Consider the following 123772-nt stretch of genomic DNA (forward strand, 5'->3'; position numbering starts at 1 on the left):
GAGCTCTTTTCTTCCTTCACAGCTAAATGTAGCAGGGAAGCTACGGCAGCCTCCGACAGACAACCTCATTTGTATCAGTTGAGTCTTCCTCGGCTCTCCCGGAGAGAGAAATGAGCAGCGGAGGAAGAGATGCAGACAGAAAGAGATGGAAAGATTGAAAGAGGAATGATTGATGCTGAAATAAATGACACTCAAAAAACATTTGGTGGAATGAAAAGGCCCTTCACGCCCACTCTCCACCACTACAGCATTGTGCATTAAAAAACGGCCAAAAACCAAGATCAATACTCCTATTCTCTCTGATTTCCCCAAGTGTATGCCAAACCACGTTAGCTGAAAGTGATAGGGAGGGCATTAAGCATAATGCAGCTGCTAGCTATTAGCTCCCAGGGCAGACAGTGAGGAAAGTGGGGCCTGTAACAAATTCAATAAATGACTTCCCCTGCCTGCTGCAAGCTGTCCCCGAAGGACCTTTTCACACCCTGAGATGATCCGCAACACCCTGCAAGCTGATCCCCCACCCCCCATCTTTCCCCCCAGTGCGAGGGTCATCTTCAGTCCTGGAGCTGCAACCTGCCTCCTCCTCTTGTCTTCTCTCACTGTGGACTTGATCTTCAGTTCCCTCTAGGGGAGATCTCTGGTAATTTGATTCCTCTTTTCTTCTCTTTTCACAGGAATAAGAAGCAGCTGGGTGATTTAACTGTGCTCATTAAGAGACTGACATTATTACAGAAGGAAATAAAGGAAATCTTACCTGCTCAGGACATTAAAGGGATAATGTGGAAGCGAAGCAATGTATTGCTGTGGACAGGATCAGCAGCTAAATATATTTTAGCCACCTAAAAAAGCTAAAAAAAAATAAATAAATAAATGTGTATGCTATATTTAGAACATTTTCACCACTTTACCCTGCTGTTAGACAGCCTTTTCCAACTGGGAATCACTGTTATATAAGCCAAATATTGCATTTGCCAAAACAACCAAACCCCATAGGCAAAATCAGTAATTTAACCTTGTAGAACATGAGAGTTGCTGGTCTATTGCTGCCTAAATCTAATTTAGTTTGTTTGTGTTATTGTGTGATTAGAGTGTTTTAAAAGGATAGTTGAGATTCACTGAAGCCACACAAACACAAACTGACCAACAAACTGAGGCAGCAGTACCTCAACAATTCCCTGTGTTCTGTGAGGTAAAATTACTGATTTTGTATATGGAGTTTGGTTTGGAAACAGAGGTTTGGAAAGAGTGATATTTGGCTTGTAACGGAGGTTTCCTGTCAGAAAAGGCAGTCTGATGGTTAAGTAAAGTGGTGAAAATATCCTAAATATAGCTTACATTTAAGTGATACAGTTTTTTTAAGTGGACCTTTTTAAGTGGTCAGCAGTTCATTGCGTACCTTCCATGCTGTTGCCCCTCTTTGCTTCTCCAAACTGCGGACATGTCGCCTGCCATACGCTGTAGGTAATACTGTCAGTAAGTACCTCATAAACTATCCCTTTAACTCAGTGTTTCCCAACCCTTGTCCTCAAGGCACACTGTCCTGCATGTTTTAGATGTTTCCCTGCTCCAACACACTTGATTCAAATGATCAGGTTGTTGTCAGGCTTCTGCAGAGCCTTGATGACGAGCTGATCATGTGAATCAGGTGTGTTGGAGCAGGGAAACCAGGGTTGGGAAACACTGCTTTAACTAAGCTGGGTATCTGTTGCTAAACTGACGTAATTTTTTATCAATTTTCCACTTCGGCTTGCACCATGAAACAATACTCTATATTTATTAGTCTGTGTTTGAAATCACAAATGATCCTTTTCATGTGCAAAATGATTAAAACAATATTCCGTATAATTATGCTGTACTCTTATGGGAGAGCAGAGGAGCAGAGGAGCTGTGCCCTGTGTTTCCGCTGCTGCGTGTCTTTGGGGTTGTATAGCAACAACTACAGGGTGACTGACTCTGCCACTCTTGCGGGATATCGGGCTGCTGCCAAATCCCTCCTGGTTTGGCTGTAATTAACCAGGCTGAGCCTTGTTTGTGCATGTGGACATGAATAGTAGCTTGTTATTTGAACATTAATGGCTGTGTGTGTATGTGTGTGTGCGTGCATGTGTGTGTTGTGCACAGCCCGTAGTTCACCTTGGAACAGCGCCTCAGCAGCTGTGTGTCCTCTGGAGCGCTGTTTATGTTTGTGTCAATACATCCTCCTGTAATCGTGTTTTAGGATGTCCCTGCCGCACAGTTTTACAGGAAGAGACGTGCGATGTCTATATTTGTCAACACGTGTGCCAACCCACCTTTCAGCGTCACAGCTGACTGTAGGATGCTGCCATCTCCCCTTCTCCTTGGGGTGGAACGTTTCAGATCCGAGGACAAGCATGACAGGAGTTTGGACAGTTATTTTGTAGATTTAAAGCTGGGGTAGGCAGTTTATTTTTAGTATTATTGGGCAAAAAAAACCATGATAAGATTTAAAGTTCCAATGAAACAGCTCACAAAGTGGGTTTTCCGAGTGTGTTTCTTGTAAAACAGGCTGATATGGAGGGACCTGTCTTGCCTTGTGACACTGATTGTTTTTACAATAGCCAACAGCATTGTGCGTTATGCCCTCCTGCCATCTCTAACACAATACAAAGTTGCAGGAACACAGGGCAATGCAACATTTGTGATATGTGACATTGTAGCAACCTATAAGTGAAATACCACAGTGTTGTCACCAGCATGTTATACTGTGATGTTTTAGCAATGATGCAATGTCATAACCTGACACGCCAGATGGTTTGTTACACAGAGCCATCTGGGAAGCTGTCGACAGAAGCTGTTTGGAAAAGGGCAGGCACTTTCAAACAACACTCGGCAGGTGACCGGATGTCACATCTAACTTCAACCGATCAGATCGGCTCGCTAAACGGCCTGAAGAAGAGCGAAACACCTTTCCCATCAAAAAAAGCCTTCAGTGTCGTTCTTTGCTCTTCTTTCAGTGACGAAACACCCTCCAGTTCTGATATAACTGATGCTATCGCAGTTTCTACGCTAACCGTCAGAACCCGTCACTGTTTGCTCGAGACGAGACGTTTCCATGGACGCTTCTCACTGTCATCACACATAAAACCACGCCCATAGCAGCCAGTAGTCCCTCCGAGGACGCTGATTGGCTCACATCACCGAGACGGATGCTCACGTGATCTCGCAAATCCAGCTGCCTCGCAAGGTAAGCAACCTCATTACATAACGTAAAGAAAACATCATGTAGACGATGTTGCAAAAATGCCATGGAATACCTGTTACACTGCAACGTTTCAACAACGTAGTGTAAACATAACTAATGGTAATAACTAATGGTAATGTTACAACGTCACAAATTATACGTCACAATGTAATGTTGCAGGGACATACTGCAGCTAAAGCAGTCCATGGTCCTATTAGCTAACTCTTACTAGTCTGGGAGCTCCCAGTAGTTCTGTTGTCCATATAGTGATGTATAGCGCACTACCTATGTCATAAAGAAACTTATTTTGACTTCCTGGGAACTTAAAGCTTAATGTAATTCTAGTGGTCTCAGAGAAAACGAGACTTCTGCTCCTCCTCGCGGCTCTGTTTTCAGGTTTTAGAAAATCTAGCATGTGACGGGAGACTTTGGCCAATCACAGGTCGGTAAGATAGTTGATTGTTGAGCCTCGTTTCCAAAGAACGTCAGTATTTGATGACCTGGGAATGATAGTGCATTCATGTGCACCTTGGATGGTCTCATTTCCCGAGATAGAAAGTTGTTTTTTCCGACTTACTCATTAGTTTTCAAGACGTAAAGTGGAAACAACATGGAGGATGCTAACAGCACAGAAAGGTAAGATTCCTTCTGAAGGCTACTTGACTTGATATCAGGGTTAACGCTAAAAATAACATTTCTAACTAAGCTAGGTCACTCTATGCGGACAGTAACTAACAGTTACAACCTAATACTATATTACAAATTACATGTGAGAAAAAAGTTGCAAAATGCAAAACATGAACTGATTAAAAAGCCATGAACCAAACATTTATTTCCAACCATGACATTTCTGTGTAGTTGATGTAAATAACTTTTTTCAGTCGGGAATTCTATTTTCTGATTCTTTCAACATCACTTGAATGCAGCAGGAAACTCAACAATCAACCATCTTCTCCAACTATCTTCTCCAGAATCTTTCATGTAAAATCGTATTTAAAATTAAAGGTGTGTCTGCAGCTGCCAAAAAAAAAAAAAACAAAAAAAAAAAAGAAGAAGAGAGTTCTGGTCATAGCTGAAGATAGTCTTTAATGATTTGACCTTGGTGTCTCTCCTTGCTAGGACAAAAGTTCACCTGCAAAATGAAGGAACAGCGAACAGCATACAGAGAACATGTTAAACCCATTTGCCATCCATTAAAAGTTGATTTATTCCAGTGCTACTACGTACATTATGCATCATGTGGCAGTGTACACAGAACAATGATTGGGTTACATTTCTTTTCACTTTTGGGGGGATTTTTCACTCTGTTATTGTTCAGTAGAAGTGTGTTCTGATTCCTGCTCTATGAGGAAAGCCTACTTTTCAGGATAATAAAAGACTCTGGGATGCGTTTATCACTTTGACTCATCTACCATCATCGGAATAACATCATGAATGTCCCTCACTTCACTACAAAATACTGTGTTTTTTTTTTTATTTTGTGGTGGAGAAAATTGGCTCACTATTAAGTATTGGAATGGTGTTTTGGCAGGACTTTGTCGGTGACAGGACTGAAGAAAACAAACCTTTACAGGGTAAAAAAAAACAACAACTGAACCTGACCATACCTCCATCAGCAGAATAAAGTAAAATCAATAAAATGCTGTCTTTAATTTGCCAAAATTTCAATCCCTTCATGTCCTCTAGACGTTGTTTTTCTACTGCATTCTCACAACCAGGCTCGGGAGGATTACTTTAAAAATGTATTCAGACAATTACTAATTACCTGTTTAAAAATACAGAAAGTAAATCCATCCAAGTATCATAATATTAAAAGTAATGTAACTTGATTATTTTCCATTACTTTTGGATTACCTAAATACAAGTAATTAAAGTAAACTCACAGAATGTGGATTATTCTGGAGCTGTTTTTACCCACACACCACCCTGGTCACCAGCAGCACCACCTACAGTCAGTAGTGATAGAAGTAGTGTAGCTAACATCAGTCAGTCTGTCCAGGAAAGCTGCAATGTTGCCATGGCAACAATTCACGCAACTGCAACCAATCTTCGTGAATTCTGTGCGACCTTGCAACTTTCTCCAAACTCCACTACTTTTCTGTTCTGTTGTAGCTTTCCACAACTTCCACCAATCACAGCACCACACACGTACGTCTCAATGAGCTGACTCAGTGTTTTTGTTTTACTATTTTTTTGTTTTTATATATACTTTTTTATTTTGCCATGGGTACTGAAAAGACGACATTTGCTATTGTAATTAATGTGACATTTATCAACTCTCTGTGCACTAATATTTTCTCTTGGCCGTGCAATTTTGTTGCAAAAACTCCCTAAAAGCATCACAACGTGTCTCATTTTTTAAGAAAAGCTGCCATGAAATCAGCCATTTTAGGCCTGGAGGGACTGATTAGTGGTTGGCTTGTGTAACTACGTTAGCGTTTGGTTTGTGTAGCGACGTGAGGGCTTGGCCTGTTTAGCTAACATTAGCAGTTGATCTGTGTAGCTAACATACACGGTTGGTCTGACCCATAAATGTTTCTTTAATTTAGATATCCAGTCTTGGATGATGACAAAAATGATTGAGGATTTTCATGATTTTAAGACAAAACAATGTTGAAATTTACACTAGACTGTCTTTCACTAGAGGCCATGATAATAAACTGGCTGTAATATTAGCTGGTTTCACTGAGACCAGAGTGGTGTTGTGAGACTGAAATGTGTGCACACTGTGCATGATTAAATGTATTTTAAAATCGTAATCCTGCTAATAATCCCCTTTTTTTTTTTTTACAAAACGTATCTGGAATCTGACTGTTTTATCTGTAACTTTATTGGACTACAGTTTTTTTGTTTCCTAATTACGTAATCCTGTTACTCCCCAAGCCTGCTTGCAACATGCTGTGCATTGCACCCAGCTACCTTTACCCCTTAGGTTCACCATTTGTCCCGTTTACTTGGCGACATCTACAATGAGGTCATATTTACAGGACACCCTCTCTTACTGTTCACAACCCCCTCTGGGCCAAAACGGACATCTGTCAGTAAATGAGCTATTACTCTCATTTTTCTCCTCTTTTTGTTTTTTTCAGTCTACTCTCATCCTCCCTCCTGCTGCCTGATGAAGGATGAAGTCCTTAACACCAGTACCGTCACATCTCTCGGGGGAAGACACTCCAGCATCTGGGATGCTGCCTGGTGTAACTGAATATTACACTCTGAGTGCAACATGGAACATGACCTGGGGGTTCCCCTGCTTCTTCCTTTCTTTCTGTGTTTTTTTTTTTTCTTCTTCTCAAAGGTCTTTGCTGCAGGCCGTTTGGGAAGCTTCTTTGTGTGTGAGGGGGGACTGATGTTCTTAATGATGACAGATGACAAACGCGCGGCTAAACCTCCGATGTAATGAAGAGGTGGAAACCTTAGATACGAGCAGGCAGGTGAGGTCGCAATCAAGCAGATAATCTTCCATTCGCCGTCCCGACTCATTGGATGACACTGATTGAAACGGAGACTGTAATGGCGTGATAGATCCCTTCATAGCGTAAGGGTGGAGTGGTAGCACTGTACGAGAAGTGGCTAGAGGTGGGGGCAGTAAAGAGTCATGCTTCATCAACTCAAGTTGAAAGGAAAAAAGCTAATATTCATGCTTGATTAAGTTCCACTCGTAGCAAACTGAATATGTTCTTAAATGAAGTGCTCTGTGGCCGGTCCAGAGCCTGTGGGAGGGTGGAGTCGCTCACCGTCTCACAGGGTTTGACTTCGACCAGATTCAGCCCGAAGCAGCTCGGAAATAATTAAGATCCGGGAAAACAATAACAATCCTATTTGTCTTTTAGCTTAAGGGGCCATGAAGATGAGTTTTAGCACTAACATCCTTTTGGGACTCAGATTATCTACCATTCAAACTACTTTAGGACAGCATGCTAGCCCGCTAACCCGCTGACTTCCTGATCTGCCTTTTAAATGGAAAGAAAAAACGTTAAAGGTCCTAAATATTTCTCTTCAAATCAAAAATCTACAAGTCATCACAACTCTAGGATGCGTCATACACCATGCCTTTAAAATCCTCAAATTTCTCCTCTGTCATAGCGTCTCAATGTCATTTAGAAAGACTTGTATAGTAATGTTAAAGGAATAGTTTAACATTTTGGGAAATGTGGGAAATACCACTTCCTGTCTGTAAATATGAAGCTACCAGTAGCAGCTGCTTAGCTTAGCTTAGCATAAAGACAGACAAAAGGGGGAAACAGCTGGCCTGGCTCTATAAGGAGGTAATAAATCCACTTACCAGCAGCTCCAAAGCTCAGACCTTTATACAGTATATCACATTTGTATAATCTGAACAAAAACCAGTAGTATGAGCAACAACTTTGTTTATTGGGGAACTACTTCCTAGAGTCTTGCAAGGAAACTATAGAAGAAGGTATGCTGTTATTTAGTTATATCTTTATATATTTTCAAGGTCATTTTGCTGATTTGTATGTTAATTCACTAATTTATTTGTGTGCACAATACTTAAATGTTATGCTAGAAACAGACTGGGGTTATAAACAGACTAACATCAGTTATCTTAACTGTTTTAAATCCCTAAATGAATTACCTTTTGATATGGTGACCAGGCGTTACACAGATTAACTACAGCAGGGCACCAGCTATCAAGTTTGTTGTTAAAAGTTGTTTTCTCTATGAAATATAAATTATGAAAGTTGGTTAGTTTAAAGCCTGCCGATGCACAATTAATAATCAGGGGAGGTTTGTCAATGTTTAATTTGATTATGTGAACAATATTTGTTTATTTGAAACACCAAACTTCCAAGGTTGCGTAACTTGCAACTTTTCTGCAAATTCTTTTCAAAATTTGCTGTAGTGAGGAGTTCAATTTGGCTTGAAATAATACTATTTGGGGACCAAAAGCAAGTAAACAAAAGCATTCATTTAGAAAAAGCAGTCAGCATCCTCTGTGTTCTTTTGTCCTCTTTCATTCATTGGAGGTATTTTTTCATCAAAGATTGTACAACGTTGATGATGTGGGGTTTTAATTTGCTTCTCCATGAATAAAATAAAGACCTGTCTGTTTTGCGTCAGGGTCCTGCATGACCCTTTCTTCTCTTTTAGTTTCCTTGGAGTCTAATTGTCACTGTGAGGTTGCCAGGCAACCACGGGAGATGCCAGGAAGTTGCTGCGCTACACTGCTGCTACCGTGCTTAAATTTCAGTTTTTGTGAGGATTAAACAAATAAGATATAAGGTGTTAATTCTGGACTAGGCATGGGCAGCTGTTCACTATGTTTCCACTCTTTATGCTAAGCTAGCTAGCAGTAGCTTCATATTTAACGTAAAGACATGAGGGTGGTATCACTCTTCTCCTCCAACTCTCAGCGAGAAAGCGAGTGAGCATATTTCCCAAAATGTCAAACTATTCTGTTAAACTTTCAGAGGGATCAATTCATCAAAGTTTCTTCAGCACTTTTATTCGTATCCTTTCAGGATTCTTTAGTAATTTTAGTAACTTTTTTTTCTTCACCGCATATTTTAAACAGGGAATGCATTACAGAATCACATTACTGCAACTCTCTAGGCTCTGCAAATCTAAAAACCCTAGTTATCCTAGTAAAAAAAAAAGTAACTTTTAGTAAAAAAAAATGACAAAAGAAAGAAAGGCAACAAACAAACAAAAGTAAACATAATAAAATCAAAATCATGTTAAATCATCAAGCCATCCGAGGAAGATTGTGTTCCGTTGTCATGTTTGCACAGAACCATGCAAAGGGGCAGGGTTGGTTTCTCAGTTCGAACCAGTGATGTGTGCCCGTGTGGCCGTATACACCAGCAGACCTCAAGCCATGCCATTATCCGAAGACCACAGGAAGCTCTAATTAGTGTTGGTGAGAAGGTAGACTACTACATATTTCATTGTCGTGTGTATGAGTGTGCAGCATTGAGCTAAAAAGTGAACTCGTTCTCTGACAACCACACTCGCAAATACTCTCTCAGTCTGTCTCGCTTTTCGCTCACTCTCTGGACTTTTTCATTTCTCACCGTGTTAGTAGAAATAGAAAAAAAAAAAGTTTTCAAAACATTTAGAGTTGCTGTGTAATGGAGGCAATGTTATGCATTACATTAAGACATTTTCTTTAAATTTTTGGAGAGGAATGTATCTGAAAAAGGAATGCAATGCTGTATTCAGACTGTTAACATCGTAAAAAAGCTCTGAAATTAGTAATTAAATAACCCTCTACTATTTATACATTCAGGCACTGAAAAATCACATGTCAATATGTAACTAAAAAAGATAGTCGCTCTCATTTTCCCTTGGTAAGAACAAGGAAGCTGAAACCTTGAAGTTGGCAACTGTGTAAATTTTTCCTACCCAGTAGTAATGCCATATGCATCCCCTTTGCTCTTCTTGTGTGTGACAGTTTCCCCTCCCCCATTTCAAACTCTGACGTGACGTCAGCGCTCTCGTAGCCTCCTCTAAAGCTTTCGCCCTAACCTATGGGAAAGAATCCATGACACTAGTCTTTTGAAAGGGAAATCCAATGGTTTGTCTCGCTCTCCTCACCGTACAGACAGATAGACGGACGGATGGGTGGACGGATGTCCTCCATGGCCTCGGAGGGCCAGCAGGTGAGCCGAGGCCCTCAGCTCCACAGACCAACTTCCCCCCTCGTGGTTAAGGACTCTCCGGTGTGATAGCCAGCTCTCACCCCAGCGACCCTGAACTCAGTCATTTTTTAACTATACAAGGGCTTTTACAAAAAAGCTAACTTGAACAGCCATACAATGGCTAAAACATAAACCATATCTCTACTTTATCTCGGTTTTTCAGTCATTTTTAAATTTTTTTTTCTCTTTTTCTTTTTTTGGATGCATTTGTGTTTTTTCTTGATTTAAGTCTGTTTGCTTTTCTTTGTTCTTTTGGAGTAGCTCTGATCCAGTCCTGTGCTGAGAGGCTCAGTCACAGAGGAATTGGTTTTTGGATTCGATGTTGGGTGGGGAGGGAGGGGAGGGGGGGGCATAAGGGCAAAGATCAGGTCAGGGGTCAAGATATGGGTTCATTATTAGTCCAGACGTGGACTCACTCGCCAGCGGTAACGGGGACGGCTTTGGATGGGACAGAGCGAGGTGACGAGTTGGTTTCGGGGGAAGGCGGGGCTCGAAGGTGATTGCAGAAGGTTTGTCAAGGTTATCCGCTGTCAGAGGAGGTGTGTGGTGCTGTGGAGGGAGAGCGCCGCCTACGGGCGGTGGAAGTCCAGGATCGCTCAGAGCGTTCGGAGCGCTCCGAGGCTAGCGAGGCGGGCCGAAAGCGGTGAACAAAGCCGTCCAGGAAGTCCTGCTGCTGCTGGGTTATGGCTTGGGAGATGAGGCAGGGCAGCGCCTGCAGGCTGCCCGTCACCGAGTCCAGCTTGTCCTCCAATGTGCCGATGCGCTTGTCCAGCTCCTCACTGCGCTCCTGCAGCTCTGACACCAGGTCATACATCACATTCTGGGTCTAATGAAGGAGAGAAAGTAAATGTGTTTGGGGAGGTGAAGGAACAGGAGGACAGAGAAGGAAGAGGAGGAGGGCAGGACAAAGGAGATGAAAGCATTAAAAATCTCTTTTACAACTTAACACCACGGCTGAATGATTTAGCTGCTATTTTGACTGACATTGCGATTTGATTGATGATTTGTGATATTAGAGGGAATGATAAATTTTACATCATTATTCTATTTTATTATTAAGAAAACTTATTTAAAGGAGAAATACGTAATATATTTAGTGTACTAAATGTACACAATGCCAATGTGTCATCAGAGATCCAGCGTGTTCTTTCCATCCCAGTGCAGAATGTCTGTTTTTGGTTTGTCTGTTTACGTATTATTTGAGTTCAAATTAATGCTCATCAAATGAGTTCATGTCTGTTTATGAGTCATAACAATCTTTTAGAAGAAGTAGATGTTTTAAACACTTAAATTGAACAATATGCCAGTGGAGTCTGGCAGACAGTCGCCGATCTCCAGTATCTTCAGAGGAGTGAAAGTGTAATGTTTTGCTGGCGTTCAGTGTCCCTGCAGCGTCCCTGGGGGAAACATCTTGCTTCAACCACAGGTAATATATTAAATAAATGGGGATTTAACCTATTTTATATACCTGCAGTGACTCCAAGTCACTATTTGGACTGCAGTACTCATTTCTGAACACTAGGGTCTTACATGTTGCTCCTTTAATATTAGGGCTGAAAGATTTTTAAAAAATATATTTATTATTTTGACTGATACTGCAATTGCGATGATTTGCAATACTTGAGGGAACGATCATTTCAGTCATTATCTACTCACCTTCGTGCCGATTGAGGTTTAGTTTTTTAGTTCACAAAACACTGCTGGAGTTTCACAGGAAAACAGTGTTGCAGAATCTCCCAAACAATGGAAGTGAATGGTGACCAGTTTTCAAACAATTGGGAAAAAAAAAAAAAACATAAAATGCCTCCATACTTCTCGTGTGGCATAATCTAAAGTCTCCTAAAGGCCCAACATGCCGTTTGCACACCGTCACACCACACACACAGGTCTAAAGTGAAGATTCAGGCTAAAAACATGGTGTAAATAACATTTTTTTTAGTCAAGTTGGCATGTTGGGGCTTTAGGAGACTTGGATTACACCAGACGAGCAGTATGGCACATTTTATTATTTTATTTATTTATTTTTTTAACTTTTAAACACTGTTTTCCCGTTAAACTCCAGCAGTGTTTTGTGGACTAAAAAGCTAAACCTGACCTTCAGTCTGCATGAGCGTGAGTAGAAAATTACAGAATTTTCGTGAAACTATCCCTTTAAGTCGAATACAATGCGTAGGCCCAGACATCTCTCAGCACGACAATGCAATTGTAATTCAAAGTGTTATTTTAAGACTTTTCACCTTGAACAAATATTGTTCCTCCTGCATTGTAGAAATTGCAATAGACCACATTGCTGTAATTATTCAGCCTTTTACTTAATATCCACAGGCGGAGATACAACAGATTAAGTTATCTTTTACATTTACAGAGGATACAGCGTGTATACATTGCCAAAGAATATAATAGTACATCATAAATTACACAAGTAGACAGTCTAAATCTAACGTGCTCAGTCTGAAGAGAGAGGAATAATGGCAGGAAGCAGTGTGAAGAGGAGCTGTATAGTTTCAGCAAGTCAGCATTGATTTTATCTTCCCACCGTTTCACAACCAGCTTCTGCAATCCATTTATAGCCAGAGAAGGTCTTTAAGGCTTTATGTATATGGCTGACACAACTCATTCATATAATGAAAAGCGTCTCTATTATTTAGGCACTTATTGTTCCGCAGCGGATGCAGAGCGGCTGGTGGTAATGATTGTGGCGTCTGCATGTAATTCTTATATTCAGTCTGTGACAGTTTTCTTTGTTATGAAACGTATGACATATTCTGTATATTCTGTTACATTCTGACATGATTTCCTGTCTTCTGTGTGAGCCAGAAATCAAAGGGTTACTTCTGCGTGGGGCTCAAAGAGGAGACACTGAACTACTGTAGGGTGTGCACAGATGGACCCGGCCGCCGAGCAGAGTAAGGGCAAGTAAACACACATTAAAGGAGTTGGCCTTGGAACCTTTTAAAATACACACTGGAGTGCAAATGCCACCCACATCAAATGAGGCTGCAGTCATGCACCTCCCTTTGAACCCCCTCTCTGCTCCGCTTTGGTGGGTCAGCTGACGTCCGTACGGCTGGACGGGAGCCACCGAGGCATGACTGCATTCAAACTCTTATACAGACAGACAGTGTTTACAGAGTGTGGTCAGGTATCACTGCTGTAAGATGGTGCCGGAGACGGGAATTCAGTCTGTGGTGATTTGATTTATTTGACTAATATAAATACATGTAAAGGGATAGTTTGGATTTTTTGAAGTGTGGTTGCGTGTGGTACTTATCCATGGTCAGTGTGGGCAGGGTCGGCAGCAAAATGTCTTTTTACCACCTAAAAAAATCAACCAGTTTAAGTGTATGCTATATTCAGAATATTTTCACTGCTTTACCTTGCTGTCAGACAGCCTTTTCCAATATAATGGTTGATTCCCATTTTTAGGTGGCTAAAAGACATTTTGCTGCAGATCCTGTCCACAGCAGAGAGGAACAGCTGGGAAAATATTGATTAAAGCCGCTTTAAGTTCACATCAGAAGAGAGATTTACCTTCGCCAGGTCCACCAAGGTGTTGGCCTGATCATTGAGTTTCCTCTGCTCCATCTTCACACTGCGCAGTCTGGTGGAGGCACGGGGAGGTGGGAACAGGAGGAGGAGGAGGAGGAGGAGGGGGGAAGGTAGGAGGCAGACAAAGGAGAAAGGGGAGGAGGCAAAGAAGAGTGGCAGTGGGAATAAGGGAGTAGAGGGGAGGAGGAGGAGGAGGAGGATTAGGGGGGCGGTTTGCAGGAGTGGAGCATAGAGAGACAGAGAGAGAGAGAGAGGTTGTTTGGGGTTATGAGGGGGCAGAGAAGGCCGATAGGGAAGAAAGAAGGAGGAGGAAGAGGAGGAACAACAACACATTTTTTTATCAGACGTGCTCTCTCACTGATGACATTGAAAACAGAGAGGACAGCCTGCATGCATCATAAATATATGTGCTTTACATATCTATATGTATACATATATGCAGAAATATATATATGTATATATATACACAAGCATTCCTGGTCTTGGTCAATGCAATACCAACCAAAACATGCAAACTGTGGAAGCATACTACGCTCAGTTTGGAAAAAATAAAGACTCTTTATCATGTTTTTTTGTTATAACAAGATCTTTTTCTCATAATAGTGCAACGCCTTCAGTAGCACTTTTTAACTTAAAAAAGTATTTTTCGCTGCAATGAGAAACAGTCTTAATACGAAGAGATGATCTTGTTACAACCCAGAAATAATTTGTTTTTGAAAAAGAGGGAAAAAATCTCAACATACTGCCAGAAATGTATCAATACTGTGACAAAACATGATGTTTTTTTTTTCCAGCGAGAACACAATATGCTTCCATACGATAAAAAACCCCAAACTCTATGTTTGAAATCAAAACATTCCCATCTCTTTCCACCCAAAAGTAAAACATTAAAAAAAGGAAAAAAGATGACATGCCCTTTGTCAGTGCTACACACAGCTCGGTGGTAGGACTTCATATATACACACAGGTCATTCAGTAAAGCGTGCAGTGACTGTGAGCGACTTTGTGCACAATGAGACGCTGGATTATGTGTGTGTGTGTGTGTGTGTGTGTGTGTAGATGGGTTGATGTGTGCACGCGTGCCACAGATAAAAGATGAAGCTTGCCAGAAATAAACTGTCTAATGACACTGCTGAACATACGACAACATAGACATTTCAAATAAGTTGCACAACGATACATCGGACATGTTTTGTGATGCCTTCAACATTGTGCCTCTTTATCTCTAATCAAATACATCACGGCGCTGTAAGAACTGTTAACGCTGATGTGAATAATGTGTCATTGTTAGCGGTGGCATCACACAGCCATCATCTGGATGTGTGAGAGGAAGAATTTCCCTGTTCGGCAAATTATGAGACAGGATGACATTCAAGGGCATTTATTCATGTGCAAATCAGTATATCAGAGCAGAGTGAGACTGCTCGCTTACGGCTCTATCTCTGTGGGAAACCGTTTCAGCTCGCATGTGTCTGTTTGCTCGGCTTTGTCATCCCTTATGGCTGTCGAAGAATGGGGGCTAAAAGCTAAAAGTGCTACTTGTTAGTGTAGCGCCTTACGAGAACAATTTTATCCCACAACCTTTTGTGTTGTGCCGTGTCTTTTTGTGCTATGTCATCAATGTCATGTGCAAGTTCTGGCATTTGATCTAAACTCAGCAAAAATATAAATGTGACACTTTTGTTTTTGCGCCCGCTTTTCATGAGTTGAAGTAAAAGTTTTTTTCAGTGCACACAAAACGTGTATTTCTCTCAAGAATCATGTTACTTTACCTCCTTTTCCAAGAGAATTAATCCACCTGACAGGTGTGGCTTATAGAGATGCTGATTAAACTGCATGATTATTACACAGGTGTGTCTTGGACTGATGTCCCAGGAAGGCAAAGTCACAACTCACCCTATTCTGCCTCTGATTGGCTTACCCTGATAGTCTTACTCTCACAGTAACCAATCACTGTTCATGCCTAAAACTAACCAACCCAACCAACAAACTAGTACTAGCCAATCAGAGGCAGGGTATGGTGGGTCATGATATTCCCCTAGTTCAGTGTGTAGGCCTGTGATGGTATGGATTTTTTTCTCACCATGGTGACAAAGCGACATTTTCCCGCGTCTCATAAGGGCCTAAGTGTGAGGGAGAGCGAGTGGAGCAGAGCAGCAAGTTGTCCCTCTGGCAGTAAATGTACAGTTCAGGTTACAGTGTGTCAGTTAATAAACGCTGCAGCTTCTCAAGACCAAGAAAAGTCTTGTGTGTTGTTGTCCAACTGCTGGAAAAGAGACGGGGTTTGCCCCTGAGTGAGCTGCGCAAAAGTTAAACGTATGCTACCTTTACAGTGTCAGCTCCAGTGAGACTGTATCCTTCTTAGAAGCTTTGCAATCCAGCCTTGAACTGCAGCGTCTTTTTTGGAAACTGCTGTTGTTGTTAGCATGTTGTTAGCGCTGGCAATCCCAAGATACCTTGGGTTGAATCTGTCAGCTGTGTTCCTAACTTCCTAAAACTGTACATTTTAGAGTGACCATTTATTGTGTATTTTATTGTGTGACATGGATTTTTAACAAATTTGTGAACAGAAATTGAGAGAAACAAACCTTTTGTGTGCGCAGAAGAAGTCTTAGATTGTTTTTTACTTAACTCATGAAACATGGGAGCAAAAGCAACAGTGTTGTGTTTATATTTTATTGAGTGTATGTAAGAAAGGAAAAAAAATCAATATTAAAACAACAGCAAACATTTCAACGTCATTAAAACTACAGTACAGTACAGTGTGTGTGTGTATGCGTGTGGGTGTGAGAGTGTGTGTGTTCATGTCATCACAAAACCATCAGGAGTGTAGGATGAGATCTGTTGATGCAGGTTAATATAGCCTCCAGAGCAGCTATATTAATCATGGGCAACATTATACAGTACATCGTAGATGATTATGAACCGCTGGCCAGGCCAACAAAGCTCCAAGCTCATTCTGTGCAAGATGCTTTTTTCCTTTCACACGTTCTCTCCAGACAACCCTCCACTAGTGACACCAGTTAAAATGTTTTTTTTTTGTTTCATTCCATTCAAAGGGGGGATGGGAGGGAGAGGGAAGTAAATGGAACACTGAAGTAAAAGAAAAACCAAAAACGATTCAGCATCCAGCATTTTTTTTCTTTTCTTTTTTTTTTCTTTTTTTGGTAACAAACGTGTTTTTTCTTTTTTTCATGCATGTCAAACGCAGACATGGAGAGGAGGAGGAGGAGGAGGAGGATGTTGAGGAAACAGTAGGAAGAGGATACATAGAAGACTCAACTTACTTCTGAGCTCTGCAGTGATAGAGCAAAACAAAGACAGAACACAGTACAGAGTTTTAACCTCACAACATTCACGAAACGAGTGAAACCATTACACTTCTCACTGTAAGCACAGGGTAAAAGGGGGTCGGAGGAAGAGGGGGACGGGGAGGGGAATAGGAAGGACCATTACACTAGATTGCAGTGTGTGTGTGTGTGTGTGTGTGTGTGTGTGTGTGTGCTTGTGTATGTGTGAATGTGTGTGTGTGTGAGCATAACAATCAGATCATGGTACTCATACTCAAAAATCCTCAGCTACGACTACATTTCATCAGTTTATTAGCAAAACAACAGTTAATAATACAACCTGAATGTTCTGCACCACAAATATCATTAAAGGCATTAATGGATTAAACATATTAACAACTTTTTTCAATGACATTGAGTAGGTTTAGTTTTAGTTTTTTTAGGGGGGGAGCATGCTGAGTGATTCCTCTTGTTGGTTGGCGGTGAACTTTTCTGTTAAACGTTTTTATTAAACGTCAGATAACACAAAACCGACACGGTGCGGGACTTACTGGTGAATGGCTTGGAGAAACTTGCGCTGGTGTTTCCGCACCTTGGCGTGATCTATTTTCTTGACCAACTTAGTGTGTTTGTAGATGAGCCATGTTTCCCTGAGTACATTGGCAGCTGTGTTCTTTACCTGTGGGACAGGGTTGAGAAAAATAATGTACAGTAACTCCTCCAAAGTCCTGCAGCAGGCGGCCACCGATTTGAGGGGGAGTGAAGGGGGGGACGTCACCTCCTTAAGTATGCATTTATAGATGTTGTAAAAAGGGTTAAAAGCTTTTAGAAATGCTACACAGACTCAACTCATGTGACAGGAGACAAAGTTTACAATTTTGATTATGTAAGGTAAGAAGAACTAGGATGTGTGAGCTGAAATGAGGAGGTCCTGTACACCAGTTGCTCTCAAACCGGGGGTCAGGAACCCAAATAAATAAATTAATTAATTAATAAAATATATTTCTGCTTCACGGCTTCATTTCTGTTTTTCTTTTCTTATGTATTTTACCTGAGTTATTGTACTTCTTTAGGTCTCTACATCAGGTGTTTGGACCCCAACATACGTCCTTGCAGGTCAACTTTTAGTCTAGTTCGTTACCCCTCAGAAAACTAATCAAATGACTCGGTATGAAATCTGAATCAAGAACCTGAAAAATGGAAACTCACTCTTTGATCAAACAGTTTACAGCACATATCCACGTAGCCTGTTATGAAGGTCAAAACTTGCAAACCTAAACATTTAGTCACCCTTTTGTAAAAATAAAATCATCCACATTTTATCAGAGTTGCTCTGAATGCAGCAGTTTGCTGTGACTCACTCGTTTGCAGAGTTGTGTGTCCATCATGAAGTTGTGGACATGCTTCTCAGCCTTGGTTAGCTCCAGCTTCCTGGCCACCACTGCAACCACCAGTGCAGTGCAACCAGCTCCCTGTAGCACAAAGACGTGGTCAAACACACGGCAACACAATACAATTAGTTAACTTTACTATGCTAATAATACGAATAAGAAAATACTGAAGGTCAGAGACGGGTAAGCAATTTTGAAAGAAATAAAGCTGATCGATCACAGGAAGGCAATCCAAAAAAATCGAACAATCGGCGATCTTTCTCCAGAATCGCTTATCCCATCTTTAAGTTAGTTATTTAACAGGGAACAGTAAGTTGGATTTGTCATGGATTCGCCTCATTCTTTACCGAAACACCAGCTGAAAGATTTTCCTTTTCGACAGAAACAGCTTCACATCATACAAGCAAAGCAAATAAGCTCAAACAAGCTTTTTAGACAATAACTGTTCATATTTTTTCATGTCTTCTCTTTTTTATATTTTATTTTATATTTTTATTGATGCTTCTTTATAATATTCTTATCCACTTTGCTGCTGTAATGGGACTAATAAAGGAATATCTTATCTTATTCAGAAAAGATGGAGGAGGCAAAAACATACATGTGCTGGTAGGTGACGGGTGAGAGAGGACTGTACTCAGTAACAAGTCATATTTATGTGGGAGACTATAGTCGATGACTCAAACAACATTCAAGAGTCATAAAATTTTAATAATTTAAGGTTGGTCATCTTATGTGGTTCATTCATTTATGCTTTGCCACAAACTTTTATTGATTGTTGATCACAAATTGCTTAAAATCGTCTCATATTTATCGAGTCTGTGTAAGTTACACAAGTAGACTGGTATATAAAGTTAGCTCAAAGTTGTGTTTCTGGCAGTGAGTGTAGTGAGAGCTGATCTTCAGTTTTATAACTGTTCCAGTCAGCGTCCTGCGAGAATGTTATGTATTTATCTGAGTGAAGAAGAAAAAGAACCCACCATGATCCCTGTAAGCAGACACACGCCTTTCCCACAGTACGTGTGTGGTACCATGTCCCCGTAGCCAATGGAGAGGAAGGTAATCGAGATGAGCCACATGGCTCCCAGGAAGTTACTGGTCACTTCCTGTTTGTCATGATACCTGAGGTGACGAAGATAAGCAGAAGTGGGATACACACAGTCAGTGAGACGGCACACAGTTGCTTGGATGTGAGCATGCTGGAGAATGACGTGGTGCTGTGTGAACCAAACAGGGGTGGTAGGTGGAGGAGGTGGAGGTGGTGAAGATCGAGGAGGGAGGAGGAGGAAAAAATCATGGTGCAAGGTGTTACACCTGTTTTGGAAAGCCGGTTTAGCACAGAGGCTTAAAATAAGTCCATTCTGGGTAAAAAAAAAAAAAAAATAATAAAAATGAAGGAATATTCAATGGATTTTGTAAGAGACACTATAATTCACGTCCATTCTTCTTCTTTGAGTTATTTCTCGCTGAGACAGTTTAATGGAGGAACATGTTTAATGGGCAGGAAACTTAAACTGACATGAAGGCAGAAAAAAAGCAAATAGTGTCTTTTTTTAAAAAAAAGAAATTGATGGAATGATTTCAAACTGAGAAAGCAAAACACTAAACATATGGTTCATGTTCAGTGTCTGTCAAAATTATCTGGTAAGACTCTATTTGAAGGGGTGTGCATAAGACTGTCATTACACTGTCATAGCCATGTCATGACACCTGTCCTGTAAACACGAAGGAGTCTTTATGAGTGTCTATTACTGTTGTCATTAAATGACAATTATGTCATTTTTAATGCAAATTGTTATGACGACTTGACATTATCTGAAGTGTGTGGTGAATCTTGACATTGGCATGGTCATAAGACTGTTATAAGTGTGTCATGAATGACCTCAAGTAAAGTGGTAGCCTACATTTTGGACTTGCAATATAGATGTCATTAAGTTCTATTGTACTAAGTCAGCTAATTAGGTGGCTAGCTCCATAGTTAAAGAGCTAACGAGCTAATGTCAGCTGCAGTTAAGGGAAGACAGCCTGGTTCAGCAAAAAGTAAACTAGCTAACTGCTATCTGTCCACCAGCTAACTCTGAGAGCTAAATCACCTTTATACTGAACTCTGTCGTCAAAACCTGGCCCTATAACATTTAATGACACCTTTAATACAGGTCTGAATAGTACCACTTTAGTTGAAGTCCAAGAAAATATTCATGGCAATATTATAAAAATATTTGACAGTGTAACAAAACTCGACATCTTTGAAAAGTTTTTATGACAAGTCCAAAAGGTACCACTTTAAGAAAAAATGTCATAACCCACTTATGGTCTTGCGATGGCCAGTGTCAAAACCAACCACATATGACAGTTATGTTAACGCATAAAGATAAACATCTTCTTTGACAGCAAGTCAAACAGCAAGTTTGATCATGTCAAGTTGTCATGACAAAGACACTTGATGTGTCTCAATTCGCGCATTTCTATGCTTACACCTGTTCTGAGTGCACAAGTGTGTTCACGCTGACATTTACAGGCAAAACGTAGTGCACTGCAAATACCAGAATGTTTTACTCAAAACTCAACAGTCTCCATCTTGTCTATGTAGCAGAAGTGGCAGGGCTACCAAACTTGTATTGAATTCTAAAGACATAAGCCATGTATGTACTTTTAATTGCTAAGCACCACTATACTGTTATTGTATTGAAGCCACCAGAACGTTCGTTAGGTTAAGTTTGTAAAGATTTGCTAAGACAGAACACAGATAGCAAGTTTACTTGTTGCTAAAGTAGGCTAACTGCTGTATCTGTAGCTGGTGTTAGCTTATTAGCTAATTTAGCCAAGGTGCTAGCTACCTAATTAGCTTACTCAGCCCCACGGTGCCGGTCAGTGTTAAAACCAGCCACCTATAACAGTATAATGTCATGTTAAAACATTACGCTAAACAGCTTCTTTAAGTTGGGTAATGTCAAGTTGTCATAACAAAGACACCTCAAACAATGTCAGCTTTGCATTGACACAGACATAATATAGCAAATAACACTTAATGACAACAGTCACAAACATTCATAAAGACTCCTTCATGTTCATGACAGGTGTCATTGCATGGTTATGACAGTGTAATGACAGTCTTATGCACACCCCTTTAAATGAAGTGTTAGCAATTAACCATTTGGTGAGAGGAATGATATGAACGAGCGATCAAAAAAAAAAAATGTGTCTGAGGCCAAATCACTTACTCTTGTCATACATTAGCACAGAAATTACGATTTTAGACGACATGTTTAATATGACAAAGAGAGAGTCCATGTCGCTGCCGTAAGTGACTGGATAAAGAGTCCCGCAGGTCAAACTTGATTTGAATATGACAACCCAACGAATGTGATGTCAGAGCATCCAAAAAAATGCACATACAGCTGCATTAAATCAAACTAACAATTGGCTTATTGGTCACGGTTTGCTGCAAATCTTTCCTCCATAGAGTTTAACGCTGCCCCAAAAAAAAGGTTTGGCAATGCAAATCATCGCTTCAAACATGTTGTTTGCTGAAAATAGCTGACAGCCATGCTTGAATTGTCAGTCCAAAGGCCCACAGTGCATATGCAAAGATAGTTCTATAAAAAAACACCACACTGCACAAAGCTGGATTGATGATGACATTCCCATACCTTTTGCAGCAAGACAAAAGTCCATCACAGAGGCAAATCTGCCTCATCCACCCACCCTCATTCAACTCGCCTCATTATTCCCAATGGGCTGTCTAGGAGGAGATCAGATAAGATTTAATTTTGGAGTTAAAATCAAATATTCATTAAACACTTTGAGACAACATCTCGCTAACATCCTTCTGACAAGACAACGTGGATGGAGTCTAATTTCTTGGGATTTTGTCGAGGCTTTTCTAAAGGGGATTCTGACTGGGCCAATCATGAATTGCAAACGACTTCGAAGTATCCAGCGGTGACCCAGCGTGTGGACTCAAAATGGCCGGAACAATCACCTCTAATTAGTGCACAAGTACAGATTGTAACACTTGGGGCCAGACGATGACAGAAAACAACAACACTGGGTTGGTTTTGCAGAAGTGCCCCGCTCCTTCTTCTCCTCCAAGACAGTTCATTGTCATCAAATATCATAAATCAACTAATCATGCCTTCTGCAGTTCTTAAAACTCCCACTCTCAAGTTTCTATTCATGCTCAAAGTCAGGGGAGAAAATAACTATGAGCACTTTTTTTTCCCCCTCGGAGTGACAAAAAAAGTGTGCGGTCTGTGGGATTCAAGCCTCTTAAATGACATGCAGAGAAGCAGTCTGTACAATACCATGCAGGAATAAAAAAGATGTCTGCATCCTGCATGCTTCAAAGCCAGTATATTGAGAGCAGGGGGGAGCGATGGGAAAACCTGGGGGTCCGTTTAGAGACGCAAATACTGCAGCATTATCAGGTGGAAGTGGAGGAGGGGGGGGGGGGGCGTTGTTCGTCTTCTCGGACAGGCTTTCATTTGTAAACAGTGGGGTAGGATTGGATGAGTAGCAAAGGAAGAAGCTCATTGAATTTGACACCCCTGTCTCTTTTACCTGCATCCCAACACTTCAGCAGCTGCCCTTTGATGGCTGCCAGGGGGCTAAACTTGATCAGCTGGCTAAATATTGTAATTACAAGTGACTAGTATGTTAATTTCATTCATCTTGCCATCGAGCCGCGCAGAGTGAGTCATGTCTTCAAGGCAGGCAGAAATGTGCTGCACCTTTTGGCGCAGTGAACAAAGCATTAGAGTGTATTACTGCGTTGTAAATATACCCGGTCGCACTTTATTTTACAGTACACTAATAACACGTAGCAAGCTGTACTTTGTATAAGAATTAGACAAAAACTACATATAATATGCTCTTTATGAGACCCTTCATTAAACGCTTATTAGACTTTATTAGAGGATAAGTAGGGACAGATTACAACAGAACTGTACTGTAAACTAAAGTGCAATATGTCCCACAGTTTGACCCTTATTAGACCTTCTTAGAGGGTAATCTGGGACACATTACAATAGAACTGCACCATAAACTAAAATGTATTATTTCTCACTCTTGATAAAAGGGTAATTAGGGATACATTACAACAGAACTGCACTGTAAACTAAAGAGTATTATTTTCCACAGTTAGACCCTTTCTAGATTTTCTTAGAGGGTAATAAGAGACACATTACAACAGAACTGTACTGTAAACTAAAGTGAAATCACATGTCACATCACACACAATGAATACACTTTAGTTTACAGTACAGTTCAGCTGTAATGTGTCCCTAATTTCCCCCTAATAAGGCCTAATGAGGGTCTAATACTGGCTAATAAAGAATTAATTTGCAACTTGTTACATCTTATTAGCATACCTTTAGGTGTATGTGTAGGTGTGTTTGTTTAATGTCTAATGGGGAACATATTATCTTTAATGTTTGTTTAATGTGATACAAAGTACAGGTCATTACATCTTATTAGTGTACTGTAAAATAAAGCGCGACCATATACCCCATCACTATGTTTGAAATGAAAATGCAGAAGGTATTTCTTTAGCAATAAAATGTTTCAGCGAATGCTTCCTGTTTTATTATCAGTTTTCCTAATGCTGGATATGGCGATATATTCTCAGCGCACATATTTCAATAATTCGGAAAAAGAGCAGAAGACAGCAATAGGGGAACAGAGACAGAGGCTGGAATGGGGAGCTAATCAATAGCGTTTTAAGGCTCTCAATATACTGTGTCAAGTTTTGGAATAGCATGGAGAAGAGCTGGCACCACTTTCAACCTATTCCAGGACAAGAGGTATATAGTGTCTAGAGCAGACAGTTTTATCCCCCACTGTTAAATCCTCCCTGACAGACACTCTGCAGCGAAAGCATTATCCCGAAATCACTTACTCAAATATTTCAAACATGATGTTATTTATCCAAAGCTGTACATAAAATAATGCTGTGATTTACATCCAAGTGAGCTCTGAAACTTTGCGTCTGTGGTGGGTTAGAGGAGGGAGTACAGCATGATTCACACAACATAAAGACAACATAAAGTAACGTCTCTACGCCTCGAAGCTGCAACTGAACAGGTCAACGATGATGATATATGACAACACTTCCTTATCGATCTCTTTCGGTTATCACCAGTGTATCATCTAGTCTTGTCAGCCCTGTCCAGCATTCAAATGTTGTCTGTTTATTTGCACTGACGAATGATTCCCAGTCATTCAGTATATCAACTGCCATTGTGTGCTTATGTGAGCTTATGATACATATGCCAATTAAAAATACAGCAGCCAAAGCTGACAAAACAGCCTCTGAACAACGATGGATCAAATGTGAAACACACACACACACACACACACATACACACACACACACACACACACAAGCTAGCTAATCTACATATATCATTAGCTAGCAAGTTAGCAAGCTTTTTTTTCACATTAGCTGGCTAGCTAGCTAGTGTGCCATGGCTTAGTGGATTTGGTTTTCACAGGTTCTGAGCAAACGTGCATTTTGTTTTGCATGTTTATAACCCTGTGTATAAACTCCAGTGAAGAGATATGAAAAAAGCTAGCTTGTTAGCCAAGGTTTTGCTAACATTAGCTAACTTAAGATGTGACCCTATATGTTGCTTTTACAGGAAAAGAGGACAGTTGACCGAGGAAGTTTGCTCAACTGTTATTGGAGCACAGAGCAAAAAAGGCGGGACAAAATGACAGCCTTTGTGCATACAATATAATCTAACTATAAAAGGAAGGAATCTGTCCGTGTGTAAGTATGTCCTTTGCTTTTCTCGACAACCGTTCATCCAATTGACTTTAGACTTGGTGAGTGTATTGCTGAGTACCCATGGGAGTGCAGTGCTGAATTGGGTGCAAACTGGCCAGATGATGGAGCCATAATAATGAATTGCATATTGTGGACCGTAACATTTGAACAGTCTCTAAAACAAAATCTTTCCTGCATTTTGTGGGTCTAGACCACTGACGTAAACCAAATGTTAGAGCTAGAAACAGTTACTTTCTTGGATTTTTAATATTCTGCATGATTTTGCCTCCTGTATGTGTGGATAGATGATATCTGAGTGACCATTACAGATTTGGTGTCATTTGACCAACTGGTGGCGCTGAAGCAGAACCATCTAACTATAGAGGGAGGAATCTCTGTCTGTCTGTATGTGTGTCAGAGGTGGGACTAAACCCCACATGTGCAATTCACAAGCAAGTCTCAAGTCTTCACCTTCAAGTCTCGAGCAAGTCCCAAGTCACTGAGGTGAGAATTTAAGAAAGTAAAGTTGAGTCCCTGCTGTAAGTCAAGCAGATCAAGTAAAGTCAGCCTTTTGAGTGATCAGTCTCAAGTATTTCATTAGCGTTAATCAAGAAAGTCTCAAGTTCTCAGATGTGTGACTTAAGTCAAATCATGTAACACAAGTCTCCCACCTCTGATGTGTGTCTGACTGTCCTTCACAGAACTGCTCATCTGATCGACTTCATATTTGGGTGTACAGGTGAGGACGAAAGGGAGCATTAACTTGATTGGACGGACGATTCTAGACACCGCTGCAAACAGCCATACCAGGAGCCAATCAGATCGTTCCAAATGAGCGCTGCACTTTGACTTTAAGGGTTACTATGAATGCAACATAACCAGCTTTAATCTCAATGCTTTTCAGTGAAGAGTGTCCCATTTTTATCAGCAATTACTTTAAACTTTTATATTTTTAACAGATTATTCTCTTGTTTTGGAGGATAATGTCCAGTCTCTTATGTTTGTGTTTCATGTCCCTAAAATACACGTCTGTTAGAGAGTAAGAATCTTTTAATATGGAGTAATATATAGAAAACCTCACTCTATACCAAAATCCATGCGGCAAACTTCCTCTAGGACCGTGGTTCTCAAACATTTTCTGGCGTGCCCCCCTTCAAATCCAGCAATTTTTCTTAATCATTAACAATAATTTGGGAAGCAACTGATACAAATGGATTCACAAGATGAATTTTAGTTAAATTAAGGTCAGCATGATAGCATCAACAAATGCTTCTTTGTTCATTTCCCCTCCCTAAATAAGTCTCATTCAATATTTCACTCTGTATTTTTCGCCTGGTCTTCCGCCCTCCCCCTCCCTGCATTGGCTCTGCGCCCCTCCGGGGGGTCCCGCCCCCCAGTTTGGGAACCACTGCTCTCAGAGAACCACAGTGATGCCTCTGTTTCCTCTGCTGGTCAGCTGCCACAGCAAAGCAAATGACTTTCTCCACATTCAAAAGCGACTAATTAACATTCTGCAGATATTGCCTGCGTGCAATAACGGCGCTTCCCCTCTTCTTCCTGCCTTTTGGTTTCACATCAACAAAAACAAATTAAAACATTTTTTCAACAAGTGCGAGTCTTGTTGATATAAATGAATTTGAGCGCTGGCTGAGATTACTTGGGGACAAATGTGTTGGGATGCTCCTCGGGGGAGTGTGTTAGTTGCAGTAAACATGAGCAGATTAAACGCAAAGTGATGATGACCCAATTAAAAAACTGCAAACCTAACAGTGTTTTTTTTTTTTTTTTTTTTTTTTTACAGCGCAGCCAATATGCAAAGCGAGCAAGCAAGCAGCTGCAGCACACAAACTGTAGCATTTTTATGGTGGGTGCATTATATAATATGTTTCCAAGTTTAAAATAAATAAAGAAATAAAGGAAAAACCTGTCCAGCTTAGTTAAAAGGGAAAACCCACCACTTTTCATGTGGATGTCCAGTCTGTGTTGTTGCTAAATGTAGTTAATCGAAGCAATAAATTTCTGTGTGTGTGCTGCATTATCTGAAAAAGATGAGCACTCCTGCTGCAAAATCTGTTTTTCTTCCTGCATCCAGTGATGCCACAGTGATGTAGTTGCTGTTAAGGAAGGGCTTGGATTTTTAGCCTCCATCTCTGGGAACCAGGGGGCGTACTAGAGGCTGCAGGCTAGGCTGGTGATAACGTGTCAACATGGGCGTGGACAATGCATCCAGCTTTCTTAGTCGATATAAGAGCTCTAAGGAATTTATTGCTTCAGTTGACTACATTTATCATCAGCACTGATTGGACAACTGCAACAAAAAGGTGAATTTTCACATGAAGTTAAGCTGATAGAAACTAAAATACTTTCATAATGTTTTAATTGCAGATAACTTAAGATTTTTATTGGAATTATACCAGAATAAGAATACCGTAAATTCAGATTTTGATTTTAATGTAGTAAAAGTTATTTTTTAACCATGCTGGAAGCTTAAGGGATGTTAATGTCAGTCTGCCCGTTGGTCGATCCACCACTTTGGATGGATTGCCATAAAGTTTTGTACAGATGTTCACGTTACCCAAGGAATTAAGGATTTTAATGACCCACTGACTTTCCTCCTGCACCACCATGACACTGACATTTGTGGCTTGCTTGAAATGTCTCAACAACTATTGGATGGACTGCCATGCAATCTAGAGTACAGATTCATGCACCTCTCAGGATGGATTGCTATAACTGAACCGAATCATCAGGTCAACATTTCTATAGCTTTTCATCGCTTTAGTTTAGCACTAATTACCTTTAAAACTAATGGCATTCCCATCAGTCTCAACTGTTTGGTGCTAATTAGCATGCTAACACACTAAACTAACATGATGAACATGATAAACATTAAAACCTGCTAAACATTAGCTTGTTAGCATTGTCACTGTGAGCTTGTTAGCATGCTGAAGTTGCATTTCCCATTACATTTCATATTGTGTCTGTCAGGAACATGTAAATTAGACAAGGTTGCACAAAACTGCTGCTAGCTTTGGAAAAAAAATACACATTTCTACTTGGACAAAAATGTGTATTCTCACACCCACTTGAATTACTGCGTGTTTAACATGCACGTGTACGGTTTCCCTGGTTACCCTGTCATGTGTACACTGAAAAACGCTTAACTACACTGTAAGAGAGGTGAAGTCTCATTACACTTGTGTTCCACTCACTCCTATTCAAACATGTATGCAGAGGACAGAAAGTACTATCTGCAGCCATCTTCATCTCTTGGCTTCACGCCCAAGTTTAACTCCACTCAGTGAATTCTTAAACACACTTGACCAGTCGGAGGCCTCAATGTCACACTGACCTCTCATCTGATAATCAAACACGGAGGAGTGGCGGTTTCAGATGGTGTGTTGCAATTGTGCTTCAGCCAATTAATATAAAATATAAACCAAAAGAAGCTCGCTATGTTGCAGACCTTTTGATTACTTTTACTTCAACGAGCCTTTGTTAATATACTGCATAACTGTTGCAGGGAATGTAATTATTTTGTTGCACCAACGGCGATATGATTTCACTGTAAAGTATACATGCTGTCAATTTGTGAATCCAAAACTAAAGAGCTGCTTGGGTTTGCTGACTTGCAGATTCTGCAGCGAGGCAGGCTTCAGGCCTCCGTTGCCAGAAAATGATCAAATGTGTGTTTGTGAGTCTCATCCATTTTAAAGATGCTGCATATAAACTTCCAAACAGTGAGATTTCCTGCAAGTCACCCTATTACAAATAATGAAGTAAAAGAAAAACATCAGCTAACGTGAAACCCTTGACACAGTCTCGTGGCACTACCTTTTGCAAACTTTCATATTTAAGCTGAGCACTTCAGTCGATTTTTCCTCGCACAGAGTCGGGCCTCTTCTGTCCTTTTTCATCTCAAAGGCAACCAGACAGGAAGCTCCGTTCACAAAGCCCTTAATCTTAATGTTTCAGTGCTGAAGTGCGGTTCTGTCTCCGGGGTTATCAGATAGTGAGTATCCTATTACAGATGTTTCATTGAATTAGGCTGCAGACACCTCCGCAAAACGGAGTTCTGGTATCTCAGCCCCTGCGTCGTCTGTTACTGAACCTGAGCTCAAGCTGGAAACACGATCGCTACAGTCCGCATGCAATTTCTTTTAAAAAAAAAGTACTTCACTCCCAGAAATAATATGCTCAAGGGAATTCATCATATACCGAGCAGTGTTTAAGTTTACTTTGCTGCAAACTCTGGATATCCAGCCTTCAGGGGACACGACGAGCTTTGAAACACCACCACCTCCACCTCCTCCTCCACTGCCAACGAAATACACCTAAGCATTTTTCTTTCATGTTCCCAGTCTTCCCAGTGCGCTCAGCACTCCACCTAATCTGCTGTACTTCTGCCCACAACACCAAGTTTGGCTTACAGGTAGCTCTTGCTCACTGGAACCTGTGAGATTGCCGACTGTTTTACTAATCTCTACCCACGTTCAGGTGCCCCGCAAAGTGCCTGCCCAAAAAGATTTTTGAGTCTCATTCTTTCATAACAAGTTGTTTGTTTGTTGCTGTGAGACACACGGACATCCTTAAGAGAAATTCAACTCATAGCTGACAAAACACGAAGAGTAAAGATGAGTAAAGAAAGGATGTTATCAACTCTATATTAGCTGTCTGATGCAACACTGATTGGTTAAGAGTTAGGAGTAGATGAAGGTATTATAGCATCAGTTTCAATCCATAATATGTAACGTCTGCTGCTAAGAGTCCTTCTGACATTAAGACAAATACAAAAGACATAGTTTGAAGATATCATGAAGGAGTGTGGGATCAAGAGAGTTGTTTTCTTCACCGTTAAAAAAAACACCACAGTCGATGAAAATCCATCTGACATGACTCAGGCAGAAATCATTCTTGGATTTTTGATATTCTGCACACAAAAAAGGGTTTGGCTCTCAGTTTTTGCTAGCAGGGCTTATGAAGTTGAAGTTGAAGTAAAGTCGAGTCCCTGCTGTAAGTCGACCAGGTCAAGTAAAGTCATTGCGCAGGTCAAGCCAGTCACAGGTCAAGTCTTTCATCAAACTGAAAAAAGTCAAGTCCTTTCGAGTGATCAGTCTCAAGTCCGAGTCAAGTCTCCACTGCTCACAGCTTGAATAAATTCTGGACTTTCTAGGGTTCAAACATTGTTGGAGACATCTGGGATAATATAAGTAGACAACTCAACAAAATATATAACATATATCTAGAGTTCTTTTGATGGAAATGTTACATATTGTTTTAATTTTATTGCTCAAATTTTGTTGAGAAAAAAAGGAAACCTTAAGTATCGCAAAGGGACAGTTCACCCCCAAATCAAAAATACATATTTTTCCTGTAGTGCTGTTTATTCATCTAGATTTTTTCTGGTGGAAGCTGCAGAGTTTGGGAGATATTGGTCACAGAGATATCTGCCCTGACCAAATTGCACTCGGCTTGTGGTGCTCAAAGCACCAAAAAAGTATATTTGAAGAATTTAAAACCTGTGTCTCTTTATGACCTGGTTGCTCAAGATAATCCACAAACCTTGTTATGAGCAGTTTCATGTAGGAACTACTTTCTTTGATAGATTCTGAGGTAGTTCTGGTAGATTCTTCTGCCGTGTGAAGATTTCTAAATACAAGATAATTGTTTGACTGGCAGCAAGAACTAACAAACCTACACCTCTGTTTTTTGTTTTTTCAAGGGCACGCCTTACAGGAAACAACCCTCTCTGAGGTCAATGGTACAAATGTAATATGATTATTTTACTCAGTAATAATAGTTTGTTTTGTTAAATAATTTCAGAAGATAAAAAAGGCAACAGCATCATCTCTGCAAAAACATTTGACACTTTAAGCAAAGGGTTTGGATTAAACTGAGCCTGGGCTCAAAAAGTGCTGATACAGTCCTTACCTACAGTGCTGCAGATCCCCAGTCAGTGCATTTTGGGCCCCATCAAGGCTTTACTGTAGCTCTAGTATCAATAGATAATAGATTTTACTTGAGCTCAGGGGGTGCAAGTCAGCTGTAAAAGCTCGAGGAGCTGCAGTCCTCACAAGTAAGCCAAAACAATACTCCTGCAGTTTAACACAAACTGCTAAAAGCTACTCATGATTGTGCCATTTTTTCTGGGTAATATGCACCCACACAATGAAACATGTTTTCCTCTCTGTTATGGCTCAAATCTCACATGAAAACAAATCCGAGACTCAGCGTTAAGTCAGTTTCTGCAATGAGGCATCGACAAGAGCTGAATCACTCTCCAAAATCAGACCAGCTCACAAGAAACTGATCCATTTCTAAGAAGAAACAGCAGAACAGAAGACAACAGCTCCAGAGTTTTGCTTGTCTGATAGGTTATCGCTGCCAAAAACACTAATTTCCTCTAATTATCTACCTACGATGGACTGCATAAACCTACAGAAAGAAAAATAATTGTGCCTGAAACTGGATGTGGCGCATTTCTACACCCAAGGAAAAATAATAAGCGCAACATCTGAAGGAACCTTCTACTGTAAGCTACTACTACTCATCTTTGAGCGAAAAACAGCACAGGTTCGGCTCATGATCTTCAGTGCAGATCATATCTTGGGCGATTATAACTTCCGCATTCTTTGTTATGTAAATATGCTTTGCAGGCTTTGTATATGACTTTGCCGTAGGCTGCGATCAATACTACGCCTGCAGAGCATGCATAGTTTAAAAACAAATTATCAGATCAAGTCATCAAACCATAGAGAATCCACCTGTCCTTGAGGTCGCAACAATTTGCATAAAATCCATCCGTCTTTGTGGAAGAGATGCTCATTTTAAAGATAATGTGGTGAATGATTCAGATTAGGAGAAAGCTGCATTAGACACTTAAACTGGAAATGCAAAGCAAACTACAATATGCAGACGGTTCATGGTGTGATCCTTGGGGTTCATTGTTAGGGACATTGATCCAACACTGGCAGAGGCAGGAAGTAAAACACAAAACCTTTATTACTGTACTTAAGTAGACTTTTCAGGTATCTACACTTTACTAAAGTATTTATTTTTCTGACAACCTTTTACTATTACTCCCTACATTTTAACATAAACATCTGTTCTTTCTACTCCTTTCATTTTCACAACAGGCTCATTACTTTAGTTTTAATGCATTTGTGGGGAATTATGATGGGATATCAGTGCATATCACACAGACAAGAGGGAGAATAGACCACGGAGAAAAGGTGAGCTTCAGTTAGTTTTGCACAGAAACTTGCTGGAAAAATAAAGTATTTCACTTTAAAAAGTTAGTCTCCAGACTGCGGCTTAAAAAAATTAAATTGACTGAATTTGAAAAGGCAAGTTGAGGTCATTTTGTAATGATTCAAAGCAAATATTTTTTTTTTCCAGTCAAACAAACTTGATATTAATTCAGTTGTGCTTCAGAAAACATGTTTGCAGAGTTTTCATGATTCTGAAAACAAGCGACTATGACTTATCTTTCATAATATGTTTTCTTTAAATTATAAAAAAAATAAGGGTCTCAGGAGAGTTAAAACTCACACAAAGCATGCTGGGAAGTCTGCTGATATGCTTTCTTTAGAAACTCTGTACAGTTCTTTCATTCAACTTCATGTGTACTGAAAGTAAATACTAGAAATAACTAGAATAAATAAAACTTGTATATTTATGTCAACTTTATAAGAATAGATTAGTTGAGTTTCAGACCTTTTACTTTTTCACTTTTACTTGAGTAAAGAAGTTGAATCAGTACTTCTACTTTTACCAGAGTCTTTTATTTTTATTTTTTTACTCAAGTATGAGTACTTCTACTTGAGTAAATCATGTTTGAACTTTTTCCACCTCTGAACGTTGGATCAGTGCTTTCAATGTTGAGGTCTGGCAGATTCATGCCAGAAATGTTTTGAAATAATAGATTCATTTCAAAGTTGTCATCATCCATTTATCCAAGAGAATAAGGAGGTATTTTCTGTTGCCACCCAGTTTATTTTAATAATAACAAACTAAAAGAAAAGCATCCTTGTTAAATTCATGTCAGTGATGGATCAGTGTGTTTGTGCAAACTGTAAAGTTGTAAAAATCTGCCTGAATATTTAATGCAAACCTGTGGTTGGTGTGAGAAAGTTCAGGTTGCACTGGTGTGCGTTTCTCTGGTTAGACATTCGGACAGCCTGTTCTTGGCTGCCGCTGTTTGTATCTTGTGGTTAAGCGATGACACAACCTGCATGTCAGAACCTTGGGTGTGGGTGTAGCCGACTAGTAACCCAAGACTGATAATCCGGCGCTGCGCTCTGAGGAGGGAAAGTCAGCTAAACTTTCTGAGGAGCTTGTCTTCTACGTAGCCTACGGGTCCTCGGCAGAGAAAGCGAGGTGAGAAACAGCAGTCTCACATCGCCTCGAAATAGAGCGTTTTGTTTCAGATAACAGAGTTAGAGAACAGGAGAGGAAGAGAGAATTAGATAACAGTTAAAGGGAAAAAGGAGCGAAGGAACCAGGGAGGCAGGCAAGGCATGCATGCAAGTGTGTAACTGAGAGATTAGGCCTGCTTGTTATGGATAAGGGAAGGCACTGGGACGGGGAATCAGTAGTGGGGAGAGATGAGGAGAAACTGCAAAGCATGCCACGTTAGATGGGTACAGTAGGAGATCTGCAGAGGATCAGTGAGGAGTACGAGAGGGAGGGAGCCTTATGGTAGCGAGGGAGAAGCCAAAAGAGCTTAGTTAAGGAGCTTAGTCGAGGTAGGTTAGCTCTGAAGATGGACTGTATCAAGAAAGACGGGAGAGGAGGGTCAGTGACCAGCATTAAATCCATCTACTGTAACATTAGCATCCGCCCTCCCTCCACTGATATTTTTTTCCAGGATGGCAAAGTCAAGTTGTGAATTTTAAATGAGTGTGAATCGTTGCTTTTCCAATCATAGCAAACAGGCGTTTCTGACGTCAGACCACCAAAGAAGAGTGTCAAATTCATGCTCAACAAGCTTATTATTCATAGTTAAAGCAGTGCTTATTATCATTTATATGTACGACATGATGCGCGACCCAGTAATGGGAAAGACCCCACAGTCACTGGTGATTTTGGGGGTCGGTCTGTCTAAACAATCAATCAACTAATGGAGAAAATAATCAGCAGATTTTTCATAATGTTCATCAGTTTACTGTAAAAAGGAAAAAAAAAGTTGAGAAAACTTTCTTTAAGGCAACTTTTTTCAATAGATTTATTTAGAAAGTAACTGAGAAAACTCAATGAAGTAAAAGTGAATAATGGTTACTATTTTAATATTTTCAACTAAAACCATTTGAGTTTCACTTATCTAAATTTTGACAAATAAGGTTAACAGTTCACTGTGAACAATTTTTGAGCTTCAATACTCAAAGATTTAAGTTTATCCAAAGAAGAAAAGTAAATTATCTCAACTAAAAGTTAAAGGCAGGCAGAACTTTTTAAAGTTCATTTCAAAACTTATAAGAAAAAAAATCCAAACACCTATTACAGGAAGCGTCTTTGAAAGTCTGAGTTGTCTCGACTTGTTTTCAGTGTTGCAGTCCTATAAAAAGTAGCTCAAAATGAGTCAACCAGCTACAACAGTAATATCCTGCTTTGACATTATGAGTCAGAATAATCTAATGAGATCACAGTAAAACAGTCCCAGGGGACATTTTTCTACATTGAGTACTTTTACTTTGAATACTTTCGTAACATTTTCCTGATTATACTAACATACTTTTACTCAAGTAACATTTTCAGTGCAGGACTTTTACTTGTAGTCTGGTGGATTATTTTCACAGTGCAGTATTAGTACTTTTATTTAAAGCTACTACAATGAGTTTTTAACTGGTTGTGAAACAATTTTATACTGATGCCTCTATGTGACCTACATAAGTAAACAAGACATCTGCAAGGTGATTGGCTATTTCTCTGCAGCTGCTTTTAATGGGTGCCACCAGACAGATTTTCCATGAAATCTTCCCCAGACAAAGTTATATTGAGTAGTATGTGAGCCTGTTAAAAAAGAAGCAGGATTATTATAATAATAATTATTATATATTTTGTGGGTTTACAGTGCAAACGCTACCACTTTAGTCCATATGGGCCTCCAAAGTCAACAACATATGAAAGTTCTTGTAGTAGCTTTAAGTAAAGAATCTGAATACCTCCTCTTCCACTGATTTAAATTAATTATGAAAATTAAAACTGTTATCTTTTCCACAGTGCCATCTGACATTTCATGCATGCCAGTCAAGTGAATATGGAATTGCTAATATTTTTCCTTATCACTTTTGAAAAGACAGTCACCAGAGAAGATAACTAAACCATCTTAGGTTCAGTTAGGCTCAGTCTTAACCATATATCTACCAGTTCATCTCTTTGTGATTGATGTGCAAATACCGGTCACTTCCTTGCACGGTTGTCAAGGGGTTTGACATCAAAAACATTTGTTCACAATGATTGGATGGACAACAATTCATGCTCATTAAATATTCATACCTTGACTTCACCATCCTGGGGGAAAAATGCCTCCCTGTCTTCACCCCTCCATCCCTCTCTGTCCCTCCTGGTTGTGTGTCTTTCATTCCCCCCATCTAGGCATTTTCCAGGTAGACTCCGTGCTCGTCCAATCTCACACCGTACTGCCCTTTGATTGGCTCAGGAGCGTGGTCAATGTGACAGTGTAACGGCGCATTTAACAGAAAAGTCACACACAGCACTTTGGGAAACAAGCGCCTCTTTTTGTTCCACTTTTTTTTTTTTTTTTTTTTACTTGAAATGATGGGATTGGTAAGTAAACATGAAAACTGACATGCTGTTTCGATGTTTACCAGAAGAAGGGACGAAGGGGGTGAGGACATTCAGTTCACGGTGTAAACAAAAAAACTGGAGACACTGCGTTCAGCACAGATCATACCCCACCTTCCAGAGTGTCTCGATTTAAGAACAATGGAAAGCAATGCCCTCATTTCTCTGCCTACATTAGCTTTAAACTGTGTAACACCAGTAATAAAACTCTTTTACACTGGACAAAAAACCCCACAATGGATAGCGTACAATCGGCATTCACTCCCAGGTCAAATGACTCTGTAGTTGTCTTTCTTCACAATAAAAGTCCCCTGTTATTTTGTTACCTACGACCTTTTATTATGAAGCAGCAAAACCAGGAAGTGTTGGGTTTTCATCAGCTGACTCCTATCCAGCTGAGAACAAACATGGAACAGTAAAATGAAGCAGACACCTGAAAGTACAAACAACGACGCGCAAAGACAAACTAAACTTAAAACCACAGAGTTTCAGTTAGAAGCTACAAAAGAACTAGGGGCTGAACACATTCTCTGCTCTCCCGCACACACACACACGAGTTGAGTCTCAGCTTTCCAGTGCACATCATAAAAAAATACCAGAAAGACAAACTTGTCTACAGGCAATGGGGAAAGGGTCAGTTGCTTATTTTTAGTGGTAATTTTGTAAAAAGTTTTTACAAAAATTAACAAAAACAGTAACATATAGTTGACCATCAAAATTGTTCTGTGCTAGATATAATCTAAGACACACCCAGGACCAAAATACCTAGTACAGAAAATGATTTGACATTTGTTCTCTCCTTGCATACCCAGATCTTCTTTTGGCTACAAGAGACAAACTGTCTTCACCTCTAGCGCAAAATCTTTGGGGCAGAAGCAACAAAAGTCTGTGGAAAACCATTTACAACACTGTTCAATTAATTTTGTGAAGGGAGACACATAATGGGATGGTAATGTGTGAAGACAAAGAACAGAAAGGCTTTTGCTCCTCGACAAATCTTTGGGAGTTGCTGCTAAAAAGACTTTTTGTGCAATATGGATCTATAACAATTGCATAAGGAGAGGGAGAGAAAAAATGAGAAAAGACAAATTGCCCTCTGGCACATTCGTGAAGGTGACTTGAAGGAGCTGCTCCATTTTAGCACAAATTTCCTCCTCCTCCTCCTCCTCCTCCACCTCCTCCTTCTCCTCCAGCCCCTACTGGCCTAACACACAAGAGTTAGCAAAGAGACGCTTGCTTCAAAGTGCTGCTCACACCGTTGGTCTCTGCTGTGCTCCTACAGCCACTAAAAGCCTGTTTTCTTAGCAGAAGGATGGTGCCACTTTCATGCCAACTAGAGGGCCTCCCTAAATCCTCCTTTGCCATACTGAGTTTGGAAAGGATCATCGATCAATTGTTTTTAGAGGGGCTGCCCCTTCTCCCCACTACCACCCCACCCTCCAACCCCTCTCAGGGCAGCAGTGGCGCCAGCTCGGTGCAGAAATGATAAGTAGTTTTTTTTTCCACGGCTAGAGAACGAGGACTCACATGGTATCCCTATGGAGCAGCATAGTGGGGAAATAGAAAGTACAACAAAACATTATACAAACACACACTCACATGCACGCACACACACACCTACATGTGCATGCCTGCACCCAAACACACGTAGACAAACGTACACAAATCCACCCATCTGAACACACATGTTAATCTGAAACTGAAACCAAAGGACTATCAGCATGCACTGCTCGTGGTGTCACACCATGTGTGTGAAGAAACCAAGACTGTCAGAGATTCTGTGCTTCTCATCTAATCATCTATTTAAATCCAGATTTCCAAATTAACCCCAGCAAACTGTAGGATTAGCGATGTGCAGTGTCAGGTGTGCATTCTCATAGTTTTCTCTACTGTTAATTTATATGGAATTCCTGTCTTAGGAAAGACTAGAGTCCCATTTATAACAGTAATCTCAATGTTTAGCCAAGATCTTCATTGTTAAATTTAAATGAAAAGTGTGACATTTTGGGAAATCCGCTTATTTGTTTTCTTCAGCGACTTAGACGAGATGATCGATACCACTCTCATCTCTGTACCGTTGCTAGAACCAACAGCCAGCTAGCTTAGTTTAGACTGGAAAAGACTGGAAACAGCGAGCCTCTTAAACTCCCTAATTAACACAATGCTGTATCTTGTCATTGTTGTTGTATTTTGCCCCCTTTGTCTCGTAACAGGTGAACATGATTGGTACATCGGTCAACTTTCTCCATTCCTGTAAATGTGACATGTAGTCAGATATTAAGTTAGCTCATGTTAGCAAAATGCTAACTAACTAGGTAGGCAATAACCTAGGTGGCTAATTGGCTAGCTAGCATTAGCTAATGTTACCAAAAGTCTAGCTGTAGATTAACTGTTTAGATAACATTTTTATAATATATATTGGTTTTACAGCACCATCTTTCAGCCATCTTCAAAATTTGGTTTTCTTTCAACATAGACAAGCCATGTGAACTGGGAAGTCGCAATTTCCGCACTGGAAATTTCAACTGGAACACCCCCCTTAAGTGGGATTTCCAGCTTGGACAGCCAGAGGAACCTCACCAACGCCAACCTCGAAATCCAGCATGGTTGATCAGTAGTGAAAGCTGTTTATTAGCATTTTTGTCTTTTGTGTCTCATTAAATCAGTCATACACACACAGTACTGTCCAGGTTCTGTAGGTGGGCATGTTGCTATGGTGTTTGTACACATAAAATACTACAAATGTGTGGTTATCAAGCACGACATTTTTGTTTTTGTTTTTTTTCTGACTTGTTGTACTAGTACGCAGTCAACTCAGGTGTGACATCATTCCCAGCTCCGACTTCCGTCCTCTGAGGTAAACTGAATGCGCCATAAGTAAAGGAAGCAAATGTTTTTGTTTGTTTTTTTTTTGTTCCCAAGAGAGCAATGTCATGACCTACCCAACTGTGACTCGGATTGGCGAGTACTCCTTTGCCTTTTTTGGTTTAGGTCCCTTGAGTTGCGTAGGTTTAGGAATCCTGAATGTTATCAGGTATGATAAGAATATCAGGGTAAGCCAATCAGAGGCAGAGTAGGGTGGCCCGTTGCCATCCTGGGAAAAAAAAGATACTGCATACAGGAAACAAGAAAGGAGAAAGTTAACTGAGGTTGATCAATCATTACCTGGCAGCTGGTTTCCCTTGTTTCATGTCTTTGTGCTAAGCTAAGCTAGCCGGCTGCTGGTTCCATATACATGTTATGTATTACTCTCACTGTAAGAAAACAAATGAGTGTTTTCTTCTTTTCTGTTTATCTTTAAGACAGGGAATAAGAGAAAGAGACAGTGAATGAGTGTGTATCAGTAGCCATGAAATTTCCAGATATAATCTATCGTGTATATGAGCCTTACTAATAGTAAACAAACTGGACAGTGTGTCATTTTGAACATGTGCCAACATTAAGCTGAGGTGTCCTTCCTCTGTGTTCCAGAGGAGCTGCTGATGTCAAAGGTCAGCTGCTCTTTTCATTGCTGGTTCACCCTGCGAGGTTAAAACCCACCAACCACCTGTTGGAGGTGCTGAAGGTCCCCGAAGATCCAGGGTTGGGCGTGCGAGGAAAGGGGGGGGGGGTTAGTGTCAGGTGTTAACACGGGCTGGGGGAGGCAGTTAAGAGGGGAGGTAGAGGAGGGGAGGGGAGGTTCTCTAGTAAAAGCAGGCGAGGTGAGCTGCAGGAGGACACTGAGCGTCTGTAATCAGGGCCTGGCTGAGCCGATTCTTGGCTTTTACAGTGCAGCACGTGTACAGCATCATCCTGGGTCTGACAAGAACTGCTGCTATGGATCTACCACTCTCCCACCCACTCTGCTCAAGTCCCCCTTCCACTCCAACTACGCAAAAATGACTTTGAAACATCAAAGCTGGCATTAACGTCTCATTTCCCTATGCAAATGCAAAACGAGAAAGGAAAAAAAAAAAAAGCTTTTCATTTCTCCCTGCCTCTTCCATTTTCAGTGAGAATCGTTGCTGCCCCCTTGAGACGAAGCCCGATGCGCAGTTTTGGGGAGAAAACGGGTTAGGGGATCCTGGGGGCTGCTCTGCATTACCAAAACAAACCATTCAGCAAACAAACAATTAGACACTCATGAATTATGGACAAGCCGTCTAAAATAGCAATAAAAACAAGGGGTGGGGAGTCGTGGAGCGATTGCTGAGCCAATGAAACGTAGATCGGGGTGTAGTGGAGTAGTATGTTGGCGTATCAGTGTATGCCTTCCTGCACATGTGTGTACAGCATTTATATGTAACCTATCCTGATGATTCCACACATCTCTGTGGACCAGTGCAGATGAGCGACTGAAAACAAGCTCGGGACAAAACAGACACGAAGAGAGTGAAGGAAGAAAGGTGTCTAGTAATCCGCAACGCGTGATTGTGCACCAGCCATTTTGTTTTTCAGCAACATCCATTATTCACAACCCTGTGTTTACCTCTCACAGACGCGCACAGTCCATGCAGCAATGATCCAGGAGGATATACTGAACACCAGCAGAACAGTCCCCGGACAGATGGTCATGAGGGTCTTCATGACAAAGCGTGTGTTGAAGTTAATCTTGTTGAGGGCGCCGATGCTGCGAGACGAAGCGTCCGTGAACAGCTTGCTGTGGAGCAACATGACCCTGCCTATCAGGTAGAGTCTCAGGAACATGGGGATGGAGAGGATGATGTCCACGTCGGCGTCGGCCACCGACGGCGTGTAGGTAAAGGCCAGCCGCGCCGTCCAGGTGAAGACGTACTGGCCCGGGATGGGATGGATGGCACACACCAGCAGCTCCAGCACGATGAAGAAGATCCGCTCATACGTCATGGCTATCCTCCAATCGTCCGCACCATTGTCGACCATAAACAGCTGAAAAGAAAAACAGACAGACTTTTTGTAGCTTTTTCTCCCATATATCACTTCTAGTTTGGTGTTGTGTTCAAGATTTTGGCTGTTTCAGCATTTTCCCCAAATCCTTCATCCTCCTGAGCCCCCCGACACATTCAAAGTGTTATTATTATTCAGATCAAACCCACAGTTTTTATTTGAAATTCTAATCAAGATCTGAAGAAGTCATGACAAATTAGTAAAATGAGTATGAGTAAAAAGTTAATAAAATAAAATGAAGGGGAAGAAATCTACAAATGTTCCATTTGGTGTAATGCTGTAGTCATAAAATGTAGCATCCAGGATTTGGATATTCAATTTAATTTAAATGTAATAAGTTTGATGCAAAGCTGATAAAGAATATACTGAGTATGAGATGTAACTTAGTGTAACTTTAAATCAAACAGAGCGACAAAAACATAAACTGTGATGCAGTTAAATGCTGCAAAGAAAACCTCACATATTATCAGAAATTTGGTCTACAGATGTATTGTGTTTTTGCATTATATTTATTGATAATGACTACTTAAAGGTGTACTATGCAGGAAACAGTGTACAAGCTCAAAAAAATAATCCCATTCAGTCATCACTTATAGTCCACTAGTACGTGGTGGTAGCTGTATCTGTAGAGATAGTGTAGAGTGTTTATATCACAATGTGTCATGCTATTTTCTTTTTCTTAAAAAAGGAGTTTATAAGATTGGTATTGAAAATGGTATCATTCAGAAAGTGGTATCAAAGCTAAGATAACGATACCCAGCTCGACCTGCATATTCTTATTTTCTCGTTATCATATTATTATTAATTTTTTATGGGAATGAGGCTCAACAGTCAACTATCTTTCTGGTGCGTTTCCAAACGGCAACCGACAAATCCTGCATATTCTACCTTTAATGATCACAGCCATACTTGTGTATTTTGTGAAAAAAAAAACTCCAGCATTGTTAGCATGCTAGTTACATCTTATAGCTAATATAAGCCTGTAGTTCTACGCCAGTCATTAGCTAGCTAGTTAGCAAGTGTTTTCTTAACATTAGCGAACCTAAGATGTGGCTAGGCTATATGTTGCTTTTACAGCAACACTGTTTAACCATTTTCAGAGTTTGTTTTTCTTTACAACATGGACTAGCTTAGCACATAGCACAGTACAGGTTACAACCAAGCTACCGAGCTTGCTAAGCTGTTACTGGAGCTCAGAGCAAAAGGGGCGGGACTTAGGAAGTGTCAGTTACCAAATCAGAAATCCTTTTTTAGGAACCGTCATTATCGTCATCATCCTAACAACACTTATACCCAAATCTGTTGTTAAAATGCATAAAATTATGTTATTTTTACTGTGGTAGACTCACCTGGATTTCCCGGGCATGGTACATTATTATAAGACCAAGCAATATAACAGTGGAAAGGCTGATAAGGCATTTCAGTGCAAATGAGTATGAAGATTCCTGTGGTGAGAGAAAAAGACAGGAAAAAAAAGGATATTAGAAATAGCCATGTTAACTTAATTAACACATTTTTATTATAGCACACAATATCATCTAATATATGGGGATGACAAGATAACCTGTACCTTCTATTTATTGTAAACGTGCATCTTACATATTTTCAGTGTCTATATTTAGCTTTGATAGCAAGAGTGACTTAATCACTACACAGCCAATGATTTCTGAGTGGTATGTTACTGCTTAGCAACAAGGTGAAATGAGGTAGTTGAGAAAAACAGGTAGAATTCAAGTGAAGACTCTGTGAATGTCTGAATGTGCACACACACAGCCTATATACCCTCAGAGGCACACAAACACACACACATGCATGCACACACAGTACTTATTAGCTTAAAAGTCTAAGTGAGAGCAGATAATGGGCTTTTACACACAAACGGCGCCGTCAGGATGTTGCTAAACAATGCAGCTGCAGGTGTAGGTGCAGCCTGATATTATCTATGGGCGCTGTTCCCCGCCATCTAAACTACCAATTAATCAAAGCCCAGCACTAACAGGGGGACTTTCCATTTAATGGTGGGTGCAGAAAAGGCAAGGCTAGCATTAGCAGGGGGGCCACCACAGCGAGCATCGTTGGTGATAAATAGGCCAGCTGGATGCAATGCTGCAGTGCTGTGTGTGTGTGTGTGTGTGTGTGTGTGTGTGTGTGTGTGTGTGTGTGTGTGTGTGTGTGTGTGTGTGTGTGTGTGTGTGAGTACATGGGGACCATAGATCTGGGAAATGAGAACCTGTGCTACTCAAGTCCCCCCCCCCTCTATGTTGGTAAAATGCCATTTGATAAATCAATTTAACAGCCATGGTGTAAAAATGCCGCTCTGCAGCAGGCTAATGATCCTAGGGTTGTTATTATAATAACGACACCGACAAACAAATGACAAAAACAACAAGTGGAAATATCGTTCATAATCATCAGCGTGATGACAGTGAGAGCTGCTCAATATTACTCCGTCCTTCGGTGGTCCATATTACAGAATGTATTTTTAGCTATCAACTAGATTGCTTTGCCCCTCAGGTCGGCGACATGTTCTCAAGACATTCTAATGTCTGAAATTGTTTTGAGAAGTCCCCGGTGAAATAACATTGAGTAAACCAATTAATCCACCTGCCAGAGGTTCAAGGATTTTTCAGTCCCCAGTGCTCGCTGCCTCTTAACGTGTCTCCCTCCTCCAGGGCTCAGAAAACCTTGGCTGAGCCTCAAGTGTCTGCCGTGTGATGTGACACAAGATGGAAAATGGACCATCCGCGGCACATGCTACCTGTCTGGTGTGGGAGGGGCGGGGAGGGGGGTGCTGCTGCGCCGCTCAGAGATGGGAGGTCATTTCCATTTCAGCTGAGGTCAGCTTGATGAATGGACTGAACCCCACTCAGTAACAGTCACAGACAAACCTATTGACTTTCTTAAAACCCCATAAATCATCCTATAGATTACCACGCCGACTTACTATATCGTACAGACACACACTCACACGTGTAATCAAAAACACATTCTATAAGACCTGACAGACACAACTGGAAAAACAATCTACCCCTCGTAAAAGGAATACCTGTGGTTTTGTATGTTTTAGCCCATTTCCTACACATCTACTTGCTGTTAAAGGGGTAGTACGGATTATTTGAACTGGGGTTGTTTGAGGTATCGCTTTGGAGAAGCAGAGAAATGCATCAGCAGGGAAGCTAAACAATGAACTGCTGTGGACAGAGTCAGCAACAAATCATGAAGACTTCAGTGAATTTGAACTAAGTTTTTACAACACCGAAACCAAACCTAAGCTAAATATTGCTCCTTCAAAACCAACCAGACTCCACTGGCAAAATCAGTAATTTTACCTTGCAGAGCACAGGAGTTGCTGGTCTATTACTGCCTGAATCGGTGAGCTAGTTTGTGTTATTGTGTGACTTTGTTGAATCCAGACTATGCTAAGCAAACACTAGCAACTTCCATTTTCTATAGATAATGATATTTGACTTTTACATTGTTGGTTTCCCATCAGAAAAGGCTGTCTAATGGAAAGGTAAAGCAGTGAAAATTTACCAAATTTAGCCTATATTTGTGATGCTGTTGATTTTTTGGGGGTGCACCTTTTTTTTAAGCAGCTAAAATTTTGCAGCTTCTTTCAACTGGGGCGTGCTGATCTCCATCTGCTGCAGCTAAAAGACTGACTATCAGTAAGAACCTCATACAACCCCACTTCAAATAATCCAAACTATCCCTGTAATGCTGATCATTTTTTAAACACACCAACAGCTTTTCTATGCCAAACTACATTTGAGATTTATAAAACAGTCCCTTCTCACAGCTACAGCACTTTGTGACAATAACGCAGCTCTAACTTTAAAGCACTTTATATAATCAAAATAGGAAGTGCTGGAAGAACCTTTTTGCTACAGTGGGAAGCTACGATGTGTGAAAAGACACTGGCGCTCTCTTGTTCTTTGGTGGTTTGCAAACAAAGAATTAGCACTACCACCACCCACTGATGTAGTAGCGACTACCTCTGTATTATAAAACATAGACTAACAAGTCAGTCTCTCAACACCTCGCTCAGTAGAGACTAAGGACAATCTCCCAGCTTTTATTGCTTAAACTGTGTGGAAATTATTGGAAGAAAAAAAACTCAATTTCAGAACTGATCCAAAGTCTTTAGGGCAGCCCTTCATATCAGGGTGGTGACATTGTGTGCTTACTGAGGAGAAGAGGGGCAGAGCATCTTCTGTGATAAGGCATGCCCTTGAAAAACTGTAAGGGGCATAGGTTTGTTAGCAGACGTTCTCACCACCATTCAAGCAACTACATTGCATTTAGAGATCCCCAGACAATCAATCTCCAATTGTCTCTCAAGACTATATAAAACAACTTGTCCCAGTTCTTGCAGCCTTAAAAACAGGCAGGTTTCAGGACTCTGCAAATTCACATGGTGAAACAAACAGAAACCAATGGCTGCCTGAAAGGTAGGAAATAAATGCTTGTTTTAATTGTAGTCTGCAATCATGTTAAAGCTGCACAATAACTTGTCAACTGTAGTGACCCACAGTGGATTGTCACCCAACGGTGTCATTTAGGGTCAGTTTCATCAACATAGTTTCAAGCCACAACAGGTAGACTAGCTGTTTTCTGTGAAAAGCACAGAGAAATCCTCTGCATGCTAACTATCCAGCACCAAACAGCAGAGGCACAAAGTTAGCAAGCAGCCAGTGAACAGATGAAGTTAGCAACTATCCCACAAAAAGTCAAGTTTAGTATTTAACCAATGAATAGACAAACTAAGAAACTAGCCAGTGAACAAAGTCAGCAACTAGTAAAGAATAAAAAGTCAAAATGAGCAACTAGTTAGTCAAAAGTCAAAGCTAGCGACTACCTAGTGAAAAGTCAAAATTAGTGACCAGCCAGTGAACAAAGGTAGCAGCTAGCCAGTGAAAATTCAAAGTTACTCAAGTACCCAATGAACAGACAAAGCTAGCAACTAGCCAGAGAGCAGATTAAGTTAGCAACTAGCCCGTAAAAGGTCAAATTTGGTAACTAGTCAATGAACAGACAAAGTAAGCAACTAGCCAGTGAACAAAGTTATGAACTAGCCAGCAAACAGACAAAGTTAGCAACTAGCCTGTGAATATAGTGTATAACAAGCAAATGACCCACCTGGTGAGGACCAAAACCAACTAAAACAAGAGTAAATAGTGGATTTACATTTGTCAGATTGCCAGATGAATGAAATTAATGCTGAATGTGCTAAACGTCTGTGATGTTCCTCTTAGGGGGTTAAATGCTTTGATTATCACAGTTTGTAGTTAATGGGCTTATACATGCAAAACCACCTGTTCAGTTTTACAGATTGTATTGTTAAAGAGGTGGTCTTATTTCCAGAGATGAAAGACTCAGTGACCTATTATATGCTGCAGTGTACTGCAATGTCAGCTCCCAAGTAAACAGCTCTGTAAATAAAGTGGTAGAGGATGCTCTGAGCGAACCGACTGAACTGAGTGAATGATATTCTTCCCAAAATACCCTGACGCAGCAGATCTGATTGACTGATACAGAAGGACAGTAACAGGTCACAGGGTGGTGACCTGGTCACCACGACCCTGAAACCAAACTGCCTCGCTGGTGCCTTTGCTCAAGAGTACCACTTGTTCCTGACGCGTGCTGCGTCGTCTCATCTGTGATCTGCTGAAAGTAAAAGATGCCGTCCGGCAGTTTAAAGCATCCGGAAAGTCATTCCCATCTTTTATTCCTATTGACCTTTCTCTTCATCTCTACTTGTCTTTATATATCTCTCTCTGTCTAAATCTCTCTATATATATCTTTTCATCCCCTTTCCTCCGCTATCCCTCTCTCCATCTCCCTCTCCTGCTGCGAGGTAGTGATTTTTGATGCTGGCTTCACAGAGAATGACAGACATTCACAATGGTGCCAGTAGCGGAACCAATCCTTTGGCTAAACTCCGATCTGATGCCAATAATGAAAAATGGATATTTCAGGAAAAAAAACAGCAACAAAAGCAGGGCTGTAGTCAAGAAATTACTGAATAAAAACATTTAAAAAAGGCAAAAAATGAGATTTTATCCAATCAAAAGACTGTTAGTCATAGTACAGATCACATGACACTCCTTTTTATTTGTATTTGTGCAATATTCCCATCACCTTTGTTAGATAAAGTATGTCAGTGTCTGTGTTAATAATCACTCTTCATAAATCTGACAGCTGCCAACCCCACACAAATCAAAAATTAACAATAGCAGTGACAACACACAGAGCTCCCACTCATGCATCACACACATGCACAACCTACCTTAGTGTAAACCCCCCATGACAGTTCCGTCTCTGTCACCATGACAACAATCCCAAACATCCCAAAGATGAGTGCGTAGTCGCTGAGCCGCTTCCGCTTCTCAAACAGCGCCCTCCGGTGGCCGAGCTTGTAGCCAATGTCCCTGTTCTTCTTCTGCGGCGCCCTGCCTCCGCCACGCCCGCTGCCCTCCCTGACCAAGCTCTCGTTGGACGCCTTGCTGGGGTCTTCGCCGCCGTTGCCCTTGGACACCACCACCTCCAGGCCAGAGCTGTGCAGCGTCTGCAAGGGCTGCGTCTCCGAGTCGAGCTCCGCGAGGTTGCGGCGCGACGAGGACGCCAGGCTGCCCACTAGTGGTCTCACCACTCCGCCATTGTACTTGCAGGTGTTCATGGCTATCTGAGGGAGTCGGCCGCTGCTCTCGGAGAGGGAGGGCTTGGATCCAGCATGGCTCAGCTTCTTCTGCTCAGTAGTGGCCTGTGAACAGGAAGGAGAGTGATAAATACGATACTATCACAACAAAAAGGGTGTAAAAGCTGACAGTAGGCTGAAGAGACACACACCGGTTTGGACTTTAAATAGAGCATTGATGTGGGAGTTACATCTCTGTGGCTGTGGAGAGGCCAAAGAGAGGGAAGGATCTTGCAAAACAATTTTGGTTATAAAAGCGGACAGATTTAGTGCTCAGCAGGACATGTGGCCAAACATACAGTATGAACCAAAATATCAACAGTTCTTGTTTCAAAGTTCCAGATACTAAGAGCCCTTCTTTCTTAAGTAACGTATACTGGGAGCTGGTAGCAGAGATTTGGCTGTCCCTTAAAGTGTAACTGCAACCCTCAGTCTTAGCCTCCAACCACAACATAATGTTGGAGTAAGGGTGGGGTGGGGGTGCACAGGACAACCACTGGCTTTGTGGCTATGGAGCATGTGACGCGTTAGCTAACAGGGCTCAGCGTAGCAGTCGCTGGCCCTCGGCGACTCATACAAATTCACATGATACCTGTTAGCGGCTAAAAGCGACGCACCAGGCTTTTCAAGTGACTACAATGTAAACCCACCAGCAGCTGTATAAGACACCCCAGGCTTTCAAAGGAGTATGTAGAGGGATAAAGTCCCCATCTGGAGGAGGTGAGGTGGATAGACAGCTGAAACAAATACAGGACTTAAACCCTGGAGGCTGGGGTTTTTGTCTCACGTGAAACCAAAGCCAAAAAGGTATTTTTTGTGCCTAAACCTATTTACACACGTGTTTCATAGCATTAAGCACGTGTCTGGCCACATCAGATATAGCAACTACATGGTAGCTCGTGCTTCAATACAAGGGGCGGTGGCAAATCAGGGAAGCTAACCAACCATAGCCAGCTGCTGTCATACTCTCCATGTCTGTGGAGAAACAACAGAAACACAGAGAAGTGCTGGCGCTTTGGTCACTAGAAGCACATTCTTGGCCCTTTTTCGGAAGAGTTTCTATGTTGCAGTTAGCCAAGCTGCTGTTAGCTGCTCAGAGAGGCTGCTCTCTCCCATGTGTGTGTCTATTTGTAGGGAGTGCCATTACGTAGCCATAGCCTTGCTATTTATTATGGGATCCAGAGATGTTTATGCAGCTGTCAAAAGTGCCAAAATTGAAAAATACTACATAGAGTGTTAGCAAAAAAAATAGTGTAAACTCTTGTGACTGGTGAGTCTTGATCAGCATATAGGCCTATTTGAAAATAAGCACTGTTGTAAAACCTGCACTCATGAACGGAAGCTGTGGGACATTAACTTGCTTTTATTCAATAGAAATCTGATTACGCAGAGCAGTCCCAAACAGTCGGCTCTATCTCAACAACATTAGCCTTGCAAAGTTCAGACTGATTTAAAACTGGGTGGTGTTTTGAACCATTTTCAACCCATGAAATGCTGATTTTCAGAGAAAGAAATGTTAACACCAGTTTTTAAGTGTTTCATCGCAGTACAGTGATTATAATTTAGTTTACAGCTCAAAAAACATGTTTGGGAATAGTTTAAGCCCATGTTAGGAAGAATGAAAAACCATGATGATCACAAGTCAACAGTCTAAACTCCCTTTATTTGACAGTATGTTTGATGCGCACCAGCTCTTCCTTCAAGAAAATGGCATCAAAATTTGATGTCTCAAAAACAAATAAATAATGAATGGACTGTGATGTATAAATAAAACCATATAACCAATAGCGGACCTTACAAAGTGCAGAAAATTGAATCTTTGCGCTGCACAAATTTAGATATGAATGATTGATGCTCAACGTGACCCTGTTTCCTATCGGAGAAAACACTCTTTCCCTGCAGAGATTAGAAGCGGGCAGTCCAAAAGAGGACGCAGAAGAGGAAACGTGGACCTTCTCAAATCAGGCGTGCAACAGAGACCGAATGTCAGAGAATCCCTCTATTTTAAAAGGAAAACAAGGGAAACCATTTATTTTTAAAGTCAAAGGCTAATGTGTACTGTACACAGTGTCTGTTAGTTAAGGGCAACTTTGGGGCAAGTTCAAAAACAGAGTGACGCGTGCATATATCCTCACATAAACATGCTCAACCTGCATTTTCTATATTGTGTATATAATTTCTAATTTGAACGAGATAGGTGAGAATACATTAAACTTTTTTTAAACTTGTCTTACTTCTTTATCCCCTGCACAAAATGTTCCCATTTTTCTTTTCTGACCTGATGCCGTGCAGACTCTTCTCTTCTTGCATTGAGTCGTCTATCATTTCTGCTCTTCTTGGCAGATAGGAGTGAGTTTCTGTCCCGGTTACGCAGACAGAAAATGTTCCATCCATGCAGAGGCTGTAGAGCAGTCACCCCAGAAGCATCTATCTGCCTGTCTATCCCCCTGCCCTTCAGAGACTCGGGCAGATTATCATAATGGGTTATGAAAACTTCACATGGAACAGTGCTTTTTCCGAAACAAGTCGGGGGTGTGTGATAGCACTGCTGGCCCTTTTTATTAGCCTTGACAAAGCATGCCTAATGCCTTTAAATGTGCTGGTGGGAATAAAGAAGGGCGGCCCTAATGGAAATTTACTAACTCCAGTCCTGTGATGCTATCGTCTTGCGCATATTGTGGCTCCATGAGAACAGGACTAAAGGTTAAGGATTAGTGCAGTCCATAGTGTTTCTAATCCCCTTTTCTGTATTAAATTGCTTTTTAATCTGTGCCATTAGGACCCCTCTACACTTTTTAAGACTGCGCAGTGAGTGAACTTTAGGTTTGAATGACAGGAAATACTGTAGAAATAGATGCTGATACGGCAACAGCGGCCAAGATGCTGATCTTTATTTGGGGCTAAAAATAGAACGGGGAGTTCTGAATTCTGCAAACAAATCAAAATAACAGGAAGTTTCTTGAAGATGCTGAGTGGATTAAAAGTCTCGTTACTGATTTTGTCTATTCTGCAAAAAGTGAATTCGTGCAATTCATGACTTATTGGGAAGAAAGTGATGCAGCAACAAGGACTCAGTACAGCTACATATTTAAAGTTGGGGTAGGCAGTTTATTTTAGATGTCACTGAGCAAAAATTTCAGAATTATCTTTCAGCGTTACATAATTCAAGGGTTCTGAGAGGAAACTAGATTTCTGCTCCTCCTCTTGGTTGTTTTCAGGCTTTAGAAAATATAACCTGTGGCAGGAAATTTTGGTCAGTTACAGGCCAGGAGATAGTTGATTAGGGCTGGGTTAAAAAAAATCAAACAATCGATTGGAATAGATTTTCCTTTACCTGGTCTGATATCGATTCATAAAATCCTAAAATCAGTCCTTTAATGTGTGTCTTTTCTCCCGTGGATATGTGGTTCAGCCCGCAGTTTTAACCCATGTGTGATTTGTGATGCTTCGTGCCATTTTTTTTTCCAAAGTAAGGTCACATCTCTAAAACTTCTTTCTCCAGAAGTTTTTAGTGCACCTTTAATAATTTCACCGACACACAAAATTACAAAAGTTTTGACTCTCCTTGGAGTTTCTCAGAATCAGAAATAGCTCACAAATACCACAACTCAATATCAAAATCAGAAATATCACTGATTTGCACAGACAGCAGCAGAAGAGAGTGTGAAAAATATTGCTGGATTGAACTCAACTGGTGTAAGCAATCAAACCGTATAAATAATTTTAGCAGGCTATTTTAATAAGTTTTGTTAAATATTTTTAGTTTTTACCAGTTCATAAATAGCTTTCTTTTTTCCCTGCATCACGCTCTGCAGTACATCAGCCTGCCCGTCTTTTGAATGTACCGAGCGACTACAAAACATCATTATTTCTTTGGTTTCGAGTGTCACAACATGATGTCATTCATGGTCAAAAGAGAATTTCCTGCTTTTGTGTGGGAAGTAAATAACTCTGAAGTCCTTCTCTGAGCTCGGAGTATTTTTAGTCCCCGTTAAACTTTCAGAGAGCTTCTGAGATGCTTGATATGTAAATATGGATCCTGGACTATAATAGAGACAATCCAAGAAAACCACCTCAAACAAAGGTTGTGCATGTTTGTGGAAAACGCTGATTATATTGTTTAATGAATCCATAGGACGTGTGTGTATGTTTACACACTGTCTTACTACATTATCTTAACACCGTATTGGAAGATTAGAAAATACATTTGACATGACAAAGCAGCTGATATTTTCACACATTTACACACACCTCAGGAGCAACTTATTCAGTTTTTTGTTGAAGAATTGAACCACCAACCCTACGATTAACTGCAAACACGTTCTCGGTAAGTTAAAGTCATTACTTGTGTTTAACTCTCACTACTTAACTTCTTTGATTTCTCTGCTTGAAAAAAGCAGCGCTGTGTGTGTTGGGAATCAACCCCGAGTAAAATTAAGATGTGTGATCTGAAATAAAAATGATGGTGCTGACTGGTCATGCTAACAGGATGCAGAACTGTTGTGAGACAGTGGAAAACCACCACACCTTCATCTTGTAAAGACCGGATCGAACTAGTTATGAACGCGTCATATCGAGAGTCTCAGGACACCAGGACTCGTTCCTGAAAACATGGAGCCCGTTCTTGGACTTATTTTAAAAATGGACACTGCCTGAGGACAGATCTCACACATCACGCTAAATGAATTTCAGCTGATAAAGCTGGTTGTCAGTATATGTAAAGGTATATAAGTTTTATTCTGTTTTCTTTTCTTTTTCTCATGTCTATTTATTTATTTTTTATCTATTTTATTTTCTTAATATATGTTGATATATTTAATTTTTGGTTCTGTTCTGTTGTATATTGACATTCTCAATATCTTTTTTTTTTCCTCAGCAGATATCAAGAGGGTTAGGTGGGTCGGAGGTATCCACAATATGTCCTTAGAAATGTCTTGAAATGTTCACGTTTTGACTAAATGTTTGACTACATAAATAATTTCTCTGCTTAAGAGTGAAACCAAATAAGCATCGCACAAATATACATAATAAATACAGAACTTAAGGAAGATTACTGCCAAGCTGAGTCATTTCTGTCCCTAAGTTATTTTTATTGCAGTTGTACTTTTAGTTTTATGAGTTACATTTACATTTTACAGCTGACTGTAAAATAAGCTGCAGAGGTGGAAGACGAACTCCACCACCATCCTCTGCTAAAGCAAAAGTAGAAATACCAGAGTCTAAAGTTACTCCATTTTGTTTGTCTTTTTAGCAAAGAACAACATTATTCGTGCAACTAAAGGAAGAAAGTCACAGTTCCACTGTGCTCCTTCTTGTGGTTAGATGGTGTAAAGATGTTTGTTTCAGTTTGTAGTACCTTAGTGCTACGAGGAACCTCATTCCCATCTTGGGCACCTGAGCATCTGAAAGAACTTTTACCCATCAGGCCACTGATTCTGATCAATTTTGCTACCTTGAGGTACATACACATAAAATCCCTGCATCAAAATGTTACTTAAGTAAAAGTACAGAAGCATTTACTATTATAGATACTATTGTATAGTACATCTAAGCCAGTACCATGGTTAAGGGTACCGACAATAACTAGTAACTACAGGTGTCAAACAAATGTAATGGAGTAAAAAGTACAAGATTTGTCTTCACTGAAGTATAAAATTGCATCAGATTGAAATCTCAAAAAAAGTGCTGCCAAAACTGTAGTACCTGAGTAAATGTACTTAGTTACATTCCACCACTGCCACTTTATGGTGTCACATGTAGATGTGGTATGACTCACCAGTAAGTCAAAGAACATGACAAACTCCAAAATCAGTTTGCATTGGTTCAAGGTGTGTGTTCATAATACAGAGTTAAATGTGTCCTTCCTGCTCCGCACTGGACAAACACACCACTCCCTGCATGGGCTGTCAGTGATTTCAAACTGAACACACATCATAAATTCCTCCAACAGATCTAAAAACACACCTGTGGGTTTCCTCCTTTCGTCAAGTCAGTGTAGGAATAACTAAAGGTGGAGTAGGCAGTTTATTTTTAGAGCCATCAGGCAAAAGTTCTATAATACCCTTTAAGCAAAGTAGTCTTTAGAAAATCCCCTCACAGGAGACTTTTGCCAATCACAGTTTGGTAAAATAGTTGATTGTTGAGTCTCATTTCCAAAACATCAGTATCCGTCGACCTCGTAATGAGACTCGACAGTCAACCATCTTCAGGCCACCAGCCAAAGTAATTTGATGACCTCGTAATAAGACTTAACAGTCAACTATCTTTCTCCAGAATCACTTACTGCACCTTTAATTGCTTCTTAAAACATTTCCATAAATTTACAGCAGAAATGCTGTAAAATGAGCCACCAAATGTACTCCTAATTTGGTCTCGGGTGACCAATTACACGATGATTGATCAGCGTAAAATGGCCGTGTTGTGACAGTCCTGGGAAAACACACGAGGCCGAGATGTAAAAGGAGACCGTCCCAGGAAGTGTTGTTCCAATACCGTAAATGAACAGGATTGATGATGGACACCAGGAGAGCGGAGCTGCTGTTACATCCTCAGCTTTAGTTACCAGTTTCTGGTGATCATCAGTCACTGAACTCATCCAGGTCAGGACTGACCCACATGTGAGCAATCGTCCCATCAGTCACACATATCTGTGTTTCTACACATCAGAGGGACATTTAAAGCTGCTGGGAAGAGGGACAAATAAATAAACTCTAAAAGGGTTCCTCCTGAAGTGCTCAGATTCTAACCAGAACCATTTGCTCCTGAAGAACCCTTTTGAGACAAAAGAGTTCCCCAAGGGTTGTTGAGAGTCTGGATATTAAAAGATGTTTTCTCAGTGTAAACTATGGTAACTTTAACACTGATTGTTAAAATGATGGATGACCACGATATAAAATATATGGGATCCATCTGTAGAATACAATATGGTTCTTCGTAGAACCCTCAGAAGACAAGAGGGTTATAAGTGAAACATCCGATCTCCTTGGGTGGGTTCTCGATTAAACCCCTTGGAATATACAAAAGGTTCTCAGTAGAACACCCTGTGTGGGTTCTATATGAAGCCCTTATAATATAAATGGGTTCTCTGCAGAACCCCCTGGGTGGGTTCTAAATGAAACACTCGATAGAATCCTGTGTTTTCTAGATTGAGCAATTGTAATGTAAAAAGGTTCTCAGAGCACCCTGGGTGGGTTCTAGATGACACACTTAGAATATAAAAGGGTTCTCCACAAAACCTCCTTGGTGGGTTCTAAATTAAACACTCATAATATTAAAGAGTTCTCAGTAGAACCCCCTTGGTGTTTTCTAGATAGGATATTTATAATATAAAAAGGTTCTTGTCTGGCTAGAGCAGGGTGGGTTCTATATGAAACCCTTGTATAATAAAAGAGTTCTCTGCATAACCCCCTAGGTGGGATCTAAATGGAACACTTAGAATATGACAGAGTTCTTGATAGAACGCCATTTGTAATATGAAAGGGTTCTCGTCTGGATAGAGCACCCAACAAGGGTTCTCTGTAAATCCCCTTGGAGGGGTTTTGGATGAAACGCTCATGATATAAAAGAGTTCTCGGCAGAACCCCATGAGTGGGTACCTTTACAAAAGATTCCACCAAAAACGGTTCACCTACGGGGACAAGCCGAAGAACCATTTATAGTTCTAGTAAGCACTTTTATTTCTTTCTTTATTTGACTTTTATTTTATTTCTCAGAGTGACCGGGCCGACTGAGGGAGTGAGACGGGACTTCTTCCTTGTAAAACTAAAGAGTCCTTCACAGACTTTGCGGCAGGAGTCCTCACATCACGTCCCAAAACCTCAAAGCATTCAATCAATTCCACACTCTCGCCCACTTAGCCAGCCACCCCAGCTCCGTCGCTTTTTTTTTTTTTTCCTCGCATTTCCCCTGCAACCCGACTAAACGGCGCGGCGAAAAGGGCACGGCGGGCCAGCGTCGCCCTCGTCGTCCCCCGATGCCCCCGCAGAGCAGACGCGCGGGGAGGCTGCCTGTCCAGCCGACCGACGGCTCAATTTCGCTCTGAATGGCACGCAGCATCCAGGCTCTATGAAATGGAGCCTCATAATCAAATTGAAAAGCCTCAGTGCAGAACAGTTTAAATGAAGGCAACTCTGTGCCTCGCTCCTCTCTCTGTCTCTCTCTGCAGCCGCCTCAAATCTAATAGAAAATCCTCATTCTTTAGTGTTGTATGGGGCTACTGTGCTGCAGTGTCGAAGGCTTATATACCCTAAAAATGGAACTGTGCATTATAAAATCAAGTGTGTTCAACTCTGTGTGTGTTTGTGAGTTTGAGAATTTGGGTGCCAGTCTGTTTAATTATGTGTGTGTGTGTGTGTGTGTGTGTGTAAACGTGGGTGGGTGGGTGGATGTGTGCATATGTGTGCTAGTTGAACAAGCTGAGCCTGAGCCAGGCACCGGATTAGGTCGGATATTGACGCAGACAGCGCGCGGCGACGAAACGAGCACAAGAGGAGGAATTGTTTGAGGAGCTCCACGTGCATGTGTAAAAATCTGCGAACGGCGGACGGATGCCGACAAGGCCGACATGAAAGGAGGAACATGAAGAGGGAGAGCGGAGAGCGACGAACTGAGGCGGAGATCTAGAAACCGAGGGAACATGAAAGATGGAGAGGGTGAAAGAGAAAGAGATAAATGAAAGAGAGGGGAAGACAGCTCCCTGTGGGTGTCTCCGCCAGCCCCTGGAGTGATTGAGAGCTGCAGGCTACACTCTCCAGTTTGTCCCTGCACACTAGACGCTGTCACATTTCTCTGACAGGCCAGCAGGCATCAGGGCTCCTCCGTCCATCCCTGACCAGCATGTGGATCATTACTCAGCGCCGGTAAAGACGGAGGAAAACCAGAGGCTGCGGCCCCACACTCATGAAGGAAAATCCTCCGTCACGCCGCTTAGCGTGCTGCAGTGATGGAAATAAACAATATATATTTAATGTGATCTTGTTAGAGCATCTAATGTTGAAAAATGAATAGCTCAGGCGTACATATCATATCTCAGGAATAACACCATAAATTAAAATTTGTCATCGTTATCAGCGTCTAAGTCGAAATGCTATTTCCTCGCGGTAGCAGAAAGGGTGAGACGAGTCTTATCACCCTATACTTCATGTCCCTGTATCTCTGTGAGGATGTCTCACGTTAAATAATGGCTGCTTCTGCCCTTCTGTGGGATAAGTTGAAGCTTTTGTAAGTGTTTCTCGAAGCCGCGACGGTCCCGGGGATTGAAGATGTTCAAAGACTTCTCAGAATATTCTCAGACTGACTTCACATGTCTGGTGCGATCAGCGAGTGTGCGGACAACTTGCTTGATGTGCACTGAAGTGAGCAGCTTATATTTGTGTGTGTGTGTCTGGGACAAGACTGGAATGTGTGTGTGTGTGTTAATGCACATGAAAAGCACATTGCCAAGTGTGATTTTCACCTCATACATTTATTCAAACATTTACAGTCCCACATCTACTCATGTGTGATTGTGCATATTGTACATGTTCAGTGTGTGACATCAATACTGCAACAGATCACTGACATGTCGCTCCACGATGCAGCCACTGTGTCTGAATGATGCTGTGACATGAGATTTAATAATGTCTGTGAATTTGGCTTGTATGGTTGTCACATTTAATATAACATTTGAATTACGAACAACGTTACGAAACAAACATATACATTTGTAATTATTTATTTGAATTCAAATTCACAGTGAAAAACCCAACAGGTTATGGCTTGTACTGTAGATTTGTTTCCATCTCCTGTGACAATATTTAAGATGTTAAGACGTTAAAAGATGAAGAAATAATTATTTAGATAAACTATAAAACCATGTGAAAGTCGTGTGTTTGACCCAAACATTCACCTCATTGTCACACTGACAAGATCTTTGTTGCTTTCGTTATACTATGTTCATCTTTTTTTTTAATTCTTATTGTTACTCATGTTCACCCAAACCATAATCTTTTCCTAAACTACAAAGTATTTTTGGTGTCTAACCCTAACTAAGTCATGTTGGTGCCTAAACCTACCAAAACTAACCACAGTCAAATAGATTTGGTGCCTACCCAAACCTACCCAAATTAACCATTTTGGTACCAAAATCTAACCAAACTAACTCTAACCAAGTACTTTTGGTGCCTAAACACACCCAAATTAACCATAACCAAGTAATTCTGGTGTCAAAACCTACCCAAACCAAGTACTTTCAGTGTCATAACCTATCCAAATCAAGTAGTTTTGGTGCCTAAACACAACCAAACTACACCTAACCAAGTAGATTTGCTGTCTAAACCTACACAAATTAACCATAACTAAGTAGTTTTGTTGTCAAAACGAACCCAAATCAAGTAGTTTTGGTGCCTAAACATAACCAACTGTCTCACATAACAATATGCAAGAGCAAATGGTGCCCCAGTGAAAGAGCTCCATTCTTATCATGGCTTATCATCGGCAACAGACCTGTCTTTGTTATTATTATTGTCCCTCTGCATGCTGTGTTTCCCATCAGGAAGCTAAGCTATTGTTGTTCTCCTTACTAATGTAAAATGGCTATTAGCAAGTCCAGCTGAACGGCTAATCAGGACACCAAACCATCTGAGAAGTCATGTCGGTTTGAGACAACAGATGGAAAACTTTTGCAAGGTCAGACTGTTTGCTGAGTTTATAAAAGGTAACCGCTTTATTGGGTAGTTCGCTTGTCACGTTAGCTTGTCATACAATTTATTCAATTTTTTTATAATAATAAAAATTATGATAATAAAGCAAAGCAACAGCCATGTGATGTACGAACAAAACTGTTGCCTTTGTCTTGTTGAAAACGCTGCACTGCAGATATTATAACTTACTGGACTCATCTGGCTGCTGGAACTGGATTAAATGAGCAGCCCACTTATTTTAGGATGAGTTGTTTGTATTACTACCTTATCACCTAATAATTATGTTCATATACGAATGATGTAAATCAGCAAATGTATTTTTTCAGGAGGTAATGTGCAAACATAGTTTTTATCAACATAGTTAGGAAACATTTATATTGAACAGAACTGCAAACTGTTCAACAAAACATCTCCATGCAAAATATTCACATCAATTTAGGCTTTTTAAATTTGTTCTCTCTATAACATCCACTAGAATGATTAAAATGTAAAAGTTATGCTGAGACAACTCAAAGACCTTGGATACGTTAGTGAAAGATTAAGTCGTGAAAATGTCACAGAGACTTTTGCAGTATTTGATTGTATAATGTGTAGGATTTCTGCATTGAAATGTCTAACGACTAGACTGTTTTTTTTTTAGTTAGTTGTGTATTTATATTATCAGAAAGAAATGTGTCCAACAATGTTCAAACCAAGAGAAATCTGTAATTTAAGTTTGACTGTGAACACCACTCGGGGAAAATACATCAGCGAGAGAGGAAAAATGTCGACAAGCTCGGCTAAAAGTAACCTGAGAAAAACTGAACACATTACTTGATCTGTGAACATGATTTCTGTCTGAGTCATGTCAAATTTTCAGAGGCAGTCGTGATTGTTTGACAATGACGACAACACTCATGATCGCACTGTACTCAATGACGTCATCGGTCTACGTCTAACTAAACCGCAATATTTCTGCAGATTTAACCAAGTGTTTTATTTTTGAACTAATGATTCTTGGTGCTGGTGTGGTTACAAATGGTCTTGACGACCACCATGAGCACAACATGTACGCTCACTGAAGACGGTTAGTTGGAAGCGGTAGGGGTTTGCAGTGGGGTCGGTTACTATCCGTCAGTGGTCTTGATGGGATCCCCCATCTGACACATCAACTCAGCAAGAGAATATGGCAACAATAAAATCCACACACAATAAATTGTGACAATACTTAAAAAAAATCAAGTTCAGCACTGCAGTTGCCTCGGGGATGCTATAACCTTTACTGAGGCAAAGAATTAGACTTAAAAAAAAATGGGGCACTCACATTAACTCACAGCAGAAACTAGATGAGACTCTTTTACTGTTGGCATCATTTAAAGATCACATTCACTCCAACTATGAATCATCTGAAACATGATGTGCCCATGATTAGTTTGGTTTTTGTGTATTTTACAGTGGTAAAAATATACAGTAATAAAACAGAAAGGCAAGTCCGACAGAAGAGAATGATATTACTATGTGCACATTAGATTAAAAAACTAAAGAAAAGTCTACAAATATCTCCTTTCAAAACAAGTAAATAATGCATGATCAACGCAGGGTTGCGGCTACATATAACGGCAACTACAAATGTGTAGTTTCAGAGGTAAAAATGTCAGATTTTCACTGTGCACACAACACACAGTTAAAAATGATGGCAGCTTGATAACAGAGACATTTATTGGCCTCTAGCAAAGCTCAGCCTCCTTCACTCCCCCCCTCCTCCTCCTCCTCTTCCTCTGATGCTCTCCTCTCAGAGATTAACAACAAAAGTAGCCGAAAACAAGACAAAACCTCCACGGAGAAAAAGGTACACGCCTGTGGGACTGTGTTTTTGTTAGGACTAATAACGCGGTGTGTTCAGCGGAGACACACAATGCTATTATAATTAGGACCCAACAAGGTTACTCCACCAGTACTTGTGTGAGTGTGTGTCTTGCAAACTAGGTCCTGGGGAGATTGGGGTTAGAACCGATGTGGGGTTACTTTTCCGCTGGGACACCCACCGCCTCATTAGGAACAATTTCAATTTCCAGCAAATTAAAGGAGGGCGTTGTCGGAAACAAGATTTGTAGATCAGGGCCATAATGGATGGACTGATCCTGGTAAATCGTTGATAAGTTGAACCTCGAAGATGGTGAGGTGTGGAAAACACAATCGGACCCAAATCAGCCATTAAATATTATCACACATATCAACCAAAATTTCACACACAAAATAAAAATACAAATAATACTAAACATTTGAAACATTTGTTTGTGAGTTATAGCGGAGCGTTCAAGGGAGGGCCTGGAGGGAGACATGAGGCGTGAGCCGCAATTTCCTTCCTCAAAATCCTCACTCCTTTTTGGAGACATAAATCAGCCAAATCTAAACAAACAGGCACAATACACGTACTTGTAGATTAAGCATGGCCCACACTTCCTTTCTCCAGAGTTAGTCAGGAATACACATCCATAAATCCACTTAGGAATCACAGGAAACTGGCAGGAGAATCATCACTTTTTTAAGTATTATTCAGTATCATAGAGCACACTGCAAACAGGAACAGCGAATGGCTAATTTGGCATGTTTTTAATATTGCCAATTTGCAAAAATGTAAACAAATATAGGATAAAAAATATGTCTGACTCCATGAGGACATACGTCTTGGGAGAGAAGGAGGTGTTGGAGGGAGGGGGGCTGCAGTTGTCTCAGTTTTGTGTGAAGGAAGGCCCACAGAAGGCCTGGGTATCAGTCAAGTGTGGACTTGGACTCGAGTCACAAATCTGATGACGTGCGACTTGACTTGACAAACTCAAAAAAGTTTTGTCTCTGAATCAATTCATTTCCCTTCATTTCCAAAACCAACAAACAGGCTCCAGAATGAACGCCCACCAAGTACTGTCAGGTAAATATCTGTATCAAAAAGTCATGTAATAAAAAAGTCATGGAGCTTAATTTGGGACTTGAGTGCAAAGACTTTTGACTTGTGATTCACAAAACAATAACTTGGTCCCAGGTTCTCCTGTCAAACAATACCACATTTGATCCTTTTTGTACACAGATCTAGAAAGAAAAGAGTATTTGTTTGACTTTGTTCTAAGATTATCACTGCAAGCATTGTTTAATCTAATGCAAAGTGTGATTGGTGCAAAAACCTGTACAGCCTGTGATGCACTGAAGTCAAGCTTGGTTTATTTGAGAGTTAAAACGTCCCAAACTATGGCTTCCATTCAAATGATGGGTATCAAATGAAGCAGAAAAAAAGAAGTATGAAATAAAGTACTCTAATATTATTGGTATCGCTTTACGGGTACTAGTATTGATATTGGTATTTTTTTTCAACAATACGCAGCCCTGGACCACAGTGTCAGACACTGAGAAGTGCTCTGAAATGCACAACATACCCATTAAATCCAATCAGCCACTGCGTCACATCACCAAAAGCAAAGTTTTGACAAAAGATTGGACCTTCATCAGTCTCTTAACATCATCGGGTCGGGTTATTGCTGCGCTTCCTAATGAAGCAAACAGCGTTATTAAAACATGGTTGTTAAATGAGAAAAGTGGAGGCGTCCGCGGCTCTCAACCGCTGCAGAATATTCCGGAAACTAATAAATGTCACTTAACCAAAGATGGTTTACTCAGAGAAAGACATATAACTCGGAGAATGGCCCGTAGGACCACTCAGAGCTCACGAGTGGTAAAAACCGCTCATAAATGACACGACAGCAGAAAAGGCAGAGCAGCGTGTCTGCCTGGGAGAACTTCACAGACATAATTCAGGGCCGGGCATGAGCGGAGATAAAAAGAGATATAAAGAAAAAAGACCACTCAATTAAAATAGATAGAAAATTATTTTGGAATGGGCTTTTTTTATATATAAAATGTATTTTTATCCAGGAAGAAGTTTGAAAAAATGTGAGAAAACAGTGTAAGTGCTTTCTTCCTTCATTTCTTAAACTGCACTGTGCTTAAAAACAGCCTATTTCAGGTTATATGGGTGTTGGCACAACATAATGTCTGTTGAACATCTCACATCCGATCTTCACAGTGTTGATGTTGACGTGTGAATTCCTCCGCGCTCCTTGAGGTTTGACATTGTACATGGAAATGGGGCTCGGAGAGCATCTCGACGTCGTACTAATCAGCACTCTAAAGCGTCTCTTTATTTTAGCTAATCAACAGTATTGCCCCATTCGCCCCCATAGGTTCCCATTACGGCTGATTGCTTGATTGATGCCAGATTTGTGCTGATAACCCCCCTCATAAACAGGCAGACCCCCGTCCTTGACACGTTCCCACACAGACCGAGTCCTATGAGAGGAGGTTCAGGACAGAAAGCCGTCTCGTTTCAACACTTTATAAACATTCCTACTGACACGTCATCATTAATAGAGGGTTATGTAAGACCAGTTAGGAGACGCAGAGAGGAGCAATAAACTGCAGTGGACAAGATCAGCAACAAAAGGTATTTTAGCTACTTACAATAAAAAAGATCCACCTCAAATAAACAATGTTTTAAATAAATGGTATATTTAGAATATATAACCTTGCCATCAGACACCTTTTTCTGGCTGGGAAAACACCAAATAATGCCAAATATCTCTCTCTTTCCAAACCAGACTCCACAGGCGAAACTGACAATTTAACCTTGCAGAACAGAGGTCGCTGGTCTACTGCTGCTTTGATTGGTTAGTTAGTTTGTGTTATTGTACGACTTCTTTGTGTTAACAGGATAGTTTAGAAGTCACACAGTAACAGAAACAAACTAACAGGTCAAGGCAGCGGTACACCAGAAACTCCTGTGTTCTGTGAGGTAAAATTACTGATTTTGCCTGTGGAGTTTGGTTGGTTTGGAGAGAGCGAGATTTGACTCGTATAACAGCAGTTTCCTGTCAAAAAAGGCTGTCTGACAGCAACGTTTAAAATATTATGAGAATCATGAGAAATTGATCAGGCTGCCGTGGGCCAGAAGCAAATGATAAAATGTCCTAATTATTGCTAAATCTATAATAATGGAATGGTCAGAAGTTTTTTTGTATGGGGTACTTCTACTGGTCACTGTTTCTGAACTGCCATGTGATGAATTGTCGGCTAATATTTTGGTAACAATGTCCGATACTTGAAGTATTATAGTGTACCATGGGGGCTGCATACAGGTTGAAACCATAGCAGCAGCAAAAGTAGAAGAAGAAGAACATAAACAACATGGATGTGCAGCAATGAGTGGAAAAAGTTCAGGAGTAATTCAGGAGTATTTCAGGGCAAAGGTTTGGACAAACAGAAACCCTTTCCAGTTAAAAAGTAAGTCGTTTTTTTAGAAGAATACTCTGTACTTTTACTTAAGAATTTTTTTTTTACTTGAAATTGAGTAATACTTTGATACTGTAACTGTATTTGTACTTGAGCACAGAGTTTCAGTAGTTTCCACCACTGAATAAAACAAAACAAGTGGCATTTCAGTCAAAAGACTAAAACTAAATCTTTTTTTTTTTTTTATCTCTGGTGAAAAGATCAAAGTGTGCAGATGACATTGTTTGTGACAGTGTCTGTAAAAGAAACTGTAGTACATGAGAAAGAGTGTAATTGCATGTGTTGGTGGGCAAAAACCTATGAGTGATGTACAATTATCCTCTCATATGTATCATCGGAGTCTAACATGATGTGAGAAAGTAGCGTTGCAGTTCGTGACTGCATATGTAAGAGGGCACAGTAATGTGAAGGACAATATAGTGAAACATTATGTAACATTATGATGCTGCGCGAGAACAAGTGTGATTTATGACCTAAATGGCCTCTCGTACCAGTACTTCCTTCCCACTTATCAAAACGACCCATAATGCATGTGGTCAGGGACAGAAGACGCAGACAAACACGCCGAACCACAAAAGCTTGAAATATAGCTCAGTGTATGTGGACTCAGAGGACTAAACCGTCTTCATTAGGTGGCAGTTCCCCTGGCGGCTGTTTCACGTCCCAGCTGGACCACAGTGGTCGTATATTCCTCACGGAGATTATCACCTTTAAGTGCCTCATAACCCACGCCGCAATCCCACAATTCCTTACCTTCCATCAAACTGCATTCGCTATCCCGAGATCCAACAACAGTATCAACGTATAAATGCCGCCGCCTGACAACTTCTATTTTCATTGTGGGGTGATTGTAAGTCATTTGAAAACGAGCCCTCGGTAAATTCAAGCCGAGGCAGTTTCTTTCTCTCCCCGAGGCAAAAACATCAATAGCGGGGAGAGAGAAGCCAGTACAACCTATAGCACAGGACAGATCGATGGCGCAACAAACTCAGTAAAGATTGACTGGAGAGTTGCCTGGAAACGTCCCGCTCGAGATTTATGACGGGAGGAGGACGCCAGCCAGCGGGAGAAGCTAGAGGATATGAGAGAGTGATGGGGAATCTGAGGAATTCTTATTTTTTTTTTAGGATTTCAGGGTCAAAAAGTGAATCCTCAAAAATGTCTTAGAGAGCATGCATCCATTTTAAATGCCAGTGAATGATATAAACAGATTTTTCCATGCAGTTGTGTGCAGTTTTCTATGGAGAACAAGGGCACATTCACACCAGCCTTGTTGAGTCCGGTTGAGCCAGACTCCTGGAGAGTTGGTGCGGCTCATTTGAATGCCAGACTCGGACTCTGGTGCCGACCAAACAACTGCTCTCTGTTCCACCCTGAAAGATGGTCTTGGTCTGCTGTCAGGCGAACTCTTGAATGGCTCATTTGAACCAATCACACAAGCACATCATTGTATTGATCATTTCATTGGTTTGGTGACATGGGAACATGCAGTGCATTTGCTGCAAAAATGTGGACCGGCGCACTTGTTGAATAGCTGCTGTCTTTCAGGATGTTAACAGGCAGTTCTCTAAAGTCTGCTGATATGCGCTCCAGTGCCTGGTTGCATAAAACCACACAGGCCTTAGGGAAAAATGTGTTGCTTAAAATCACCAAGGATTTCATTAGGATGTTGTGAGGGAAAACCCTTTAATCTCTAAGTGTTTTCCATCAGCTGCTTCCCTCATGTGTTGCTATAAGGTTTTCAGTAAGAATTTTAAGTAAGGGTGGCCTGGTACCTCAGTTGGAGGAGTGTTCGCCCCATGTACGGAGGCTGTGGGTCATCTGCAGCGGACACAGGTTCGACGGTCCCGCCTGTGTCGTTCCCTCGCGCTCTCTCCCCCATTTCCTGTCATATTTTCAGTCGTCCTGTGCAATTAAAGGCGTAAAAGCATGATTTGCGTTTACAGTTTCTGAACCGTTTGCATTTACTTTTGTGAACGCAAACTGGACCAGTTGGAAAACTGAAGCAATGTAGCACCCATGCATTGGTTCAATTCAGACGCGCCCTAAAATAAACATTCTGTGGTAAAAATCTACCATAACTACTTTCTTTCTGCAGTACAAAGAAAGTAGTTATACCTGAGTCATTATACCTGGAAAGATGATGCCATGTAGTTCCTTCATATTGGAGAGAAGGCAGATGTCGTAAATCTCAGCAACTTACACCAAAACAATCTTAATGGATAAATAGCACAACAGGTTTGGGGGTGAACTGTCCCTTTAATCTGAAAACCACCCAGTTTCACTCCCCTGTATTCCATTTATCTTCCATTTCCATTTCTAAAATGTGACTTTCCTGTTAATATAAAAAGGAAAAGAAATGCACCGAAGCAGACAGTATATATGTTTGACATTCCAGTGAGAAAATTACTGAAACAGTGACAAGATGAAATGAGAAGATATCAAGTTTCATCGCTCCTCCTTTACCATATGTCACCCGGCTGCAGCGAGCTCTGCCCGGCTGCAGTGGTCTTCCATAGACTCCAGCTAATTGAATATCCTTATCTGGCTCTGAAGCCCACTTTCCTCTGCTGAATCGAAACAAAGGCCGGTTGGAAAAACTGCAGCACATTTGTATTCACCCACCGACCAAATGTAACACACACACACACACCTATTGTACTTTTCCTGCACACCATGGCAGGTAATCTTGTTTCCAGGCAGGTGAACCATAACCAGACCCCACACTGAACTGTACTACAGTCAAGACTGGCTGTCTTTCATGCCGGTCTATTACGTCTCACATGATAAAAGTTCTGGGAATTGTGCTAACAGCCTCCAGCAGTGATTTTTTTTCCTTCTTTGGTTATGAAATTAAGTGCTACAGTTTTCTAATGCCCCCTGGGCCCTTTAGTGTAAATTGATTCTATTTTAAAAGGCCCTTTTTTTTTTTCTTTTGCAGTCTGACGGAGAAGAAGAGGTGGCTGGGGGAGCGGAAACAAGTCACTGAAAATGGACTCTCTCAAAGAAAGAGATGGAAGGCGGCCTCCATCCTGAAAGGGTTAAAGAGAAAACGGCAGTAAACAAAAGGGGATGTGCGCAGACCGTGATGGTGGCGACCCATTAAGGGGTTAACAGTCGGAGGGAAGCCGATAATGGAGGCTGGAGCGGCTGTAAAGGAACTACAGAGAGCCACACAACAACCGCTAACATAAACCAGAGAAAAACAGAGGCAGAGTGAGTGAGGGAGGAGACGAGGGGCTGCATTTCTCTCATGTCAGCATCGTGAGCACCGACCCAATAAGTTCAATTAAAACGGCATCACATATTGTTAGAAAATCAATGCTTTCTTTTTGCAGATTTTTACAACAACACACGCACGTTTGGTTCGTTCACCGTCTTTGTAAACACGGCTACAGATGCATAATTAAGCTCGGAGCCCCGATGCTGTGACTCAAACAGGGAAGACGACAGTGCAGCGGCACAGCAGAGGATTCCTGAAAGAACGTCATGACTACAAGCCGCTGCGATAGAGTTAAGGTGATAGCTCAGATTATTTAAAGCGGGGTTGTTTGAGTTGCTTACAGTGTATTAGCTACAGTAGATGCCGGTCGGCACTCCCCGAGTTCGGAGGAGCAGAGAGGGGCACCAGCATGGACGCCAAGCAATGAACTGCAGAGGACAGGGTCAGCAACAAAAGGTATTTTAGCCAAGAGGTCTGACTAAAAAAATCAATATAATTTTAAGTGTATTTTTTCTTTGCCATCAGACATCTTTTTTTCTGACAGGAAACCACTGTTACACAAGCTAAAAATTTCTCTCTTCAAACCAACCAAACTCCATAGAAGAAATCAGTAATTTTACCTCACAGAACACAGGAGCTACTGGGTCAACCTGTTTGTGTTTTTGTGTTATTGTGTGACTTCTGTGTTTTAAAATGTGAGTAGGTATTCACCAAAGTTGCACAATAATACAAAAAAACTAACAAATCGAGGCAGTGTTAGTGTTAGTAACTGCCATGTTTTCCAGGGTGAAATGACTGATTTCACCAATGGAGTTTGGTTGGTTTGGAGAAAGTGATATTTGCCTTATTTAATGGCGGTTTCCTGTCAGAAAAGGCTGTCTGACAGAAAAGTAAAACACTGAAAATATTCTAAATATAGTGTTTTAGTGCAGTGATTGCCTGCCATTAGTACAATGCACTAACCTTCTAAAGGATTAATGATTTCTTACGACTCATAAACAGACTAACTCATTCTGTGAACAGTCAGCAGCATCATTTTAACTACTAAACGTGAAACGAGACATTCGTGACCAGGATGGACATTTTAAAGGACATACTGGTTGTAGCCATGTTGTTAGAGAAGCTAATATTTTAACTTAGCATATTGTTTGTTTGTGTTATCATGTGATTTTGTTGTTTAAAAGGATAGTTTTAGCACACCGTGTACTGCAAGGTAATTATACTGATGTTGTTTGGGGTTAAGTTGGTTTGGAGAAAGTGATATTTGGCTTATATAACACCAATTTCCTGTCAGTAAAGGCTGTCTGACTACAAGTTAAAGCACTAAAATTATCATTATAAATACAGCATACACTTATGGTAAAACCTGCAACATTTTCCTTAAAAAACAATTCATAAACTCATAAATATAACCCCTTTCATTTATCATTCCTGACCCATTGTAAGCGTGTGATGGTGGCTGCCCTCTGCCTGTATTTCTGTATTTTTTCTCATTGTTTTGCTGTGCTCAGGACGTTTCACCAACCCAAAACGCTGATATTTGACATCCTGAACATCTCTCTACTAACCCTACCTTTAACCTGACATTGATTTTTTTTTTTAGGTGGGCCTTTTTTAAAGTGGCTAAAATACATTTTGCTGCAGCAGTACATTGGTTAGTTTCCGTGCTGGTGCTCACGCCGGGGTTGTGCCGACCACCACCTACAGTAGATAATACACTGACTATCAAAAAGTACCTCATACGACTCTACATCAAAACATCCGAACTAGCCCTTTAAGCGCGGCGCCCCAGTGCTGTGACTCAAGCCGCTCTTGGAGAAGACAACCGTGGAGGATTCCTGAAGAAAACAGAGGGTTTCTTTCACATAGAAACTGCAGTTAATGTGACCTTTATCATCTGAAGATGAGTCTGTGGCCTCCACATGATAATGATATACTAACGCCGTCCTCCCACTCGCTCTATCGCTTTTCCCTCGCACATAAACACAGGTACAAACAAGCATGCACATGTGCGCAAAACACATGCAGCAAAACATACACACACACATACACACGCATCAGGAAAATGCCTCCCTGGAGCAGATGTTTTTCTGCAGCTAGTCAACCTCAGCGGACCCTCAACAACATCGCGCTGTTGCTGCCGTATATACACGATAGCCGTTTTATATTCTCCTGCTAGGTGATTTGAGGTAACGAAGGGAAAGGGAGGGGAGGCGGCTTCATTCAACTCCTCTTCTGTTTCAATTTGTAAAGCCTGTGTGCTGGAGAAGAGCCACTATGGCTGCCGATACACACATATGCACCCAGTAATTTATTAGACACACATATACAAACACACACACACACACACAAACACAGAGGCCTCCTGATTAAAGGCTGGGCTAAATTCTAATTCCCACAGAAGCATCTTTTGTTTGTATAAAGGTAACAAATCGTACTCACATTTTCTATAAACAGCTGAAGGCAGAGTAGATCTGACTAGATGCGGATCAGCGAAGGCTTTTTGTTCTTCACTGAATATTTATCAGTGGCCAGAGGAGGCTGTGATTGAGTTTTACAGGGGAACGGTTGTGCATCATGTGCTGTAAATTAAGTAGTAAGGCAGCTCAGGGGATCAGCAGTCAAACTCTGACCTGAGGGCATAAAGACCTGATGAGAAGAAAGCAGCAGTGGTGGCGGCGGTGGTGGGGAGGGTATCCAGGCAGAGCATCATGAATACACACACGCACGCACGCACGCGCGTATTCACACACGCTGCCATGCAAAGCAAACACTCTCTGTATGGAATTTCACAATGGCAGGAGAAGCTTTCCAAACTTGCATTTTCAAGGGCAGGCTGCAAGCGAAGCGTTAGTCGATTGTGTGAGCAAAGTATGATGAAATCACACATCTCTCACATCTCGTTACTGCACTCTGTACTCCCACCAAACACTGTGTTTAACAAACATTTGAAAACAGCCAGCAGGCAATATTGAAATGACTCAATGAGCTCACACGTCGGCAACATCATAAGATATGTGGAGAGACGCACAAACGCACACACAGGGTTCGGTGGTAATGGATTACATGTAATCGGGATTACCTAATAAGATTACCAAGAATACGGAACTGTAATCAACCCATATTACATCTGAAAAATCTGCAATTAGATCATAGTTAAACTGGCATTTTTAAAATATGGCAATTTTAAAGCTACAAGGAGGTTTTAACTGGTTAACAGTCTCAATTTAATACTGTCTGACCTGCATAAGCAAACAAGACCATCAGTTAAAAGGTCGGCTATTTCTGTATAATTGTTCTTAATGTCTGCCACCAGATTTCCTTGAGATCAGATGAAACGAGCCTTTGTTTGCATTTTCCCAGGCAAAGTTTCAGTGAGTAGTACGTTAGCTAGTCACAAAGAAGAAGGAGGAGATTTTTATTTGGATCGTTTTATTTTTGACGATATATTTAGTGGCTGTTCCAGCGGAAAAACTACCACGATGCCCACAGACAGGCCTCCAAAATCAACAAAGTATGAACGTTCCTTGTAGTAGCTTTAACTAAAATTTGTTGTTCTTAGGAGCAATATGTAAGACCCTTGCATTTCAAAGTGAGTACATCAGGCTGACACTTGTCTCCCTGTTGCCGCACATGATCGATGGATAGAGGAAGTTCTGTATTATTACATTATTGAGAAACTTAGATTTTAATTCATAGAATCAATAAGGAAATTCCAAAACACCTGAAACCCTTTTTTAGAATATATTGTCCTCTTGCACATCTCACCTGACCTGAAAGAAAATTGAATAACCATCCAAGTTGTTTTTCTCTTAATACCCTAATATAATTATAAAAATGTTCCCCTAATAATTTCTCTTAATGATCTGTCCCTTTTTTGACTCCTTCTTTTGTTTTGTTTGTTTCTTTTGTTTTCGTTTGTTTGTTTCTTTCTTTTTCCTTACCTTTATGTGCCTCACAGCCTGAGCTGAGGGGAGTTACAACAACTCATAAATAAACGTTTACACATTTGTCCAACATTCTGTATTAATTTTGACACTAGTAGATGTGCAACAAGCAAACAAAAACAGATATTATGCACCAGAATGGCTGTAACGCTGTTACAATTAATATATTACCAATTTCTTCTTTAATAATGGTGATTATTCTTTTTCTTCTGCACTAAAAATGTAGTGATGAACATTTTGAGCGTGTGCTCCTCCTGCATTACAGGAGAAAAGTGTTCTTGATTCAAAAACAGCAGCAACAAAGGAAACAGCATCCCACATGTTGAAGGATACACACACTACACCTGCACTGTTTGTGCCAGTACTGGTTTTGTAAGGCTAATTTGATTGGATCAGCTTTTTTTGGCTCAGATTTTTGCGACAGCGTCCACATTTTCAATGTTAAAGTTAAGTTGAAATACTGGCTACAGCTACAGCCAGAATGTTCTCCTTTTAAATTTCCATTCCAGTCTGTTTTTCACTTAAATTAGAGCTCAAATTAATGCTGCGGTACTCTTTTTTAAAACACTAACATCTTACATATTGCTCCTTTAATTTTGAAGTAATCGACTTACAAATTAATCATCAACTGTGGTGATTGATTATTGGTTAGTTGTTTTTAGTCATTTCTTAAGAAAGAATGTCAAAGTTCTTTGATTTCTGTGTCTTAAATGTGAATATTTTATGGTTTCTGTGACAGTAAACTGAATATGTTGGAGTTGGGAGTTGGGAGCAAAACAAGACATTTCAGGACGTCACCTTGGACCTTGGAAAACATTTTTCACTATTTTCTGTTTTATGGACCCAACAAGTAATCGATTAATAGAGAAAATAATCAGTGAATGAAAATAATCGTTAGTTGCAGCCCTATGTTTGTTGTAACCCCATGGATTACGTAACTAATTGCAAAAGAAGTAATTAAATTTCAAAGTAAACAGACCCAACCCTGCACACACTTGCACCACACGTGAAGCCGTCACAGTACGTCTGAATCTGTCCCACACTGTAATGAAAGACAAATATCTGCTTACAGCTGCATTACTCACACTCTCATACTCCTTTGTGTCGTGATCATGCCCTAACGCAGGAACAGCCTCAGATCAATAACCTAATTAGCCATAAAGCATATGCATTGTGGTGATACATTATATGCCTGGCATCCCTTGGCCGGCATCTCACAGGAATTACCATATAAATGAACTGCGGTCATTTATTAAGCAAAGAGCCGTGGTGGTGGGGACTTGGCATGCACCGACGCAGAGAGGAGGGAAAGAAAAAAAAAAAGAAAATCTAAGTTACAACACACATTAGGAAAGGGAAACATCATGAGAGGTCGAACAGTCACGTTACAAATTGCATTGACTTGCTGGCAGAGCGAAAACATCTGCCATGCTGTGACTCTACCCGCCGAGTATGTAAGCAGCGAGGCTCACGGCAGTGACTGAGGAAAGCCCCAACACGCTTTTCTTTTCCACTCTTTGTATTCAACTGGACTGCAAGTAATTCAATACACTTCTCCTTGTGCAGGCTCACTCAAATGAAACGCAAAAGCGAATGAACTATATCAAGAGGGGCACTATTTGAACCACTTACAGTAATATCAGTGTTTGTGTGGGCTACCCTACAGTGTGTGTGTGTGTGTGTGTGTGTGTGTGTGTGTGTGTGTGTGTGTGTGTGTGTGTATGTGTGTAACGTGTGCAAGCCCCTACTGCATGTGTGTGGTGCACGTGTGTTAAAGGGACAGTTCACCCCCGAAATCAAAAATGCATGCTTTCTCTCTTAACTGTAGTGCTATTTATCCATCTAGTTTGTTTTAGCGTGAGTTGCAGAGTTTTGCAGATATCAGCTGTAGAGATGTCTGCCTTCTCTTCTCCTTTATACTGGAAAGAAAGTAGTTCCTTCACGATAAACATGAATGTCTCTTTTCAGAAGTCATGATCCAATTATTAAAGATAATCCATAGACCTTGTTGTGAGCCGTTACATGTAAGAACTACTTTCTTTCTACAGTAAAATTAACCGGAACTACTTTTTTTCTACTAGAAAGAAAGTAGTCGCTACATGAAAACTGAGCATTAATAACTCTTTCTTTAAATCATGACCCATTTACTGAAGATAATCCTCCTTAAATCTTGTTGCGAACAGTTTCATGTGGGAACTACTTTCTTTCTTGTGGACAGGAAGAAGTTACGGTAGATTCTACGGCACAAATGAAGTAGTTCTGGTAGATTCTACTGCAGAAGAGATGGAAGGAAGAAGGAGATGCAAGCAGATTCTACCATAGAAAACAAATATTTCCTTCAAGAAACTGCTCATAGGGATCATCTTGAATAATGAGTCATGATTTCTGGAACTTTTTCAAATGCATTTGTTTTACGTTTGAATTAAAGCTTCAACGATCAATCAAATAATCGATTAGTTGTCAACTATTAAATTATCACCAACTATTTTGATAATTGATTCATCTGTTTGAGACATTTTTTAAAGAAAAAAGGACAAAGTTCCAGCTTCTTGAATGTGAATAATTGATGTTTTCTTTACTCCTCTATGAAAAAAAAATACTCTTATACTCTTATACTCTACGTCACCCAACACTGATTGACATTTTTCAGCATTTTCCGACATTTTACAGATCAAATAATTAATCAGTTAAGCAAGAAAATAATGAATAATCGCAATTGCAGCCCTACTTCAAGCCTCACAAGCCGCATGCCATTCAGTACCATTAGATATCCGCAAAACTCAGGAACACACACCAGAACAATCTCTAGATGGATAAAAAGAACTGCAGGCCTGATGGGAAATATGTACTTTTGATTTGGGGGTGAACTGTCCCTTTAAAAGTGTGAAGTGCATGGTAAATCCAAACGATAGTCTTGTTCTGCACATGATTCCTTGACCAAACTCAGTCCCCCTGTGAGAGACTGCTGCTACACAATACCAGGCTGATCTCACCATAGCAACACACATGGTAACACAAATCTATTTCAGAGCAGGAGCGAAGCACAGCACTTAAACACAGCGCACACAAAAAAAAAAGAAAAAAAAAATAGGGAAAACAGCGATCAATTATTAAAAGAGCTTCATGTTCATACTTACTGCCCGTGTGTTGCCAGCTGCAGCCGAAACTAAGAGGCTCCCACAGCTCACACCTACCCCTCTTCATCACACAATTGTGAGTGTTATCAGAGATCTACAGCGGTGCCACTCCTTCGTCATCTTCAGAGGATGTGAACTAGGATCTGCCCCTTGTCTGACATTTAATTTTTTTTTTTTTTTTTTTCCAAGCGGGGAGTGTTTACTTTAAAGGTGTTGGCTGCCCTCACAGACTCGAGCGCAGGAGGCAGTGAAAACATGGACGTCTAATGAGAGAAACAAACGCGGGCCCTTGTAACAACAGCGCAGAGATGACCGATAGAGAAAGTTTAAATCAACATAATGTTTCTCCTGGCATAAGCCCGCCTGTAAATCATAACACTGTAAGCAGATCTGTCGACATCAATTGTTCCGAGCTCCAGCGTTCAACGTTACCGCAGCGTTATTACAAAGGCAGCACAAACACACATCTGATAAGATAAAGTAGTTTTTAAGGAGGGACAGCATGCCAATTAGCTCAGCATTTTTCCTTAATTTAGACAGGAGAAAAACACGAGTGCTCTGGTAGGAATCACTTAAAATAAATTATCTTGGTTACAAGTGAGATTGAAACGAGAAAACAGGAGAAAAATTAAATACTAAACAAGATGCTTTAAATGGGAGAAAGCAGCAAAACTGTAAATATTTGAAACAGTCTTTGAAAAGGAATAAAATATGTTAAAGAGAAAGGTTTTTTGTTCCCCCCGAGTGGGGTTGTATGAGATATTCAGTGATGGCACGCTCTCAGTTTGGAGAAGCAGAGAGGAGCACCAGCACTGAAGCTAAGCAATGAACAGCTGTGGACAGGGTCAGCAACAAATGGGATTTTAGCCACTTAAAAATAGGTCCACCTAAAAACAAAAATCAATGAGTTTAAGTGCACGTTATATTGAAATATTTTCACCACTTAACTTTGGTGTCAGACAGCTTTTTTCACCATTCTACAAGCCAACAAACTCACGCTCTCCCAACAAACCAAACTCCATAGGCAAATATAGCAATTTTACCTGCCTTACCTTTATGAGCTGCTGCCCCAGTCTGTTACTTTGTTTGTGTTATCGCGTGACTTTGAAGAATCCAAACTAACCTTTTCAGACATCTAAGTCACACAATAATACTAACAAACCATCAGATCAAGGCAGCAGTGGATTAGAAACTCCTGTGTTCTGTGAGGTAAAATTGCTGATTTTTCAAATGGAGTTTGGTCGGTTTGGAGAGAGCAATTTCTTAGCTTCTGTGCTGGTGCTCCTCTCTGCTTCTCCTCCAAACTGAGGTGTGCTGACCGCCATTTTCTCTAGCTAGCACACCAACCATGAATTACCTCACACAAACCCACGTCAAATAATCCCAAAACTGTCCCTTTAATGTGTCCTTTTTTTGTAGGAAACACTTCCACTTGTGTTGCTGTCTGTGTTCCTGGGGAACAAAATCGTTCACTTTCTACTTTTCAACAACCACCACTCAGACGTGACCCTGCTAAATCCCCCAGAGAGTGTCAAAGAGACACTAAGTTGGTTGCAGGTGCCACTTTGATATATACTGTGTTGACCTTTCCCAGATCATATAGGGTGATTATACGCATGTTGGGCTGCAGTTTGGCAGGATCTGCACAAAGGCTTTACTGTAATAGCTTTCCTCCTCTTTCAAGCCATCCATTCTGCAATGACACATATAACCTTATGTTCTCCAGAAAGGTGGGCTGCCACTCGCCTGACACACACACACACACACACACACACACACACACACACACACACACAGGTACAGCAGAGCAGCTTACAGGCCCGGTGCACCTGACAAACATGGGTGATGTGACAGGAGAGGAGAGAGGCGGCACCAGGCTGTTTTTATTTCCTCTTTTTGCCGTTAACCCTTGATCTGACCTCTACATTATTAATGTAAATAGTGAACATGCGGCACAAAGATTTATTGTATTCTAAATAATGAAACAGCATCAGATCGGCTGAGTTAGAGTCATTTGTCGATTAGCTGGAAAATGAATTTTCAATTCTCTTGATAAATCATTAATTTAAGTCATTTTTCAAGCAGAAAGATCAAACGCTCTCCAGTTACAGCTCCACGGCTGTGTGGAATTCTGGTTTTCCTTCTTTTATATGAATTTAAATTGATTATTTGGGAGTCTTGAACTCTTGATCAGACAAAACAAGCTATTTGAAGACATGAACTCAGGCCTATGGAAACTGCAATACACATTATTGACTATTTTCTGACATTTTACAAGAAAAAATTACAAATCCATTTATAAAAATTCTTTTCAACATTGTGGAAAATTGATTTTTCAAAGGAAAATGCCAAATATTATGTGGTTTCAGCTTCTCAAATGTGAGGATTTGCGTCTTACTGATTATTTTAGGGTTTTGAACTGTTGATCAGACAAAACAAGTTATTTGAAGACATGAACTCAGGCTTAGGGAAACTGTAACAGACATTATTCACTATTTTTTGACATTTTAGAAACCCATTGGCTAAAACATTTATTTTAAAAAAATGCTTCCAACAATGTGGAAAATAGATTTTTAAAAGAAAAATGCCAAATATTCTGTAATTCAAGCCTCTCAGACGTGAGGTTTTTCTTCCAAAATGAAATAAATTAGGTCTAAAAAACAATCCGAAAATGTAACCTTGAAATCTGGGAAATGATAAAGATGCTTTTACACTGTTCCCTATTTACGTAGTTGAAAAGTAATGAAATTGTCAGAATTAATCAGTTAATGGAACGTTTCAATCATCTCTCACTGTCTGTGAGAAAGCAAGTCAGCAATATTTCCCAAAATGACAAATTGTGAAAGAGTTGTTAGCTTATGCGCTAAAATATTTGTCTATTTTGACACCAGAGACGATTATCCAAGCTTAAACTCCTATAAATCACTCAAACTGCCCAAAGTGATGTCTTGAAATGATTTCCTTTGTCAAACCAACAGTCCAAAATCCAAAGACTTTTCATTAAAAGAGACAAAGAAAAGCAGCAAATCCTCACATTTAAGAAGCTGGAACCAGCAAATGTTGGACATTTTAGCTTGAAAAATGACTGACATAATGATTCACATAAATGTAATAAAAATATGAACAGGTAAATCCTTCTGTTGCCTTCCTATTTTAAACTTTTCACCATTTTCAGACTTCTGAAAAACCCTGTTAATTTCTGGTCACGGACGGCACCAAATTCAACAACCTGCACGGTGAGTAATCACAGGTTTTCGTCTGTGTATCCTCAAAAATCAGCCTCGTTAAGCGAGAGCAGGTCGACCGGTGTTTACGTCCTACGTGTCCCTGCAGGAGATATCACCATAGCAGTAAGTGGCAGGCATTAGAGTACTTACACAGCCCATCACAATGGGAGCAGCAATGCACCTTTCAAAGCACAATGTTATTGAGGCCCGGACACAATATCGTACTACCTGCCATCAGTCCAGTGGGCGAGCTATCGGGTTTCAGGGTGTGCTGTGGGATACTGTAATCGTATACACTTTATCAGGCTTGTTCTGTCACAAGTGTTTTGTTTAAGGGATTTCAAACGGGAGCCGGGGGCAGGGGCCTGCCTCATTGAGGGCGAGTCAATAAGATGTAACCGCGATCCCACAAATATCCGTGAATAGATAAGCGTGTCTGGCCATATCAAAATACTTGGCGTGGTCGGATCTGAGCGAGTGGAAAAGGTTTGATACTTAGACCGAGTCTGTCGTGGGAGCACTTCTAAGATTTTGTTTTTCCTTTCAGATTTCTATGTTTGAAACTGGATTATGTAACGCTTGTGTAAAACAGTAAACATCTTGTTTACGGTGGAAGTTGCATGCTGGAAAGCTGCAAACCGAGCAGATAAGCATGATACTGAAGTCATAATGCCATTTTGATTCATTTTAAATGCACAATATGCAAGTCCTGCCACTAGGAGTCTCTCTAACATTTAAAAGAATAACAAAAGATGTCGTTTAATGACATTTGAAGAAGCGTGGGATCATAGTAGTTTTTTCCTTCACTGATAACACGACTCAGGCAGAAATTATGCTCATGGACGAGGAAATATTAAAGTTTTAGTCAGGTTTGCAGACTTCTTCCTCACTCTCTGACGTATGCCGTGTTTTCCTGGGAGTTATAGCAACTTGTCAGAAACGCGCCTTTACCTTGAATAAATTTCTCTGGAAACAACAACAAAAATAAATAACATAGGTTAGGCGTTTTAATGCAGAAATACTACACATTACAGCTTTAAGATTGTGGAAAAGTTGTCTCAGAGATGAGTCATATGATAAACAAAAAATGTCTGCAGACACACCTACAGACAGCCTCGTCACCGTGGCTGCTGTGGAACAATGTCGGCGCTCGACTGCCTGGAGCTTTATTCCAGAAACTCCTTTATCAAGTCTTAAGTTAAGATGAAACAGGTCCAGGATAGGATACAGATCCAAACTAACTTTAAGAATCATATCTTATCTCAGAGCAAAACAACTTTGTAACTGTTGTTTTATTATCATTGAAACACACACTGACACACACAAAAAGTGGACACTTAACATCAAGACAGATGAGTTAGAGGTGTTGGTAACATCTGTAGAGAAATCCAAAGATGTCCAAAGTTAACGCAGGAGATAAAAGAAAGAGAGTCGGCTGAGACACAGTCTCTGCCGTATCCAGCATTCATTGTGCAAAAGCAATAAAAGAGCAGCCGTACAAAACAAACAAGTTAGCTACCGTTAGCTTCTGCTCGCAAACACTGCTGTTAGCTACCTTTAGCTTCGTTTAAGATCTTGGAAAGTTCAGATGCTTGTGTTATAGACATTTCCTATCTTCAGTTAGGACAAGAACTGTTCATTTGTAATGGCTTTTTTTCCCCTAAATCCAGGTCCTAACACTTATCACCATGGTTACCAAACAGTTGAGACGGGATCTCCTGCATTCTCTCATGTGTCCTGCTGTAAACGCCCTGAACAAAACATGCCTGAATGTCCTCATACTTTCCGAATGTCGACAGGTTTCTCCATCCTAAGTGACGGCAAATCGAATCTAAAACAATCAACACTAGTGCAAAACCAATGAAGTCACTTCCGATTTTCTTTACGTCAGTCTCCGTTAAATACCAGTCACGTTCTGAAATCTACAGCGTAACCCAAAGTATTTGCATGAAATTTCCTGAAATTATACGAGACTTTTCTTTGTTTTGATATCAGAATCGGCCATTGATGAACCCAGATCGTCTGACCACTACTCCATCATTAATGACTTCTTCACATCATCTCCCTACAGTTTCTGAAAATATCATGACTGGTATAAAAACGTATGTAAAAAAAAACAAAAAACATCCAGTATCATAATCAGAGTGGATTTAAAAGACATAACAGTCCCACAGCTTGTTAAGATCCCAGCTGCTTTAAACAGTAATGAGTATTCACTTGGACTATTTTTCGACTCACCAAAGACTCTTTGTAATGACGTTTTACACTATAATTAGTACAATATGGGCTTTCATTCCCCGCTATACGGCAATAATGGTGTCACAACCTCCTTATATTCCTAACGGATTTCATTTTAGAGAGAAAAATGGATGGATATCGTGAATTTTGTTCTCTCTTGGTTACTGCATTGGTGGTTCAAACTAATTTAAGGTATTAAGTGCACACTTGGACACCCGATATTCTGTATATATATATGTCTAATCAACATTATGTGATTATTCTTCATTTAAATAAACTCTTAGGTTTAGTTTCCCTCTCAGCAAAAACCACCCTGTGCTTTTAACTCGACACAGGTTGGTGTTAACTTTAAGAAAAAAAGTTTACTTTCCCTTCAGTCATTTGGTCATTTCGGAGTTCTGCTGATGCTCCAAAACTGAGCCAAGTTCAGAACAGTCATGTCAAGGTGGTTCGATGTGCCACCTTTTGCTACCGGTGCCAGCTCGGCCCCTGAAAACAGCTGCAGCATTTTAAAGAGGAGTCTGATGCTCTTATTTAGATGCGGCGCCCTCATCAGCGCCTCCTTCTCTCTCTCTCTCTTTTCTCCCTCTCTCTCTTCTTTCCCATCCTGTGATATAAAAACTTCACATGGACTGGAGTAAAAACGCTGGGGGACGAAAAACAAAAACAAATGAAACTTAAAATAATAACGTTCACAACCAAAGTGTTCATAATAATAATTAGCCCTGTTTTGTTATCCAGATTTCCCAGGGGAGACGACTGGTTGTTGAAAAAAAAAAAAAAATCAGCTATTTTCCTCTTGTGTGTTAGCATCGAGAACAACAATGTACTTTTTCTGGTTTACATTTCTCTGCAGATCCAAAGTGTACAAAAACAATTTGTTCTTCAGCTCTGAGCAGCCAGAAAGAACATTCACTCACTCAAAAACACGTACATGACAATGATCTTTTATACTGAAAACCATCACAGTATATGAACATTTATACTTTACATCATGCCTGTTCAATTAACGGTCTGTGGGCCTGTTAATGACCTCTGTCTGGCCCTTTTACCATTTAGAAATAAGAAAAAAGAGGCATATAATTGTGACTTTATTCACATTACCTGCTAACATTCTAAGTTTATGGCCATTTTATTTGTAGGCTAATCAGCCAATTAATTTGTTACGTCTGTTGTTATGCAGAAACGCAGTTACTGAGCTACTCAGATATTCAGAAAGTTTTAACTCAGGCTGTTTAAGCAGAGGGAATTTAGGAGAGTCACTAAATGAAGAAGATTGTGTTTATTAAAACAAAAAGCTACCTGTAGAATTGCAAAGGTGCTTTGTTTTTTCCTTTAGTTTTGCAGATAATGTTGCACATAATGTTTTGCACGTAATTATTTCTTATTAAGTGGAGAAAGAAATAAAAGGGTGCATTCTTATACACATTTACATTTCTAACTTTACTGGTCAGATGTAAGAAATGTTAACATCAAGCTCCTTTTTTGTCAAATCTGGCTTTTAAAGAAAGAAAAGTAATTACAAATACATTTTACATCATTTAAATCAAACTACTACTTCTTTTCTGCCTCTTTTTTAACAGATATGAAGACACACACACACATACCATGCTACCACCATCATATTCTAACTAATTTTGCCTGAAGTTTTCTCCTCAAATTGTTTTCATCCATGTCGTGGCTTCTATTATTTTATTAATCAACGTACTCGTCCTCTTGATCAGAGCTCCTTCACCTTTTCCAAAGTCAAATTCAGGCACTTTTCAAGGTGAATTTTTCATGTTTTTTCAAGCACCAGAGCTCAAAATGATTATTTCACTTTGCCATCACATTACATTATTGTTCTGTAAACAACCAAAATTATGTTTCGTGACAGAATTCTGCAGAAAGGTGACAGATTAAAGGAAAGTTTCAAAATGTGTCTGTAAGCAGAGTTGGCATCCTGTGTAACCTGACTGAGCCGATATTAAACAACCACAGGAGCAAATACTCGACAAATTACTTCATTTTCAATAAAATTGTTTAATTTTTTGTTTTCAAGCCAACGCTCATTGCAGTGTTGCCTATTTCTCTGCATAAAAAGCAAACAGATTCAAGTGTTTCCAAGAACTTCCAGCACCCATATGTGAACCTTGCTTGATTTTCTTGCTGTTATTTCTCTGGCTGGATGTATTAACTCCAATCAGGTTGATGTCTTCGCTTCTATTTTTAATACACATGTTATATTACATGTATCACACTGCGTTAGGCACTTTCAGGTGGCAGACATCACTCCCTGCAGCACATCCTGCTTTATAAAAGTGAGTTTGGAAGTATGAAGGAGCTGCTCACCCTGACAGGTACAGGCCTGAATGATATAAAGCTAACCATTGTGTGTGTGTGTGTGTGTGTGTGTGTGTGTGTGTGTGTGTGTGTGTGTGTGTGTGTGAACGGTGTCTGGAAGCCACAGTATTAAAATTCCCCCGCTCAGATAGATACCCCTCTGCTCTGTGGAAACAACAACAACCGCTTTGTTTCTCATTCAGCTGCCGGGGAGCGTCATTTGAATATTGTCAGTGGGCTGCCAGGCTGCTAACCCAAAACAACACTGCAACATGGAACAGGTGTGTGTGCGCGTCTCTCTCTCTCTCCCTCTCTCTCTCTCTCTCTCTCTCTCTCTCTCTCTCTCTGCTTGTGTGTGTGTGTGTGTGTGTGCCATGGCGTTTGTGCGTGCTGCAGGCGCGTACTCGTGTAACCAAATGACAGAAAACAGCAGGTTAGATAAGAAATATCACGCACTGGCTTTACATGTGCGGTAGTTCTACATGAATGACGATTAAAATAACCTCCCTTCACACACACACCGTGCACACCATACACATATGTGCTCTATCAAAAATCATATGACAGGCGTGGTCATTGAGTGAAAACGTTTGTTTTTGTCATTAGAGGCTCGTTAGAGGAGAAAATGTGATAAAAATGTACCTTATGGAGGTCGATGCGGATCCTCTCCTCTCCTTTATGCGGGCTCTCCGGCCACAGGTGATAGCTGGAGCCGTAGTTGGGGCTGTCTTTGCTGCTGTTGCTGTTGCTCACAGTCGCAGACGAGTTCCCCGCGTATGCCTGTTGTGTTACCGGGGGGGTGACGCGGCTGTGCTCGGAGATCCTCCCAGACTTATTGCGGTCTTGTTCACAGTGCTGCGGACGCTGGGGACAGAGCCCCAGTGCGCCTTGCTGCTGCTGCTGCTGCTGCTGCTGCCGCTGCTGCTGCTGCTGCTGCTCTGGCTGGTGCAGCAGTGGAGCCTGGTGAGTCCTACATAGCTCTCCTGAGCCGCTGGCGCAGTAGTTGATAGGCAAGCTGCTCCCCACCAGGAGCTGTTGCTGCGCTCGTAATTGTGGGATCTGTTGCTGCTGCTGCTGCTGCTGCTGCTGCAGGTCCTGAGTCTGACACTCGAAGGCTCTCCTGTTAGCCTCGGTTGACTCACATACATTTAAAGAGCGCCCTTTCTGCGAGTTTGCACGGATTCCTTCAGGGGAGGGGTCCCTCTGTTGGAGTCTTAAATGACTGTGCTGCTGCTGCTGCTGTTGCTGCTGCTGCTGCTGCTGTTGCTGCAACAACTGCCTGTGGTCTCGGTGCCCTCCTGCTCCTCCTCCTCCCCTGCAGCGTTCCACGATGCTCGCCTGTTGGTAATTATTGGCACTCCTTCTTTTAGATTCCCGGGAAAACAGCAGAGAGGAGGAGGACGACGTTGGTGGTGGTGGAGGTATAGGCGGCGGAAAAGGTGGGGAGGGCTGCGGTGGGAGAGGATCGACAGGATGGGGCTGGTTTGGAGCCTCCTGCTCGGAAAAGCTGCAGTGGCAGCTGGGAAAAACAGGCTGCCTGTCCGACTGCGGCTGCTGCTGGAAGCCGGCCGGGGCCCAGGGATCCTGCTGCCCGGTGCCGCCGCCGCTGCCGCCGGGTTCACCGGCTCGGTGCGATGAAGGTCGCTGGGCGGTGTCGTAGCTCGCCAGAGGTAGAGGGTCTCCGCTGCGAACAGGTCTCCGGGAGGGCTGGCTCAGACACGGCAGCTCCTGGAGGCTCTGGCGGTGCGCGGCGGTGGTCGGAGCGCGGTCTCGGTGGTGGTGAGAAGAGGGCGGGGGCGGCAGGCTGAAAACAGGAGCGACTGGGTCTCGGCTCGGCTTGCTGCTCGCTTGCTTCTCGTCGGGGATCTGGTGCTGTTGATGGACAGCTCCCGCGTACCGATGCCGCATCCCCTTGATCGCCTCGTCTCGCTGTGGTTGCTCCTTTGCCGTGCAGAGCTCCGACACCCGTTCATCGCGATCAGTCCCAGCAGAATAGGACCGACTTGTATCATTGGTAGGTTTGACCAGGACCTGCCTTAAAACGTCACCGTACAGCCAAAACACCGCCTTCGACTGGATATCGGTCCATTGCTTCTATGCGCACAGGTTGCAGCGGATCGATCACTCCTCGGGGCTGTTAGGATATGACAAGAACGGGATTATCGAGATGGAGAAAGGTGTTTAAATCCCGCTCACATGGTCGATCATCTTAATCCACTGTGGAGCCAATAGATCGACTTTGTCAATGTTGCCATAACCACCCTGCATGATCAGAAATCACTTTTACTGCGACGTCACCCAAACACATCCATACAGGCCTGTCAAACATTAGATGGATCCTGTAGTTTTATGATCAACTCTAAATGATCCCCTTCCCTTTTTACTCTGACGTCCATAAAGCGGACTCATGTCAGGAACAATAAACACACTCTTCATGTCTATTTCCACAACACATTTCCACTTGTTGGCCCACAGGAAAAAAAAAAAGCACCAAACAGGCAACAAACCGGGCCGTAACGATTACCTCATGCAGCCATACAGCCTGAGCCTGTGCAGTCTGCTATTTAATAATTTAGCAGAATATGCCTGGTTTTGTATTACCAGGCAGAAATATTTAGAATGGGAGCTGCATGCAGAGCCTGTGAGCCAGTGTGTGTGTGTGTGTGTGTGTGTGTGTGTCATGGTAAAGGCTTGATGGAGACAGAGGGAGGCTGGCTGAGGCGCAGACGGCGCTGTCCGCGGTGCTGAAGGAGTCACATCACTAAAATAGCCTCGGTTGTGGTGTCAAGTAGCCAGAGGATGGACAACTGTCCGTCACATGGCGGGCGGACACTTCTCGCAGCTGTGGGGATTATTAATGTGGTAACACAGAACTTGGATTAAAGGATAAATCCAGATTTTTTTTTTTCGTCAAGTGTCTCTTAATAGTAAAATATATAGAAGTGGAAGTGGGAAGTCGCGAGTCTCAAGTAAGTCCCAAGTCAAGTCGAGTCCCTGCAAGTCACAAGTCAAGTCATACGAAATTCTGATGATCCCTCCACATTTAAACTAATTAAAAGACAGTGGTCATAAACAACAACATTAACAAAAACTGTTGCAGCTTATTACTAGAGCTGCAATGATTAATCAATCATCAATCAACTATTAAATTAATCACCAACTGTTTTCATAACCAGTTAATCGTTTTGAGTCATTGTTTTAATTTAAATAATACAAATTCTCTGATTTATGTTTCTCAAACGCGAATATTTTCTAGTTTCCCTGATCCTATATGACAGTAAACTGAATATCTTGCCATGTGGGAGAAATTTTTTTCACCACTTTTTGACATTTTATACATCAAACAACTAATCGATTAATTGAGAAACTATTCAGCAGGTTAATGGATAATGAAAATAATCGTTTTAAATCTTTTTTTGACATTTGGTAATCAATAGTAAGCCTCTTAAATGAACAACAGTGGGGCTCTGGAATTATAATCTCGAAAGGGCTCTGAGGTGAAAACAGAAATATGAAACAAAAAACAAAAAAAACACAAAAAAAGTTAAGTCCTCTTCCCTGGCGCCCCTTCAGGAGGGTCACATCATTTCTCACTGGCTTATTAACACATCTGTCTAAGGTGCTACTAAAGTGACTTTGCATACAGCTGTTCTCTTCTTACTACCTCCATCGAAAAACATAATCCTTGAATCCAGATGTTATTATTTTTGGACCATGATAGCTGCTTCACGTGTTATTGCCTCTGCTGGTCTGCTAGAAAAATGCAAATATTTATCTGTCTCAAGTTTGAGTAAAATCATGAATACAAAGTCAAAATCAAGTTGTGTCTTTCATCAGTTTTAGTCAAGCCTAAGTCAAGTTTCAAGTCCTCAAATTTGTGACTTAGGTCTAATCTATGTCAAGTCATGTGACTCAAGTCCCCGCCTCTGGTAAATTACGCTCATATTTACAGTGAGACAGTCGTCGTTTCTCTTGTCTTTATGTGTTCATCTCTTCCGAGCGTGACTTCACTGTAACAGATGGGGAACAAAATCCACTCCACAGTCCTCCCTCTGCGTTTCCCCAGACAGAGCTCCCTTGCTGAGCTGTGGAGGAAGGATAGCTACACACAAAGAGGGGAATTTGTACTAAAAAGACTGGTACTCTAGGAACAGTGGTTCTCAGATGGGGGTCCGAGGAACCCCAGGGGTCCTTGGCACTCTGCCAGGGGGTCTGAGAAAAGTTTTCAGCTTTATTTATTTAAATGATCATGATATAAAATTGTTTTATTTATCTTTTCAATATGCTTCGTATTTCAATAAAACATATACTGTACAAATAAATATTCCTCCTGCCAGTCAAGCGCGTCCCATTTTACATTTTATTTTATGTTACAACTAGATCCCAAAAAGCTGGAAAACTGTAAAACAGGTGAAAACAAAATGCGTCAAAGTCAGGATGAGTACGTTTCCTGATCAGTGTGTGTGTGTGTGTGTGTGTGTGTGTGTGTGTGTGTGTGTGTGTGTGTGTGTGTGTGTGTGTGTGTTAGGGGTTTTATGTGTTGACATGCTGCAAAAAGAAGTGTAAAAAACAGGCTATGTCAAATTATTCAGAGGGACATGCATGGGACATATTTTCTGTCTTGTAAAGGGTACAGAATACACCTCTGCATGGAACAAGTACAGACTTTATCTTCCATCTCTTACAGCACAGTTGTGTAAGTAAGAGGTCACCTGCATGGAGAGCAGGAATGATTACAGCCAAAGGTGTAGATACGAGTCACATGACTTGGTCAACGAAATCAAAAAAAGACTTCCAGGTCAGCTGAAATTCCAGCTTTGGTCGCCAGTTGAAGCTGCACAAAGAACATTAAGTCAAGGCTCTGTGGTTAAAATGGAATAAAAATGGAATTGGAACATTTGGTGAAGAGTGTGTTAAGACTTCTTTAGGACTTAAAACTTAAAGTTTGAGTGCAAAGACCTGCTTAAAATAAAAAAAATTAAATTAAATTAAATTAGTTTTTATTCTAAACTTGGATTAAATTAAATTCTGTTGCATCAAAACTTTAAACTTCAGTTAAAAATGGGACCAAGAATTAACTTTAAACTTACACTTTAGGAGGTTTAACTCTCAAACTAGCTGCCTTTTTTTAGATGGATTGAAAAAAACAATCAAGTTCTTCAAAAAGAAATTTAAGGGACAGACAGTCATTATGAGTATGCTAACTAGCTAACTAGCTAACTACCTAACTAACAAACTAACTTTTAAGCTACCTAGCATTGTTTTTGTTTTGTTTTTAACTTTTTAGTTAGCAAACAAACAATGTCATGTTTTGAGGGGGGTTGGCTAGCTAGCAAACAATATAATGTTTGTTTGTCCTTTACTTTTGAGCTAACTAGCAAACAGTATAACATTTTGGGGATGGTGCAAAGAATATTTTTTAAACTTTTTAGCTAGCTAGCAAACAATGCAAGTTTCTTTTTTACCTTTTGGGTAGCTAGCAAACAAAGCAGCGTTTTAAGGAATGCAGAGAAACCAAAAGTTAACAGGTTTCCCCCATGTTTTATACTTACTAGGCCCCAACAGCACAGCAGATTCATTTTTTATTTATTTATTTTAATTTGGGTAAGTAAGCATCTCCATATTGTTTACAGTCTATTTAATTTGTGTTTAAATCATTAAACTTAGATTTCTTAAATTGGGATTAGTTTTTGATTGTGCAACAGGGCTTTGTTTAAATTTTTTTTTAACCTAGTTTTGCTAAATTCTAGATAGAACTCATCTTTGATTTATTTAATCTTTGTTGGTGCAACCAAGTCTGAAGGAGCTGGTTAGTATTTGAAAATATGAGCATGAACAACACAAACACTGCATTTTAGTGCAAGAGAGAGGAGCTGAGGCTGAGCCAAAGAGACAGGAGGGGATGGAGATTGAGAGGCAGCCAACTTTTACATCATACATTAGCCATTCTTAATAAGTAATAATCCTTTTCCTTAAAGCTGGTTCAGCCATTTGGAGTTTTGATGGGTCTAAAGACTGCAGCGGTGGCACACTTTGCCTAACCACTGGAAGAAAGCTGAAGTACACTCTGTTTTATAGCCGCGTGAAGTACTGCAGGAATTTGCAGTCGAGCTCCGGCCAGCGCTGCATTAGAAACCTGATCATTTTCATTAAGTAATTGGTCGCTGTGACCTGTGTGAGTTCCTTGGCAAGATGGAGTTTCATTTGCTAGTTTGGGAAGCAATGTTACTGCTTCCACATGAATAATTAAATCAAACTTTACAACTCCTGGACACACAAACACTCACTCACCAAGCGGTTATGAACACCAAAGCCCACATTTTCTCCCTGTCTTGCTTTTTTATCCCGCTTTACTCCCGCCCACGACCATAACGACAGGACAACATTTCACTCAAACAGCCTCTTTCTAGCAAAAACTGCCACCAGAATTTAGTGCCTCTTGGATTTGTCCCATGCAGCCGTCAAACTTGGCCGGTCCAGCCATGTTAAAAAGCATATTGTGTGTCTCCGCCTTGTTGGCTCCTGCAGGGAGAAGCAGCGGAAGATGTGCGACACTAAAATGGTAGAGGAGGAAACATGGAGGAGGCCAATGGCTGCAGCACGTAACATAGGAAGTAGATAAGAAGCCTGTAATTACAGAGAAAGAGAAATCCAACCAGGGTGAAGCAGAGAGAGATGTGTAAGTATTCGTGTGTGCGTGAGAGAAGGAGAGAGAGAAACTGATAGTGTGTGTTTGTGTGTGTGTGTGTGTGTGTGTGTGTGTATGTGTGTGTGTATGTGTGTGTGTGAGAGAGAGAGAGAAACCGGACCGAGAGGGAGAGATATCTAAAAAGAGCAGGTGCGCCAACACAGAATAGATCAAAAGAGTTCAATTGAAAGGAAGAGGAAGACAGAAAATGTGTTGTACTGTGAAGTGAACCAAAAATAATTACACACAGGTACAGAGATTAGCCTATTATCTTAACACTGAATCATCTACGCTGAGAGATAAGTCATATGTGCTTTTATAATCACCATTCTGTCAGATATCTGTGTGCCTCTGTGTGGTATTTCTGTGCTTCTTGCTGAAAATCGTGTAACGTGTCCACCGGGTTTGCTGCCTTAAGTTTGAAGTTAAAGGCCCGGTGTTTAGGATTTAGGGGGAACTACTAGTGTATAATAACCTCAAAATAAGGACTGTTGTGTTATAAGAATGAGCCGTTTATATGTACAGAGGATGTGGGTCCACCGCCGTGTTTCTACAGTAGCATAGAACAGACAAACGAGCTTAACACTAGATGACACTAAATCCTACAGACTGGTCCTTTAAAGTCCTGGTGGAGGGTTTTTCTTTTTCAAACGGAGGGTCATGTTGAGATCTGTGATCTCTGGCTCTATAAAAAACTTTGCTACCATCACTGCACTGTATCTCTGAAACATCAGCTCTTAACGAGTCCCTGTTTTCAGCTTTGTGGCAGTAATTTGTTTAGATCATCATTTTTCAAATGTTTTCTTTTGTTTAAATGTATAAAATGCAACATTTCTGGATTAAAATGTATTTTTTTTAAAAACTACCACTAGACCCATGTTACACATTTGAGTTGTGTTCTTAAATTATCCCAGATGTTTCCAACCATGTTCAAATCTGCAGGTACAGTGAAGGCCTTCACACACCAACAGTGACACAAAAAAATGTGAATTTCTTGACTATTCACATCAAGCGTAACGTGATTTTGCAAACTGATAACTAAGCTCAGAAAAAAATTCCTGGCGAAAAGATGTACTCAGCGTCAGTAATGAAAACCTGGTGCTGATTTCACTTGATGAAAAGAAAAGAAAAAGAGATAAGATGTATTATATGATTTGTAAACAATAAAAAATCAGCTTTTCTTTATTTGCGAACTCTCTCCACATGCTGCTTGAAATCCTTGTGTCTGTATTTTTTTTCCCTTCAGTCTTCGTCGTTGATGCAATAGCTCACAGACATGCTGGATGCATGTTCGAAAAATATTTCCCAGGGAAAACATGGGATACATCAGGGAGTAAATGTACCTTGAATAAAACTTGACTACATCACCTCGTCCATGAACATGCTTGTTAACAATGACAACAATAATTCCATACTACTAGAGACTCCCAGCAGCAGAAATTACATACTGTGTGTTTAACTCTTTGCAAAATTTATAATCTCCAAACTTGAGGATACATGCTTTTCACTGGACAGCAGCATTATGATGTTGCACTTTTGCTTATTTACGTCTTAAAATGACATCACACTGTAATATGACTGCAATTTAGTGAGAAAGACACTCTGTCTGCCTTCTACATCACATCAGTATTTACTGCAGTGATGCAACCAACAGCTGCTCTTAAGACAGACACACACAATAAAAAGCAGGAGGGTCACGATTCTCTAAATCCATGATTTGATTTTTTGATTTAAGCTTTTTTTTTTTTTTGCACCAATGCTGATTGTTAAACTGTTGAGTCTTGATTTGTAAAGATCAACAAATCATTGGTTTTATACCCTGATAACTGTCATTTACATTTTCACATTCTTCTTTAAAACAAAATAGTCTGTATGGTATCGAGTGTGATAGACTGTGTCGTCTTTGAAGCATCATTTTTTTCTACAGACATGGCGCCAGATGCTGCAAGTAGGCAGGGGTGAAGAGAAAAAAAATACTGGGAGAATCACTGCTTGAAAGCTTATTTAAATTTTGATGAAATATTGAAATTGTGACACCCCTAATAAAAACTGAGACAAGGAAGAAAGAAATAAAAGGATAGATGCACTAAAAAGACACCGCAGAGGTTTTCCTCTTGGCCCTGCGTGCATCATGTGTGATAGCCGTGTGTGAGGCAGCCATCTTGAATTAGTCTGTCAATTCCACTGCATGTCATGGCTATGGCTGTCACCTCAGTCAAGTATGACTAACCAGAGCGATGTCTCAAGGGCAGAGAGTTTGGCGCTGCCTTGATACAGTGTTATGACCAGTGAATGATGTGATACACACACACACACAAAAATGCTGATATGCTCCACACATGATGAACAACTTGCGATCCTACAGATGAGAGATGAGTCGTGACTCAACCCGGCGCTGCGGAGTCACCACACACTCGGTGCAGCCAGTGTGAGTTGATACCGAAGGCATGCTTGAGACATGCTGGGAGACACAGGCTGCCAGCAGCAGTGGCAGGGCCCTGCGCCCAACGGTGGAATTTATCTCTGACAGCTGAGATCATTAGTTAGATTTGTTCCGGCTACTCAAATGACTAAGCAGCTTTGCCATCATTCAAAGAGGAGGGCAGGTACAGGGAGAGTCATTGTTAAATATCAGCTGACATGTTAGCATCCCAAAGTCCCATAAATGAGTGGAAAAGCCTGCGCGAGGCGGACAACTGTGATGAAGTGTTTTCTATTAGCGCCACAAGCAAAGCCAAGGTGCAGGGGATGATAAAGTGGCCCGTGCAGGCAGCAGCTGTAATGCACGGGCATGCCAGGTGTAACAATCCGAGATGAGATGAGATGAGATCCCATCGAAGGAATGAGGGGATACTCAAGAAGCATCCTGGGTAATCCTGACACGCGGCCATAAGCTTAGAGGAGCAGAGGGGTGAGTGTTCTCATCCATCTCAGAGGATGAACAAGAGGGCAATTAGTCACCTTAGTCCACACTAAACACCCGACCACCCACCACACACACACACACACACACACACACACACACACACACACACACACACACACAGAGATACCACTACCTTGTTATGGTTGTTTCCTTCCTCGGCACGGTGCAGAAAAGGCTATCACAGCACCACTCTATTAATTTACTGTAATATTAGATTTGCTCTGGTTTTTAATTACGAGATTATGGATGACAATACGAGGAAAATCTTATTGTCAGTGGCAATTATTTCCACAAGAATGACAAAAATATTTAGCAAGAAGAAAACAGTAGCACAGAAAGAAAAACTTTAGATTTAGTTTACTTTTAATTTTTAATTCTGAGTCACAGTTTGGTTACATTTAGGAAACAACACGACTTGGTTAGGTAAAGGAAAAGATTATGTTTGCCATTTGAAAAATTAAATGGCAGATGCTATTTGCACCTAGGTTGGAGTAGCCAATGGGACTATTTACACCCAGGTGTATACAGCCTAACATGGAAGAGAGAAGCACCCAGGTGTCTGCAGCTAACAAAGCTATTTGTTAAATAACCCCATTGGCTACTGGCTACTATTGGCTTAAACCCAACCAAGTAGTTTTGTTGCCTAAATCTAACAAAGTAGTTTTGTTGCCCTAACCTAGCCAAGTAGTTCTACTGCCTAAATACAACCAAATAGTTTTGTTGCCTAAACCTGAGCCCCACTTTCTGACAGGTTGGGTGTGAATAGCTGAACAGTTGCTGCGTGCCTATCCAGATCGAAGTGCAAATAGAAATAGAAATTAAATTGCCACATTGCCACACAGGTGCAAATAGTATCATTGACTACGAACACCAGGGTGCTTGTCTCTTTCATGCTGGGACATAAACACCCTTTATACACATATTCTAATAATGAGACCAAGACAGAGCTTGTTGTTAGCAGTTTCTTGTAAGAAAGTTCTTTCTAGTATAAAGAATAACAAACAAGCTAAACTACTTAGTTAAGTTAAGGCAACAAAACTACTTGGTTAGGTTAAGGAAAGATCGTGGTTGAAAGAAAATAGTTCCCATAGATTCTACGGTAGAGTGAAAGTAGTTCCTACATAAAACTGCTCACAACAAGATCTGTGGATTATCTTGAGTAACTGTGTCAGGATTTTTGGAAAGAGACGTTGCTGGTGAGTTTTTTGATGATTGTATTGGAGAGAAGACTCTACAGCCGATATCTCAAACATCTGCAAGTCACGCCAAAACAATCTAGATGGATAAAGAGCACAACAAACCAGAGGAATAAAATGTATTTTTGATTTTGAGGTGGAGTGTGCCTTTAAAGCTCTTTCAAAGATTTGTTTTTTGTTTGATAGTTCCCAGTTTCATTCATCTCAACCTGAGACGTTATCTCACTAGCTTTAAAACGCTGCACGTCACACTCTGTCCTACCTCTAATCAACGTGCAGCCGTGTCAATGCAGCGGTGACAGACGTGTCTCTGTGTTTTGTCTGCTGCCGCTGCTGGTCGCACAAGCACACAATGCCTTCTTGCGATGCAACAACAAACACCTCCTCTCCAGCGCGGCCTTGGCACGAGCATCGGACCATCAACCTCTGTTCACGCGGCACAATGATGTCACCGCATTAAATGGAGCAGCTCATGATGAGGGGAAGTGAAGAGGACAAAGAGAAAGAGGAAAAAACAGAGCAGGGGTTCATTTATGATGCAGTCCGGCCTCTGTGCGTGTGTGTATGAGAGATACGGTGTGTGCCCCTGCATATAGGTGTAAAGATGATGTGTGTGTGTTCAAAATGTGTGCCCCAGGGTGTGTGTGTGTGTGTGTGAACACGTGTGCATACCTGCGTGGGCGGATGGGACCAGCGTTTGACAAGAGAGGCTCATCAGTTTGCCCAGTTGTAAAATATGGTGATGAGAGATAAAGAGAGGAGAAAGCTCATCACTAATGCAAAGGTTCAAAGGCTCGGGCCTCCGTCTCATCATCAGAGCAGCAACAAACACAAAGGAGGTGACCAACTGACCCCCCATATTCACCACCAGCAGGCACACGTGGACTGTACACCCCTCTGTGACATCCTCTACAAACCGTCTTAAGAAGACCACACACTTAAAGGCAAAGTTCATCCCAAAATCAAAAATATGTATTTTTCCTCTGGCCCGTAGTGCTATTTATGCATCTAGATAGTTTTGACGTGAGTTGCCAGGTTTTAGAGATATCGGCCCTACAGATGTCTGCCTCTTGAATTTAAAGATGGCACTCTGTAAGAACTAAACCGCATTTTCTTTCTCTATTTACTTTCTACCATAGAAATAACCTTTTGTTGCACTTTCTGCACCACAAGCTGAGTGTTATCTAGATTTAAACTTGGCAGGAGGACCAGTTCTGAGCTGACGGGACGCAACACGCAAGACGAGGGGAGGAGGACTCTTTGTTTCATCGATGTTTCTCAGATGGTAAACTTTTTACGTGAAGATGTTGACCATATTATCATCATTTTGTTGCTGCTGTTTACATCCAACCTCAAGCAAATTCAGAAAATGCACAACAGAATTATTTCCTGAGTGCTATTTTAGTTTATTTTGTTCTATATTTTATCTTATTCTACTGTGAATATAATTATCTGTATATACGTTGTATGTATGTGTAGCATAGAGGGACTACAACCCTGTGTTTAGTTTGATGTTGATGTTCTCCAGCTGGCCACCGTCAGCCAATCATCAGAATGGAAATATCCTTACACTTATTTTCCTTATTGAACAGAAAACTAATCTGAGTTTCTCCTTCTTACCGAACTAAGATGTCTTGCTCACTCATTGTGAGACACACTGCATTCAAACTCAACAGAAAAACAAAATAAAACTCACTCATGACAGCAGGAAAATCAATATTCTCCTCCCTCCTAAGAACAGAGGCCGTCTCGGTCAGGCTTCCCACCATTCCAACAATCACCAGCTCTGGTTTGGTTGAAATAAATCCTTAATTTCCTGACTCGGCAGCCTCTTGCTCATCCTCTGGCTCAGTGGGTGTGTACTGAGCCACTGAATGAGAGGGCGTCACTCTGAAGACCATCAAATCAGCTAAATAAAAAGGGAAAGTTACCTAAAAAAAAACAACGGGTGATGGACCCAGACAATCACCGACAAGCTGATATATTTGTCTAACCTAGGGCGACCAGACAACCTTAATTTCCAGGGACAGTCCTTGTTTTTGGCGGCCTGTCAGCAGCTGCAGCAGTCCCCAGAAAGGTCCCTGTTTTTATTAACTGTGCATTAAAGAAGACTGGACCAGACTGGACGAGGAGCAGCCATTTTACTATTCCAACAATGTTTTTTGAGATGAAACACAAAAATGAGGCAAGCCTTGGGAATCAGTTAACCCGAGTATTTCATCTAATCGTGCATTAATTAATATTAAAAACTGGAGAGGATGGAGAAGACTGTGGGAGTGTAAAATTTCTGCCAGTTTACAAAGTTACTTAGTCCCCAGTATCATCACTGGACCTGCAACAGAGTTTATTACAGTCCAACAGTTAGCATGGTCAAAATACATGAAACGTTTTTATTTCATAGATAACATTAAGATATTTTGATGATATACTGACCACCAAACTGGAAATGTCGCTGCTTTTAATTTTATAAATCTGATCATCAAACTCTGTTCCATTATCTTGACGTTTCTACGGTTGATATCTCCAAAACTCTGCAACTCACACCAAAATAGACGGATGAATAGCACTACAGATAAGAGAAAAAATCAGCTATACGTCACATATGCACAAAGAGAGTAACCGCTCTGGTTTTCCTTCTGATCCACACATGATTCTGAGCAACCTCAAAGTGGAGAGACACTCTTCACTCAGAGACCAATGTTTTTTTCTTTTTTTTTTGATTTCCGGTGTGAACTATCCCTTTAAATGTCTTTCTTACACATATTGATCACCTCACGCCATCAGCACGAGGACAAAAACATTTCAAACACTCCGCAAACAGGCAACCTTCGCATGATCAGACTGATCTAAACGCAGGGAATCGCCCTTTAAATTCCACACTGCACACCAGTAACACAGACATTTCTGCTCCCACAAGGTGCAGCTATGTCAGATAAGAAAATTCATCCCTGCAACAACAAAAAAAAAAACTAATGCACTAGTGCTGTCAGGTGTGAAAATGCAAATGAAGTGGGCTATAAAGCTTATTAGCCACAGATATTAGACCCTGCAATTGCAATTTCATCATGCAATCTCTTTCACACCCTTCTTTTCTAACTAATACTGATAGGAGAGAGGGTGAAGGTAATGAGGAAAGGAGAGGACATACCTTTTATCTGATGGAGGAGGCTGCACATGCAGGCTCTCCCCTTGCAGAAGACACATCAGCGATGATTATAAATGACAGCAGGAAAATCAATAGTCTCCTGCTAAGAATGGGGGCTCTCCCAGTCATTGCAGCCTCCTGTCTGCTTGTAGCATGGAATCATGGGGAATACACGCTCTGATTTTTTTTTTTTTTTGCAAGCACATGCTCAGCTTATTGTTACAGCTATTGGCTGCTCCCTCTTCTCTCTTCGTGTATTTTTACCCTCCTCTTCTCCTCCACCTGTTTGTTCTCGGTTTTATTTTTGTTTTATTGTTTTTTTTTTTTCAGTGAAATCTAATTCCCACCTCTGTGTCATGAAATTAATTACAGGAGGAGGGGGGGCGTTTAATGTGATTTACAATAGGAGTGATGGGGGGGGGGGATCGATACAATTTGGACTTTTATCAATTCAGCGCGATAAAAATAAAATCGGACACGGTGTGGAGGGTCTCCCGGAGTAAAATAAAATAAAAAACGCTGATGGGAGCTGTGACAAATCAAGAGGAGCTCTGGAGGGGGGTTTTATGACATTGTGTGTGTGCTGACGTCTCCCTCCTCACCCCTCTCTTCCTCCCCTCCCTCCTCTCTCCTCCTCCTCCTCCTCCTCTCTCTGAATTGATGCGGGGATTCCTGATGCTATTTTTAGCCCCTCGGTCGTGGAGAGCCGTGCGTGGGTGGGTGGAGGAGAGACAGGGAAGAGGAAGAGGAGCAGCAGGGGGATGAAGAGGAGGGCGAGAGATGGAAGAGGAGAGGAGAAAGGGGAAGAGGAGGAGGGGGGTTGTATGTTGGAGGTGGAGGGGGGGGGGTTCCCATGCGGACTTAAGCTGCAGCAGCATCAACACAAAGCTCCCCGCTGTGAGGGCTTTGAATCGTGACCAGACAGCCAGGAGAAACAGAGAAAAGGGGAGCGCCGTGTCATTTTCTGCACACAGGACAGGACGGTACCGCTTTCTTTGATTTAGCAGCATTTCTTTTTTCTTTTTTTTCTTTTCTTTTTTTTCAAACAGATGATGCAGGGGAAAAAAACATGCAGAATTATAGAGTGCATAATTATATTGTAGACTAGAGAATGAGAGGGATATGAGGATGCTGATGGGAGAGAGTGTTCAGTAATAAACCGACAGTAATAAACCTGTAATGGCATTTAGTTTGAGAATATACGACGTTTTCACGGCTATTATTACCAATGCAGGCCTGTGTGTCAGAGCTCTTTGTCATTTAAATGTATGATTTCAGACCTGTTACCATTTAATGGGCAATAGGCCTTTAATATTTATTTGTGAGAGGTCTTAAAAGTGGATTTAAACAGGCTATAGACGCGCATACATGATGGTGTGTCTATATTAAGAGATAGATGTCCTTTATTGTCCCCACAGGGAAACTCATCTTCCTCAGGCTAGTAACATATTAACATAAATAAAATAAACACATGAGTAATAAATAATGCTTGTGCACATTTACTTAAGTTTTTAGGCGTATTTTTCTAAATCTATAATGGCTAAATATCAATTTCTCGTTCTCAAAATATCACGAACACTTATATTTAATTTAAAACACGTATCCTATTCAGATTAAGTCATACAATTAGATTGAAATCAGGAGGAAAAGTGGAGGGACTCTCGGCATATGGGGAGAGGTTTTATTATTTATCACCAGCGGACTATTTTTAGCTCCTGCTGCCGTGTTGGCGTCGAGGGTTTCCGGGCACATGGATGGCAGGTTTCCCCGTCACCCGCGGGTCACACAGCGGGGGGAGACCCAGGCTTACCACAGCCTACCAGCAAGACAGAAGAAAAAAAAAAGATTTAAAAAAGAAAAAGGCACGCAGGCATCTGAGAGGACTCCTCCAGCTGGTTGCATTATTCACTCACGCACTTAATCAGAGGAGTGTAATTACTGGGAGAAACACGAGCAGCCGAACTGCCGCAGAGGAGGCGTTTATATAGTGGAGAAACAGGAAACTGGAAATTATAAAGCACAGAGGCCTGAACGTTAAAGCTAGTTGACGTTTCACTTCACAAAAAAACACACACACCTGTGACCGCATAACAGCATATCACTGCGCCAAACAAAAACACAGCCCCTAACACAACAGATCAATTTTCACCTCAGCCACATTTATATGAAATAATACCTTCAGAACAGGTGTTGCATGTAGTGTTGCAGAGCCTTTCCTGTGAGAGGTGTCAGCACTCTGATTCTGTTTGACCTAAATGGAATGGGGCCTTAATTATTATCATTTGTAACACCTGTGTTTAACCTACTGTGTCACGTCAAAATGGCTGCTGTGAAAAAAGGTCTGTGGAAAAAGTGGAGGCAGACATGCTTCATCTTTTTTCACCAAACAGAGACAAGCTTTAAGACATGTCAGACCGTTTAAACTCGACTGACAGAAACAACATAACATTCAAATTAAAAGACTCCAACTCCTTAATCCTGAATGCACCACTGTTAGATGTGAAAATATTCAGGCTCTACAGGCTGATTTACCTTCACTCATCCTTCAGCTCAGTGGGTGTTTACTGTGCCATTGAGTGTGTGTCTGAGCAGCACCTGTCACTCGTGCAAACCACAAAAAATGACCACAAAAACCCAACGATGGACTCAGCCGGTGGCCGTATATTCGTCCCATCGCCATCGGCCAGTCCTGGAGAGTACGTGACTGTACAGATTAAAAGAAGCTCGTATTTTCCTCAGCCATTTTTTAGAAACAAGCCTACCTAGCTCATGTTAGCTAATATGTTTCGGAAATTTAGAATCAGCCCACAATAAAAGTTATAATTTCTTACCAGCAGAGCAACTTAATTTTTTAGATATTGTTTAATAACATTCAGTATTGTTCTTCACGTAATATTTTCATTGAACATCCAATCATAATGTAAATAATTTGGTGATCCTTGCTTGTTGTCAGGCAGACTTAGTGTTTGAATGGCATCATTGTTTTAAGGTGCAGATGATATTAACACAATGAGAGACAGTAAACAGGCCCACACATTACATAGTTTCAACACCATTTACACCAGGGGTGTCAAACGTATGGCCGGTGGGCCACAACCAGCCTGCTAAAGAGTCCGGTCTGGTCCACCGGATGACTTGTATAAAACTGTTACGAAATGCAGCGCAGTCATTAATAACAGACCAGATAACGAAGGTTGTGGTAAATATTGTTAATCAGCAGCTTCAGTACAGAAAATTCTGCATCAGACGTCCGTCTTAAAACAACACTGGTGGAAGCCAGTTGCAAAGGCGCTGCCAAAACCTTTGATCTGTAAATAAGACAGGATAACTTTTCTTTAATTCGCCTAGACTTTAGTTGGTGCTGTGCGGTGATGCAGCTTTATGAAAAATTAAAACAGCTTCTGCATCTCAACATGTTGTTTGAATGACACAGAAGTAAAACACAGTATTGTTGTTCACTTCCGAAACACAGAAATGTTTTGTGCATTCGTAGATCTACTGTGATCTGTGATAAATGTGGATAGATTGTTGAAATTGCACTTATCTTAGACTTTTTACCATCTGTTTTGTGAATGGATGCTTCATTAATTGTGGTAGAGAATTTTCAGAGTGTACTTCTTAATGCTAAAAATTTTGGAGGTGTTGGTATTTTTAGGTTATTATACAATAGTTTTACTGGTCAGGCCCACTTGAGAACTAAAATGAACTAAAATGAGTTTGGCACTTTTGATTTACACGATTAAACTTAATGTCTTTGAATTTTAATTGATCTCTTCGAGTGGCTTTTTCATTTCCTGGATGTAAACAGATGCACCGCTGTGGGTCTCTGCAAAATAATTAGTCCAAACTTCTGGGACTGAGCAACATCCAGGAGCAAGGAGCTACCACGTTCTCACAACGGAGAGAATTTAGGCCAGCAGTGGTGTGGAGAACGTAGCTGAGAGGATCTTTAAAAAAAAACACACGTGCCGTAATGGTGCCGTTTCTCCTCTTAAATGAGGGGAATAAAGAGGAAGAAACAAGAGCAGGAGAGGAACACAGCCAAAGACAAAAAATTGAGAACAATGGAGGAGGTAGTAAGGGATAAAAACAGGGTTGTCTGATTGAGTGGGAGACGTGGGAGGGAGCGGAGGAGGAGGGAGTGCATTAGAAATGATTGCGATAGAAGGAGCGTATACTGGATGGGGGTAAATTCAGATGTTCTGGATGATAATGCTGCCTTGTGTCTTAATGAAAAAAAAACCCAGATGCTATCTGGCTTCTGGAAAATGCCGGACCTCTTCTCCCCCTCCTTCCTGCTCTCCGTGGTCGAGAGTAAAGCCACTCTCTCTGCTCCTGAAGGGCCCCAACTGGCTAAACGCAGTGGAGGGGATTAGCTTTAGCTTCTCTTTACTGCCAAAAGAGTCCTCGTGGTGCAGGAGAGGCCCGTTGGTCTGTCTGCCCTCCATCTACTCTGCATGGACGTCTGGATTCCCTCCACCCTGCCCGCCTGCATGTCATCTTATCCGTCAGTCTCCGTGTGCGTGTCAACTCGCCTGTCTGTCTTTGTCTGGCCAGCTGTTTGTCCAGTCTGTGTATTATTTGTATTCCATGTGTATCTTTGTGCTGGTCCAGCTTCTCCCTGACAGCCTCCCCCCTCTCTCCCTCTCTCTCTCTCTCATGTCTGTCTGCGTGTTGACGCTGGGTGCCTCTTGCTGTTTGACTCCCTCCATTTTGCTGGACGTCTCGGCCGCTCGCTGCCTGCTGCAGGCCGGGGCCGCCTGTCTGCTTCACTGCCTCAGAAAAAAAAAAGTGTGGAGACAGACAGGCTCAACCACACCCAAAAAAAAAGCTAAATTACTTTGTTATCTACAGTGCAACCTTTACACTATAAGTTTACAGTTTGACTGCTGGACTGGAACTGAGGGAAACCCAGAACAATGTCACAGTCACACCTCTAATTAAGGAATTAAAGCAGCTTAGGTTTAATTTGTAACCGGGTCCGTTCATCACACAGTTTAACTCCTTACCATGAGTTCGCTGTTGCAGGATGCAGCTCAGATTCACGGCTCACGTCATCTTCATGATCTTTAAGAACGGTGGAACAGCTTCCAGATATTAGCAGCATTGTTTTAACCTTCAAGGGACGCACTGACATTTTAAATTTTACTCAGTTTTGTTTTTCACCCAGCCCTTAAGGCCACGGAGTATTTTTGCTTTACCACCCTGGAGATTCACTGTCACCACTAGGATTTTGTCTTTTTTTCCAGTTCTCAATAAAACAAGCAGAAATAAGAGGGTTTGAGGGGGAAAAAAACATAATAGAATTATTTTAGACCTGCAGACTTTATGGGTTCGTATGTGTTGGAGCATTTCTTGTTCTTTAAAATGAAGTTCAGTCCAAACTTCCCAACAAACACAAAATGCAGTAGGCTAAAAATCCCTATTAAGGCCACCGTTTCTGCTTTTCAGACACTTTTAATGTAAACTTCCTCAATTTAAGGGAGGGCGTTTAAGCTGAAATAAAGATCTAATGTCTCATTTTAAGTGTCAACAAATCATTTATACAAATCTCTAATGATTTTATTGTTGAATTTGTCAAAATATGTCAAATGATACCTGCACTGTTCCCTTTAAGCCCATGGAGCTCCCAAATAAACTCCCTTCATGATTTACTAATAAATATATTTTTTATATATATATTCAAAATCTGTAATCTCTCAGCTTTCAGTAGCTTTTTTCATTTTGTCTGCGCTGCAATCCTGTAACCTTTAAACGGCATTTGAAACAGGCGTTTGCTGTGTTGTCAATGCAGAGAAAACATTTAAACTTTCAACATGTTTGTCTTTGGAATGTAGCCGAAAAATAAAACTATTCATGAACAAAACCAAAAGTGGAAATTACTCTTCGATACATTTTTCAATATGTGTTGTCATTTTGTCGATATCTCTCTCAGCTGGTTGAAAGTGCACATTTGGTCAAAGTTGACCTGAAACTTTTTGACTTCTGTTTTACCATTAAAAGGCATATTCTAATGTAGGAGTGTATCATTTCTGCAGACTGAGACAAAAAAAAACTACACAGTACTACACAGTACTGCTGATGGATAGCTTAATATCTGGACTACAGAAGTTGCTGTTAAAGGCTACTGAAGCAAGAAAATCAAGCTAGCTACAGCTAGCCTTAAAGCTAAAACTTAATTTACTCATTGATTTTTTCCTTACCTGTACCCTAAATGAAAAATTATCAATTTGGATGAACTGACCTTTTGGTAATTCAGTTAGTTATTCAGCATAACTGCATGGAGCGGTAATGCAGCTCAATCCAATTACAATGGAGGAAGCTAAACTTTGCTAACCCTGCTTATGGTGACCAATGGATGAATTAAGTGGAAACCGTGCCTCGATTCATTCCTGTAAAAGCTGCCCAGTGGCACTTGAAGCTGACTAAAATTGCCCAAATCTTCAGCATTCTGCATGAAGTTCCTGATGTTCTTTGAGACTTTCCAAATGTTATCGGTTCCTGATATTCTCAAAAACATGTATCCACCATTTTACAGCAATGTGTTTTACAGTGTAAGCTAATTCTTTTCACGCTGCAGTGCATCATGTGACGTTTTCATTACACAGTTTGACCATTATGTCAAATTTCCTTCGAAGCCTGGTACACTGGGAGCTGGACAGTGACTAGCTAGAAGATTTCAGTAGCTGCCATCTCAGTGTCTGCAATTAGGTGGAATTCATTGGATACTTACACTGTAGCCTAATTTATTATATTGATTTTAATATACTGTAAATATTAGGATAGGTTTCTTTTTATTCCTATATTTTTTAACGATCCAAATGGCTGTATGGAAATGATTTTTGGGGTAAAATAATCAGACTAAAAACCACAGAAAATCTTACAACTTTTTTAACTGTTATGCAGTTTGCCAGTGTGTTTTAGCATTTAAAAATCTTTTTCTCAACTTCACTGCTTAATATGTAGACTAGCCTGCTGTATATGTTATAAAATATAATTGTTTTATTGTAGTAAAATTCAAGTAGTGAATCAAGTGCAGCCTTTTTCCATTGGGATGTCCCTCATTAAATGTCTATTCTGGACATTATAACCACATCGTCAATGTAACTGGACATCAAAGACATAAAACATTACAGACAACTTGTTTTTAGTTGGCTGAAGTGCAGACGGCTCCTTTCTTGCTGTGTTTTGGGCCTGATGCTGTTTGTTGGTAATGGGCCAGACAGATGTGCTCGCTATCCATCAGCCCACAACATCTTCCATGTGTCACTAACAGACTATTTCCCCACGGTGCTGCCTCTCTTTAAAATGTGTCATTTTATTGTTCTGATTCCTCTCTTCTCTTCTCTGGGGAGCAGAATATGATTTCACAGAACATTAAGTGGATAGGATCTAAGGGAATAGTGTGGGGACAGGGGGACGGCGCTGCTGGTGGAGAGCGGCGGTGATCTGGCCTAATTAAGCCCTCTCCCCATCTCCTTCGTTTTCCCTCCCACCCCTCTTCCTCCTCCTCCTCCTCCTCCTCCTCCACCTTAACTCCCACCCTCCCAACACCCCTCTACTACCCCCCGTGCTCTCTGATAGGTTGGTGACTTTCACCGTGGAGTGTGAAGGGCGAAGGAGTACTCCTCAAATCATAATCCGCCTGACTTTGGGAGAAAAAGGATTAGTCTAGCAGTAGCCTGAGCAGCCATGCAAAGGCGCACGCTTCGGCACCATGTGTCTGTTTAACCCTATATGTCATGTATAAAGACACACGGAGAGTAAATGGACATATTAGGGCATCAGAGCGGGGAAGAGTGGCTTACTCCTTCGTGGTCGTGGTGGAGTGAAATTATATCAGGCGGTGAAGACACAAATCAAAGCGCTGCACTCCGTCCAACCACTTCCACCTTAAATACTGTATGATGCAATCTGCTGTCGGTTTATAATGATGCTCCCCACGTTGGCTATACGGTCAGGGTTTACATATATTTCATATGACCTCATGTTTTCTTAATGGCTCTGACCCAAGTATCATTACACGGGTGAGTGGCGCCAGGTGGGAACTAAACTAAGCTTGTTTTCCCTGTGGCCTGCTCAATTATTACCCAATCGTCTCCCGCCATTAAAAGCACGGGGGTCCTCCGCGGTATTGAGACAGAGAGGAAGACCCACAGAGGTCACGCAGGGATGAAGGCCCACAGATACAAAACACATGCTCTAAACGCACCATTCAAATGACGAATGACTGTGACTGTTGGCGTCACCGTTGCGGAGGCACGGGAGAGGCGGAGGCGAGTGGGAGGGAGGGAGAGGGAGTCCTGCAGCTACAACACATGCCCCCTCCTGCACATCGGGCACGGGGCTCGGGCAAGCGCGGGGTGATTGATAGCGGTGCCAAGACAACATCTCGTCAGGGGCCCGGTGCACAAGGGTGCCTAGCGGAGCAATGATGGACGAGCCCGTAGACGCTACATAAAAATCGAACCCGGCATATATAACACATTCCCAGCTCCCTTTCTTAACCTGTAATGTATAGTGATAGAAATTTGTTTCGCAGTCCATTGCCGCGGACAGTGATGGATGCCAAAAAGAAAGAGAGGGAAAGAGGAAGAGGAGAGAGGGGAGGGGAAGGAGGATGATTCTGTTGTGTGTGTGTGTTTGCAGACAGTGTGGGAATCAGACAGAAAGTGTTGAGTGTTTTGCAACCGATTTGTTTGTGGCACTCATGCACATATACACAGACACAAAAACACATGCATGCATGTAGGAGTGTTGTGTTGTGCAGCGCTGGTGTGCAGACTTCTGTTTTATTTCTGAGAATGTTTACTGTTTATTTGGTCTAATATAGGCCTTAAGTATTATCACATTCACTGGTGTGAATTTTGTATTATTTACTACACAGTGTATGCACGTATTTTTAGTTTTTCCACGGACTATATTTTCATGCACACTTATTCAGAATACGACAAAATTCTGAATTTAACAACAATCATGTAAACGAAATTTTATTCTGAATACGGCATTTTTCCCATGAATGCATGTGGGGTTAGTGTGACCAGATGAGAGCGGATGGACAGGAGAGTTGGGGGTGAGCGTGTCATTTCAGAAAAATCAAAATGCATAGAATAATTTAGAGTAAAATCAGACTGTAACTCTGATGATTTGTTATTGATATATGATCAGTTACAGATTCTGAGCACAGTGTTCTGGCTGTTTATGTGACGTTTGAGCCATTATGCGCAGGAGGCAGGTGTGTTACAGTCATTTTAAAACTCATTTCAGCTGATAAGATTGTCATTAAGCCGTAGGTGCTTATTTTTTCAGATATTTTTTTTTTTTATCACAGATTCCTCCACAGTGGCGGCTGCACTCTTCATCATCTGGTTTGAATGACATCAACCATCCATTATTTCTGATTAGCCTAATCAGTGCAATAGATAAGTGATGAAATATCAATAATATTCTTACATATCTACAAAAAGGAACAGGTCATCTTTAAGAGCTTAAAGCAGGAATCATTGCCCACATAAGTAATTTGATGCAGCACACAGACAGCTCTTGTTTTTGGTTGATTTTCGGGACAAACAGGACGGGATTCGGGACAGCTGCTCAAAATTCTTGACTGTCCTGAATTTTTCAGGATGTTCAGTCACCCTGCATGACATATGCTGATATTATTCATATTCTAAAAGCATTTTTAGGACATGTATACAGGACATTCAGAATATGTGTCACAACTGGGGTTTTTACCATCACCTCAAACCAAATAGACTAAAGATAGCAAGACTGGGTCGGGGATGCACGCGCAAAAGAAAAGTCCACATGTCTGGTCAGAAGGAGAAACACACTTTTAAACATCATGAAAGCCTCAGATATCAACAGGTTTTTGGATGTGATCAAGTATTGTCAACTTTTTCAAGAAGGCGTTTGAAGAAATGAAAGAGGGAGGCTGTGTTTGCATGGTTGAGCACGTCCACCGCCACGTTTGCCATAATGAGCATAATGAGAGTTTGCACGGCTGCATATAAACCAGAATATTAGTGGAATATTCATTTTCATTCTACGTGTAAACAGCTTAGTTTGATTATTGTTTTTTTTTTTTCAGAATAAGGGCAAAACCAGAATATTTTGAGCATGTAAACACAGTCACAGGCGCCTGATATATTTAAGTTCATCTCATGATGAAATGTCCTCATCTTACTTCTTACTATGTCTATAGATTTAAAAAAGGTGAAAAAACAAACAAAACTGCAATGTGCAAAAATTGATGCTATTTAGAAACAGGGCAGTAACTCTGGTGGTTTCAGCACTGACAGTCGATTATGTAGCACATAGGAAAACACCTGGCCACCTGTTTACACTGTAAAACACACAGTGCACACATGTGCGCTGTTACATGACCCATCATCACATGTCATATTCTCCTAAACACATGCACACACACACACACACACACACACACACACACACACACACACCCTGACAGACCCAAGTGTGTCTTTGCAATTTGCAGTTATTCAAATTATGCGGGATTATTAGCAATTTGTTTTTTAAAAAAAGTAAATAATAATCTACTTAAATACATTTGAACTTCAATGGAGCCATTAAAATAAATTTGTAATATCATTTGAATTAACTAAATAATAATTGTATGCTGTTGTTGTGTCTTTTAAATGACGGATACTTATTCACTAAATTCTTTGTAAAATGACTCCTTAAAAGTTTTATGTGAATATATAAATGAATTAGTTGATTCTAACCAATTAATTAAAAAGTGTATATTTATTGTGGTGACCCACCGCAGCCTCCATGCACATGCCCTCCCATGTGTGTGCTGATTATACCTTGTTAATGTGGACTCGCATACCTGCGTGTGCACACAACAACAGCGACCACCTCGGTGCATTGTTAGCCTATCAAAATGACTCGTCGTCACGAATCTCCCAGCAGCTGATGAATATTAGATGGGAGCGGATAATACCTCGACAGAGGAGGCCTCCCCCCGCCAAGGCAGGAGAGGCTGCACGCTCAGCAGTGAAGCGCTGCCCACTGAGACCAAACCCCGGCTGCTGCTGAAAGATTCCCTCGCAGTTCTGAGCAGGATGCTGTATAATTGTGGGTGGATTTCATGTAACTCAGAGTGTGAGAGGAAGTGTGTCCATGTGCGAGTGTGTGTGCGAGTCCATATTTGTGCATTTTTATGGCAGCCAGTAAGAGAGAGGGATGACGGAGAGAGGTATTCATCTCCATCTATCTCCATAAACCTCCAATTGGATTTTACAGCAGTTGCCTCTTCATCATGAACTGCGATGGATTGTATTCCAAAGCCGCGGCTGTGAGAGGAGGATTTCAGGGCTTAAATTTTTTTAGTTATGTGTGAGAATGACAAGGAGCGGAGAAAAGCTGTGCGTCACAGATTTTGTATATACATATGTATGTGTGACTTTGGAATAATATCCGTGCGTGTGATGGACTGTCTGTAGGGGCAAACATGCAGTCCGGCATATGAGGATGAATAATTGAATATAAAATTACTCAGCATATATTTGTCATAGGGCAGCACAGAGCTTCTGTCTCAGGTTTGCCCATTTTTTAAAGCCACTAATCTGTGATTCAAATGTTAAAAAAAGAGGGTAATGCCGCCACCAAAAACTGAAAGAAAAGATCAGAAACTCCCATCAGTCTCGAGTTGATCGACATATTTTAAGATTTAACACTAGGAAACAGCTCTTTCTAATTTACTAATGTTTTAAGACACTATAAAAGGTCTGATTACAAAAGAAATGTTTGTGAAACTTATGTTAAACAAGCCTATTTTATGAATCCAGATCAGTTCTGAAACACACAAAGTGCTGATTTTTCAGCTGTGACTCAAACACTTCAATAATGTATGTTGTCAAAAAAAATTACTGATTGGGACTTTAAGAGAAGAGTTTAAGATTGAGGGTTTTTTTTTTTTTTTTGACAATGTTCCCATTACGTCAAGTCAGTCCTTTTTTTAGAAACTGACTAAAGCTCTTGCTGGAGATTTGAATAAGCAGAGTGTTAAAACCGAGAGGAAACACGGACTGAAACAGAATCCACACACACCAGATTATTTATTGAACACGGTGTGGTTAAAGTTTGATTTGTTTACACCACAGCTTTAATTTACAGCCAGATCAGAAAGAAATGGACTTGAGTAATTGATGCGGACACGTTACAAGACTGTCTCAGTGTATATGACTGACATGCTCTGCATAGCAATGTGTTCACCGACATTCAGCCTTAATGCAACATATGTGGCCTTTCGCTCTTTATACAACGTCACATGACTACGATGGCACATCAGAACGTAACGCTAGAGAGGTGCCACCAGACCTGACAGTAGAGGGTTACCCCCAGCATCAGAGTTTGAAGCTTAGGAGCCCTGACCAAGCTGTCACATTTCAGGCGTTGGTGGTGAGAACAGGATGATGTGATACAGATGAACATACTGTAGTGTTTCCCTACTTCAAACAGACATGACTTCTGCACTCTCATTTGCCATTCAGTCAGAGCATTCATTAAGTCCTGTTACGTTATACAAAAGGAACAGTTTGAGATTATCAGAAATAATATCTGCATCTGTAAAACTGGCTAATTACAGACTTATACTGTGTTTGTTTATCGTGTGCAAAAACTGAAGTGTAAAAACAACAACTTTACGGGAGGTTATGTGCCAAACTATTACTGTTCTAACTTCCTGGAGTCTTTTTTGGTTCCTCTGGACAGAGCTAGCTTTACCCTGTTTCCAGTGTTTATGCTAAGCTAAGCTAACTGGCTGCTCATGGTAGGTTCATACTAACAGACACAAGAGTGGTTTCATTGCCATCTAATCCTCTGTAGGAAAGAAAATATCTCTCAAAATGTCATACTATTTATTTCATGAAAAAACCTAAAACATCTGGCACATCCCATCCTTCCGCTGTCTGCGTGTTACATTTTAAAAGCTCCTATCGCTACGTGAAACAACAACAACATCAGATCCAGCACCCTAACCATAACCAGTGCTGTTATATTGTTATTTTTGTCACCATTACTGCATTGCATGACGGGATATTTATGGCAGCGTACTCGCCAGTTCTTGCATACTGTAATATTTTCCCAGAAATAGTATGCACCTCACATATTGGTTGTGGACATACTAAATAATCTTACATATTATTTTAGCTCACTAATAGCCGGTCACATTCTTCTACTTCAAATTAAAAGCCTTTCAGCAAAAAATCACTGTAATAATTCTGAATATAAACATTTTAATTTTGTAGCGAGGGTGGAGCGAGTGGTCATTTTCTGATTTATTACAATAAATATATTCTAACCAAAGTGTGTTGCACTAATATCACTAAATGTAAGGGAAACACTCGTGCAAACGGAGCACCAGCGCTGGCACAGTCACAAGTACAGGAGGAGGTTTCTACCGACTGCGAGGGGAAAGACAGCAAAGTGTGACATCATCGAGTGATCTTTATTCAAGCTGCTCCGCACGCCGCCGGAGGAAGACCCTTGTGGTTACATCGTGTGTTCTGTGTCTGCTTACTCCTCTTGTTTTCCGCCTGTTGGGAGCTGTAGCACACTTGGTAAAACTGCTAGAGTTCACTTTGTTCCTACATTCAAAGTAAAAGACATTTTGCATCAGATTCAACTATGTTCCTCTTTTATTGGCTTAGATGATTTTCTGGTTTGCTTAGCCTCCTTTTGTGGTTCTTTTTTTTTTTTTTTGCTCTACCTCTGAAAGTTTCACTTCAGCGCACATAGATTATTCAGTTTGGACATTTAAAGTTAAAACATGGCTGCCTTTTGTAGGTTTAGTAGTAACTGCGAGACAGAGCATAAAACAAACAACTGCCTCCTTAAACCAGCGAAGGCTGTCGAAGTTATGACGTGACCTGTAGCTCCTTGTATCACGCTTTCATTTTGATATTGTGGAATAACTCAATAAAGTTTTTCAGTGGCTGCAGTCTCCGTGTCCCTTACTGTTCGTGACAGTTACGCTGTGGCGGGACATAAAATCGATCATCTTTTAAAACGGCCTCATCATAAAAAAAGCTTTTCTACTTACTGTAGTCCATAACAACAATGAAAAGCACTCTGGGTAACAACAGTGTCACTTCACTTAAACCTGCACCATCTCAAGCTTCTTTAGTCCCTCATGAATACAGTGTTGTACCCTCTACTGTAAGTACGCCTGCTTTACAACATTAACAATAAAATGTGGGATATACATGTATGTTCCTGACATCGCTCTTTTCCCAGAAGCTCTTGTTTGTTCTCAAGAAAAAACACACATGTGCTCCACAGCTAATTAGTAAGTACCCCAAACCTAATAAAAAGAACTACGCAGGCTGCTTTCTTCTTTGCATTATTGTCTGTACTCCTCCAGTGCGGGGAAAGTATATTTAATTTTCAGGGGTGGGAGTCATTGCGTGCCGTTTTCCCAACCCCAAGAGTGATTTCGACCTAAATGGACGGGACAATAACACGTAGAAAAGATGATTGCTTGGTGTTTCAGTCAGTGTATATCACACATGAGAGATTTAACAAGATGAAAATAACATAAAAGACGTAGCAAGATGAAACTGATAAGAGAGGGAGACTCGACTGCAGAGAAAACCTGGCGTTCAGGTAGGTTTGCACTGAAACAGAAATGTCCTTCAGAGGGCTACTTTTTACTGCAGTACTTCTACTTTTACCAGAGTCTTTTTTTACACAATACTTGCAGAATAAGGTCCCTTTAAATTACTTCCAAACACCAGATTATTGTTCAGTAGGTCAAACTGTCTCCTGTAATAACAGAATAAGTATAGAATAGGTAGAATACCGACAGCACAAGATTGTTACTCCCTGTATTCACATCTTGTTCCCTTGCTCCTACTGTACTGGTACACCGTTACTACACCAGGTAATTTACAGGTTCTGTATTACCCAAAATTGTGCTGATTCAGTGAGTGACATTGGTGGTCAGTACAGTCATTTCTCAGCGTAAGGATAATGTTAAAAGATGTGTTTTCTTATGCACTGAACAGCCAGTTCTTCTACATTCCTCTAACCTTCACAGGTAAACTTTCTGCATTTCTATCAACATGGTTGACGCAAGGCACAAATGGTTTGAATGTCTTAAAGGAGGAATATGTAGCAAGTGCACGTGCAAAAATGAGCATTACAGTCATATATGGTGTATTAAATAGGTTGAAACCCTGTTTAATGTACAATTTGTGGACGAAGAGACTTGTTCATTCGGCAGGAGCTTCACAGGAGTGCAGGGCGCGTGCGAGATCGGAAATTGACAAGTACAAGCAACGAAAAGCTGTTTATAACTGTCATTTGACTGTCAATGCAATTTTATTTTAATATTACACTAGTGTTAGGATTTGTCTTGTTGTCTTGTTGTGCATCTGCACTTTACTGTTGTCTTTGTCTACGCTTGGGACAGCGAGAAACGTAATTTCGATTCCTTTGTATGTCAAGCACATGTGAAGAAATAGACAAATAAACTGACTTTGACTTTTGACTTTGAAAATACACACTCTGAAGTTGGAGTTTTGTGGCAGCCCGCCTTACTACCTGCCAGACTCCATTGACATTTTGCTCAATTTAAACGTTATAAACATCTACAGCTTCTACAAGATTATTGATGGTTTCTTGCAGCTCATAGACAGGAACTAAGTCGTTTGGCAAAACATTCGGCATTAATTTGAACTCTAATTAAAGTGAAACAGGCAAACAAAAACAGATATTCCAGCGTGGATTAGAAATTTCAAAGGACATTGCACGTGCATGCAATGAAGAGAACCAAGTATTTCAAATGATCATGTTTCCTTGATCTCTGATGACATATCATGGCCATTTTATGATTTATTACAGTAAATACATGACAGATTTCCCCTTTAAAAAGAAATGATATAATAATTAACCATACTTTCACACATCTCTAATGTTGCCTCTCAGCGACGGGGGTTTTCTGCAGGTTCATTCTGAACTAAATTCACATTCAAATCCATCTGTGACACAGGAGATCTCCCCTATTCAAAGACACAGTCAGGCCTCAATTGTAAATAGAAAAGATTGGCACAAGCTAATTAGCATATCGAAGGATCTACCCAACAGATGGCCTTGGATTATATTCAAGGCTTGGCTCAAGTTAGTGCGATGGAAATGTCTGACACAGGAACTGCCTCTCTGTGTGCTCATGGCCACTAGATACATGTTATAATCATGAATAAGCACTTACCTGATCTCCAGGAAAGGTTTTCTCTGGACATGCTCCAGTAGAGGCGAGCTAACCGTTTTTATTATGTTACAAAGAATAATTCAAGATTGAGTTATTTTGTCTGCAGTGCGTCAGAGAGGGTTGAGGCTGAGTCTTTTGCCAAAAATTCTATATATTTTGATACAATCTAGGCATTTTGAATTAGGTTGCTTAATGCCTATGTAATGAATCACTGATATCCTACCCTAATGTTGGCTACGGCTGAGCGACCAGCCAGGTACATTACCAGTCTAAATCCTGTAAAGCCTTAAAGCTGGTGACAGGGCCACCAGTGGGTCAGTGGTACAGTAGCTGCTGGAAAATGCATTAGCTGATAAGATGGACTTCCCTGTGTCATAGCACTAAAACAGTATAGGCTAACAAGCTAGTCGCGTATCGTTTCGAAGGGTTACATGAACATGGGGGCTGACCCCGAGAGCAAGTGCGATAAAGTCACAATTTAAACAGCTTCACTGCCGAGGGGTGATGAAGAAGCTGAATTAACTGTCCTGTGTCTGAATTTTACTGCAGAGAAGTTCAGCAAACTTATAAAACAACAAAAACTCAGTACATATTCCACACGATATCCTCATATTACTGTGCTACAGTGTTGTGTCTGTAATTGGTATTGAGCAAGTTTACGGTGACCAGATGTCCCAGTTTGTCTGGGATTGTCCTGGTTTCAAGCGGGGTGTCCCAAGTCCAAACACACTAAAAAACACAAAAAAAAAAAACACTAAAATGTCCCAGTTTTCAACATTCTTGTCCCAGTTTCAACCACAATTATAATATTATGCTTGTTTTCAACGCTTGTGTACAAAGTTATCGTGTCTTTTTCACATTCATTATTACATCACCCAAAATAAAAATATAAACAATGCACCACACATCTGGATTCAGCACCGATTTGTCTGTATGTGTGTCAGTCATGGCTGGGTGTCATAACAAAGACAAAGTTGGTCTTTTCTCCAGGATGCTGTGTTGACGGTGTAAGTATGCTAAGCACTAAAATAACTGTCCTCCATCCTGATGAAAATGTGCACATGCATTAAGGGTCTTGGTTTAGGGGTTTTAAAATATGGTCACCCTGGGCGAGTTACTAGGGAAGGGCGGGGTGATTGGCCCCACACGTTCAACGAAAAGCAGCCAAAGTGCCCTCTTGGATGCCACTCTGGTCGATAAAACATGATAAATGCCATCTAGGGTGGCACAATGTGCAAGACAACATGATGAGGTGCCCTCAAAGGTGCCCCTCCAGTCGAAAAAACGTGATAAAGTGCATCGTGACTTTGGTGATGTGCACTGCAATTATTTTGACTGATATTGCAACAGTGATATGATTTGCAATGTTAGAGGGAATAATAACTTTTACATGATTATTGTTATTTTTACTGAATAAACATTTCAAAATGGTTAAAGTGTGATATTTGCAGGGATCTGTACCAAACAAAGATGTTTTCTTAAGTCTGTGACATGATGTGTAGGTCTGGACATCTCTGCACAGTGTTTAATTTAAAATGGCATTTTGAGACAAACTTAATTTTTAACAAATATTGCACCTCCTGCGATTTGAAATTTGCAGTGGGTTCGATAACATTTCGATTAATTGTTCGGCCCAAATGCAAAGAAGTGGACCCAATTTTCAAGTGTTTCAGCAACTCAAGATTTTCAGTTCTGATAAAATCCTTTGTTCATGTTGTTCATGTTCGCATTCACAAAAACTGACTTTACCACATGAATTACCTTCCAATATTCTTAAATTTAGTGTCACTTTATTCTGCTGAAGAGTGGAGACAGAATGTGGGAGCCAAACTGAGAAACCCTGAATTTGACCCAATGTTTTTACTCGCTAAATAAATGAAAAAGACATGAAACTGAAAGAAAGAGGGAAGTCTGATACTTCAAACTCATTAACATGCACATTAACATGGCGTTGGTCAGGCCCCAAACATCACCCTGTCTGCCGTTTGGAAGAGAAATACACTGGCTGATGGGGCTCCTGCATTGCGTATTGATGAGTGCGACTGGATAGGATGACAGCGCAAAGTGAAACCAGAGACCCTTCGCAGAATGAGGCGGGGAGGGAGGCGGTGACAGTGGTGGCTGTGGCGGTGTGATTTAGCATTTTAACATTATCACTTAACAAGACAGGCCTGGCACTCGGCCCCAGTGTGGGCCCGAGGAGAGCAGGAGCGAGAGAGAGGGAGAGGGAGGAAGAAAAAGAGAGACGTCCGGTGCTCCCGGGCCAGCCTTACCTTTCTTATTCACCGGAGAGCGAGAGAGGAAGACAGAACGATGTGGAGAGAAATGGAGATGAGAAAAGAGGGAGGGAGGGTGCACTTCCACTAGAAACTTAATTATGCATGGCAGGGCAGCTGGAGCAAAAGAGAGGAAGAGAGATGGATAGAGAGGGAAAGAGGAGAGGAGAAGACCCACCTACGCAGAGGGACAGGGGGCAGGTGGAGAGGAGGGTGAGTAGGAAGGGCAAAGGAGATAAAAATGAGTAAGAGGCTGGGGGGGGGTTCTGCCATGCTTTAGGGTGGTTGTAGGTGGTGAAAGTTGCAAATACACTAGAGAGCCCGTTGTGTCGACTGAGCTGCAGGTGATTCTGCATTAACAGTTAATCTGGTCTGATCAGGGACGAACAGAAAATAAACAATTATTCAGTATATTTTTCTGCAGGGACACTGACACACTACATCATTCTCTCTGTGTGATTTACGGGGGTTTATTGGCACAATATGAAATATAATAAACACATAAATATGTTTTCATTGGTGTTTTAAAATAACAACTGTTGTGTTTTTGTTATATTAGAATTACAAAAGGCGTGGGTCCTTTTCCACAGAGACCGCCATTTTACACCGCCGCGTTTAACTCAGAGGTAACAAACAAAACTTTGGCTCTAGATTAGGCCTTCTGGGTTTTTCTTGAGTTTCAACCCAGTTTCATTCCCAACTCATCACATACCAATTACAAAAATATTATTTGTAAATAAAGAAGTGCACCTGGGAGATGTTTCACACACAAACCAAATCTTTTTGGAGCTCAAACTCAAGCAAAACAGCAAGCACACAATTATAGAATATAAAAGTGCACAGAGCGATGATCACTAACAACGACAAACCTTGTGCTCTTTTCAGTAGGCACGACAAAAAAAGAAAAAAAATTCAAAAACATACTAATAAGACACTGAGTTGGTTCATTAAGACTGTGATTGGTGGAAGTCACAGGAAGCTATGGTGATTGGTCAAACCTGCGGTAAAGTTGCAATGACTGGATAAATTTCAAGGTTGTGCAGAATTCATGGGGATTTGCTGAATTTGTGTTCATTGTTGCGATCTTTCTGGAGAGACTGGTTACACACTCATGTAAACTAGAGGCAAATAATTATGTTGCATTGCAAAAAAATCACTTAATCAAAACAAACATATCTTTAGTTAAGAAATAAATATTCAAGAAATAAGTAAAAAGTTATTTTTAAAACAAGCAAACACAAATACAGATCAATTTATGTTAATCATCATTTGGTATCGAGTGCAGTTTGGTACCAGTGCAGAAATCTGCCTTTAGGCTCAGTCAGAACAGACTTCACAACAGCAAACAACAACAGTCGTCAGTACAGCTGATTCATAATGAGAATCAGCTTCATTGACCGGATATGTTTAGGTCTACAAGGAATATTAGGAACATTGTTTTCTAATGGCTCTCAGTTTACCTTGTACAGACGAGCACACAAGGATACTCACATACAGCAAAAACAAGGACCGCAAAGACAAACAAAGCTAAGTAAACATAAACATATTGTTATTGTCTACCAACAAGATTAGCTGGGACAAGGAATATAACGTTTATTTTTCTTCACCATGGAGGCTGGCAACATTTGCACATCTAAAGAACACTTTAAGTCAAGTGCAGACAACCTTTAAAGTCCACATCAGAGCCAATGAGCAGTTATAGCAACATGTAGGGGAGACTGGGGATGGTTGTAACACTTTAATACACTTAGGTATTAAGTAACACTGGAGGATCAGTAACTCAGGTTTGATGGCACCCAGATTTGTTTACTGCAAATAAAACAATTGGACAGCTACTACACAGATTCTGTGAGTTAATGACAAATACATAGAGCTCCACAACAACAACAACATACCCCACTTGTCGCTGGGTATAGATGTTACAATGAGAGGTAATTTGCTAAATTATGATCTATAATATTCAATTTATGAAAGAACTGTACTGAACAATAAAGAATAAACAGTTTTAAATAAAGTGAATTATTAATGTGACAAAAACACACTCATGAGGCAGCTGGATTTGCACGATATCACATGAGAATCCATCTCACCAGGCTTCAAGTTATCTGTTTGTGTCCGCACCAAAAGTGGTGCAGCCAATCAGCGTCTGCCAAACAGCAAGAAGCACCCTGTCTATGAAAGCGACTCGTCTCGAACAAACAGTGGCAGCTCCTGAAGAGGTTAGCGTAAATACTGTGATAGCATCAGTTATACCAGAACTTGAGAGAATTTCTTCATTTAAAGAAGAGCAAAGAACGGCACTGAAGGCTTTTTTTCTCTCTTCTCTCGACCAGCTTTGGCAATAATTTGATCTGATTAGCTGAAGTTAGCCCGTGTTAGATATGATAGACAGTGATAGAAGTGTTTTTGGAAAGTCCCTACCCTTTTCCAAACAGTTTTTAACTTTTAACTTTCCAGATAGTTCCGTGTAACAAACCACCTGGCATGTCAGGCTACACCACTTCTCCTGTGAGCTAAAAAAGGAAATGGGAATGTACGATAATTGGGAAAAACTGACAGTGTTATGACTAACAAGCCGTTACGATACTCCCCAGTCTCCCCTACAAAGCGGAACTCGAAACTAACTACCACCTACGTAGTCAGGTGACAAGGTAACATTACCATAAAAAATGATTATTTATACGGTGATTATCTCAACATTACTGACATAAATGGGGCATAGGAGCAATAATAGCACCAGCACTACATTATAGCCACTTTGTACAGGCAGCAACTGCAGCAATCAGCTGCAAAAGGTCCCATAATGGAGGAAGCTGTCATATTAGCTGTGTCACACATTCAATTTAACATAACCCTGCACTGAATTTGAGACTAAAGACTCACTATTAAAGATGTATGGAGCAGAAAAATAAGACAACTAACTTGTGCCTCCACCCTTTCTTTGTTTTACACCTGCCAGGTTCAGGTTAACCCTCTTTAATGGCACATTTACCACAGAGGGGGCTGAACCATTAAGCCTCTGTATTCATTAATGGGTCCACTTACTGGAAGTGACAGAGAGGCAGTGTTTCAATTTCTTAAAAAGCTGCCGCACTGTACTAAGATACTGTACCTGCTGTTGTTCTGCTCCTCTGGGCTTAGGTATCCCGCTGAGTCACACAAACACACACACACATACACACAGAGGCAAACACAGACCACACAAAAACACACAGAGCACACACACACACACACACCTGAGCGTGCCAGGAAAGCCAGGCACTCTCATTCTGTCTTCATCACACACCCTGATGGGGTGGAGAACTGGAAGTTACACAAGCAGCTTAGCTTTGATTAGTTGAAGTGTATTGAATGGACTGCTCATGTTTTAACAGCAGCCTCCCCCCCTGAGATGGACCCGGCTGATAACAGTGACAGGAATATCGAAGCAGGCAAGCCAACAACGATGCAGGGTGTGTGTGTGTGTGTGTGTGTGTGTGTGTGTGTGTGTGTGTGTGTGTGTGTGTGTGTGTGTGTGCAGGAATGTTTAAATATAGAACTATTCTGTGAAGCTTGAATGTCTTTTATTTCACTTTGTAGAGGAGGATATATTTATATTTATATTATATTCATATTTGTCAAATATAATGAATGCACATATTTGAATTAGGAGAAAGTGCTCAGTACAGTAGTAAGAGCAGATCTCTGCCAGGTAACAGATGGTGAAGCACCTACTGCAATGCCACCACAGTTGCCAGATGCAACCTGCAGAGATATGCTTTTGCGTATTTGATATAGTTTAGTGTCAGTTTTTTTTTTAAGTGCATGGATTAATGTAACGTTATTGTAACTGTGTAAGCTTGATAAGGAACTATTAAACAGGATGATAAAGCAAAAACACTGTTTTTTATTTCGAACCCCAAGTCCCAAAGTTTGTCTTTGTACTGTTTTTAACTGAAAAAAGGTGCGGAGGATTTGCAAATGATTGCAATCCATTTTTATTCTTGCACAGCGTCAACCAGCTTTTTTGGAATTCAGGTTGTAGAACATTACACGCAACCAGTCAGTGTCGCAATAATATAACAGGTACAGAAATCTATATTTTACAGAAGCTGAAATTCCAAATGGTTTGGCTTGATGGTAAAAAGTGTTTGTCCACTGCTCTGAAGTCAAAATTGCTCCAACAACAAAAAAAACTTCCACCAGATGCGGCTGAGTTGTGTTACAGCTGCGCCACGTCAGCCGGAGGTGATCGCAGCCATTCGACGCAATGCTTATAATTCCACAAGCAGCACCTCGGCACAACCAAGAAACGGCTCTCCGCTTCAAATACACACAGAGTCCATTTTTGACAAATGACGCCTCAATTAGCACAGAGCAGATCGAACAGGCAGGAAGTCAGACACAGAAAAGGCAAGGAGAATCCGGTTATTTTTCAAAATAAAAGACCCCATACAGACTCACGATCATAGAGATAGACAGAAAAGAAACTATTTAACCGCGCAGCCTGCTGAGCCGTGGTAGAAGCACAAAGACCAAGGAAAGAGGACTTAATCAACAAAATCTGAGAAGGTAAACATAATCAGGCGGGCAAAACGTTCCGCTGCTGAAACACTTCTGAAACACTGCTGGTGGGGCTTGCAGCCCTGCGGAGGACGGGTCAGAGCCGTGGCGCTTGTTGGAATCAACAGGTCAGCTTTGTTTTTAGCCTGACAGTTGTTGATGTTGCAGCCCCACTGGCTGATTAAGAGGAGTGAGGAGTCGGCAGTCAATAAAATATTTTTTTTAAATAAATTGTGAATTTTTACACAACCATGAAAGGTCCTTGAGCATTCAGTCATAAATGTGCACAAAAATATTCAGCAGATGGGTCTGTTAGTCAGTCACACTCACTCATTTAACCCTGGTGGAGATGATAATACATTACATATAATAAAAAGTGACAGACAGACATGAAGCAATGATTCCTCTTGGACATTATTTAACTTTCTAACAGTGTTTTATCATCCCATCAAGTATCATATTTTCACATCTTTAAGTTGTACATCATTGAAACAGTGTGCCACGCCGGCTAAGTACTCCCGCTCGGGAGTATTTTGTCAACATTACATCGGCTACAAACAGCCCAGTCACGCATGAGTGTATGGAGGGATGAGATGGAGGGAGTGATGGACGGGGAAAAAAGACAGTGCAATGGAGCAATTGGGAGCAGCTGTGAAGGAGCAGCTGGAGTAATCGTTTTTCTGGGCCTGCCCACCGCTGTCTCCGTCTCCATCTCTCTCTCTCTTCCCCGTCTCAGTTTTCTCCTCTCACCCTTTTCTTACTCTCTCAGTCACTCACACACTTTGACACTAACACACATGCATTTTCCATCCTAATAAATTCTCCCTTTCTTCATTGCAGTGAAGTCTAATTTTCTGCCTTGTATGTGTGTGTGTGACTGGTCACGCTGCCTTTGGATGAGGTTGTTCCTCTTCCTGCATGTCACACACACACACACACACACACACACACACACACACACACATTACAGACACACAAAACCAGCTGAGTCTCAGAGTTTACTCCAATCAGCCTCAACTTCACAAGACACCCATGACTTCCTGCATCGGAGTACGAGCCAAGCTGCGTGGGTCAACCTGCAGTAATCACGTTAGACTGCCAGGTGAAGTGGCATCATGTCACAGTTATAGCCAGGACGGCTCTAGAGTTACTCAAGGGAAGTTACCATAATGGAAAAGGGTGCGAGATATAAAAATGTGTGATCTCGTGCAGCTTCTGAGATTATAAAGGATTTTTTTTTTTTGCAACAAAGAATCAGAAAATATATGGTTTGTAATAAGTGTACCTTTTGCTAAGCTCTGCCCTCCTTAGTTACTGTTGCTACACCTTTTCTCACTCTTAATTCAGTTCACAGTGATAATGGTGACTTAATATTTTAAGCTTACTGGACATTTTTTCTCAAGTGACTTAACATCAAGTTTATTTGACAAGAAAAGTTTTTGTTTTGAATCATTAAAAAAAAACATACTTCAGCTTGTCTTTTCAAGTTAAGTCAAATTAAAATTTGAAGGCAGTCCTAACACCAACTTTTTTAAGTTAAAATAAATAGTTTATTCATGGAGTGTATCACACAAGAACATGTTGAGGTGTTTTAGGGAGGTTCGACTGTCCCACTGAATCAAAGTAAACAGAGACGTGAAACAGACAGAGAATTCTGTAGCTACAGCTGTAAAAACCACAAGGTAACTGCAATTACTGCCACTTTATAGGCCATTAGTAGAACAGGATGTGTGGTTTGGTTAAAGATCTAGATTATGATATACATTCTGTAAGTAGAGCTTTGCTTTTGGTCTGTTTTTTTGAGGTTGAAAAATGTGTAATGTGATTATACTTACATCTTTGACCTCCACTGCAGTGCTCTATTAACACAGAAAAAGTGACACTAGGTATTATGACACTATAGAAAAGGTCTAAGTGTGTTGCTGTTCTGGATTAAAGTCTCTCAAAAAACTATAGATTCTCAGTTATTCAGTCTGTGATCCCAGAGCGTCACATTATCTGTGCTGCGCTGTGGCATTCAGCTCTGCAGCTGCAGAAAACACGCCTGCAGTCGGTTTACCAGCTGCTGCTGCCACACTGCCCTCTACCAGCTCAGCTCTATTAGTTCAGCTTCACCACCTCCCAGTGGCCCCAAGGTTGTGACAAAGTGGTAGTTAATGTCTCTGTGTGTGTGTGTGTGTGTGTGTGTGTGTGTGTGCTGTTTGCTGCATGTGCTTCTATTCTTTCACTGGGCAGATTAAGCGGATATAATGACATGCATATGGAAGACAGTATAGGGCAAGGAAGTAATTAAGGAAGCTGAGGTAATAATTGGCTTCGGTTCAGAGGCCGCCAGCTATGGAAATCTGTGGACATTTTAGTTGTTAGAAGAATAAAACAGAAAACTGACATCATATACTAATGGTCTATTAGAGGACAACCTACAAGAATATTACACAAATATACAAAATATATAGTTGACCTCTAGTTTGATTGCCCTCCAGTAGAGTTGGGTGGCAAATTCGGTACTTTTAAGGGTACTGACCCAATTACATTGGTAGTTCCGGACACTGTTTCACGTTTAATCAGTTGTGTGCAAAAGTGCATCTGGGTTAGAGAGTAATAAGACAAAGTGAAGCTTTTTCATGTCACAGTGAGTCGGGCATGGGGGCAGAGATGAGCCAAAAACGGTCATGAGTTTGGTTAAACTTTTCAAAACTCAACACTCACTGCAATATTTGTATTGTGCAATTGTGCAGCAAAGGCTGGAGAGGGAAACGGTCTAAACAAACACAAAACATATTTGAAAGCTGAAAGGTGAACCAAATTCCAGGTACCAGTACTGGTGCCATACGGGTTCAAATGTTAACGGTGCCCAACCCTACCCTCCAGTGACCTTCTCTCTACTGAATCACAGCATCCCTCCTCTGAGAGTTTAAGTCATTTTTATGAACTCCAAAAGACATAAACTGAGCATCGAGTTTTTGACACAACTGTAATGGAGCTTTATCCTAATAATTAAATGTTTGAGTCTACATAAAATGAAGATTTTCCTGGCAGCCTGTAATTTATTAAACAATATACTGTGTGTTCATGAAAATGAATGTCTTAGCAAGTATTTTCATTCACAACATGGCTGTTTTAATGTGAGTTGCAGAGTTTTGGAGATATCAACTGTAGAGATGTCTGCCTTCTCTCCTACATATGGTACTATGGTGTTCAAAGCACCAAAAAATACGTTGTCTCTTTACAAAAATCAAAACCCGGTTACTCAAGATAATTCTTTCTATTAGAAAGAAAGTAGTTCAGGTAGATTCTGAAGTAGTTCCAGTGGATTCTACTGCAGAAAGCAGTTTCATGTCATGATTTCTGGAAAGAGACGCTGGTTTTGAACACCAGGACACCACAGGACTTGTTCCTTCTAGTTCCATTGTATTGGAGAGAAGACAGACATCTCTACGCCTGATATCTTCAAAACTTGGCAACTCACACCAAAACTATCTAGATGAATAAACTGCACTATGGCCAGAGGACAAACATGCAATTTTGATTTGAGGTGAACTGTCCCTTTAAAAAGTCATCTGTGAAAACAGGGTTGTATATGGAAAGTTATGATGCTAAAATATGATGCGGTGTTTAATCACGTAATAAAACCATATAGGTGCTACTACACTACTGTGTTCCCCGGCAAAGAAAACATGATAATATGCAGTATCTGATAGTAACAATGCTAAAGATAGTTAAACAGTATCCTCAGTTGTGCAGCTGGGTAGATGAGAGATCAGAGCACATCGAGAGACAACAAGAAAGCTCTTTTGGTGGTTCGTCTTCCTCTCCCTCGTCCCCTGGGAGCAGCGTCTAATCACACGAAGCTCCTGAAGCTGTCACTGCTGGTCAGGCCGTCTTACTGCTGTCAAGCAGAGAAGAAGACAGACCCGTCACATCACCGTAGGAGATGCTGGATGGCGCAGGTGGGGAGATATCCAAGCTGCACGATATACAGGCTGATGTTCAGGGCCGCTTGAATTAAGGCCTTGACGGGAAAGTGTGCTGCAGTGGAGATGTTCTTTGTCTCTTTTAGAGCTTTCAGCTTCGGGAGCGGGAGCACATACATTCAGCTGATGGCGTGTTTATGGAGTCCAAATGGCCTCATCATGAGATCAAATGTGATTAATGTGAAGCCCTGGAGGCCTTGGGTGAAGCAGACATGAAGCTAACAGAAAGCGGCTGCAAGACCAGGACCTGATGTGAAGACTTCCTGTGTGGCAGACACTTTGACACAACACAGAGATCAACGGTGTAACTAATAGCATTAATTATGTCCTCATTCTAATAAGGCTAGTCAGTTTCAGGGCTCCGCTTTTGTGCATGCAAGGTCACTGGTTTGAGACAATCGCTACATGCTGCAGTCAATTGTGCTCAGAAATAAAAACGGTATCCAACATGGAAAAATACAATGAAACTGTCATTCAAGTTGGAATTCCAAGTCAAAACACAAGCAATATCCATATATCCCAAGTACACTGACATAAACACACCTGACATCACAGCACACCTTTGCAGTTGCCATTTCAAGTTCCCGGGAGCGTGCAGTGCTCGCCTACTTCTCCTGTCTCTTTTAACTCAATCTGTTAAATCAGCTGCTGTAGTGTTAGATAGATGGTTGTGAAGTTCACAGACAGTTTTCTGTGTGCATCCATGTTTTCCCAAGAAGATGCACTGGGAGGCTTTTAGACCGAAAGCCAGGAATACCGACTCGGAACTATTACACCTCCGACTTGCAATGGATTGCAGTGTTATAATGAATGGAGCCATCACTGCAGTAATTAGTCAAACCTGTGCCTTTCCTGCTATCACAAACCGAAACAGGTCTTTTGTGATAGAGGGCATTTCAGTTTTCCAGAATGTAAGCAGTAAAACAGTCCATTGGAGGGGCCATGCTGATGAAGAGCTCACTAAAACAGACAAAGCAGGTGGCATGTTGTTGGCCAACAATAACCAGAGACCCAAACCTACTGACAAGTTACGACTGGTTTATAAAGCATACATAACTTGAGGAGTGCACTGTCATACCTTGACCTTTGACCACTAAAATCAAATCAGTTCGTCCTGGAGTCCAAGGGGACACTTGAACCAAGTTTGAAGAAATTCTCTCCAGGCGTTCTTGAGATATCACCTGCATGAGGTCACGTGACCTTGACCTTTGACTTTTGACCACCAAAATGAAATCAGTTCATCTTTAACTCCCAGCGGTCACTCGTGCCAAGTTTGAATAAATTCCCTCCAAGCATTCTCAAGATATAGTGTGAATGGGATGACCTGAAAACATGATGCTTCAGGCAACCAAAAACATTTTTTTCTGTGAATCACAGAGATCCTTCAGCATAAAGTCATGAATGTGCTCAGACAGGATGATTGGTTCAGTTGCA

General features: G+C 40.9%; 1 protein-coding gene across 1 annotated transcript; it reads right to left on the minus strand.

Moving 5' to 3' along the window:
- Positions 1 to 10198: 10198 nt before the first annotated feature.
- kcnn1a (potassium intermediate/small conductance calcium-activated channel, subfamily N, member 1a) lies at positions 10199 to 83484 on the minus strand. Its single transcript, XM_084732592.1, has 9 exons — positions 81997 to 83484; positions 46858 to 47331; positions 41918 to 42013; positions 40132 to 40550; positions 19072 to 19213; positions 18065 to 18175; positions 17255 to 17382; positions 13396 to 13465; positions 10199 to 10690 (listed from the first exon to the last, which is right to left on the minus strand). Exons 1-9 carry the CDS (start codon positions 83260 to 83262, stop codon positions 10385 to 10387), a joined length of 3012 nt encoding a protein of 1003 aa, XP_084588718.1. The 5' UTR covers positions 83263 to 83484; the 3' UTR covers positions 10199 to 10384.
- Between the last annotated feature and the right edge of the window lie 40288 nt (positions 83485 to 123772).

Source organism: Lutjanus erythropterus, chromosome 12, assembly GCF_056507025.1.
Source record: "Lutjanus erythropterus isolate fLutEry1 chromosome 12, fLutEry1.hap2, whole genome shotgun sequence".
Lineage (NCBI taxonomy): Eukaryota > Metazoa > Chordata > Actinopteri > Lutjaniformes > Lutjanidae > Lutjanus > Lutjanus erythropterus.

Coding starts and splice junctions, on each gene's coding strand:
- kcnn1a (XM_084732592.1), bottom strand. CDS start 83,262: ATGCGGCATCGGTACGCGGGAGCTGTCCATCAACAGCACCAGATCCCC. Junction 19,214..40,131: donor ACTGTGCGCGTCTGTGAGAG/GTAAACACAGGG, acceptor TCGTCACCTCAG/GTATCATGACAAACAGGAAG. Junction 13,466..17,254: donor TTTCTCCAAGCCATTCACCA/GTAAGTCCCGCA, acceptor TGCCTCCACCAG/ACTGCGCAGTGTGAAGATGG.